Consider the following 133815-nt stretch of genomic DNA (forward strand, 5'->3'; position numbering starts at 1 on the left):
GTAAATCCCTCCCTTCGTGCCTCTCCTCCTGCCTGGGGCCTCAGATCCCCTATTGCCTGGCCCAGGGAGAGCCCAGGAGATGGAATGTCCTCCCCTGGAGCTGCCCTGGCAAAGCTTCAGTCCAGCAGCTCTGGAGACCATCCCAGAGCCCCCCAGCTCTGTTTGTCTGGGAATTTCACACTTTCAAGGGCATAGAGCTCAGAAATGCAGCATTTATTGAAATCCCAGCCCCTGGGACACTCGAGGGCTGCTCTGGATAGCTGAGCCTTCCCAGGCTCTGGAGAAAGCCATGCTTCCACTGCAGGAGCTTTCCCTGCTCCCAGAAGCCTGGATGGATTGTCTGCCTGAGGGAGGGCTTGGTTACCTGCCCAGTTTCCCACAAAGTAGGCCAGGATTTGTGTTTTCTCTGCCTGCTGCAGGTGCAAGGAGAGCAGCCATTGTTTATTTCTGTCCCTGTGACTTCCCTGTGGAGCTTTTCCAGCCTCTTTGCTATGTGCAGATGGAGGAGGCCTCCAGTTAATCCCTGACTGAGCCATTGACACAAGGAATGAGGCCATTAAATAAGAATTAAGGATGTGCTCCCTACCTTTGGGGGAGTTTGGGATAGATTCCCTCATTTCTAATCTCCTTCCCTGCAATGTTCTCTCCAAAATCCTTCTCCTTGCATCTCAATTGAGCTTTGGATGACTCATAAAATTAATCCTTCCTGAGCAGCAAATCCTTTCCCTTCCAAGCTGACATGTGAGAAGCTGTTCCCACATTGCTGCCTCAGTCCTGGGTGTTCCTGGAGCAGGAACCTGTGTCCCAGAGCAGCCTTGGGGACAGATCCCATTACCTGGGCACCCAAGCTGCCTGGCAGGACTTTGATTCCTTTGATTCCTTCTTTCAGTTTGTTTTGTTGGGGGAAGGAGTCAGGCATGGGGTCACTGTCATGAGGGACGTCAATGCAAGTTCTCAAGGTGGCACTAGGCCATGGTCCAGAAGGACCTGGAGCTGCTGGGATGAGTCCACAGGAGCCACGGAGCTGCTCCAGGGCTAGAGCCCCTCTGAGCCAGGCTGGGAGAGCTGGGGATGCTCACCTGGAGAGGAGAAGCTCCAGGGAGAGCTCAGAGCTCCTTCCAGGGCCTGAAGGGGCTCCAGGAGAGCTGGAGAGGGACTGGGGACAAGGCCTGGAGGGACAGGACACAGGGAATGGCTCCCACTGCCAGAGGGCAGGGCTGGATGGGAGATTGGGAATGAGGAATTGTTCCCTGTGAGGGTGGGCAGGCCCTGGCACAGGGTGCCCAGAGCAGCTGTGGCTGCCCCTGGATCCCTGGCAGTGCCCAAGGCCAGGCTGGACATTGGGCTGGGAGCAGCCTGGGACAGTGTCCCTGCCATGGCAGGGGTGGCACTGGGTGGGCTTTGAGTTCCCTTCCAACCCAAACCATTCCATGACTCCATGATCATTTTTTGAGATAGGTTTAGCACAGAGCAGAGGGAAGATGCTCTCTGGCTGTGAATTTCCATTTGTGGTGGAAAAATGAGACCTCAAAATGAACTGAAATGGAGAAAAGCAAAGCAGGAACCTCAATGTGGACATTTCCCTTTCCACATAACAGTTCCCTGGGGGAAAAAATAATTCTTCAGCCAAAAAAAAACCTCTTGAACCCTTTAAACCCATCCTGCATGTGAGATTAAAACATGAGAAAGGGAAATTTCTGCAGCTATAAATCCCCAGTTTTGGAAGCTGGAGAGCTCCTGGGAAGGGTTTGAAGGAGGGGGCTGGGGGTGACACTGCAGGATGAGGAATCAGGATTAGTCCCAAATGCAGATTAAGAAAAGAAAAGTTGATTAAATAATTTCTCTCTGTGCCTTACCTCAGTGACAGCTCCATCTGAAACCTTCAGGAATAGCTCCTGGAACGCCATTCTAAGCCCCAGGAATCTCTCTGAAGCCTTTTCCAAGGAAGCTGTTCTGTCATTTTCCCAGGAAGCCACAGCTTTGCTGGGCTGGAGCAGCCCTCACATGAAAGAGTCTCCCCAACCTTGTGCAAAGGAGCAGGAGCGAGGCAAGAAATGAATCCTCATTAAAAGAAATCTCATTTTTGCAGTGCTAATTAGGCACATCTGGGGAGCATTCCCAGACAGGCTTTGGGATGGGCTGGGAATGATCCTTGTCCTGCTCTGGGCAGGTTCTGTTTGCTGTAATTCCCTTCCCCATTTCCAAAGGAGCCTTTGCAAGTGCTGAGGGAGCAAAGGCTTTTCCAACATTCCTCATTCCAGGGGATGCTGTGACCAGAGGGAGTCTGGGGTTGGAGACAGCCACTGGTTTCAATAGGATTTCAGCAGGGTTTCTTTGGCAAAACTCTGGGGACAAGGAACATCCTGGGTTTATTTTTACATTTGTTTCCTTCCTTTATTTCCTTGTCTTCCACCCTCCTACAAAACAATTCTTTGGTTTATTGGGATGTCTGTTCCAGGGAGCCCCTGGGCTCTGACCACCTTTCATTCACCAGCTTGGTCCCTGAGTTGTTCCATTTCCTTCCATGTAATTCTCTCTGATCCCAGACCAGGGTGAGGCTCCTTCTGCTGTGAGAGGTTCCTGGGAGTCCCAAATGGCTCTGGGAAGGAGGAGCAGCTCCTCTGGAGCAATCCCTGAGTCCAGGTCACCAATGTCCAAGTCCTTCCCTAACAAACCCAGGTATCCCAAACCTTACCATCCTGACATGCCCCACCACTGCTCCTTCCTGGCCCTGCTGAGGAGTTTTCCAAGGCTTTCCCAATCCCTGATGGTGTCCTCTGGGGCTCGTGATGGGGGATTCCACCTTTCCTTTCTGGTATCCTGTGGAACAGAGTCACACCCCAAGGACAGGAAACATTCCTACCATTAATTCCTGAACTGACTGGGAAAAATCTTCTAATTAGCACCTCATTCATCAGTGATTGACTTCCTTCAAATGTAATAGAAATCAAGGATGGGAGAGCTGGGGGTGTTCAGCTGGAAAAGCTCCAGAGAGAGCTCAGAGCCCTTTGCAGGACCCAAAGGGGCTCCAGGAGAGCTGGAGAAGAACTGGGGACAAGGGATGGGGGGACAGGGCACAGGGAATGGCTCCCAGTGCCAGAGGGCAGGGATGGATGGGATATTGGGAATGAGGAATTGTTCCCTGTGAGGGTGGGCAGGCCCTGGCACAGGGTGCCCAGAGCAGCTGGAGCTGCCCCTGGATCCCTGGCAGTGCCCAAGGCCAGGCTGGACATTGGGGCTGGGGCAGCCTGGGATAGTGGGAGGTGTCCCTGCCATAGCAGGGGTGGCACTGGGTGGGTTTAAGGTCCCTTCCAACCCAAACCATTCCAGGATTCTCTGAACTTATCTCTTTTCTCCAGTGGGATTTTATATCTCTGGATTTCGTCTTCCCCCGCAGGTTTTAGGCTTGTTATAAAACAACCCCAGAGGTGTTTATGGCTGAGGGTGTGAAGAAATCTGAGCTGGGGATGCTGGAGGTCCCAGTTCCTTGTTCCTCTAAAATTGCAATGCTGTCCCTTCTCCCACAAAATCGACTCATGTTTCCTGATGCTCCTGGCAGGGGCTGGAGCCCCCAGAGGGGCTGAGGGAGCTGGGAAGGGGCTCAGCCTGGAGCAAAGGAGGCTCAGTGGGGCCCTTGTGGCTCTGCCAGGAGGGGACAGCCAGGGGGTTCGGGCTCTGCTCCAGGGAACAGGGATAGGAGCAGAGGGAACGGCCTCAGGCTGGGCTAGGGGAGGCTCAGGGGGGATTTGGGGAAAATTCCTAGAAAGGGCAGTGATGGAGACCCCATCCCTGGAGGGATTTAAAGCCCTGTGGATGTGGCACTTGGGGGCAGGGGTCAGTGTGGCCTTGGCAGTGCTGGGGGATGTTGAACTCCATGATCCTGGAGCTCTTTTCCATCCTGAACAATTCCAGGCCTCTGGAACTCACACTCACTTCAGGTAACCAGGACGCAGCAGCCAAAGTCTCGAGGCTGCAATTTGTCCTCAACCCAAAATAGTCAAACATATGCAGGGAGAAAGAGCTCCAAATAAACAAACTCACAATCTGCTCCTACAAAAATATCTTGGAATGTGCACAACAGACTGGGATCCCTCAGGGCCTTCCCAGCACTGCTCAGGGTTCCAGTGGTGACAGCTCCGAGCTGGGACAGATTCGCAGCCCTAAAAAGCCTGGAGCTGTAGCAATTACTGACTCTGTGCTTTAAGTGGGAATATCTTTACACGGAACTCTATTTTCCATTATTTCCAGATGACAGCAGACACAGTGACAGCTCCAGCTGTTTATTTTGGGAAGACAAGAGGTGTTGCAGGAGCAGGGATGCAGGGATGGGGGAAGGTGACTCCGCCTCTGTGTAAAACCAAACTAAACCAAACCCCACCAAATTAAATCAAATCCAACCAAACCAACCCAAACCAAATCCAACCAAACCAAATCCAACCCAACCGAACCCAACCAAATCAAATCCAACCAAACCAAACCACTGCCTCCTCTTTAACTTTCGATGCCATCCAGCCAGGGCACCAAAATCCTTGGAATGACGCTCCAGGATATGGCCTGGAAATGCTGTTTGCAGGATCAGGGAGGATCCACCTTCCAGCTCTGGAAACCACAGGGACTGTTTGAGTCACTGAAACAAACCCAGCAGAGAAACTGAGCCTGGGCCTCCAGGGAGGACTCAATTACAGCAGAGATTTCTCAGTGGGTGTGCAAAGTGTGCAGTGAAGGAATAATGCAATAACGTGGAGAAGGAGGGACACCACTGCCCCTGAGCTGTGCTTCCTGAAATTCATCCCTCCAGGAAACTGCAGCAGCTCCATTGCTTGAGGCGCTGAGGAGCCAATTCAAGGCCAGGAACGTGGTCCTGGAGATTGCTGCCCTGGCCAGGGGGACTCAGACAATTCCTTCTCCATCAGGAAACACTGATTTACCAAATGCACTAATTTTGACTTTGAGTAAGTTGGTTTGCTAAATGATATCCTCAAGTCCTGCATGTGGTTTGGAGAGGAAGTCTCCATGCAGGAATGTACTCTGGGGCTGGGGTTTGTGCTGGGTATGCCACGGTTCAGCCCCCAGGCATGGATTTGGAGTTCCACTCTGGATTCAAGGCTTGGGAACAACAGCACCAAGCTCAAAATGTTCCTTTTCCCATAATGGCTGCAGATTCAGGGGGCTGCAGAAGTGTCTTGATCCCCTTTTTTTTCTTTTTGGATGAAGATGTTTCAGCCTGGCTGTTTAAACCCAGCAGGGACCCCTGACCCATCCCCAGACCCTTCCTGCCTCCATCATTGGAGCCTTGGCAGGAATAATGTGCTCTGACTCCATGATTCAGAATGCTAAACAACTGCTTTATTAAAACTATATTACACTAATAGTATATTATAACTATTCTAAAGAGATACTATATTATACTATACTAAAGAAAACCCTGTGGCTGTCTGTGACAGCCAGGACACAGCTTTGACCCAAATGGCCAAGGAATCTGAACAACCTTCACCAGTGTCCAATTAACAAATCCCTTTGGGTAAACAATCTCCATAACACATTCCACATGTGCAAAAACAGGAGCAGAGAATAGAGATAAGAATTGTTTTCTCTTCTTTCTGTGCTTCTCACTGCCTTGCCCAGGAGAAATCCTTGGGAAGTTGCGCCTGCTGCTCTCTGTGAAGAGAGCTGCAGCCACATCCCTCAGGATTCAATCTCCAGGTTTTTAGCAGAAGAGAAGGGCTGCATTCAAATAATGCATTAAGGGTGTTTCCATACCCATTTTTTATTTTGCAAGCTGAAGCTGCTGTCAGGGTAAAGAGTGAGGAAATATGAAGAAATCACTTTTCTCTGGCAGGAATTGGATTCCTTTTCCTCTTCCCTGGCTGCCCAGAGCAGCAGGAAGAGGCTTTGGGAATTATCAGGCTCAGAACACGCCTGGGAGGAGCGAGGTCAGAGAGGGAACATCACTCATCCCTGCTGGAAATCACAACCATTTTAGGCTGTCTTTCATTCCTGGAGATTTTTGCCAGGTATGAGGAGCTCTGAGGAGGTGGAAGGGAATGCAGGGATGTTTCCAACAGTTTTCCCCAGGCTTTGGGGGTCAGGGCAGTCCAAGGGCCATGAGGATCCTGCAGAGCCTTTGGAGGAGCCTTTTCCAGCCTCCAAAAAGGACTTCAGCAGCAACATAAACCATAAAATCAGGGAACCCCAGAATGGTTTGGGTTGGAAGGGGCCTTAAACCCATCCAGTGCCACCCCTGCCATGGCAGGGACACCTCCCACTATCCCAGGCTGCTCCAACCCCAATGTCCAACCTGGCCTTGGGCACTGCCAGGGATCCAGGGGCAGCCACAGCTGCTCTGGAAATTCCATCCCAGCCCCTCCCCACCCTCAAAGGCAGGAATTCCCTCCCAATATCCCATCTAACCCTACTCCCTTTAAATCCTGCACCTTGCAGGGTGCCTGGAACAGCTCTGGAAGCTAGGCATTGATTGAGCCCCAAATCCACCCTCACATGGAAAAACAAACAAACCGATCCAGCTCTTCCTGCATCCCAATCTCCTCCTGATGTTTTACAAAGCAGCGAGGAGGAGATCAGAGGTTCAGGGAAGGGATGTCCCCCATCAACCCCAGCCCCAGGGACACAAATTCCAGCAGAGAAGGAGCAGAGCCAAGGGCAGTGGGAGGGTCCTTTCCCACAGGAGTCCTGGTTGGGATGTTGGGAAGTCAGAGCTGGGAAGGCCCAGGGACAGATGGAGCCAAGACAGGAGGAGGATGAGGGAAAGCTCCAGCTGGGAGTGGGTGAGCAGGGATAAACAGGGACATGGTCTGCAGGCCTTTTTAGCTGGCCAGGAGCTGCAAAATCCCCTGCAAGTCTCAGGATTTCTCTGTTCTTTGGTCCAGGGGGTTTGCTTCTCATTTCCCAGGATGCAGGGACATGCCAGCCTATCCAGTCCTGGAAGCTGTCTGTGACCTACTCCACATTTAGCAGATCCTTTATTTACTGGATGTTTCAATGTTTTCTGTCAGGAATTCCTGTTTTGTGCTGAGTTTTGGAATGGAAATGAAGCTTTTTGGGAAGAAGTCTCCAAACTGCCAAAGCTTCCCATTTCCCACTTCTAGAGGAAAGGATGGCTTTGCCAAGGAGCTAGTTCTCTTTGAGGAAAGAGTTTTCTGGAGGGGAAATGGGAATGCCAGTATTTCATCCTGACAGAGCTGGGCTCCAGGCTGGGCCTGGGCCAGGGTTTAACTGCTCCCAGAACTGGATTTTGGGATAAATGTCCTTTACTGATTCAGGCTGTCCCTGAATCCCAAGCTCTTCCCAGAATCCCAGACTGGTTTGGGTGGAAGGGACCTCAGAGGCCACCCAGTCCCACCCAGGACACCTCCCACTGTCCCAGGGTGACCACAGCCCACCCAGCCTGGCTCAGGTTGTGCTCTTTGATCCACCCAGACATCCTGGTTCAGCTGTGGATTTGCCCCGGGGTTTGTAGCTTGGATTCCCACCCCCTGAGCAAGGCTGCTCCTCCTGCTGGGAACAGCTCAGGAGAAGAAGCCTGGGCTGTCCCTGGGGCTCCATCCTGAGGATCCCACACCAAGCTGAACTCCAGGAATGGCTGCTCCATCCATGGACCAGGGGGATCACCCTGGGCTGGCACCTCTGATCTGAGCACCCCAGAAATCCAAAGGAGAGGAAAGGACCCCAAGGTCCCAGATCCACTTCAGGCAGTTGATCCCTGAGCTGGGAGTCATGGCTTGATTGGGGTTAATGACTGGATTATCTTTCTGCCTTTTCCTTGCCCTTCCTCGTTATCATTTACGGCAGGATCCTGGTCCATGGCTGGGCTCCAACTGCTGGAAAATACTTGGGCTTATTAAAACTGAGCCTAAATGTGCTGGGGCCACCCACGTGAGTTCACAGCTGCTGCTGAAGCTGAGAAAGGATCTTGCCCCTTACTCAGGCACAAAATGGGAATTTTGCCAATTCCAAGCCCACAACAACTTTATAGGAGATTACAGCTGTGGCTGCAGCTCTGAGCAGCCCCAGGTGCTGATCCTGAGCTGCTCTGGGGCCATCAGGAAACTGCAAAGCCAAGACTAAGCAAGGTTTAAATCACAGAGCTCCAGTTCTTCCCAGGTTCAGAGGGACAGAGCCCTGGATACTGGACAGAGCACTGGACACAGCTGAGAGCTGATTGCAAAATTATCTTAGTTGTGATGGTGTCCTGAATTCCTTGTCCTGGGCTCTGTAAGAGCCCAGAGGGGCTGTGAGTGCTGGGATTTGTCCTGAGCACAGAACCCTGGAATCATGGAATGGTTTGGGGGGGACGGGCCTTAAGGATGAGCCAGTGCCACCCCTACCATGGGCAGTGACACCTCCCACTCTCCCAGGAGCCATCCAAGGCTCTGTACTGTAGAAAAGTCAGGATTTTCCCTCATATTTTGTGCTCATTGCTGGATTCCATTCCCAAGGCTGTTGTGTGTGTGAGGGGCAGCACCTCAGACATTCTCTGTCTTCCCTGCAGGATTCCATGCTTTATTCTCTCACCTGGAGCTGCTTCCCTTCAACTGCAGCAAAGGCTGCTCAGGCTTGAAAGGGAAAACCTGGCACTAACCCCAGGAAAACCCAGGGCTTTCCCATGAAAACTGATGCAAAAATGTCATTTCCTGGATTTGGGGTGGAATAGGCCAAACCTTTGGGGTGGAATGCTGCAGATGGCCAGAATTCCTTCCAAAAAGTGCTGAGGGCCGAGGTGTGAGAAGTGTGGGGTCCCACTGGTGTCTCCCCATTGCTGCTTTTCTTTGGAATATCAATCCCTGCCCCCCAGGAATGCAGGACTCAGCTTCCCCTGGGAAAAGCTGGGATGGGGCCAGGCTGTCCCAGGGAGCTGTGAGTGGTGGCTCTGGGCTTTGAGGGCCTAAATGCTCTCTGCAGGATGCATTTGTTGTTCTTCAGAGCTATAAAGTCCTTCCTGAATGGAGATGGATTTGATCTGGAGAGTTCTTCCCACAAAGCAAACAGAACACAGGATTTTAGCTGAAATCCAAAGGTGTTGGAGTTTTGTCTCGAGCTTTACAAAGCCAAAAACGCCTCCCCTGGAATGGCAGTGCCAGCTCTGTCTGGAAAGGATAAAAAGGAGAGGTTTGATCCTTTGTAATCTGTGCTTGGGAAGAGGACGAGGAGGAGGAGGGATTCCCTTTTGGGGCAGAGGGAGAGGAGAAGCCACAAAAGGCCCTTGCAGGGCTGGGTTTGGATTCCTGGTGCCAAAATCCCAGCAAGGGCTGAGCAGTTTGACCCCAGCTGCAGAACAGCCCCTCCCTTCCAGCTCTGTGGAAAGAGGCAGGAGGAGTCCCAGCATTCAAATCCAAAGGGAAACACAACCCCTAAGGGGAAAAAAGGAACTTTTCCCAGTGTTAGGGCAGGAATGAATCCCTGAAGTGTTTGCTCACCTTGGAGTTCCTAAGCAGCTTTTCCCTTTTTCTTGTCACTGGTTCTGCTCAGTCAGAGGAGACTGAGCTTGGTTAGGCTGGACTGGAAAATCCAGTGAAGTGTTCTCTGAGCACCTGGGATGGAGACTGTGCATCCAGTCATGTCTGTTAAGGGATCATGGAATGGTTGGGCTTGGGAGGGACCTTAAAGCCTCTCCAGTGCCATCCCTGGGGCACCTCTCACTGTCCCAGGCTGTTCCAAGCCCCACCTAGTCTGGCCTGGGACACTGCCAGGGGTCCAGGGGCAGCCTCAGCTGCTCTGGGAATGCCATCCCAACCCCTCCCTGCCCTCACAGGGAAGGATTTTTCCATACATGTAACCAGAGTTTCCCCTCTGATGGGGATCCATTCCTCCTTGCCCTGTCACTACAGGTCCCAACTCACAGTCCCTATCCAGCTTTTGGAGCTCAGGACAGGCCCAGGGCCCTCAGGATCCTGCAGTGCCTTTGGATGGGCTTTGCCAGCCTCCAAGAGGGACTTCAAATATTAGCATCAAATCAATGTTAGCATCAAATCAGGGAATCCTGGAATAGTTTGGGTGGGAAGGGACCTTAAATCCACCCAGTGCCACCCCTGCCATGGCAGGGACACCTCCCACTGTCCCAGGGGGCTCCAACCCCAATGTCCAGCCTGGCCTTGGGCACTGCCAGCGTCCGGGGCAACCCCGGGGGTGGGGCAGGGTCTGATCCCCCCCGGGCAGGAGCGGTCCCAGGGGCTGGAGCCCTGCTCAGCCCCAGGAGTCCCGGGCAGCTCTGAGCCCGTTCCCGTCCCAGGGGGATGTGGAGCTTCGGGAGCCGCTGAAGCAGCACCAAAGGCTCTGGTGGGGAAGCGCAAGAGCCACTCGTGAGTGAAGCACCGTTAATTAGCGCATGCAAATGAGCCCCGCCCGGGCTGCTCAGCGCCCGCCTCATTTGGAAGCCGCTCAGGAAGTAAAAATGAACTCTCAGCTTCTCCTCGTGCAATTAGGGCTGTGAGAGACTCATTAATCAGCGTAATTAGCGGGGCTGCTGCCGCCCGGGAATCAAAGGGGTCTGGGGGGCGGGGGTGGCTCCGCTGATGAGAGATCTCCAAAGCTTTGCTGGGCTCTCCCATCTTCTCCCATCCCGGCCTCCTCTGCAATGCCAGAGGAGGAGGATGGAGCTCATTTCCAGCCAGCAGCTGCTCTGTCCCCTCTGGAACACTGCTCCTGCTCTCTGCTGCTCATCCCTGCGGAAGGGTCACAGCGAGAGCCGGGGCCAGGGCAGCTGTGCCAGCGCAGTGTCACATTCACATTCCCTGAAAAATCTCCTTGCCCAGGATTTTTCTCCTGGGAAGCTGAGAAGCCTCAGAGAAAAGGAAAACAATTTTTATCTCATTTGCTTCTCCTGTGCTGTGCTCATGTGGAATGTGTTTGGAGATTGTTTACCCACAGGTGATTGTTCCATTGGATTATCCTGTGAGTTGTTTTCACTCTTTGGCCAATCAGGGCCAAGCTGTGCTGGAACTCTGGAGAGAGTCATGAGTTTTCATTATTATCTTTTTAACATTCTGTAACTATCCTTTCTGTATTATTTAGTTTAGTATAGTATACTATTCTTAATAGAATATAGTATAATAAAGTAATAAATTAGCCTCCTGAGAACATGGAGTCAGATTCATCATTTCTGTCTTCGTATGGGGGAAACCCAAATACAATAAGCGCAGGAGATGGGGGAATGCTCTCCTTGGGAACATGGTCAGGCTCCAAGCTTTGGGGTCAAATCCACCAGCGGTCTTCACAAAGCCTTCAGAAGCAGCAGCCCAGGTTACCTCGGCATCAGAAATGTAGGGGATGTGTTGGGAAGGATGAAAGTTTGACAAGAAAGTCTCGCAGATATGGATGCCTGGCAGAAAGATTTTTGAATGTAGAATCTGAAGAAGGAATAGAGATGGAAGCAAGTTTTGATAGAGAAGAAAAGAATTGCTGAGCCAGTCTTACTGGATAACCAAGGAGGCAAAGGGTGTGTTAGTTAGAAGGGGGTTTTATAACTTAGAGCAAAGGATAAACCCACCCCAAACAAGAAGATGTTTTTACCAAGCACAAAGATAGCACAGGCAAACAAGTCAGCAAATGTGGCAAGTAGAAAAAAGGTCTCAGAATTTTCCACTGCAAGAAAACTGAAAAACAACTTCTAGCTTAAACTGTAATGTACTGACTTTTAGTGATTGGAGAACAGTAACATGAATGTGGTAATGAGAGTAGTTATGATAGGCTATAGATAATAGTTCAGGTATAGATTGGTTCTACTGTATTAAGATGCTGAGCAAAGAAAAGTATATAATGCAATGTAACCAAAACCAAAGGGTCTCCAGGCCTGCCTGCCTGCAGCTGGAGCTGACAGCTATAGGCACAGGCTCTGTCAACCACGACCCTGGACTGCTGTAAGCTCGTGGATGGAATAAAGTACATTTTGTATACAATAAACTGCATTTTGAAGAGCCACCTGGAGTCCCACATGCCTCATTAGGGCTCTTACTGAGATGAGTGGAAAATCAGCCCAAGGGCTACAAAACACACCCCATAAATGTAGGGAACGAGTGGGAAGATCAGGACAATTTCCACAAAAACCCTTCTCCCCCAGAACTGAGTTACAAAGGTTACAGAGATCACAGGGATTTGAGAATTATCCTCACTTTTACAGCACTGTTGGAGGAAATCTCCCAGTCCAGCTCCTTCACGAGTCCTTTGGGGATGCTGAAGCGGCACAAAATCCCACTATTGCTCTCTCAGGCCTTTCCTGCAGCAGGAAAAGGTTTCCCATGACTTTGTCCTACTTTATCCACAAATAACTCCTGGTCTGGCAGCCTGCCCAGGGCAGGGGTCGCCTGCTGTGCTCACAGGTAGGGCAGGCTCTGCATCACAGCCCCAGGGCTGAGGGGTGAAGGGGATTTGGGAACAGCAGAGAAAAGCTCCCTGCAGAGCTTCACCTGAGTGAAATATTTTACCAAATCTCAAAGTCTCAATTCTTTTGGTCTCAAAAAATTGAGAGATTTAACAGCAGCAAATTCTCTCTGCGGGGATTCCAGCCTTGCACACACAAACAAATCAGGGGGAAAATGTAGCTAATAAATCACTCTTTGAGTAGAAAATTCCTCAAGCTGTAGTTACACTGTGATTATAGAAAATACTTGGCATGAAAATGGGATATTTCATATTGGGACAAATAAATTGCTCCCCTTAACCAAAAGTGGGGTTTTTTGCACTTTCTGATTGAGCAAAACAAGAAAAATATATTCAAGGATTTGAATTTCAAGTTGACCTGAAACAATTTCTTGTTTGCTTGCTTGTTTGAAATTGTCAGTGAGGCAAAAAAATCAATTATTTCCAGAGTTCTACCTGGGCTGGCTGTGCCTGCCCAGAGGATGAGATAAACAACCTGCCTGGCTGAACTCTGCCAGGGAACAGGAGTGCTGCTCCAGGTGAGAGTCCAGGGGGAGTTACAAACTGGAGCTGGGCAGGTTGAGCCTGTTCTGGAAGTCCCTGATTCTCTGAACCATCCCCTGGTTGGATGTCCTGAGCTGGAAGGGACCCCAAGGATCATTCATCCCAATCCCCAGCCCTGTCCAGACCCCACAACAATCCCCCCTGGGCACCCCTGGCAGCACTGTCCAAACCCTCCTGGAGCTCTGGCAGCCTCAGAGCCAGGACTATCCCCTGGGGAGCCTGGGCAGTGCTCTGGAGATGTTTTTTAGAGGGGAACATCTGGAACTGTTCTTTGAGAAGCTATGGGTATGAGCTGGTGGTAAGGCAGAATCCACCCCACCAATTTGGGAGCCTGTTCCAATGTTGGAGAGTCCTGTCTGTGTGGTGGAGGTGTGTTGGAATGGGGGCATCCATTCCCAAAATCTGCTATCCAAGACCTTGCAATTGGCAGAAACTCAAGTTTAATACATGGAAACATGGTTGCCCAGGGCCTGGTATTGAGAACTTTGAGAATGACATCAGTAATGGATGGATAACAGGCTACAGGGGCACACCTGGCAGGAGGCTGGTAACCATGCTGCAGTTGAGAGCTGATGTCTGCCCCACAAGAGAGCTCCTGGCCAGGGTGGGCACCATGGCTGAGGGATGATGCCAGGGTGGGCATCATGGCTGTGGGATGATGGTCAGATGATCCTGCAGACCCTGTGGTGCTGATTACGAGACAGCAGCCTGGATAAGGAGGAACTGTCCAATCACTCAAGACACCAGGGTTAAAAGACTCAATTCCATCAGTAAGACTCTCAGCTATGAAGCTTAGAGGGAGGACTGGACTGTGTTCCAGGAATCACATAAAAGGGATGTTGTGAATGAGCCATATTAGCCTGATTTGATCTTTGTGAAGGGGAATAAGGCACTTGTGGCTAATGTGACAGTGAGATATGAGCACAGAAACTCCTCATTGAGGGATGCTGCTGCAGAGAAGGCCAAGAAACATCAGTGATATTTCTGCCACAGATTCCAGACCTTACAAACGCTCCCTTTGGGGGAAGAACCTTCCTTTCCCACATCCATCCTGTATCCATCCCACATCCATCCATCCCATGTCCATCCCACATCCCTCCCCATCCCCTGCAGGCTCAGCCAAGGGCCCAGACGTTTTGTGGCTGCACTGGCCAATCCTTTCCCCTCAGCCCGGGGCCATCCCTTGAGCTTCTCCCATTCCCCGCAGCCACAGGAGCAGTGGGAGCTGCAATTCCCCGTCCCGGCATTTCCGTGGCCCCTGGCAGCTCGGAGAGGATGGAAATCCCTCTGTTCCCTTCCCAGATGTCCCAGCACCGGCTCGCACGGCGCGGGGGCCGTGCCCTCGCTGCTCCCGGCTCTGCAGGGAAAGGAACCGGGGCGGAAAGGTCAGCCCAGGGCTGGGAGCGCTGCGGGCAGCCCACACCAGAGCTGGGGAGGCAGAACTCATTCCTGGAATCCCAAAGCTGCTGGAGTAGGAGCAGCATTTGGGATTCATTCCCGGAATCCCGAAGCTGCCGGAGCCGGCAACAGGGAGTGGGAGGGGATTCCATGACACGGAGGGGGAGGGGCCAGAGGGGGAAGGGCAGGACCCCTCTCCTTGGGATACCGCTGGGACACCTCTGGATAGCATGGGGAAGCCTCTGGGACATCCCTGGGAAACCTCTAGGATACCCCAAGACACCTCTGGGACACCTCTGGGACCCCCCAAGACACCTCTGGGACACCCCTGGGAAGCCCCTGAGACCCCCCTGCGGCCCTTGAGGCTGAGGGGCCCCCCCAGCAAGGTCAGGGCCGGGATTTCAAACTTCCCCCAGCCGGGGTGTCCCAGTGCTGCAGGAGCTGTGCGGGTTAGGGAGCAGGTCCTGCTGCTGCAGCAGGAACTGCAGGAGAGCTGGGCCAGCTTTGGACACCTCCAGGAGCCAGAGCAGGACCGGCCCCAGGAGCTGCAAGGAGCAGAGGAGCAGCAATGGAGGCATCTCCAAAACCTCTGTCATTCCACCTCTGGAATTCTGTCAGCTCTGTCCATCCTTGCCTGCTGCAGCCATGGTGGGACAGGACCTCCTGTGTCTCCCTTTTCTTCTGCCCTGAGCTCCTGACCCTCAGCATTGTGCAGAGGTCACCTCAAAGCTTCTTCAAGGATCAGAAATGGAAAGGAATTGGAGGCTTGCTCATATTTATTCCCAGCTGAGGGTGGTTCTGTAATGTTTGGCCGCTGCCCAGGGCAGAGGAGCTGATTTCTGGTGCTCTCAGTGGGATAATCCCAGAATCCCAGATGAAGCTGATCTTGAAGGGCCCCAGAAGGCTCTTGAAGGCCCATGCTGGAATCAGGAGTTTGGATCTACCACACCTGGATTGTTTGCAGATGTTTGGGGGGTGGGGGTTATCTCTAACTGAGCGATATCCCTAACTTATTCCTCACCTCCTCATGAATCAATCTTCCCATTCCCTGCTCCTCCCAAACTCCCAGCTGTGGGTGAGCTCCAGTTTTCCCTGGAGAAACTTTGCTCTGCTTTGCTCCTGCTCTTCAAAACCAATCTCGTTTCTGCTTTCCAAGGACCCTTTTCCCCTCTATTGTCCCTTCCCTTCCCTTCCCTTCCCTTCCCTTCCCTTCCCTTCCCTTCCCTTCCCTTCCCTTCCCTTCCCTTCCCTTCCCTTCCCTTCCCTTCCCTTCCCTTCCCTTCCCTTCCCTTCCCTTCCCTTCCCTTCCCTTCCCTTCCCAAACCTTCCCAAACCTTCCCAAACCTTCCCAAACCTTCCCAAACCTTCCCAAACCTTCCCTTCCCAAACCTTCCCAAACCTTCCCTTCCCAAACCTTCCCTTCCCTTCCCAAACCTTCCCTTCCCAAACCTTCCCTTCCCTTCCCAAACCTTCCCTTCCCTTCCCAATGTTCCATGTGGGGACACTCAACCTGTCCCTGATCCCTGGGAACTCAGAACCCAGGGGTTCTGTCCTGCTGAGGCCAGCCCGGAATTCCCCAGGGTCACCCCTCGGTAGGATTACAGCAGGGAATTCTGTCCTTGGGGGAGGGAAGTGTCGGGGTACCTGTCGCCGATTCCCCAACTTCTGGGACTCAGGCTGGGCCCTCCCAGAGGGCTCCCCTGTCAGGGGAGACCCTCCTGGAGTGGTTTTTTGTCAGAAAAGAGAGAGGCACTGGATCTTTTCAGTCTTCAGGTTCCTGTTTGTTGTTATCTTAACTAGAGTTTTGTATGCTGTCCACACCAGGCTCAGCGCACTGGAAAAGCACCACAAAAACGGCCAACAATCTCTTGTCACAAGGTCTTTTAAGACTGAACTATCCAATTAAGAGCTGACACCTAGATTATTTTCCCTTTTAACCCAATAACTGATCCCGAAGAGCCCACAGTGTAGACTTTTCTGCCCAATTACAAAATGCCACCCAAACCCATGAAGAAGGAAGAAGCAGCATGAAGAAGAAACCCAGGACAACACCCTGTGCCCTCCATCTTGCTTCCATCCACAACACACTAAAAATCCCAAAACCTCAATTTCCCACCAAGTGACACACCTACACTGCTCTCTATAATCTATTTCACACTTTTGTGGATTCCAGTCTGTCTTGAAGTCTGGGAAACTTTCTCCATGGATGAGGGTCAAAGTCAGTGCTCCCCTGGGGGTAAGGACACTCCAGAGCAGACAGAGAAATATTCCCTGTGCCCTGGGTTTGCACAGAAAAGGGTGTGGGATCATCTCAGAGTGATTCCATGTCTCCCTCCACACGGCAGCAGCAATGGGATCCAGGGTTTGGGATGGAGCCCATGGGATCCAGAGCATTTTCCAGGCATTGTCCTGGCTCTGCACAGGTCCATGGTGCCCCAAGGTCTCCATGGGGTGCTCAGAGCTACGAGCAGCAGCTGCAGCCTCCCCTGCTGCCTTTACAGGGAAAAGCCATTTCTGCAGGACTCTGGCCTCCCGTCCCTCCTCCCTGTGTCCATCCAGGGATGTGTTCCCTCCACATCAGAGGCACCTCAGAATCTCCATTTATTATTCATTTGTTTGTCTTCCTGGCTCTGATCTTTGCAGGTCTTTTAGTCCCAGTGTTGGCAGGAAAGGCCACCCAGAGCAATTCCTTCCTTGAACTCCCAGGTCTTTTCCCACCTAAATGATCCAAAGCTTCTCTGTCTCAGAGCAGTGTTGGTGTTCAAATACACCCTGAAAACTCCCATTCCTGTCCCCTTGGAGGCCATTCCATTTTTTCCAAGAGCTCAGCTCTCCCTGAAGGAGTTGCTGGTTCAAGTCCTGCCTGATGCTGGGACAAACAACTCCTCCTGCAAAAAAACAGCCTCTCCTGATGGGATTCCTCAGCCCCTTTCCCAAAGGGGATGGGCTCAGGAGCACGGGGGGAGTTCAGCTGCCCCTCAGCAGCCTCCAGAAATTCCATTTCCTGCCAAGGCCCTGAGCTAAACCCTTCCTGTAAATGCTCTGCACTTACTGATGGATAAATCATGGATTAGGGATGAGGGAGGGGAGGAAGACCTCAATGTGCAGCTGGGGGAAGCCCTGGAGAATGAAACTCCCTCCTGCTGCTCTCCATTTACTCCCAGGGCCAAGGGAAAGGGTAAAGGGAGCCCAGATGTGGCATTCACACTCTCTGAACAGGATTCCTTCACCCAGGGTTTTTCTCCTGGGAAGCTGAAAGGCAGCGAGAGGCCTCAGAGAAAAGAAAAACAATTCTTATCTCATTTGTTTCTCCTGTGTTGTGCCCATGTAGAATGTGTTTGGAGATTGTTCACCCACAGGTGATTGTTCCATTGGATTCTGCTGGGAGTTGTTTTCACTCTTTGGCCAATCAGGGCCCAGCTGTGCTGGGACTCTGGAAAGAGTCATGAGTTTTCATTATTATCTTTCTAGCATTCAGGAAGTATCCTTTCTGTATTCTTTAGTATAGTATAGTATTCTTTAGTCTAATATAGTATCATAAAATAATAAATTAGCCTTCTGATAAGATGTAGTTCTCCTCATCAATTCTGCCTTCATTGGTGGCCCTGCATTTACAATGCCCGGGGAAGATTTGGGCTCCAGTGATAAAGTGGTGCCTTCTCCTTCCAACCCTCAGGGAGTAGTGAAGAATATGGTGATACATGGTGAATAGACAGAAATTCCAAGGAAATATTCCTTTCCCTTCTTTTTCTCAATTGGAGCTTACAAAATCTGACTTCAGCCATCAGAGTAGCAGGGGAGTGCCAGCAGCTCACTCTGCACTTCCAGCAGGAAACTGAGGCTGATTCTTCCCTGCTGGAGTCAGGGCTTGCTCTGGCTGCACTCCAGTTACCAGGAGCCAAAACCTCCCTGATTTTTTTTCCACCACTGACTTTATTCCCCACCTTTATTCCAGGGCTGTGTCTAGCTCCTGTGCCTGGAGCTTTGTCTGTCCTGAGTGGGAATTTCCCCAAAGATTCCTATATTTTCCCAGGGCTTTAATATGGCAGGAAAAAAATGTGAGGGACAAAGGACAAGGGGGAATGTCCCTTAGCTGAAGGAGGGAAGGCTTGGATGGGATACTGGGAAGGAATTCCTCCCTGGGAGGGTGGGGGAGCCCAGGAGCAGCTGTGGCTGCCCCTGGATCCCTGGCAGTGTCCAAGGCCAGGCTGGACAGGGCTTGGAGCAGCTTGGGACAGTGGGAGGTGTCCCTGCCATATCAGGGTGGGACTGGATCACCCTTAAGGTCCTTCCAACCCAAACCACTCTAGCATTGTGGAGCAATTAAGAATCTCTAGCTCAACAAATTGGCTCCTCCTCTGACCAACTCCACCCCTAATTCTCAGCTGGAAATGCTCCAGGATGAGCCATGGAGACCCTGCCTGCTGGGGAAAGGCAGTGGAAGGTTTTGAGATGTTCAAATTCCCTTGTCAGAGGAGCTGGAGAATGGAATTCCAAAATGGATCCATGTCCAGACAAAGCAAATCCACCTGATGTGAGGAATTCATTTTTTCAGGAATTTCCGTGCCTGCTTCTCCCCATTCTGTGGGAAATGCTCCTGCTCTGCCTCCCAGCACACCCAGAAGCACTCAGGGTTGATTTTTATTGCAGGAGATGTTTTCTTTGGGGTTGTGGGTGCAGGAAGCAGCTGCAGCCTCCCCTGCTGCCTTTACAGGGAAAAGCCATTTCTGCAGGACTCTGGCCCCCCGTCCCTCCTCCCTGTGTCCATCCAGGGATGTGTTCCCTCCACATCAGAGGCACCTCAGAATCTCCATTTATTATTCATTTGTTTGTCTTCCTGGCTCTGATCTTTGCAGGTCTTTTAGTCCCAGTGTTGGCAGGAAAGGCCACCCAGAGCAATTCTGTCCCCCCTCCTCCTCCCCCTCTCCCTCCCTGGGCTGTGTCACCACCTCCCTGCAGGCTCTGCTCCCTGGGCTGCTTTGGGAATTGATTTTCTTTATGGATCAGAGAGAGCTTGGAGGGAAAGCAGGAACTCTTCCTCTGAGCCTGGGGGAGATTCCCTTCTCCTGGGTCATTCCTGGGAGGTCTTGGTGCTCCCTGGGCAGTCAGGAACCCTCCCTGGGATGTGGGATTCCATCCTGGATGTCAGGGAATATTTCAGAGCCAGCCCAGCCTCAAGTCCCTGAAGTCCCTGGGTATGGTAGGGCAGGGATTTAGGACAAAGAACCCCAAAATGTTGGATTTTAGCAGATTGTGCTGCCCCAGGGGAGCTCACAGGGGAAGCTCAGAATGCCCAGACTGAAACAATCCCATGGGAGAACCTCCAAATGCTTCCCTTGCTCTTGGAATACTGCTGGGACCCCAACCAGAGCCCAGGGGCCTGGCAGGAGCACCCACTGCCCTGAAGGTCCAGCAAAGCAAACTCCAGGGGTCAACATTGTCCCAGGAGGGCTGGAGATGGTCCTTGGCACTGCCCAGACCATGGCAGAGGATTTGGCTCCCTGGGCAGCTGCCAGCTGCTCCCAGGGCACATTTTGGAATGTCTGTGTGTTCCCCAGGGTGAGAGCAGCCCTGGCAGGGACCCAGGCAGCTCAGATTGCTCAGAGGCAGGAGGGCAGAGCAGGAAAAGGTGATTCCTGTGCCCTCTGTGCTGCAGCTGGAATTTCAGCCTTGGGTCAGATTGGGTGGAAGTGAATCCTTGTTTAACTCAGACCATGAAGAGTCACAAACAGTGACTGCTGGGACCATCCAGGTGTCACCCTTTGTCCCTTCTCTTGGCCTCAGACCTCATCCCTTCCTCCTGGAGTGCTCCTGCAGGGAATATCTCAGAGACAGCCTGGGCATCAAGGGCCCACCAAGGCATTTTGCTGCTTTCTCCCAGCACAGCCTCCAACCTTTCTCCTGCAAACCAGGTTGGGATCAATCCCCTGGGATGGACTCCCCTTGAGGGACCTGACAGACACAGAACAAATCAAAGCCATCCTGTTCCTTGGATGGCTGAGAGGAGGAACTGTGGTGTTTGTGAGGGTCCCCAGGACAAGGTGAGAGATGAGAATTTGACTCCCTGTTCTCAGAAGCCTGATTTATTATTTTATGATATTATAATAAAAAATGCTATACTAAAACTATACTAAAGAAAGAAGACATCAGAAGCCTTAACAAGAATGAATAATAAAAACCCATGACTGACTCAGAGTCTGACACAGCTGGCTGTGATTGGCCATTAATTAAAAACAATTCACATGGAACCAATCAAATATTCACCTGTCGGTAAACAATGTCCAAGCCACATTCCAAAGCAGCAAACACAGGAGCAGCAATCAGATAATTATTGTTTTCATTATTTTCTGAGGCTCTTCAGTTTCCCAGGAGAAAATCCTGGGCAAAGAGGATTTTTCAGAAAATATCATGGTGACAAGGAACCTTCTCCCAGCTTGTTCTTTCTTGGAGAGGTGAATGCACTGAGGGGGTTAAATCTTGGATTTACAAGGAGCCACATCTGCATCCTGCATTTGTTTCTGAGGGTTATTTTTAGGCTCCCAGGCTGGAAGATTCCCATCACAGTCAGGAGCTGAGGAAGGCCCCATTGCAGGGAACGAGGACAGCCAGGCTCTGCCAGCCCTGCTCCCTAATTGGCTCAGTGTGAAGAGGGATTTATTATTTCTGGCTTGGGAATTGTAGCCAGAGCCTCTGCCTGAGTCAAAGTCACCCCCAGAGGCAGGGCATGAGCCAGGGGTGGGCACAGAACTCCAGGGGCTGCCAAAGCCACCAGGGAACAGCAGGGATGGGGAGAGAGGGCTGGGATTGGAGTGGGGGGACTGGGATGGCAAAACCTGAGCTGGTCCTCAGGAAGGGAAGCTCCAAAATCTTCCCTGAGTTTGGGAAAACCAACCCCAAGCCAGCTGCAGGTGAGGGCTCAGAATCCTGGGATGGGTGAGGTTGGGAGAGAGCTGGACGCTCCAAACCCGTGACCCTGAAATCTCCATGGCCCAACCTTAGCCTGGGTTCCAATGTCACCCAAAGTGTCCCTAGTGTCTCAATGTCACCCAAAGTGTCCCTGGTGTCTCAATGTCACCCAAGTGTCCCTGGGGTTCAATGTCACCCAAAGTGTCCCTGGGGTTCAATGTCATCCAAGCCCACTCTGGGTTTCCTTGCAAAGGTTTTGGGACCTGATGTGATCCCAAGTGAGCAGGGTTGGGGACATTAAACCCTTGGAAAACTGAGAGAGGGAACAGCCCAGGGACAAGGTCAGCCTGTCCCTGTGTCACTGGAAGTGCCTCCCCTGGCTCTGCTCATCCAGAGGCTGCTGCTCCTGGGGAACATCTCCAGCCCTGCCTTGGCCATGGCGGTGCCAGGCAGGACCTGGACTTCCCTTGGCCCAGTACACAGAAACAGTGACATCCCCTGTGACACCCCCAGAGTCAGCCCCAGTGACACAGACACAGTGACAGTCCCAGTGACACAGACACAGTGACACAGACACAGTGACAGCCCCAGTGACACAGACAATGACACAGACACAGTGACATCCTCTGTGACACACCCAGAGTCAGCCCCAGTGACACAGACACAGTGACACAGACACAGTGACAGCCCCAGTGACACAGTGACAGCCCCAGTGACACAGACACAGTGACACAGACACAGTGACAGTCCCAGTGACACAGACACAGTGACACAGACACAGTGACAGCCCCAGTGACACAGACAATGACACAGACACAGTGACATCCTCTGTGACACACCCAGAGTCAGCCCCAGTGACACAGACACAGTGACACAGACACAGTGACAGCCCCAGTGACACAGTGACAGCCCCAGTGACACAGACAATGACACAGACACAGTGACATCCTCTGTGACACACCCAGAGTCAGCCCCAGTGACACAGACACAGTGACACAGACACAGTGACAGCCCCAGTGACACAGTGACAGCCCCAGTGACACAGACACAGTGACACAGACACAGTGACACCCCCAGTGACACAGACACTGTGACACAGACACAGTGACACAGACACAGTGACACAGACACAGTGACACCCCCAGTGACACAGACACTGTGACACAGACACAGTGACACCCCCAGTGACAGCCCCAGTGACACAGACACTGTGACACAGACACAGTGACACAGACACAGTGACAGCCCCAGTGACACAGCCCCAGTGACACAGACACTGTGACACAGACACTGTGACACAGACACTGTGACAGCCCCAGTGACACAGACACAGTGACACAGACACAGTGACACAGACACAGTGACAGCCCCAGTGACACAGACACTGTGACACAGACACAGTGACACAGACACAGTGACAGCCCCAGTGACACAGACACAGTGACACAGACACAGTGACAGCCCCAGTGACAGCCCCAGTGACACCCCCAGTGACACACAGTGACACAGACACAGTGACAGACACTGTGACACAGACACAGTGACACAGACACAGTGACACCCCCAGTGACAGCCCCAGTGACACAGACACAGTGACAGCCCCAGTGACACAGACACAGTGACACAGACACAGTGACACACCCAGTGACACAGACACTGTGACACCCCCAGTGACAGCCCCAGTGACACAGACACTGTGACACAGACACAGTGACACAGACACAGTGACAGCCCCAGTGACACAGCCCCAGTGACACAGACACTGTGACACAGACACTGTGACACAGACACTGTGACAGCCCCAGTGACACAGACACAGTGACACAGACACAGTGACACAGACACAGTGACAGCCCCAGTGACACAGACACTGTGACACAGACACAGTGACACAGACACAGTGACACCCCCAGTGACACAGACACAGTGACACAGACACAGTGACAGCCCCAGTGACAGCCCCAGTGACACCCCCAGTGACACACAGTGACACAGACACAGTGACAGACACTGTGACACAGACACAGTGACACAGACACAGTGACACAGACACAGTGACACCCCCAGTGACAGCCCCAGTGACACAGACACAGTGACAGCCCCAGTGACACAGACACAGTGACACAGACACAGTGACACACCCAGTGACACAGACACTGTGACACCCCCAGTGACAGCCCCAGTGACACAGACACAGTGACACAGACACAGTGACACACCCAGTGACACAGACACAGTGACACAGACACAGTGACACAGACACAGTGACACCCCCAGTGACAGCCCCAGTGACACAGACACAGTGACACAGACACAGTGACAGCCCCAGTGACACAGACACAGGGACACAGACACAGGGACACAGACACAGTGACAGCCCTAGTGACACAGACACTGTGACACAGACACAGTGACACAGACACAGTGACAGCCCCAGTGACACAGACACAGTGACAACCCAGTGACACAGACACAGTGACACAGACAGTGACAGCCCCAGTGACATCCCCAGTGACACACAGTGACACAGACACAGTGACACAGACACAGTGACAGCCCCAGTGACACAGACACAGTGACACAGACACAGTGACACCCCCAGTGACAGCCCCAGTGACACAGACACAGTGACAGCCCCAGTGACACAGACACAGTGACACAGACACAGTGACAGCCCCAGTGACACAGACACTGTGACACCCCCAGTGACAGCCCCAGTGACACAGACACAGTGACACCCCCAGTGACAGACACTGTGACACAGACACAGTGACACAGACACAGTGACAGCCCCAGTGACACAGACACAGTGACACAGACACAGTGACACAGACACAGTGACAGCCCCAGTGACACAGACACAGTGACACAGACACAGTGACACCCCCAGTGACAGCCCCAGTGACACAGACACAGTGACACAGACACAGTGACACCCCCAGTGACACAGACACAGTGACACAGACACAGTGACACAGACACAGTGACACCCCCAGTGACAGCCCCAGTGACACAGACACTGTGACACAGACACAGTGACACAGACACTGTGACACCCCCAGTGACAGCCCCAGTGACACAGACACAGTGACACCCCCAGTGACACAGACACTGTGACACAGACACAGTGACACAGACACAGTGACACCCCCAGTGACACAGACACAGTGACACAGACACAGTGACACAGACACAGTGACACCCCCAGTGACAGCCCCAGTGACACAGACACAGTGACACAGACACAGTGACACCCCCAGTGACAGCCCCAGTGACACAGACACAGTGACAGCCCCAGTGACACAGACACAGTGACACAGACACAGTGACAGCCCCGGTGACACAGACACAGTGACCCTTTGGGGTGTGGAATGGGTGTGGGGAGGTCACTGGGCTTCCTGAATTCCCTGGGGTGTGACCTGGAGCATGGGTACTCTGGGGGGCCAGTCCCTGTCCCGCCCCAAAGGCCACCATCCATCAGTGTCCAGCTGGGACAGGGAGCCTCCTCCTCTGGTGACACCTCCAGCAAAGGGATGTGGCTCAGGGAAGGGGCTGAGGTTTGGATTTTTGGGTAAAAGCCTGGGATTGACACGGGTTTGGTGAAATCCTCTCCTGAGGGAAGGCTCAGCCAAAGGTGAGACACAAAAGGGACACGAAGCCAGCCTGAAAGCTTCAGAGGTCTGGCAAACAGGGTTTCCAGAAATCCCTTACCCAGAAATACTGGCAGGAACAGCTGACAGGAATGGGAAAGTTTCTTATGGAGCCTTGGGGAATATTCCCACCCCAGGCTGCAGATCCATTACAGGGTGGGGTTTTCTCCCTCTGACACCTCAGGGCTGGCTGCTCTTCCAACATCATCCCACAGACCTGGAATGTGCCAGACTGGAAGGGGCCATAGGGATCACCCAGTGCCACCCATGGCAGCGACACCTCCCACTGTCCCAGGCTGCTCTAGTCCCCATCCAGCCTGGCCTTGGACACTGCCGGGGATCCAGGAGCAGCCACAGCTGCTCTGGGAATTCCAGCCCAGCTCCTCCCCACCCTCCAGGCAAGGATTCCCTCCCAAAATCCCATCCATCCCTGCCCTCTGGCACCGGGAGCCATTCCCTGCTCCTGTCCCTCCAGCCCTTACCAAAAGCCCCTCTCCAGAGACTTTTCATGGCTGTTTCTGCCACAGCAGCACCGAGCCACAAAACCTGTGATTAAAAGCAAAACAACCCTGGTGTTAAAGGAGTCTGGACTCCCTGGTAATTACTTTAAGATTAATGGGAACAAGTGAGTTAAAATCCGGTGACGATAATTAGCAGGCAAATTACAACAGAGACGGCAACAACTAAAAGTAATTACAGAGTAGAGACACTGAATCCTGCCCTGCCTGGAAAATTCCCAGGAAATCCCCTCGTGGGCAGTGGGGAGCAGCACTGCCTGCAGCTGGGGGGGCAGCACAGCCTGGAGTGCCGCTGGAATCCCGGGGGCTCCTGGGATCCCGCTCCTGCTGCTCAACACAAACCTGAGCAGGGCTCCTGTGCAGAGCTGAAGAAAACCAGGAGACTTTCCTGGAAGCTTGTCTTGGTTTGAAAAGCCAGGTGTCTGCTGAGGCAGGCAGGAGCCTCTCTTGAAATGGAAAATGCAAACCCCCTCCCTCTGACTTGTTATAACTGTGAAATTAAGGGGCTCTCGGGCAAAGATATGGGAGCAGGAATAACAGTTCTTTATTAGGGAAAATAGAAATTAAAATACAGCAATATGAAACAAACCCCTGACAGAGTCAGAGCCTGCCCTGACCCGCTGTGTGTCAGGGTGGTGGCACAGTCCCATCCCGGGGGGGCTCAGGGTGGTGGCACAGTCCCATCCCGGGGTGGCTCAGGGTGGTGGCACAGTCCCATCCCAAGGGGCTCAGGGTGGTGGCACAGTCCCATCCCAGGGGGGCTCAGGGTGGTGGCACAGTCCCATCCCAGGGTGGCTCAGGGTGGTGGCACAGTCCCATCCCAGGGGGGCTCAGGGTGGGGGCATAGTCAGTCCCATCCCAGGGGGGCTCAGGGTGGTGGCACAGTCCCATCCCAGGGGGGCTCAGGGTGGTGGCACAGTCCCATCCCAGGGGGGCTCAGGCTGGTGGCACAGTCCCATCCCAGGGGGGCTCAGGCTGGTGGCACAGTCCCATCCCAGGGGGGCTCAGCCCTCCTGCAGTGCCAGCTGTGGTTCTGCTGGAGCAGGGATCCTGCACAAGGGGGGAGTTTTCCTCTGGAGCTCCAGGGCTGCTGGAGATGGGCCTGCTCTCCCTCTGGGAATGCAGGGCAGCAGAAAGCTGCTCCTCTGGGAATGCAGTGGGCAAAGGCTGCTGTGCTGTTCCCAGATCAGATTGGATCCAGGTAGGAATGCTTGGCTCCTCCCCTGGGCAGAGCATCTCCCCTCGGGATGATGGAATTTGATCAGCCATGCAGGGACACTCAGTGGCCATGGACAGCAGAGATCTCCTGGAGGGAGGACTGGCTGTGGAGAGATAAAGAAAATGCCCAATGAACAGCAGAGAACTGCCCCAGCTCTGACAGATGGGGATAGAACACACATCCCAGCCACATCTCACAACCCAGGACAAAGCTGCCACGTGAACACTCTGAGTACAGGAACAGGAGAATGGCTTTGGGTCTCCATCCATCCTTTCCACTCAGCTCTCAGGAGTTCTGGTGGAGTTTTGTTTGGATTTCACTCTGATTTCAGGAGTCCTGCCCACCCTGGGCGGGCACAGGCACAGCTCAGGGAAAGAGGATTTGCTGCCTTGGCTCTGCTTTTTCTAAGGGTTGGTTTTCAGGTCTTGGGTGTTTGTTAGAAGGGGAAGACCCAGACAGTTCTTGTTGAGGTCAGGAAGTCCTGTTGGTGTCCTAAGGAGTTTCTGCTTTCCATACTCCATAAGGGGTTTCTCTCTGCCTGATTTCAGTGTCACTTTTCTCCTGAGTTTTTTCTACAGCTCTCACAGGGGTTGTCCAACATTTCACAACCACAAGGAAATTCCCCATTACAAGGTGATATCCTTGTCCTTGTGAGCAGGGATGGGACCCAAGGAACAGCTGGAGCTGGGCCAGGGGGATTTGGGATGGAGATCAGGGCAAGGTTCTTCCCCCAGAGGTGCTGGCACTGCCCAGGGAATGGTCCCAGCCCTGAGGCTGCCAGAGCTCCAGGAGGGTTTGGACAGCACTGCCAGGGATGCCCAGGCTGGGATTGTTGAGGGGTCTGGGCAGGGCCAGAGGCTGCACTGGATGATCCTGTGGGTCCTTCCCAGCTCAGGATATTCCATGATTTTCTGTAGTGGGTAATGGGAGATGAGAAAATGACAGAATCATGGAATGGTTTGGGTTAGAGGGACCTTAAACCCACCCAGTGCCACCCCTGCCATGGCAGGGACACCTCCCACTATCCCAGGCTGCCCCAGCCCAGTGTCCAGCCTGGCCTTGGGCACTGCCAGGGATCCTGGGGCAGCCACAGCTGCTCTGGGAAGCTGTTTCAAGGTTGCCAAAAGATGCCCTTGATCTTGGGAAAAGGATTTGGGATCAACCCCCATGGATCAGGATGGTGCTGAGTGCCTGGGAAGTGCCTGACAGGGGGGTTGCAGTGGGTCCTATGGGATTTGGGCTGTCAGGAGCTGATTCTTCCTCTCTGGGGGTGATCCCTGAGCTCCATCTGAGTGGTGCCTGTTCCTGCTGGGTCCCCTCAGGATCAGTTCTAAGGAGTGGGACCAGGAGTGGTGGATTGAGAACTGGGATGAGCCTCCCACACCCAGTCCCTGTCTGCTGAGCTGTCCCACTGAAATGTCACTGTCACTTCCCAGGCCTGACCTGAGACCATCAGCAAATCCCAGTCCCCAGCCCTGCACTGCCAGAGCAGGATTTGGGATGGCTCCTGGAACTCCCTGCTGGATTTTATCTCAGCAGACCCAGCCCAGGGTCTTTATGTGGCTGGATTTACCCAATAAAGTCAGATTTTGGTCAATCCAGACAGAATTATACTTTCCCTCACCCCACCCCACCCCATCCCATCCCATCCCTGAGCTCTTCTCCTGGGCCAGGCTGGGATAAGATGCTGGCTCCTGGAAGCCCAGGACTATCTGGTCCCACATCCAACTGTGCCTGCCCTCACCTTCACATCTGCACCCCACTTCTCCTCCTCAGCCCAAATCCTGACCCCCCAAGCTCCCCCACCCCAAAGGCCCCAGGCCCTGCAGGCCTGGCCATTGGAAAACCCTCCTGAAACACAGAATTTCCACAGCCAAAGTGAGATTTGGCAATGAAATCCCAGCCCCTGCCAACCGAGGATGTTTGGATTCAGCTTTCCCACTAAAAATGTCATTTATCCAACTGAAGTGGCTTCAGGGAAGGGCTGGAGCTGACAGCTCCCCTTCCCCAGCAGCTGCTGCAGGGAGAGCAGAGGCAGCTCACAGGTGCTTCAGTGCCCCAGTCCCCATTTCCAGAGCAGAAAGTTCTATCTGAAGAATGGAATTTTATCAGTTTTATTTCATTTAAATGAACTCAGGGACTGCTCAGGATGGGGCTGGGATGGAATTCCCTCAGCAGCTGGGGCTGCCCCTGGATCCCTGGCAGTGCCCAAGGCCAGGCTGGACATTGGGGCTGAGAGCACCTGGGACAGTGGGAGGTGTCCCTGCCATGGCAGGTTTTAAACATCTGTTCCAACCCAGACCATTATGGGATTTGGGGAAGAGGAGAAAGGTTAAAAATGCCAATCCCAGGAGCAGGGAAATGCTGCTAGCTCTGGAAGTGACCCAGGAACCCAAACCCAAGCCCTCAGGTGCTCCCTGGCCCTGAGCACTGCTGATGGTGGCTCCTAAACCCCACCCAGCTCCCAACTGGGCTCTTAACTGAGTCCTAATTTCCCCCATTTCCACGGCTCACCCCCTTTCCAGGGAGCCCCGGTGGCTCCAGGCAGGGAGCGAATCCCACAGAGCCTTTCCCAGGGGTGCAGCCCCTCACCCCCTCCCCACCGAGCCCGGTGCCAAGGCAGCTCCAGGTGTGTGCCAGTGCCACCCCGTCCCTCCTGCCCCTCTGCCAGGTGCTGCATTAACTCCCTGCACTCAGAATCACTCTCCAGGGATGAAATATTCAGATATTTGATCTCAGCCCTTTATTTCCCGTGCCAGAGCAGCCCCTGTGCATTTCCCTCTGCGCATTGGGAAGTCCTAATCCAGCCCGGGATTCCCCTGGAAGCTGCTGGAATGCAAGTGGAGCCGGCTCAGCCCGAAGCTGTGCTTGGGGACACTCGGAGCTCTTTGTTTGAGATCTTTAAACTGCAAAGTCCGAGGAGTCAATGATTGTTTCTGAGCGGGTGTCACAGCTGCCGCAGGGCTGAGGGGCTCTGTCCAAACACACATAGCAAGCTGAATTGCTGCTAGCAGAGTCCAGGGTAAGGAAGCAAAAAGGACTTTTGCATAATATCCCCAGATGTTTTATTCAGCTGCTCCAGCTCAGGACATTCCCTGATTCCGTCACTCCCAGCTGGCCCCCACCTGCTCCATGCGCTGAATGTGAACCACAGGGCCTCTGCCCCCTCCAGTCTTCCTCCCCTGGTAAAACCCCTCCCTAGGCAACAAGGCAGGAATAAGGTCAGGGGGAAAAGCTGTTCCCAAAACTCTGTAGCCCTGAGCAGCCTCTGGGCCCTGCCCAAGCCAAAGGTTTCTCTTTGCTTCCCCACCCTCAGCTGATTTATCACTTCTGCTCTCGAGTCTTCTGCTCATCCCTTTCCCACCTCTGGGTGCACCCCAGGCTCTGGCTGTACTGGTTTGTACTGGGCAGAGAGGATGATCCCAGCACTGGCAATTCTGCTGTCCAAAGGCACATTTTGCTAAGCAAGGAGCAGGAACAGGAAATCCCAGGAAAGTTCCCTGGAGAGGCAAAGGCAGGATGAACTGAGCAGGACTGGCTGCACCTCACTGAGGCCTTTCAGGACTCCAAGGGCTTAAAAAAACCATGGAAAAGTGACTTTTCCATGGGCAGAGTGTCACTATAGGGCACGAAACAACACAAAGCAGACTCACTGCTCTTTCCATAGTAAAAAGGGCCTTTTTATTTTCTGACTCCAGCATTTATAGTTTTCCAAAAGTGACAGTGGATTGGAGGGTGAAAGCACCACCACTCCAATGACACGGGACAAACTAACAGTCTATCAAATTTTTCTTTCTTCATAAAAGAATACAAAACAATAAGTTATTTACATAAAGTGTGTGAGAAAGTTCGCTACAAGAATGTAAACATCAGAAGGCTTAGAAAAACTTAAAAAATCAGGGCAACAGGAGAGAGGAAAGAACAGGGGTAGGGAGCGAGTTTAGACTGAAAGAGGGGAGATTTAGGTTGGATGTTGGGAAGGAATTCCTCCCTGTGGGGGTGGCAAAGGGCTGGGATGGAATTCCCAGAGCAGCTGTGGCTGCCATGGATCCCTGGAATGTCCCAGCCCAGGCTGGACAGGGCTTGGAGCAGCCTGGGACAGTGGGAGGAGCCCCTGCCCATGCCAGGGGTGGCACTGGATCCTTAAAGCTCCTTCCCTTCCCACCCCTACCAGGCTGGGATACCATGATTTGTAATCCTAAGGAACTGCAAGGTCCCAAGAAACTGGTGACATCCCAGCACTGATTTCCAGACCCAAAGCTACACAAGCCCTCATGGACAACAATCCCACCTGTCCCAGGAAAAGCTTTCTGTGCCACTTTCCCCTCACCTTGGCTCCAGGATCAATGTGGAATTCTTCCTTCTGTTTCCAAGCTCACCATCAGGTGTTGCTGTTATCCCCAGCAGCACTTCTGCACCCGGAATGGCAGAGGGAAATAAATCAGATTATTTGTCCTGTGCCATTATTCCAGGAACAGCTCCCCAGGGAGTCAGTGCACAATAGGATCTCAGAGAGAAAAGGAGCTCCACTGTCAAGGAAAACACCCCAGAGAGGAGGGGACTGAGGGGATTTCAGTGTCCACAGTCACAAGGTTTAAACTCAGTCTATAATGTAAGTTCTCAGACACATAAGTAAGAGTACACCTCAGCTTGGATGGAGAGTTTGGAAATTCTGGGAAATTCTGAGATTTCAAACCAGGTTTCCATTCAGTATGAGGTTAAACATCACAATAATGTCTTCATTTCTCAGAGATTTTTGATGCATCATGTTATGCAAATGGACTTTAGAAAAAAGAGAAGAATTCTCTATACCATGATTTCTCATTAGTTAGTACCATATACAGGGTCTAGAATGCAATTAGATGTGGTTATTAATTGTTGGGCTGTTGTTGTGGGTCCCGAGACGAGGTGAGAGATGAAAGCTGACTCCCAAGTTCTCAGAAGGTTGATTTATTATATTATGATATTATATTAAAAGAAAATGCTGTACTAAAACTGTACTGAAGAAAGAGAAAGGAGACAGCAGAAGGCTTAACAAGAATGAATAATGAAAACCCTGTGACTGACTAGAGAGTCAGACACAGCTGGACTGGGATTGGGCATTAATTAAAAACAATTCACATAGAACCAATCAAAGATGCACCTGTTGGTGAGCAGCCTCCAAACCACATTCCAAGCAACCAGATAATTAATGTTCACATTTCTTTTCTGAGGCTTCTCAGCTTCTCAGGAGAAAAATCCTGGCTAAGGGATTTTTCAGAAAATATCACAGTGACAATTAGAGACATTCATTTAAATGGCACAAAAGCAGGAGAATCCTAAAAAGAAAGGCCAAGTTGGTTGTATATCACAAAGGAGACTAGAAAATAATGAAAATAAAACTTTGTTGTATGTCCTGTCCCAGTCCCTCCCCACCCATCACAGAGCTGTGGCAGACTCAGGTGTTCCCAGTCCCAAGGGAGGGATGGGAAGGCAGGAGATGCTTCAGGGAAAAGAAAGGGTCCTGCTTTTAGTGGGAGGATTGAGGGGGAGTTCTGGAGGGTGATCCATGGCCTGGCAGATTCCCAGCTCTGATTCCCACTTATTTGGAGCCTCCTGACTCCCATCAGCTCCTGGCAGCAGGGAATTGATGGTGGCAAAGGGGAGATGGGAATGTGTTTGTTCCCAGATTTACAGCTGGTACAGAAATCCTCCCTTCATTCCCAGATTTTACAGCTGGTACAGAAATCCTCCCTTCATTCCCAGATTTTACACTGGTACAGGAACATGGGAGCAAATCCTCCCTTCATTCCCAGATTTACAGCTGGGCATGGGAACAAATCCTTCCTTACAGCATCTTGTTCCCAAAATAAAGGACTAAAAAAAAACAAAAACAAACAAACAAAAAAAAAACCACCCATGGAGAAGTTGCTAAACCCTCAATTCCTGCAGGAGGGAACTGCCCAAAAGCAGGGAGCGGGACGGGTTTGATGGGAGCATTTCCAGTCAAGCCTTCTCAATTCTCCAGGGAGCTTTTACACCTCCAGGGTGTAATTTTATTGTTTTAAAATGTCAACTCCAGAGAGGAAATAGCATTGGGAAGGGAAAACTCTTGGAGAGAATCATGGAGAATCATCCAGGCCATTACCCACGGCTCAGGGAAGCTCCATGTGCTCATCCAGCCACATCCAAGGGCTGGAAAAGAAGGAGAGAGGGAGAGAGAGGAGTTCTAAATATAAGTGTATCCAATATTTGGGGGAAAAATACAGAGAGGAAACAAAAGAGACCAGGAAATGTCATCCTGGTGCCTTCTACACCTGGAGCAAAACCCTTTTCCTTGGAGGGGAAAGGGAATGGATTCAAACATCCCCAGGAACATTCAGGATATTACTTCAGGGAATGTCTCTCCAGGAAAACAAATCCTGACAAGATCTTTGTGCCAAGGCAGAGCCAGTCCAAACATCCCTCCTGTAGGGAGGAACCTTTTCCTGCTGCAGTTTCGTTCCTCCAGGGCTTTTCCCACGCAGGATCTCCCTTCCTTTTCCCTTCTCATGGGATTCCATTAAAGAAAAAAGCAGGGATTTGAAATAACAAAAAAAAAAAAAAAAAAAAAAAAAAGAAAAAAAAAAAGAAAAAAAAATCCTTGTCAGGCATCAGAGGAGCCAAAGGCTGGAGCATACAGGGAAGCATTAAAGGAAAGGGTGAAAAGGGTGGATTTTGGTGGGATATTGGGAGGGAATTCCTCCCTGGGAGATGGGAAGGGTTATTCCATCGGTGCCCTAGATCCCTGGCAGTTCCTGAGGCCAGACTGGATAGGTTGGAGCAGCCTGGGACAGTGGAAGGTGTCCCTGCCATGGCAGGGGTGGCACTGGATGGGCTTTGAGGGCCCTTCCACCCAAACCACTCCATGATTCCATGAAAGTCCTGAAGACTGGAATTGGAGAGGGAGCAGCTCCCAGGGGCTGGGTTGGCAGGAGAGAGGCCAGGACTGACCTGAGCCAGGTCCTGAATGTTGTCCCAACCTGGGCCTGGAATGCTCCTGCTGTACCCAGGGAAACTGAGGCACTCTGAGGGGTCATTTCCCATCTTTTCCCTGTGTCCCAGGGTCAGATCCAACAGAGATTGAGCAGAGTCCTGTGCGCCCAGAGGGCCTGGGAGTGATCCCAAGTGCCCCCCAGGCTGCATGGACTGGGAATGAGAATGGGACTCGGAATGGATTGTCCTGCTGCTCCTCCAGGTGCCACCCCAGGATCACTGAGGCTGGGAAAGGTCATCAAGTCCAACCTTGGACCATATCCCACCCTTCCCCTAAAAACTCATCCCTGGCTTTAACCTTGGTCCCAGCTCTGGATCCGTGGGGTGGGAGCCAGGACACCCCCTCAGGAAGGGCAGGAGGGCCTTTGCCAGAGGCACATGGAGGGTCACAGGGATCACCCAGGCTGGAACAGCCCTTGGAGCCCACACCAGGAGCAATCCTGATCCCTGCTGGTGCTGGCTATCCAGGAACAGCCTGTACAGGGAATTTTGGCCAGATGCAAACCCAGACAATTCCCTGGCTGTGCCAGCTCAGCCCCTGCTCTGCTCCCTGCACAGCTCCAGTGGCATTCCAAGGCTATTGAGAGCCAAATGCTGCTTCTCATCCCTGAACAAACAGCCTGAAACTGCCCTGAAATCCAAGAAAACCCCAGATTTCCTCTGCTGGCAGCAGGAGCAGAATCCAGCCTGAAACATTCCAAGTTTCCTGGTGTTGTTTGTGGGTTTTTATAAAAATCAATGTCATTTACAATTACATAACTGCAAAAAAAGCAGCTGAAAAACTTCAGGATGGAGCTTCTATTTTATCCAACCTTTTCTCCATTAATCTTCCCACACAACTGCTGTCACCATTAGGCTGCCAAAGGAAAATTCGTTGGATCCTTTCAGTTTGGCAGCTCCACAGGTGGCACTTACCTGCTCTGCTTCCAGCCTGTCCTGCTTCCCCAGATCCCTGTGGATGCCCCTGGCCTGAGGTAACAGGGATAGCAGTGGGACAGACCTTCAGCACCCACCCTGCAGCCTCCAGCCCTGGAAATCCACAGGAAGGAGGTAAAAATTCCCAAATTCTCTGGCAGCAGCTCCTGGTGTGTGGAGTTTGCAGCCACCTGGGATCCCACACTGGGAATGGCCTGACTGAGCCCTGCTGGGATCGCTGGCAGCATTCCCATGGAATCTGCAAGGAATTGGAGCAGCTTTGGGGCTGTCAGATTGGATCCTTTGAAAGGATTTTTGACAGGAATTGAAGCTTTTTTTGATGGAGAGGGGGAGGTTTTGCCATGAGCAGAAAGGGGCTGCTTCCCTCGGGAGGAGCACTGAATTTTCCCCATTTCAGCAGAGTCTGGGAGCTCACAGGGAGCAGTGTCAGGTCAGGACTGTTTGTGATTCCAGCCTCCTCCCCCAGGTGCTGCAGGGATTTTTACAGTAATTGCATTAATTGATTGATTTCCTCCAAGGTGAGCCCTGTGCTCGGCTGGAGCCTCTGGAACAGAGCAGGGATGAGCCAGGATGGGAACACCCCAAACCTCAGGGATGTGTGGTCTTTGTGAGGGTCCCCAGGACAAGGTGAGAGATGAGAATTTGACCCCATGTTCTCAGAAGCCTGATTTATTATTTTATGATATTATATTATATTAAAATATGCTATACTAAAACTATACCAAAGAAAGAGAAAGGAGACATCAGAAGGCTTAACAAGAATGAGTAATAAAAACCCTGTGACTGACCAGAGTCTGACACAGCTGGACTGGGATTGGGTATTAATTAAAAACAATTCACATGGAACCAATCAAACATTCACCTGTCGGTAAACAATGTCCAAGCCACATTCCAAAGCAGCAAACACAGGAGCAGCAATCAGATAATTATTGTTTTCATTCCTCTCTGAGGCTCTTCAGCTTCCCAGGAGAAAATCCTGGGCAAAGAGGACTTTTCAGAAAATATCATGGTGACAGGGTCCCTCCTGTCCCCAAAGCCCCCAGCTCCGGGTGCCACCTCTGGAATCATCTCCATCCCTGTTCCTCCCTCCCAGGCCAGGCTGGATGGGCTGGAGCACCCTGGGATGGTGGCAGGTGTTCCCAGGCTGGGAACAGGAGGGGCTTTAGGGTCCCTCCCAACCCAAACCATTCCAGGATCCCATGATTCCCCACACAGGGTGTCTTGGTTTGGAAAGCCAGGTGTCTACAAAGGAAGGCAGGAGCCTCCCCTGAAATGGAAAATGCAAACCCCCTCCCTCTGAATTGTTAAAAGTTTTAAATTAAGGGTCTCTCAGGCAAAGATATGGGAGCAGGAATAACAGTTCTTTACTAGGGAAGAAAATAGAAGGATAAAATAAACAATGCAGTGAACCAAACCAACCCTGACAGAGCCAGAACACAGCCTGACACCCTGTGGGTCAGGGTGCTGGCAGCAGTCCCATTGCAATTGTGGCTCAGCCCTCCTGCAGTGCCAGGGGTGGTTCTGCTGGAGCAGGGATCCTGGAGAAGGGTGCAGTCTGCCTCTGAGGATCCAGAGGAAGAGGCAGCTGCTGTTCCTCTGGGAATGCAGTGGAGAAGCTGTGCTGGTGTTCCAGAATCTCCAGATTCTATCCGGGTAGGAATGCTTGGCTCCTCCCCCTGGCTCACATCTCCCAATGGGATGCTGCAGTTCTTATCAGCCATGCAGTGACATTCAATGGCCTCTTATCAGCAGGTGTCTCCTGGGGGGAGGAGTGGGTGGGGAAGAGATAAGGAAAACTGCCCCCTGAACAGAAGCCAGCTGCCATCCAGATGGAAGATAGATACATCTTGCCTTGCAATCTGGGACACGGGGCAAATTACTCCAACCCCTAAATGGGAATTTTTGCAGCAGCAAATTTTCTTGCAATTCCTGTGCCACAAATCCCAGGATTTGGGAATGGGGAGGTTTCAGTGGCAGCTCTGGGGGCTGACCCAGGGACCACTCCAGGGCCGTTCAATACCAAAAATTCCAGCCTAAACCTCCAAGGGGAGACTCCAGACTGGTCCAGGAGTTCCACATTTGCTTTCCAGCAGACTCAGGGAACAAAAGAACTTCCAAACACAGTCCTGGGGCTGTGGGATCAGTGGCTGGTGTGGAGGTCTGAACAGCAAAATGAGCTCAGGAAGCTTTTCCTTCCCAAGATTCCTCTTTAATTAAAGCAGAACATATCCAGTGGTCCCAGCCATGGAGCAGGAAGAGCCTTGGAGTGTGGCTGAACTGCCAAAGGAAGCAGGAGAGCATCACCCCTCCCTGCAGCCCCTCAGCAGCCAAAACAGGAGCTCCCCCAGACAGGGGCTCCCAGCCAATTCCGGCCCTTCAGGAACTGGGGAAAAGGAAAAGGAAAATAAACAGGAACAGAAAACCCCCAGGCTCTGAAGTTCAGAGGTTAAGGGGAAAAATTGGAATAATCTGTGTGTCTGAGAGGCAGAAAACAGATAATATTCAATAGTCAATATTCATTATTCAATAGTCAATATTCAATAGTCAATTCTTCTTTGTCCTCCTGAAGATGGATTCATTTCCCAGCCTCTGGATGTGTCCCATGGATCTGCCCTTCCCTGCACATTTCAGGGCTCCTTTCAAAGCTGTTCTTTTCCCTTTCCCCTCAGGCTACCTGGATCCAGGATAATTCCAGCAGGGCCAGGGAATGGGGGAAGTGCCCCAAAAGCTCAGGGATGGGGTACCAAGCACCTCACCTGGCTGTGTTCCTGAACTGTCCCACATGATGGAGGGACAGGACACAGGGAATGGCAGGGACAGATGGTATATTGGGAAGGAATTCCTCACTGGGACGGTGGGTAGGGGCTGGGATGGAATTCCTAGAGCAGTTGTGGCTGCCCCTGGATCCCTCACAGTGCCCAAGGCCAGGCTGGACATTGGGGTTGGAGCCCCCTGGGACAGTGGGAGGTGTCCCTGCCATGGCAGGGGTGGCACTGGGTGGGTTTAAGGTCCCTTCCCACCCAAACTATTCCAGGATTCCCTGATTTGATGCTAACATTGATTTGATGCTAATATTTGAAGTCCCTCTTGGAGGCTGGCAAAGCCCATCCAAAGGCACTGCAAGATCCTGAGGGCCCTGGGCCTGTCCTGAGCTCCAAAAGCTGGATAGGGACTGTGAGTTGGGACCTGTAGTGACAGGGCAAGGAGGAATGGATCCCACTGTCAGAGGGGAAACTCTGGTTACATGTATGGAAAAATCCTTCCCTGTGAGGGCAGGGAGGGGCTGGGATGGCATTCCCAGAGCAGCTGTGGCTGCCCCTGGACCCCTGGCAGTGTCCCAGACCAGGGGTGGCATTGGAGGGGGATTTAAGATCCCAAACCAACCCAAACCATTCCATGACTCTTTTTACCCTCTGAGTTTTGGGGCCCCCAGGGACGGGGGGAGGCTCCTGGCCAGCCCTGGGGTCACCAAAATCCACAGAGAGCACTGGAGCAGAGCTGGGCTAGGCCCAGTTCCAGGGAACTGGCAGGTCCAGGGTGCCCTATTCCTGATGGCAAAGAAGGAACTTGATAGGAAGAGGCCACAAGAACTTGGCTGTTTCATTTGCTCCAGATTTCCTGATCAAATCCATCCTTCCCAAATCCAGAGGTGTTTCCATTTGTTTCATCTCCTCCCCTCACTTCTTCGGCAGTGAAATGGAAAATGGGGGGGGGGGGGGAAGGAGATAATTGGGAGGATGCCAGCTGTGAGCTTAAAATAGATCCAAATCCTTCCTCTTCCCTACCTGCAGAAGGAAAAGAAGGAGGTATTTAAATCTCTATCTCTATAAACACATTTATTTATGGATTAGCCTTTTTTTGCTTTAAGGAAGGCCAGGAATAATGGCTCTGCCAGGAAATGCCAATTAAAGCCCTGTCACTTGTGGCACAGACAGGACCTTCAATCCACAGCTGAGTCCTAAATTAAACCCCTGGATCAGCCACATGTCCCCTCCAAAAACTGGGACGAAGGAGATTTAAGTCCTTAGGGATGTGCAGGGATCCTTTGGGATCAGGGAGCCCCCACTGGCAGGGTCCATCGCCCAGCCAAGATCTGGCTCCTGAAATCTTCCCAATGGATCCTTCTGTGCAAGCCTGGAAAATCCCACTTTATTTGCCTCCCCCATGCAGGGATTCCCAGTGTAATTCCCAAAGGAGCAGCCACACCTCAGCTCACTTGGGCATTTGTTTCACCTCTCCCAGGTTTTTTGCCTTTAAACACACACAAGGAAATGAGGTAGCCAAAGTTTCCCTATTTTTTAATTTTTTGTTTTTGTTTTTGTTTTGGAGCAGGGTTGTGAAATACAAACATTTTTAGTCCTCTGGTGCTGCTGGGGTGAAGCAGCAGATGCAGAAATCCTGGCACTATTTATGTGCTCCCAATATTTTGGTATGGATGGAATATTTCACCTCCCAGCATCCAAAACAAACAGCCCCAAACCCTGCAGCCCCCAAAATTCCCTCCATTCCTTGGGAGAATTTCCCAGCTGGAAGCCCAAGCATTTATTTAATTTATTTGCATGAAAAATGAAACAAACCCAAGGAAAACAACAGCCCCCCTTGGATGTTTGTGGGGCTCCCCAAAGCTCTGCTGCCCGGGGTGGGGCTGTCACATTCTCTGGGCTCTGAGGCAGCAGGGCTGGCTTTAGGGCCGAGCCGTGGCTTCCATGGAAACCCCAATTTCCAAGTATTCTGTGCCTTTCTGCCTCCAGCAGGAATTGTTTCTGCAGGGCTTGGGCAGAGCAGGGAATTCTTCCCGAAGGTTTGGGGGTTGCAGAACACGTTTAAGGCTCATTTTGCCCCAACACCCTGGGTTGTGGGGTCACGTCTGTCCCCAGAAGGCTGTGGGGTCACACCCATCCCCAGGGGCTTTGGGGTCACACCTGTCCCCAGAGCCTGTGCGGTCACACCTGTCCCCAGAGGGGCTGTGGGGGTCACACCCATCCCCAGGGGCTCCTTGGGTCTCACAGCCTGGCCCAGCCCAGGCAGGGCTCTGCAGGATGGGCACATCCAGCTCACATCCAGCTGTGCCCAGCAGTGCTAGGCTCTGCTCCTGCCCCTGGAGATGGTTCTGTCCTGGCAAAGGGATCCCATTCCCAGCCCAAGGGGGCATGAGCCACTGCCTGGGGACAAGTGGCCTTTCAGTGTCTGGCCCTTGTTCCCCTGAAAGCCAAAAATTCCCACCTTTGTATTCCAGGGGCTCTGGGAGCACCAAATCCAGCCTAGGAAGGTTGATCAGGGAATCCTGGAATGGTTGGGTTGGGAGGGACCTTAAAGCCCATCCAGGTCCAATCCCTGGGACCCCTCCCACTGTTCCAGGCTGCTCCAAGCCTCAGTGTCCAGCCTGGCCTAGGACACTGCCAGGGATCCAGGGGCAGCCACAGCCTCTGCAGGAATTCTATTCCAGGGCCTCCTCACCCTCCCAGGGAGGAATTGTTTCCCAAACTCCAAGCCCCATCCTGCCCCATTGGATTCCAGCCCTGTAATTTCTCCCCCTGGGGTTGGTCCCTAAAAGCTCAGCAGAGCAGAGGATGTCCCGGAACTCGTCCGTGCCTGGGGCCAACCCCAGGGGATAAAACCAGGGATAAATCTGCTGCCCACTCAGCATGAGTTCAGTTCCAGCAGGAACCGCTCAGGAGAGCAAGGGAATAAATCCCAGAAATCCCCTGGGATGCTCCAAGGGACACAGGGCCAGGGAAGGGGGCTCCCGTCACCCTGTGAGGCTGGGAGAAGAGTTTGGAGGGGGATCCTCCCTCCCTTTGCTCCCCTCCAAGATAAATACTAATACTAATAAATACTAATATTAATACTAATACTGATACTATCCAGCAGAACAAAGTTTTAGGATTTCCTTTCCAGAGGATTTCAAGCTTTTCTTTAATCCTTTCTCCCTTCACCCGAGTTGATGTTTGAGGTGAAAATGAAGTTTCAAAAGAAGCCAAAGGTTTTGTTTGGAACAACTTCCAAAAGTTCTCTTCCTGTCCCCTTTCAGGGGCACCCAGGGGATGTTTTGAGGAGGGAATGGTGGGATTCCCCCACAATAATTCACTGAACTTGTCAAATATCCCAAACTACAGAATCTCAAATCCATTCTCCTCAAGAAGGAGGAAACTCACCCAGCTCAAGGGATAATTTTCAAATGACTTGTTGGTTAATTAGCAATATTTCTGGATCAGCTCAATTATTTCTTATTGGACTTAATTAGGTCCAATCAGCTTTTAAGCTGCTGCGGCTGCCTGAGGAATTACCCAGGGCTCGGATGCAGGGAATGAGCTGCTTTCCCAAACAACTGCAAACATGGAGAGAATTTCCAAAGTCTGGGGCAATGTTCCTCTAGGTGATACCTTGGAATTTCATCCTCAGGTTTGGTTTGGCTTTGGTATGTTTTCGTGGGAAACCTTTTGGATTCCAGCTCCAGTTGGCCTTGGCCATCCCACTGCTCTTTGCCAGCTAATTAAGAAAAATTGCTTCTCTCTAATAAATCAAGGAGATATGAGTGGATCGTTTGGAGTATATTTCAGGAAAAGCTGCTTCCCATGCAAACCTGCTGCTCTTTCCTTCACAAGCCCCTTTTGCCAGGCTGCACCTGCCCGAAAAAAAACAGTGAAAAACCTTTTGGAGAAGAGAAAGAGCTGAAAGTGAGGCCAGGGTAGGGCTCGGCTGGGCTTTCCCCGCCAGGGAAAGCTGTTCCACAGGGCTAGGATGAGCATGGAAAGGGAGGGAACTCGGGAGGATGTTCATGGTCGGGCACCTTTTATTTCCTTGGGTTTGTGGCAATAAATCATGGATAAAACAGCCCCGACCCACCCGGTGGGGAAGCACTTGGGATGCTGATTATCCTGACAGGGAGCCAAAGGGAAAAACTCCCACTGCTTTCAACAGGCGGCAGGGAAAAACCAGCCGGGATCCGCCGGGAAAACGGCAGAAGAGGCTCCCTGGAGCTGCCGGAGATGCCGCTGGCATGGATACGGGGACTGCCGGCCTCTTCCCACTCGGTTCCGAAAGGTCACGGCCGGTGCTGGGCTCTTGGGAAGGATTTGGTGCTTTCGAGCGCTGCTAAAAAATTGGAAAATGCTCCCGAGCATGGACACGGGCTCGGGAAAAAGCACCCGAGTTATCTGAGGGCACCTGGCTGAGCTCAGGCAATGTTTGTGCGGCTGCCACCGCCCCCGCCCTGCAGGGCTCAAGCCCAGCCTCTCAGTCCCGTTTCCCCCGTGTTTCCTTCCGAACAAGGAGCGGGATTTGGGGCCGGCTGCCCCCCAAGCCGGGGCTGCTGCACGTTCGCAGCTTTGCCACAATAAAAAAAGCAACTCGCCGGGAGAGGCTGGAGAGAACCAGGCTGTAACGACTCCATCTATTGGGTAAAAATATACGGCTCCAAATGCACAGGGGAAATTAATTCCGAGGGGAAAAAAAAATATCAGAGGGGATTCGGAGCAGTTACCGGCACTTACGGCTTAATTGGACACAATTAGAGGAACGTTTCTCTGTACTGTTTGAAAGCAAAATGAAGGTAACGGCAGCCGCTTGCAGAGATTCGAGCTCAGCAATCCCGAGGAGATGCCAATCCACATCCCGAGTAATTCCCGTCGCACAGGGTGTTAAGGGAAAGGGGCTTTTTCGGTGTCCGATCAGGGCGGGAGGAGCCCCTGACCCCGAAGGGCTCCGCAGGCTCGGGGTGAGGGGCAGCGAGGGGCGGGGGCGATGCTTCCCGGAACGCGTTTCTCCCTTTCCCATTCGTTACATGGAGCCGAGGCGCGGGGAGCAGCTTCAGCCACGGAGAGCAGCGAGCCCGGAGCCCCCTCCACAGCCATCCCCCCCTCCCCAGAACGCAGCGGCCGCACGGAGCCCGCTACAAGCCTCGCCTTCGTTACCCCCGGCTTTTCTTGATATTATGTTCTCCCCCGGGGCTGCTGAAAAGCAGAAAAACAAACTCCTGCCGGAGGAGGGAGGAGGCAGCGGGGGGGCCGGGGCCGGCGGCAGCCGGGGGATAACGGGGGGCGGAGGAGGAGGAGGAGGAGAAGGAGGAGGAGGAGCGGGGGGCTACTCCGGGAAAGCAGCAGCGCGATCGGCAACGAGCATCGCTCCCTCCGCCTCCCGAGCGCCGAGCGGCCGGGACTGGCACCTCGGCAAGCTTCGTCCCGCTCTTCCTCCTCTTCATCCTCCTCCTCCTCCTGCTGCTGCCGCCGCTCGCAGCCCGCGGCCGGGGCGCGCCCGGCGGAGCGCTCGGCGATGGCAGCGCGGGGCGGGCGCGGCGCGGGGCGGACGGGCGCGGGCCGGGGGTAGCGCGGGGGTCCCGCAGCGCTCTCCCCGCCGGGGTACCGGGGTCCGCGGGCTCGGAGCCCGGGAGGGTCGCGGCGGGGCTCGGTCGGCGTCGGGCGGGGCGCGGTACCGCGGGATGTGAGCGGCGCGGCCGGGCAGGGACAGGGGAAGCGACAGGCACAGGGGCGGGCGGCGCCGGTGGCCCCGGTGGCCCCGGGCCCGGCATGCCGCGCTGCCGGAACTGCCGCCCGCCGCGCAGCTCGGGGCCGCGGGCCGCCCGCGGGCGCTGCCCCCGCCGCTCGGGGCCGCAGCCGGCGGGGGGCCCGGGGATGGCTCGGCGCTGCTCACCCTGAGCCCGGCCCGGAGGAGGACGAGCGGCGGCTGGAGGAGGAGGAGGAGGGGAGCGCCCATGGCGCGGGGGCGCCGGGCGCCGGCGCTGCGCACTCGGCTGCACGGGCTGCGCCTCATGTGCTCGGCGCGGGCGGCGCCGGCGCGCCGGGCGCTCTGGGTGCTCGCCTTCTGCACGGCGCTGGGGCTGCTGCTGGCCTGGTCCTCCGACCGCCTGCTGCACTGGCTCGCTTTCCCCTCGCACACCCGCGTGCGCACCGAGTGGAGCCGCCAGCTGCCCTTCCCCGCCGTCACGCTGTGCAACAACAACCCGCTGCGCTTCCCTCGCCTGTCCAAGGGCGACCTGTACTACGCGGGGCACTGGCTGGGGCTGCTGCTGCCCAACCGCACCGCGCGGCCGCTGCTCACCGAGCTGCTGCGCGCCGACGAGGCGCGACTGCGTTGGTTCGCCAAATTGGCCGATTTCCGCCTCTTTCTGCCGCCCCGCCACTACGAGGGCATCAGCGCCGACTTCATGGACCGCCTGGGCCACCAGCTGGAGGACATGCTGCTGTCCTGCAAGTACCGCGGCGAGCTCTGCGGCCCGCACAACTTCTCCGCGGTGAGTGCGCGCCGGGAGCCCCCCCTGCTCTCGGCTCCTGTCCGGGGTCCCCTGGGTCGTGTCGGTTCTGGTCCCGGTTCATGTCGGTCCAAGAGCCATGCGTCGTGTCGATTCTGGTCCGTGTCCCCGGTTCGAGTCGGTCCTAGAGACCCCCGGCTCGTGTCGGTTCTGGTCCATGTCCCCGGTTCGAGTCGGTCCAAGAGCCCTCGGTCGTGTCGGTTCTGTTCCCGGTTCGTGTCGGTCCAAGAGACCCCCGGCTCGTGTCGGTTCTGTTCGTGTCTGCTGCTCGTCTCGGTCCGAGGGATCCCCGGGTCGTGTTGGTCCCGGTCCCTGTCCCCCATTCGTGTCGGTCCAAGGGCACCCATGGCTGATGTCGGTTTAAGGGACTCTTGGTTGGTGTCGGTTCCGCTCCGTGTCCCGCTCCCGGCCCCGCCGCTCGCTGCGCGTTTCCCGCGGTGCCCGGAGCGCTCCGGGGTCGCAGCGGTCCCGGAGTGTCCCGGTGTGTCCGGCAGGTTCCGGAGGGTCCGGCAGGTCCCTCATGGCAGGACAGGGTGCCCCCGGCCCGAGAGCCCCTCGGGAGCTCCCTGCGGGTCGCTGCCCACCGAGTGCTTTCCCTTTCGCTGTTTTCTCCACCGGCTCGAAGTGATGCTCTCTGGTCTAGGGGTGACTGTCTGGCGTGTGAGGAGCTGGCTGCTGCCTTGGGTTTTAATGGGAAATAATTAAATTAATGTCGCACCATCCCCGCCACTGCCTTCCCACGTTCCGCGTTGCTCCCAGCGTAGTCGCACCCAGATTTTTCCCTAGTCCGAGCCAAGGTTTCCCAGGTGGCTGCAGCGCGGTCCGGCCCAGCCCTGCACACCCCGCCGGGCTTTGCTGTGTCCGGGCCCCGCGCTCTGTCCGGGCCCCTTCGGCTCCCTGTGCATCCCGTGGATCCGCTCCTTTGGGGCCGCGGGACTTGTACACCCTGGAGCGCTTTGGAATGCGGAGCTTTGCTGAGCCGAGCTGATCCCAAAGGTGTTTGAGCCCCGATTAACCAGCGGGGTCTGGGATCAACCCAAAACTCGGGGCAGGGCTTTACAAAGCACTAGGAGCGGGATCCCTGCTTGGGAGGATCCCGGTGGGACTGTTGGGAGCTCTGGTGTGCTGGGAGGGTGAGAGTTGGAGCCGGACCCACGTGAAGGATCCCCGGGAGCAGCGGGATGCTGATGGTGCTGGAATATTCCGCTCCTCCGATCTCTGCGGGAGCGCGGGGGGCGGCTGGGGCTGAGCATCCTGGAAAGGGGGCTGGGGTCTGTGAGGACAGAGCAAACTCTGCCTGGGAGCTGGATCCCGGCTCTGCCTGGGATGCAGCCGGGAAATCAGACGGAATTGTCCCTTTGGGCTTGTCACGGCAGCCGCTAAACCGTGCAGGGGAGGAGGGAGCGACTCCCCGCGGGATGGAGGAGCTGCCCCGGCGGTGCAGGCAGCAGCTGCTGCTGCGAACGGGAGCGGCACAGCTGGGGGAAATCAGAAATAAAACGGGATTTTGGGGCAGGCCCTTCCAGCAGGACAGTCTGGTGCCGTGGCACGAGGAAATTCGGGAATTACAGCAGGAACATACAGTGGGTGCTGGGGAAAAGCTGCCTACCCCTCCCGGGTGCCAGGGGAGGATCTGCCGGTGCTTGGCCGGTGCAGGAGGGGCTGACTGAGGCTTTCACCGAGTCCCTCACTCCTCCCAGGTGCGGCAACCCGGCGAGGGTCCCGCTGTCCCGGCCGGGATAAATCCTGGAGCACTGCTGTGGCCGAGGGCTCCTGGGGGTGCTGCAGGAGTTCCTCTGGGATGGAATTGGGCACTCCCGGCTCTGCAGCTACTGCCAGGGTGCCCGAGGGGCGGGGTCTCCTCCAGCCATCCTGGAAAGGTCCCAGAAGCTGCTCCCCTAGGCTGGGGGGGAAGAACTGGGGGTATGATCCCTGGAGCTCACAGCACTGAGGGATTGCTCAGCTGAGGAGAAAGGGAAAATATCCCAAAGGGGCTGTGTGGCTCCAGGATGGAGGGAGAGGGGAATCCTTTTGCCAGGAACTGCCTGGATCTGCTTTCCCTGCCCCAGCTCTGCAGGTGAGGGGGTCGGTGCCACCTCCCCTGTCCCGGCACGTCCCTCCTCCTCCTCTTGTCTGAGGGTGTGACCTCTGCCTTGTCCTTGACGGGAGGCTGGGGAGCTTCTCCACCTGGGAACCGCTGGTGAAGAGAGCTGTTCCCTGTGGAGGTGCTGGGAGCAGCTGCCCGGGGGGCGGGAGTGTCCTAGAGCCCAGGACAGGGCACTGCCCCAAAATCCTGTTTTATTTATGATTTTCGCCCAGCTGAGTTTGGCCACTTCCTTCAGGAGCTGCTCCCAGTCTGGCCTGGGCTGGAGCCCAGACCAAACCCCTTTTCTTGAGCAGGGATCTTTTAGGAGAGGAGAGATGGGAGTGTTTGGGAATTGAGGGATGGGAGTGTTTGGGAGAGGAGGGACGGGATTTTTTTGGAGAGGCACATTCAACTCAGGAAGAGTTGGCAGGAAGGAGGAGGTGTGTCTGTAGGATGGAGGTGCCACACCTGGGGCTAGGCTTTCCTGTGGGGCTGAGCCTGGGGTAGCCCCTGGGGTCTGGGCTACTTGGAGCTTCTGCTTCTTTCCCTGGATTCGGAGGGAGAGCCCCAAGGAGAGGCAGGAAAATCGTGTGGTGTGAGCTGGGCACAGGAATGAGGCAGGATGTGTGAAAAGATAAATGCAAATGCAATAAATGGGGATGTAAAGAGAATTTTGCAGGTTTTAGACCTGCTCAGGTGCTCCAAAAGCATCTACTGTGCCAAAGGACCAGGGTGGGGGGGGGGGGGGGTGAGGCTTTCCTGGGGATTTGCACAATCCAAATTGGTAAAAGCCCAAAGCAGAGGGGATTTGGAGCAAACGAGTCCTGGCTGTGATGTGGAGCAGACCAAAGGGGCTGGGGGAGAGAGCTGCTCTCCTGTGAGTGCTTCCAGCTCTGCCCTGCAGCTCCTCCAAGACATTCCTGCTCCTCCCAGCCCATCTCCCACAGGAGATTCCCTCTCCTGCTCCCAGCCCCTCCAAACCGTGGGGGCAGAGGGTGTTGGGTTTTGTGGGTGACATGGCAAAGGAAGAGGACACTGGGGAATGAGCCCGGCAATCCCAACAGTGTGGGAAGTGTTGTTTTTATTCCTTAAGAAATGGAAATATGGGATTGCCCTGGTCTTTGGAGCTCAGGGCTGCAGGGCTGGGGTGATAAATCCCGTTGGATTTGTCCTATTTAGGAGGGCTCAGGTCTGGATTATTTCCTGGCCTGCTCCAGGAGGGGTTGTTGTCCCTGTCAATGTTTTCCAGAAGGATGAGGATTTGTTTATGGATCAGGTGGAGTCTCCTGTCCTCAGTCAATGTGTGGCTTTATTTATTTTAGGCTGGACCTGAAGCTGGGCTGTTAGGGTGATTATCCAAGAATCCTGGCATGGGTTGGGTTGGGAGGGGCTTTAAAGCCCAGTTACATGGGCAGGGACAATCTTCCACCATCCCAGGCTGCTCCAAGCCCTGTCCAGCCTGGCCTTGGACCCTTCCAGGGATGGGCAAAACCATCCAGGAATGCTTGGAGCTGGATAAATCCAGCCTTCCCCACTGCCCACATGCTGATTCCAAGGGAAAAAAGCATCCAGCAGCTCCTGTCCTTCAAAACTTCTCCCAAAATCCAAATCCAAGTGCCAGACTGGGCAGCTCAGTGAATGAGGACCTGCTTTCCCTGGAGTGTCTGGAGCTGAGGCTCAGGATGAAGTGGATGTTGCTCTACATTCCCTGGATTTGGGGTTGATTTATTCCTCTGAGCTCTTTGTCTCTGGAATATTTATCTTGGTTGCCTTGTCCTGTGCTCATTGATTTCCTCCTTCCTAGGACTTTTCATCCTGAGAAATTAATGAGTGGATCCAACATCCTGGGGTGTGTTCATGGCCTGGGGTTTAGGGTTAATGCTCTCCTGATTTAATAATTCCCCAAAGCAAATTGTCACCTGGGCCTCTGCCTGGGGAGCTGTGGGGACTCAGGGGTTGTGCTGGGAGGGGTGGCAGGGTTTGGTCCCATCCTTCATGAAATCCTTGGATTTCTGGGGTGTTCCAAAGGCTCTGCAGTCAATTCTTGCTCATGGATTGATTTGCTCAGTTATTTCTTGTTAAACCATTTAATTTCTCTCCAGAGCAGGGGCTACATGGGGTGGCAGCTGCACAGAGACCTCAGTGCTGCCTTTTAAAAGTATTCCTGTGTATTTGCCTGAAAATCTGTTGAATATTGCTGACATCCCCCTCAGGTGGGGCTGTAATTGTGGCTTCCTCAGCAGAGAGTCCCCTGAGGGTGTCCAGGGTGAAGCTCAGCCTCCTCCCAGCAAATGAATGGGACTTTTCAGCCCTGGGTTTGGTTTGGTGGGAGGGCAGACAGGAATTCTGTGCCAGCAGCTTGGAACAGCTGCAAGCACCTTAATTACCACCACCACCATTAATTGCAGAGGAATTTCAGGATGTGGGGTTGTTTATTTGGGGATTTTCCTCACCCACCCACAAACTGTTTTATGCAATTCCCTTCTCCACCTTTATTCTCTCATATTATTATTTTAATTCTTTATTTTTGGCTTCACTTCCAAACAAAGCTCTGGCTTGGGGGTGGTGTTGCCTTTGGAAAGGACGTGGGTGGTGTTTAGTGTGGGGCTGGAGCCTGGAATGTGCTCCCAAATTGTCCCAGTGCCACTTTAGGGAACTGCCTGGGGCTGGCTGGAGTGAAACCAAGGCCTGTTCTCCCATGCTGAGGGAATCCTGCTGAGTTTGGGCTCCTGGTGGCAGAATCCAAGGAGGAACCCAGGGTGGGCTCTGCCAGGTGCTGCCCCAAGTAATGATCTCTGGGAGGAATGGGCTGAAGGGTTTGGGGTGGTTCCCTGGGGGTTTGGGGTGCAGATTGCTGATCTCCTACAGGGTTGGATGCTGAGGGGATATGGGCTTCTCTTGGGCTGGGGAATGAAAACAAGGATGGGTGTGGCACTGAACTGCTGGGTCCTGACAGGGGCCAGGAGCTGTGGGAGAAGAACGACAAAGCCCAGGGGTTCCAGAGCTGCAGGGATCCCAAAGGAATCTGTGGAGCAAGGAAAGCTGGGCAGCAGCAGGGTCTGGGCTGCTGGGGGCTTCTCCCCTCCAGTGCCACCCCTGCCATGGCAGGGACACCTCCCACTGTCCCAGGCTGCTCCCAGCCCCAGTGTCCAGCCTGGCCTTGGGCACTGCCAGGGATCCAGGGGCAGCCCCAGCTGCTCTGGGCACCCTGTGCCAGGGCCTGCTCACCCTGCCAGGGAACAATTCCTCATTCCCAATCTCCCATCCAGCCCTGCCCTCTGGCACTGGGAGCCATTTCCTGTGCCCTGTCCCTCCATCCCTTGTCCCCAGTCCCTCTCCAGCTCTCCTGGAGCCCCTTCAGGCCCTGGCAGGGCTCTGAACTCTCCCTGGAGCTTCTCCTCTCCAGGTGAGCATCCCCAGCTCTCCCAGCCTGGATCCAGCCCTGGAGCAGCTCCATGGCTCCTCTGGACCTGCTCCAGCAGCTCCATCTCCTTGGAATCCTGAGTGACTTCCTGGGAGGTTCTGTCCAGGTGTGGCAGGAGGAGACACTGGCCTTGCTGGCCTGGAGCAGGACAGAGCTGCTGGGGATGTCTGGCTGTGCAGGGAGTCAGGAGTGCAAATCCCATGGAATTTGGGGAGAGCAGGGTTGGGCTAGGCTCCTTTGCACCCCACACTGTGTCCCAGTGCCTCTGGATCCAGGTGCAGCTCCAGGTGCAGGCAGCTGTTGGAATTCTGCACCCCTGGTGGTTTTACCAAGGTCTGGGCAGGATTCTGGGATGGGAATCTCCTGGATTCACAGACTGTCTTGGGCTGGAAGGGATCCACAAGGATCCATGAATCCAGCTCCTCACATCACCCTCAATGTGTGAACTTTGATTTCTGGCAGGACAGGAAAAATATCACTTCCCTGGGGAAAGGATTCAGCTGAGTTTGGCCACTTCCTCCAGGAGCTGCTCCCAGTCTGGCCTGGGCTGGAGCCCAGACCAAAACCCCTTTTCTTGAGCAGGGATCTTTTAGGAGAGGAGGGATGGGAGTGTTTGGGAGAGGAGGGGCAGGGTTTTTTGGGAGAGGAGCATCCAACTGCAGGAAGAGGAAGGATTTTAAGCAGGACTTTCCGGTGGTTTTTTCCTGCCTGCTTCTTTTTCCCTTTTCCACTTATTCTATCCATCCATCCATCCATCCATCCATCCATGGGATTCCAGGTGCTGAAGGTGCAATCTTCACCATGGGTTTGTTTGAGTCCTGGAATAGATTAGCAATAATTACTGCCCACCCTGAGCAGAGTTAATGTTATTAAAGACACAGTTACAGTCCCCGCCCACTCTGGGATGCTGCCAGGGCTTAATTAATGTTTGCAAATTGCTCCAGGATCTGCATGGGACCGCCTCCCAGCAGTGCACAAAGAGTGGGAATTCCTGGAATGGAGGTGCCCTGGGACACTGCTGTGGGCAGGGGAAGGAAATCTAGGGATGCAGGGTGGGCATTGGTGGGATTTGGGCTCCCAGTGCCCCTGGGTTTGTTCTCTTGGGAGCCCGAGGCTGCGGGGTTTGCCCTTCCCTCTGCTGCAGTTCAGGGGAATTCCATTTATCCTGAAATCCCTGGAGTTTGTTCCCACTGGAGCTTTCTTCCTTTTGGCCATGTTTTTCCCATCCTGTCATTTATCCTGAATTCCCTGGGCCACTGGAGGCTGTTCCCACTGGGAGCACTGATGCTGACAGCAGGGCCTTGCAGCATCCCAGGCTGGCTCTGGAATCTATCCCTTTTCCCAGCAGGAGGGATAAAATTGGAACTGGGATGAGCTTTTTCTCCTGTGTTTGCTTTTCCCATCCTGGCTGCAGATTTTCCATGAGCTGGGATGGAGGGAAACTGCTGGATTCTTGTCTGGAGCAGCAGCTTCCATCCTGGGGCATGGACAGGGATTCCTCTGGGTTCTTTATTCTGGAAAGGGCTCAGCCTGCCTGGGAGCTGCTGCTTGTCCAGATGTTTTGCAGCTGGATGGCATCCAAGGGCTGATTTCCCATTCCTTGTCCTTGCAGGAGACCAGGCTAGAACTGGCCTGGGATGCAGGGATGCCCTTTAGGATGCAGAGATGCTCTCTGGGATGAGGATCCCCCTCTGTCCGGTTGTAGGGATTCCTGTGGGGCCAGGAACTGGTTGGGAAAATCTTCCCTAATCCCAGGCTTTAAAAATGGGAATTGTCCCCCCCCACTTGCCCAGCCCAGTGTGCTCAGGGCTCCCAGCAGGGCTGCTTGATGTTGGAGTTCCCATTTTCCCTGCATTCCTGCTCCATGTCCCTTCCTGGCCCTTTCCTGCACTCCCACCCTTCCCTGATTGCCTTTTCCCAGCCCCTCTCTGGGAGATCCCCCTTCCATCCTGGTGTGCTCGGGAGTGAGGGCTCTGCATTTCTCTCCTGCTGAAACCCTCAATGCCCTCCCTCCATACCCCTGGGATGACACAGCTCCTTCACTTCCCTCTCAGCACTTCTGGGATTTCGCATTCTCTCTTTTCTTCCTTTTGGCCTCTGTCATTTCAAGCAGTGGGAGCAGGAATTTTAAATTTTTTTCATGGATTGTTCCACTATTCTTTTCCCAATTCTATCATTTCTACCTGGAATAAAGCAAATTCTAGGCAAACTTCCTCCCCAAACCCCTGGACTTTACATTTTTTCAATAATAAAGTTGGAGTGTGAATTAGGAACTGGAGCTATTTCCTATCCTAGGAGCTCACTGCTGCCATCCCAATTTTCCTCTGCTTTATTAAATCAGGAGGAATGGCCCATTATAATCCAATTAACTGTGATTCCCAGGCAGGAATTCCTGGCTCCAGAGTGGGGGAAAAGTTGGATAAAATGATTGTAAAAGGCTTGGGATTGTGTGGTTTGGGATTTTTTTCTTTTTTCCCTTTAAAAACCCTTCAGCAGCTGAAACCAGGGGAAGGCCATGGTGGGGAGTTGGCACCTGGTTTTGTAAGAAATTAATGGAGAGCTCCAAAGTGGCTCCTTATGGGCATGGAGATCCTGCTGGGCTCCCAGCACATGTTCCTGCCAGGATTCATCCCATCTTTCTCCTGGAATTCACAGCTCAGTGCTCCCAGCACTCGGTTGGAAGGGAGGGACAGAAGGATCAGCAACTTGTCTATGGGATTCTGTTCCTGCAGCTCCAAACAAACCTGGCACAGCTTTGAGGGATCGGGGCAGGTTGAAGGCAGGTGGAGAAATGAGGTCAGAGGAGATATTTGGTTTGGAAAGGACCTGAAAGGACCTTAAACCCACCCAGTGCCACCCCTGCCATGGCAGGGACACCTCCCACTGTCCCAGGCTGCTCCCAGCCCCAATGTCCAGCCTGGCCTTGGGCACTGCCAGGGATCCAGGGGCAGCCCCAGCTGCTCTGGGCACCCTGTGCCAGGGCCTGCCCACCCTCACAGGGAAGGATTCCATCTCCCTCAGACTTTCTTGCTTTGCTGCATTTTGTAGCGATTCCCAGATGACTCCAATGGAAATGGGCTGTGCAGCGGGGAAACAGCCTGGCAGGCCCCTGGAATACACCACACAGCATTCCCACAGCTGATTAGAGCTTTATAACAAATATTTGGGAGTAGCAATTGTCTCAGTTTGGAAAGCCAGGTGTCTGCTAAGGAAGGCAGGAGCCTCCCCTGAAATGGAAAATGCAAACCCCCACCCCCCCAAATTGCTATAAATTTTAAATTAAGGGGCTCTCAGGCAAAAAATATGGAAGCAGGAATAACAGTTCTTTACTAGGGAAGAAAATAAAAGGATAAAATAAACAATGCAGTGAACTAAACCAACCCTGCCAGAGCCAGAACACAGCCTGACACCCTGTGGGTCAGGGTGCTGGCAGCAGTCCCATTGCAATTGTGGCTCAGCCCTCCTGCAGTGCCAGGGGTGGTTCTGCTGGAGCAGGGATCCTGGAGAAGGGTGCAGTCTGCCTCTGAGGATCCAGAGGAAGAGGCAGCTGCTGTTCCTCTGGGAATGCAGTGGAGAAGCTGTGCTGGTGTTCCAGAATCTCCAGATTCTATCCGGGCAGGAATGCTTAGCTCCTCCCCCTGGCTCACATCTCCCAATGGGATGCTGCAGTTCTTATCAGCCATGCAGTGACATTCAATGGCCTCTTATCAGCAGGTGTCTCCTGGGGGGAGGAGTGGGTGGGGAAGAGATAAGGAAAACTGCCCCCTGAACAGAAGCCAGCTGCCATCCAGATGACAAATAGATACAATTTGCTTGGCAATCCAGGACAGCAATGGATTCTCTGAGGGGGGAATGATCTTCCCCCCTCCCATGCCAGGGGTAAAGGATGGGAAGGTTGGGAGCAGCTCCCTGTGCTGGAGCAGCTGCTCCTCCTAGCACTCCAGTTCAGCTTTCCAGCTCCTTCCCTGCTCCATCAGCATCTCCTGCCCTCCAAACCCAGCTGAATGCCTGAATTTCTTCTTTCAGGGAGTGCTGGAGCAAAAAAAGTAATTCCTGGCAAACAGTCCTGAGAATCCTGACTGGAGGTGGCAGATCCTGGCACTGTTCCCACAGTCCCAGCTTCCCACACTATCCAAACACTGGGATGTCAAAGCCATCAGTCCCTGTGTTCTGGTGGTGCCTGCAGCCAGATCTCCCCCCTCTGGAAGCCTCCTGCAGTCCTGGGTGGTTTGTGGCATCTGGGGCTCCATCTGGGTCCTGCTCCCGGTGTTTGATCCACCCTCACCAGCACATTGCAGTGAGGATCAGCCAGGGATCCTCACCAAAGGACCCTCCTGCTGTCCTCTGCAAAGCCCACTTGCCTTTCACCCTCACAAACTTCATCCCCTTGTCTTTATCCCTGGGTTCAGCCCAGCCGTTCCCTCTCCTCTGGCTTCTCCCGGGGTTGGAGTCACCCGCGGTCCCTCCCTGTTCCCCCTGCCCTCTGGGCGGGGTTGGGTGTCCTTGCAGCAGGCCCCCAGCTGGGTAATAACTGGCATTGGCTCCCTGGTTCACAGAAGGCTGATCAATAATCTGTATCTCTACTAAGAAACCCATTGCTTTTATAGACAGTTATCATACAGGTGGACTTAATTGGTCCTCCAGTCCAAATCAATCACCACTGGCTAATTAAGAAACCACCTTTTGGTAAACAAATCTCCATAACACATTCCACATGTTCACAATAATAGATGCAGCAAGTTAACATAAGATTTTTTTTTTTTTTTTCTCTGATCTTCTCACTTGGGAAGTTGTGTCTCTCTCTGTGCCCAGAGAGCTGCTGCCACATACGGGGCGGCAGCTGTCCCCTCCTCTGCCCAGGGGAGCTGTGTCTGGGCTCTGCTCTGCTCCCTGCTCTCTCCTGAAACACTGAAATCCAGTTCCAGGCAGTGAAAGTGGGACCTCCCTGCCCCCAGTCCTGTTTTCCTGACCCTGCAGGACAGAGGTTTCCCTTGGCTTTGTGCCACAGGAGTGAGGAGGGGAATGGGACCCATGGGATGGATTTTCCTTGAGTTGGGATTCCCAGCTCTGGGAGTGCCCTTAGGGGTTTGATGGTTCTTGTAGGTCCCTTCCATCTGAAATTCCTTCTCCTTTTCCTTCTCCCCAGAATTGATTTGATGGTTGTTGTAGGTCCTTTCCATCTGAAATTCCTTTTCACTTTCCTTTTTCCTTTCCCTTTCCTTTTCTCTTTCCTTCTCCCCAGGATCTCCTCTGCCTTGGATTTTTCCAAGCACTGGACACTTCCCATCCCTTTCTTGCTCATGCACATTTACCTGGCTTTGCCTTTTTTGTGCCAAATTCATTGTGTTAAAATAATTCATTGGCTCCAAGGCCCTTGGATGGGGGGGCACTGGGGGAGGTGGGAATAAAGCCATTGGTTAGGGTCATGTGGGATTAAAGCTCCTGGCTGGGCAGGGCGGTTCCTGAATTCTCAGTGTCCTGTGGCAGTTCCTTGGACAGGACCCACCTCAGCTCCTGGGGTTCCCATGTTTTGGGGGGTTTCTGGCTGTGGGATGAGCAGGGGATCTGGAGCCCTGGTGTTTCTGTACTCACATCAATATTCCTGGTTTTCCAAAGGCATTTCCCTGATGGAGTCAGTGTTCATCCTTCACTTGGTACAGGAGGGAATTTCTGCTCACCAGAATTTTATTCCCCCACCCCAATGAAACCATCATTAGCAGTTAATTGGTGATGAGGGAAATTCCAGGTTCCTTTTCCCTGCCCCACCTCCCCTCCCCCGGGGCTGGGGCGGTTTTATTTGGAATGACTCCTGGGTTTGGGATCTGCCACATCCTGCAATGGACAATCCAGTGTGGGAAGGAGATGCCTCGACATCAGAGGCAGCTTTTGGGGCTTTCCAGAGCTGGGGCTTGCTGTGGGATCAGCTCTCTGTGGAATTACCTGCACACCTCAGAGAGGGGGATGTGGCACTGAGGGGTCCAGCAGCCCCAGATCATGAGGGTTGGCTGAAGTCTGAGAAAAAATATAATTTTAAGATGGTTGAAGGTTTTTTGAGCTGTTTGTGTTTTGCCTCTGGCCTGGGCACTGCTTCTGATGAAGTTTCCAAGCTCTCCTTGATGGTGTAAGGATTATGGATTTAGATTAAAAGGACAGCAGAGATTTTCACATGTCCTTAGGGCTGGCTTTAAACATCCAGCACTGGGGGATGCCAGAGCCTGTGGCAGCAGCTCTCTGGCCACAGAGAACAGGCACTGACTTGCCCAGAAAAATCCTGGGGAGCTGTGTAAAAGCATTGAGAAACTTAGAAGAAAAGAATTCAAACAATTATTATCTCTCCCTCTGTAACCATTGTTTATAGATGTGGTTCTCTAGAGTGTGCAGTTGATATTCACCAATAGTGTGTGAGAGGTTTTCACTGTGAGACCAGTCAGGTCTTAGGTCCACCATTGTTTCTGTAAGAACTGTAGATTTCTAATAATAAAGTGTATTTCATGCCTTCTGGATCATGGAGTCAATGCTAATTATTACCCAGCTGGGGGCTGCTACCACAAAAGCCCAGGGGGAAATGGAGTGCAAGGATAATCTTGTAATGGCCCCACCCCAAATCCTGGTTCAGTTTTGGGCTCTTCTAAATGACAAGGACCTGGAGGGGCTGGAGAATGGCCAGGGAAGGGAATGGAGCTGTGGGAAGGGGCTGGAGCTCCAGGAGGGGCTGAGGGAGCTGAGAAGGGGCTCAGCCTGGAGCAAAGGAGGCTCAGGGGGCCCTTGTGGCTCTGCACAACTCCTGCCAGGAGGGGACAGCTGGGGGGGTTGGGGTCTGCTCCAGGGAACAGGGACAGGAGCAGAGGGAACAGCCTCAGGCTGGGCCAGGGGAGGCTCAGGGTGGACACCAGGAGGAATTTCCCCATGGAAAGGGGGTCAGGCCTTGGAACTGCCCAGGGAGGTTTGGAGTGCCCACCCCTGGAGGTGTCCCAGGAACTCCTGGATGTGGCACTCAGGGCTCTGGGCTGGGGACAAGGTGGGGACTGGGCACAGTTGGGACTTGGTGATCCTGGAGGAATTTTCCAATCTCAGGGATCCTGGGATTCTGTGTTGGGAAATGGAGAGGGAAGGGAAGGTTTGGGAAGGGAAGGGAAGGTTTGGGAAGGGAAGGTTTGGGAAGGTTTGGGAAGGTTTGGGAAGGTTTGGGAAGGTTTGGGAAGGTTTGGGAAGGGAAGGGAAGGGAAGGGAAGGGAAGGGAAGGGAAGGGAAGGGAAGGGAAGGGAAGGGAAGGGAAGGGAAGGGAAGGGAAGGGAAGGGAAGGGAAGGGAAGGGAAGGGAAGGGAAGGGAAGGGAAGGGAAGGGAAGGGAAGGGAAGGGAAGGGAAGGGAAGGTTTGGGAAGGGAAGGGAAGATTTGGGAAGTTTTGGGAAGTTTTGGGAAGGGAAGGGAAGGGAAGGGAAGGGAAGGGAAGGGAAGGGAAGGGAAGGGAAGGGAAGGGAAGGGAAGGGAAGGGAAGGGAAGGGAAGGGAAGGGAAGGGAAGGGAAGGGAAGGGAAGGGAAGGGAAGGGAAGGGAAGGGAAGGGAAGGGAAGGGAAGGGAAGGGAAGGGAAGGGAAGGGAAGGGAAGGGAAGGGAAGGGAAGGGAAGGGAAGGGAAGCTGTGTGGGTGTGAAGAGTTTGAGCACTGCCAGGGATCCAGGGGCAGCCCCAGCTGCTCTGGGCACTCTGTGCCAGGGCCTGCCCACCCTGTGCCAGGGAACAATTCATCATTCCCAATATCCCATCCATCCCTGCCCTCTGGCAGTGGGAGCCATTCCCTGGCTCCTGTCCCTCCATCCCTTGTCCCCAGTCCCTCTCCAGCTCTCCTGGAGCCCCTTCAGGCCCTGCAAGGGGCTCTTAGCTCTCCCTGGAGCTTCTCCTCTTCAGGTGAGCCCCCCCCCAGCTCTCCCAGCCTGGCTCCAGCCCCTCTGATCCCTTGTTATCCCAGCACAGGAGCCTGTTCCCATGGAAAATGGGAACACTTTCTTTTGCTTCCTCTCCACTTTTGGAAGTGATTTTGCTCCTTCGACCTCCATTCCCCCCCTGCCTTGGCAAAGGGCAGCTCCAGTCAGTCTGAAGGGGACAGCAGGGACAGCAGTGCTGACCTGGGAGCCCTCCCTGTGCCCACTCAGGTGATGACTGGGACAGGACGTTTTGGGATCTTAAAGCTGATTGGGGTGGCAGAGCCTCGTTGAGTCCTCACCTCTCGTTTTGTGACGAGGTCTCTGGTGTCGAGATGACCCCGAGGTGTTGGAAAGTCTCTTTTTCTCAGCCCTGAGACCGAAGAAGCCAGGATTCCTCAGCTCTGGTTCTCAAGGTTGTTTATTTTCTCTTTTCTATTACATTGTCTTTCTGACCTGCTGAGATCTGTCCGGCAGGTCAGGTTGTGGCACAGTCCCTGCCCTTGGGGTGGTGTTAGCTTTTTATACTAAAACCTATCTGTACTTTATTTACAATAATTTTCCAATACCGATCACCTGTGTTAGACAGTCTGTCTCTACTCTAAACCAATCCAGAAGTGCCACCATCCCAGCAGAATATGGAGGACAAGAAGGAGAAGGTGAAAGACTGGACACGCCCAAATCCCTCCATCTTGCCTCCTGTTCTAAAACCCCAAAATTCTACTTTTTCACTGTATGACAAATTAACTATCATTCTACTCAAACTCTTGTGGCTTTTACTTCTTCATACAAAGTTGGTCGTTTTTTCCATGGGCTAAAATCAAAGGCACAGGTGTCTTTGACTCCATGCCAAGGTCTCTGAGTCCACTGCCAAGGTCTCAAGCCATCCAGGGCAGCCAGAGGAACGTCCTGGGTGACAGTTTTGCCATCTGAAGGGTCGGAGTCTGTCACCTTCCTGCTGCTGTCATCTCACTGCTGGATGGACTCACCCCAAGGCTTTGGCTCCTCAGGGAACCAGGGCTGAGCCTCAGGGGCTGAGTGCCTCCAGCTGTGGTCTCCCAGCAGCTGAAGAGGAGTGTAGGAATGTGCCTTCTGGTGACTGAGTGACAAAACTATTTTTTGTCTCCTTAAAAAAGGAAAAAAGCCTAAAACTTTCTCTTCTCAATTAGCAAAAAAGACACCTTCTAGGACTTGGGGGACTTCACCTCAAACTTAAGGATGGCCAATTGGACAGGCGCCAAAAAGTCACACCTAAGCAATTTACTAGAAAAAGAAGAGAACAAAGAAACTAATTGCATTTGTGAGGTGTTTTACCAGGAGCAAAAACCTCTTGCCCTGGCTCTGTTTTTCTCTGAAAAGAGTTTTGTTATTTTGCCTTTAATAAAACTTTTCTCTTCCCAACACTGCCACAGAAGCCATCCTGCTGATTTTATGCTTTCTAAGGTGGCTGAGCTATCTTGGGTGTGATATAGATCTCCAAAAGCTTATGAGACCTGGCTTATAAGAAAGGAGGCAACTGTTTCAGAGGAGCAGGGAAAATCCTCGATGGAATCCTCGAAGTCTGGCCAGGTGTGCTTCAGGAGCCATCAGTGCTCATTAGTGATGGGCACACTTGGTTCTCACCCTGCTTTCTCTGAGCTGGGAAAGGCAATTCCCTTCTGCTGGGAGAATCCCCAGTCCAGGTCCTGAGCCCCGAGGGAGCAGGGTTGGGATCCCCAGGGCTGGGATCACCAGGGTGAGATCACCAGGGTGAGATCCAGCCAAGCTGGGGCATAGCCAGGGCTCCTTTCCTGACTCCTATTTAACTCAAAAAGCAGCAGAGGAACGATGGCAGGAGCAAAACTGCTGCTGCTGCTCCTGGTGAGGCTGTGCTGCTGCTTTGGGAGAATTTTGGAATGAGCTTTGTATTGGTATTACCAATATTGGGGATGGGATGTGCATTGGCTTGTCTGGCCCCTGCGGCTGAACCAAACAGCAGCACTGTGGTGTTTGACCCCAGAGACACTTTTGGCCATGCATGTGTGGTGTTTCAGCCCAGAGACACTGTTGGCCATGGATGTGTGGTGTTTCAGCCCAGAGACACTGTTGGCTGGCTGGGTGGGTGGTGTTTCAGCCCAGAGACACTTTTGGCCATGGATGTGTGGTGTTTCAGCCCAGAGACACTTTTGGCCATGGATGTGTGGTGTTTCAGCCCAGAGACACTGTTGGCTGGCTGGGTGTGTGGTGTTTCAGCCCAGAGACACTGTTGGCCATGGATGTGTGGTGTTTCAGCCCAGAGACACTTTTGGCTGGCTGGGTGTGTGGTGTTTCAGCCCAGAGACACTGTTGGCCATGGATGTGTGGTGTTTCAGCCCAGAGACACTGTTCGCTGGCTGGGTGGGTGGTGTTTCAGCCCAGAGACACTTTTGTCTAGCTGGATGCTGCAGCTGGGCACATGGAGACAAGTCCAGGCATGCAGGAGCTCTGGTGGCTGCAGGGTGGAGCTCCTCAGGTTTCCCTCTGCTGGAGAAGCTTTAGGGCGATGGGGAAGGAGAGGAGCCGGTTCTGATGGAGGGTTTGGATCCAGAGCTTTGTTCTGGCCCGCAGGCCTCTGAACCCAGCCCCAGCTCCAACAGAACTCCTGACCCCGTGGGTGCTGCTCCTTTTAACCCCGGGGAGAGGGGCAGGGAAGGGGTAGAGAGCCACCAACCAGGTAAGGGAGAGGAGGTCCCAAGGGACAAAGGACACCTGGATGGCCCAATGCCCCCCAGGGGTAGAGGCCATCCTTTGAATCTGCCAATCACTGGACGCCCTTCTGGAATTCCAGGACTGACAGTGCTCAGCAGGGGTCAGGGAGGGGAAAGGAGAGGTGGTTGACACACCTGGGAGGGAATCTTGAGGGGAGGAACCTGGGGTTCTGAGGTAAACCATGAAATCACACCACAACAGCTGTGGGTGGTTTGTGCTCTGCCTCTGGGGTGAATTGTTTGGGATTTCCTCTGGGTGTCCTTGCTGTGGGAATTGGTGCAGATTTAGTACTTTCAGGTGGTTTTTGCAGCATTGCAGCAGCGTGGAAGGCTGTGAGGGAGGGTGTTGGGCTGTCCTTGTCCTGCAGGGTTTGAGGGGCTGGAGGCTGCAGGACCTGGCTCAAAGTGGGGCAAACCCAGCTCAAAGCTCACCGGAACAGATCCTGTCAAAGCCAGCCCTGCAGGGAGGATCCTGGAACACCAAATTGCTCAGGGTGTGATGGAGCAGAAGGGTTTTTGTAGATTCCAGTTCTGCCTCAGCAGAACTTGGAAATCTCTTGGGGTGGGGTAGGGGAAGGGATCCCACAAAGGCCTCAGCCCTGGCCTGGGGTGACCAGGTGGGGATTTGCTGATGGGATTTTTGTTATCACTGCCTGGACTTGGGCTCCTCCTGTGTGTGAGCCTGGCTCAAGGTCCCACTGCCCAGGAACTGGGTGGCAGCAGGGGCACAGGGGGTGGGAAACTGTTCCAAGGGCTTTCCCAAGGGTGGATGGAGCAGGCTGAGCTTGGGTGGGGTTTGGGTGAGGTTTGGATGGGGTTGGGTGAGCTTTGGGTGTAGTTTGATGGGTTTGGATGGGATTTGATGGGCTTGGATGGGGTTTGATAGGTTTGGATGAGTTTGGGTGAGGTTTGGATGGGGTTTAGGTGGGTTTAGATGGGGTTTGATGGGTTTAGATGCAGTTGGGTGACATTTGGGTAGCATTTGGATGGAGTTTGATGGGCTTGGGTGGGGTTTGGGTAGGTTTGGGTGAGGTTTGATGGATTTGGATGGAGTTGGGTAGGTTTGGATGAGGTTTGAATGGGGTTGGATGAGCTTTGGATAGGGTTTGGGTTTCGATGGGGTCCTTGGATGGTTTCTGTCTCCTGTCCCTCCCTGGCCTTGGCAGGGGGACTTTGGGACAGGCTGGACCCGCCCTGCCTGTGACAGAGGAAACCAAGAGCAGGGACTGAGAGAGAGAATTCACAAAAATCAAACCACAGAACCAGTGAGGCTGGAAAAGATTCCCAAGGTGAAGTCCAGCCTTCCTCCAGCTCCCAGATTTCTGGAATGGCTTTGCTGGGATAAGAGGGCTCCAAAACAGCAGCTGGCACCAGTGATCCCAGTCCCACACCGGGGTGACCTTCCCCAAATCAAATTTTCCTCCTCCTGCTCTTCCTTCTCCCTCCCTACTGGGCTCAGCTCCTCAATCTCCATCTCCCTGTGAGCACAGCAGGGAAACAGATGAAAATGTGCTGATGGATGTGGAGGAGGGAATATCCAATCTGTGAGTGCAAAGGGCTTTGTTTTTATTGCTGGAGGTATTTTTTGCTCCAGTTTAATGGGATTAGTGCTGGAGGTTTGGGGCCAGCTGTTCCCTCTGCAGACAGGCAGGAAAACATTCCAGCATTCCACTCCTGCTGCTTTCATCTTGTAATGAGCTTGTCAGCAATTAGCAGCTCTTGGAACGGCCACGGGAGTGACAACACCACAGTTCAGCGCCCAAAAAGCTGCATTTTTAATGGGATTGGGTGGGAAAAAGGCTGGAATGTGGGTGGTTCCAGGATTGATGGGCAGGAAGCACCGGTGCTCTGCATGGTGGCAATTCCTTGGTGTTCTGTGGCTGAGTTTGGGTTTACAGTACACCCGTATCCTGTGGGGATTTATCAGGATATCCTTTGGGGATTTGTAGGGATGTCCTTTGAGGATTTTAAAAAATTTTCCACATTTCTGACCTGGAATTTTCCCTTCTCATAGGCAGGAGGGGAGTTCACTGAAGATTTTAGGTCTGTAAAGTCTTTCTGACCCACACTTAAGGAAACGTGGATGGCACAGCCAGGCCTGGGAGAATGGGATGTGCAGGGAATTTCTGCAGGGCTGGCAGAGCTGGGGATATTTTTTGGGCAGAAAAGAGAGGTTTTGCTTGTCCTAGTTATTGGAGCTTGGATTTCTCCCAGTTCTATCCAGGTGGAAATAAATGTGGAATAGGTTTGAAACCCCTGAACAGGGGAAAGGCTGACCTGGAATCTTGGAGTTTGTGCTGACCGTCAACTCTGGAGAAGACTTGCAGTGCAGTTCTGTTGTTATTATTTTTGAAGGCATCAGGCAGAGAAGATTCTTGAGCTTTTCCCTGCAGTTTACCCCTGGAGCTGTTCCAGAGCTGTGGCTCTGCCCTGGTTTTTGTGGCTGGATGGTTGAAGCTGAGCTGGAGGTCAGGACTTGGGTAGGGAGGAGGCTTTGAGGGATTCGTCTCTCCCAGGTTTGGTTGAGGAAGTGTTCCAGCAGATCTGGGAGCTGCTCAAGGCTCCCAACCCTTCCCATGGGATTTGCTCTCCTGCCAGAGCCTGGGCAGGATAGAACAGCACTCTGGAATCGTGGAATTGTTCAGGTTGGAAAAGCTCTCTGAGCCCACGGAATCCAACCACCCCCAGCACTGCCAGAGCCACCCCAGTGTCCCCAAGTGCCACATCCACGTGGATCTGATATCCCTGCAGGGATGGGGACTCCACCCTCCACAGCACTTCCAGGGAAGAAATTTTCCCAGATATCCAACCTAACCCTGGGTGTGGATGCCTGCCCTGGCCCAGCCTGAGGCCGTTCCCTCTCCTCCTGTCCCTGTTCCTTGGAGCAGAGCCCAACCCCCCTGGCTGTCCCCATTGTAAAATCAGGACCCCCATGAAGGAAATTATTGGCATCTGACTCCAAGGCTTTGGAATGTTGAACACTCACTTATGTTATATGTTATGTTATATGTTATGTTATATGTTATGTTATATGTTATGTTATATGTTATGTTATATGTTATGTTATATGTTATGTTATATGTTATGTTATATGTTATGTTACTACATCATACTTTCTTCTAACTACTACTCAAAAACTAGTGGCTGTCTGCCAACAGTCCCAACACACACAAGTGGTCAATGGTCAGTGAATCAAAACACCATCCCCAGAATCCAATCAAGCAATCCCTTCGGGTAAATCCAGAACACATTCCACATGGGCACAAACACAGGAGCAGCAAATGAGATAAAAATTGTTTTGATCATTCTTTTCTCTGTTTCTCTCACAGCTTCTCTCTGTTCAGAGGGCATGTGAACACCACAGTCCCCTCCTGTCAGGAGTTGTGCAGAGCCACAAGGGCCCCCCTGAGCCTCCTTTGCTCCAGGCTGAGCCCTCCCAGCTCCCTCAGCCCCTCCTGGGGCTCCAGCCCCTTCCCAAGCCCTGCTCCCTGCCCTGGAAGTCCACAGATTCCTGGGGACACTTCTGTGGTCACCAGTTGTTGGGGTGTTGTTGTGAGGGTCCCCAGGATGAGGTGAGAGATGAAAGCTGACTCCCAAGTTCTCAGAAGGTTGATTTATTATATTATGATATTATATTAAAAGAAAATGCTGTACTAAAACTGTACTGAAGAAAGAGAAAGGAGACAGCAGAAGGCTTAACAAGAATGAATAATGAAAACCCTGTGACTGACTAGAGAGTCAGACACAGCTGGACTGGGATTGGGCATTAATTAAAAACAATTCACATGGAACCAATCAAAGATGCACCTGTTGGTGAGCAACCTCCAAACTACATTCCAAGCAATCAGATAATTATTGTTAACATTTCTTCTCTGAAGCTTCTCAGGAGAAAAATCCTGGCTAAGGGATTTTTCAGAAAATATCACAGTGACACACTTCTATGCCATGTGGGATGCCCTGCCAGGCCTCTGGGGACAGGGACAGAGGGGACATCACTGCCTGGCTCACACCTGGGGTTTGGCTGAGCTCGTCCAGCTTCCTTCACTTCCCTCAGCACCCTGAGCACAAATCCTGCTGCAGATTCCTCAAGGTTTGAACCCCAGCTCAGCCAAATCCTGGGGAAATTTCGGATGTGCTTGAGCTGTTCCTCCACCAAAGCCTTTCCAAAAAGAGCCCCTTCCTTAAAAATTCAAGGGAGGATGGGGGTAAGGATGGGATCGTGGCTCTTGCCCAGAGTTTCTGTCACTCCCTGCTCTCGTGGAGCTTCAACCATCTTCCTTTCCCAAACTCATCCAGCTGCAATGCCTGAAACACTCCAACCCAATTAATCCTTGGGAAGGCAAAAAAAAAAAAAAAAAAACAAAAAAAACCCCCAAAAAAAACCAAAACAGTTGAAAAATTTGTCCCCTGGGAATTTCCTGAGGGAAGAAAAAATCCAGGAACAAATGAGGCTGAGTTCTGCCATCTGCTGGATTTCTCCTCAGTGACCTGCCAGGGCCCTTGGATGTGGCCACTGAGGGGACCCTGGGGCTACCAAGGCTCTGCAGATGCCACTGTGGGGTCCAAGTTCTGGAGTTCCGGGCCATTAGCCCTGGATTTGGCAAGGCATTGCTGCTCCTTCCCTGCTCCCTGGCTGTTAATGAGCATTAAATGAGGCTGGGCCCGTGCTGAGAGCGAGCTGCAGTCCTGGAACCACTGAGGTTTGCTGGTCCCACGTCCCCAAAACCAGGGACTGGGACAGGGAAGTGTTTTCCAAGGGAAAGTGTTTTCCAGGTGTGAAAAACACCAACCACTTGTTTTTAGAATTTTAAAAGTTTAACAGTAATAAAATGGCTATAAAAATAGTAATATAATTAGAGTAATAATAATTTGGACAATTGGGATTAGGACAATTTGAGACAATAGAAACAAAGAGTTGCGGACAGTGCAGGTTCCTCATTCTGGGCAACATAAACCCAAAAAAGGCCCCACGTTAACAGAGGGTTAACCCTTAAAAACAATAACCTGTTGCATATTCACACATCTCATCCACATTTATGGTGGATAAATTCCATTCAAACACAGGATTCTGTCTGGGCAGGGTCAGCTCCTTCCTCTGAATCCTGACGGCGCAGGACTGAGTGAGTCGGGAAGAAGTTCGTTCTTGTGATAATGGAGCAATAAATTCCCTTTCTCTGAAAGATTTAGGTGTCCTGTGGCTGCTATCTCTCTGCAAGTCCTTTCTTTAAAAAAAGTATCTTACATAGCATAGTTTCTATTTTAACATTATGTTATAAACTAAACTATATTTAACACACTACTTAAGAGAATTAATACAGCATTACTTTCTAACACAACACATATAATATTCACTTTAATATTTGCGAAAAGCCAATCATAAAATACACATTTTTCACATTTCCCTCCTCCCCCACCCATGTTGGGTGCTTTTCCATCATTCCCCCTGCCCAGACTGAGCCTGGGGCTTCACCAGCTCGGGGGACCTCCCCCTCCATCCCCAAATCCCCTTTGTTCTCCAGTTCTGGCTGTGCCCTTTGGGGTATTTTTGAGGGCACTTTGTGGATTTAATCCCATCTTTGTCCTCCTGTGTGGCAGCAGCTCTCTGGCCACAGAGAGCAGGCACTGACTTTCCCAGAAAAATCCTGGGGAACTGTGAGAAGCTGTGGGGATCTTAGAGGGAAGAATTCAAACAATTATTATCTCTCCCTCTGTAACCATTGTTTATAGATGTGGTTCTCTAGAGTGTGCAGTTGATATTCACCAATAGTGTGTGAGAGGTTTTCACTGTGAGACCAGTCAGGTCTTAGGTCCACCATTGTTTCTGTAAGAACTGTAGATTTCTAATAATAAAGTGTATTTCATGCCTTCTGGATCATGGAGTCAATGCTAATTATTACCCAGCTGGGGGCTGCTACCATACTCCTGGTGGCTCGGGCAGATTTGGCTGCCACATCCCGGGACTGAGCCAGGAATGCCTCCAGGATCCAGCCCTGTGCCTGGAATTAACCCTTTCGGAGCTGGGTTTCCCTGGGATCAGCTTTGGCTGGAATTACCTGCATCTGTGCTGTGATCCTGCACGGAGCACAAAGGAAAACCCATGGAAACTTCTCTCTAAAAACTCTGCAGTGCCTGGGCTGGATTAAACATGATTAAAGATTATCCCTGGATTTTCAGCCAGCTGCTGTTCCTGCTGGAAAAGCCAGTAAAGCAGCCAGGAGTGCTTTCCCTGCCCTTCTCCTTGGAGAGGCTGGGAATGCTGACATGGAATGTTCTTCTCCTGCCAGCTCCTGCCTCAGGAACTGCATTTCCCAATGGTTTCCCTGGTTTTAAACTGGGATTAGACACAGGGATGGCTCCACACTGACCTGGATAAAGGAGGCGCCCAGGGACACCCTCCTCACCCTCCCAGCCAGGAATCAGTTCCCTGAAACACACAGTCCTTGTGGGAATTTTGCAGGGCCTGGTGACAGTAACATTGTTATTGTTGTTGTTGTTGTTATTGTTGCTATTGTTATATTGTTAGTAGTAGTAGTAGTAGTAGTAGTAGTAGTAGTAGTAGTAGTAGTAGTAGTAGTAGTAATAATAATAATAATAATAATAATAATAATTTATTATTATTTATTCACCATCATATTTTCTGGAAAATCCTCTTTGCCCAGGATTCTTCTCCTGGGAAGCTTAGAAGGCTCAGAGAAAAATGAAAACAATATTATCTCATTTGCTTCTCCTGTGTTTTGCTGCTTTGGAATGTGGTTTGGAGATTGTTTTATCCAACAGGTGGTTGTTAGATTGTTTTCATGTGAATTGTTTTAACTCAATGACCAATCATGGTCAGGCTGTGTCAGACTCTGGAGAGAGAGTCATGAAATTCATTTTCATTCTTTGTAGCCTTCTGTCTGTATGCTTTCTCTGTTCTTTAGTATAGTTTTAGTATAGTATTCCTTAATATAATATCACATAATAAAAAAATAAATCAGCCTTCTGAGAACATGGAGTCAGATATATTCCTTCCTGCCACAGGGGACCCCAGAAATAATAATAATAATAATAATTATATTATTATTATTATTATTATTATTATTATTATTATTATTATTATTATTATTATTATTATTATTATTATTATTATTATTTTACCTCAGATTCTCTCCCCATCCACAGCCAACTCCCTGCTTTATTGTGATCCCAATGTTCTTGTTCCTGCTGGGAGTGGGAAGCACTGTGGGGTTCACAGGAGCTCCTTAGAGCCCATTAAAGGCTCTGTGGAGCCCAGGCTGTCTCCTCATTCTGTGAGAATTGCGAGCTCAGTGTGCCAGGCAGCCCTGCAAGGGAAGGTTCACTCTGAGGTTAATGCACTTTATCCATCACTTGAAATTCCTGGTGTTTTTTCCAGCTGAGGCACCAAGTTCATCCAGGCAGGAGCTTGGGGAAAAACAAGGGAGCAGCTCCTGAAAGCCTCCCTGGACTGAGGGGGAATGCACATTTTGGGAATTTTTTTTGCAAAAACAAAGGGCAGAGGAAGTGTTGTTTTTCCTGAAAATCCTGGTGGTTCATCCTGGAATAGGATGAAGTTCCCTGGGGGAGTTCTGTGCCTGTGCTGAGCCCATCCTGCAGTGTCCTCAACTCCCCCATCCCAGGGGATGTCATGAGCTCTGTCACTTTGCATTTTCCTGTTATTCCCAGCTCAGGCTTTTGGGATGCCAGAGCTTTTCCTTGTTGTTCCTCTAGCATCATCCAGCCCGGTCCTGAGCCCTGATCCCATTCCCTTCCCCAGCCCTGATCCCATTCCCTTTCCCATCCCTCTCCCATCCTGACCCTGTTCCCTCTCCCCCCTGCAGCAGGACCTTGGAACAGACTCAAGTCCTGAGTCCTTCCATCCCATCCAGCCTTTTCCTCCAGGGAGGGCAGGGATGGATGTATTCCCCACAACCCTTCCCTGGGAGTGGGGCTGGGCACTCCCTGGGCTCCGGTCCCGGCTGGGATGCAGGGGATGAGCAGCATCCCACACACCAGGGGTCTCTGGGCAGGGCTGGGGGCTGGGATGTTTTTAGCACCCATGGAGAAGGGATTTGGGATTGGAGTTTTTGTCTGCTGGCAGATAGGAATGGGAAAGAGCTGGGGGATCTGGGGATTTGCTGCTCTGGTGGGGACAGAGGGACATCCCCAAGGTCCTGGAGGAGTCAGTGGATGGAGCTGAACAGGAATTCTGGGGCTTCTCAGCTCCTGGGTGTTTCAGGGGGACACAGAAAGGGATTTTTTGTCAGTGGGATCCAATTCCTCAGGGAAGATTCAGGGACTCATCCAGCTCCAGCCTCTGCTCCCTGGGACAGGGACAGGAGCCAGGGAACTGCAGCTGTGCCAGGGGATTTGGGAAGGACATCAGGGAAAGGTTCCTCCCCAGAGGGTGGAATAAGCACTGGAACAATTTCTCAGGGAACGGTCACATTCCTGAGGCTGCCAGAGCTCCAGGAGCATTTGGACTCTGCTCCCAGGGGTTTTTGGGTTGTCTCTGCAGGGCCAGGGGTGGGACTGGGTGATCCTGTGGGTCCTTCCCTGTCACTGTCATATTTTCTAAAAAATCCTCTTTGCCCAGGATTTCTTCACCTGGGAAGATGAGAAGCCTTAGCTTCTCCATGTTTTGCTGCTCTGAAATGTGGTCTGGAGATTAATGGCCAATGACAGCTAGCTGTGTCAGACTCTGAGGAGTCAGTCATGGGTTTTTATTATTCATTCTTGTTAAGCCTTCTGTCTGTATCCTTATCTTTCTTTAGTATAGTTTTAGTATAGCATTAAAATATAATATAATATAATGTAATATAATATAATATAATATAATTAATATAATAATAAATTAGCCTTCTGAGAACATGGAGTCAGATTCCTCATCTGTCACCTCGTCCTGAGGACCCTTACAAACTCAACACTTCCCAGCTCAGGATATTCCAGGATTCTATTCTTTCAGGGACTGAAATTCTCTTCTTGGCCACTGCCCCGGGTGAGGGGAGCTGCCTCCAGGGACAAAGTAAAAGAAACCAAACTGGGGGGATGATTTTGCTGGGCAGGAAAGATGAGATTGGGGTCTGGCTGTGAACTACTGGAATGACTGCCTGGAATGTGGCCAGGGAAACATCCCTGATGTGAGAGGTTGGACTGGAGATCCCTGGAGAAGCCCCTGTGTGTGTGGGGACAGTGGAGACAGAGGAGGCCACTGCCCCCGGGCTCAGGACTATTTGGAAAATGTTTTATGGCAGCAGGGGGAAAACAGGGAAAAGTGCTGATGGCAGGCACTGCCCCCCAGCAGCAGCAGAAGGATCCACTGACCCCTTGGCTGAGCAGGGTGAGGGGTCTGTGTGCTCAGTACTGGGGCAGCAGCTGGGAATGGGGATTTGGGAGTTTGAACTTGGAATTACTCACAAGGCCTGGAGGAAATCAGCTCCAGAGCCCTTTGGGAATCAGAACTGTGGAATTATTTGGGTTGGTTTGGGATCTTAAATCCACCCAGTGCCACCCCTGCCATGGCAGGGACACCTTCCACTGTCCCTGGGTGCTCCACCCTGGCCTTGGGCACTTCCAGGGATCCAGGGGCAGCCCCAGCTGCCCTGGGAATTCCATCCCATCCTCACAGGGATTTTCTCCCAACAGCCAGGATTTGTGGTGATGTGGGACAGGCCCTGGAGCAGCCCCAGGAGCTGTTCCAGCTCTTGCCTCAGCTCTCTGTCCTGAGCTTCAAGAGCAGTTTAGCAGAGCTCTTGTCACAGACATGTTTTATGAAAAATCCTTTTGGCAGGATCTTTTCTTCTGAGAAGATGGGAAGCTTCAGCTTCTCCATGCCTTGCTCCTCTGGAATCTGATTTGGAGAATTGTTTACGCAGCATGTGAATTGTTTTTAATTAACGGCCAATCCCAACCATCTGTGTCCGACTCTCTGAGTCTGTCACGAGATTTTATTATCATTCCTTTTCTTTGAAAGCCTTCTGATGTCTCCTCTCTCTTTCTTTAGTATAATTTTAGTATAGCATTTTTAATATCATTATTTTATTATCATTAAATAATAAATCAGCTTTCCGAAACATGGAGTCAGATTTTCATCTCTCACCTCGTCCTGGGGACTCTCAAACACCACCACAAGCTCTGAGCTGGGTTTTGCTGGCTCCAGCAGGATTTTCCTGCCTCCCAGAAATGTCAATTCCTTGCACAGAATTAATTCCCTGGGCTCTAAAGCCAGAACAGCCTGGGCAGGTTTCTGCGCTCAGTGTTGGTGCTGAGGTCATTCCTTGGGCAGGATTTGCAGAAATCCCTTCCAGAGGAGATAGCCTTGGGTGCCCCAGGGATGGGTTGGGAATTCCCTGAGTGGTTCCCAGTTCCTGGCAGGGCATGGTTCCATCCCCAGGGCTCCCCAAGAAGAAGGCAGCAGGAAAAGCTGAGGGAGCTGTGGCTGCATGGTTCCCATCCCTGGGAAGGGATTCAGGGACAGGACTGGAGCATCCTGAGCACCAAAGGAAGCCCCAGATCCCAGCTGCTTCCTCAGGGAAGGGCTGAACATCCCCCAGGGAATCCTGGGGGGTTTTGTTGGTTTTTTAAAATAAAATGTGAAAAATCTACTCAAAGGCAAGCACTGCTCCTGGGGCATTCCAGGGTGGGAAGCTCAGCCCTAGGTTTTCCTTGGAATCAGGGAAGAGCCTCAGACCCCTGGAGTTAATGTGGGAGTTTGAACTTGGAGTCCATGCAGCTCTTGAGTTGGGGTTAATCCATCTTACCCCGAGGTGCAGGAGGAAGGGGATTTTGTGTCCTTGCAGCATCTGTGGGACCTGGCAGCATTAATTGAGATTAGTTTTTCTGGCTGATTAACCCTCATTGCTCTGAGAGATTTATAAAACACCTGGAAACCTTCTCTGGGGGATTTTCCATGTTTGCTTTCCTTCTAGTCCATGTTTTGGATAAAAGAGTTGGTTTTTGTGGCCACCAAAGCCAGGAAGAGCCACAGAGAGCTCCCAGGACTGGGAGAAGGGCTGGTTCTTGATCAGAGCTGGTTCTTGATCATAAAAAATAAACTTTTTGATCCCATGGGTGCAGATTCCCTGGATTTATCTGAGGATTAGGATAAAGCTTCTTAAACCTGCAGGTCCTCAACCCCAAATCAGCTTTCCCTGGGATGAGCAGGATCAAGGAGAGCAGGATCAGGGAGCTCCTGGGATCTTCAGGGCTGCGAAATGTCCTGGGGTGATGGGAATGTGAGAGGAACAGAGAGAGGAGCAGAGGGAGGGGGCAGTGACAGGGGGGTGACAGGGAGGTGACAGTGGCATCACCACAGGCTCTGCCTGGCCCTGGGAACTCCAGAAATTAAACTAGAACCTCAAATACAACTTTGGGGACAGAAGGTCTTCAAAGGAAGGAGCTTTACCTAAAATCTCTGAGTCAGCAGGCTCCCAGCCAGGAATTCCTGCCGAATCTCACATCCATCCCTGCCCTCTGGCACTGGGAGCCATTCCCTGGGTCCTGTCCCTCCATCCCTTGTCCCCAGTCCCTCTCCAGCTCCTCTGGAGCCCCTTCAGGCCCTGGCAGGGCTCTGAGCTCTCCCTGGAGCTTCTCCTCTCCAGGTGAGCACCCCCAGCTCTCCCAGACCCCAGCTGTCCTCCCAGTGAACATTCCCTGGCTCCAGAGGGGCTCCAGCCCTTGGATCACCTCCACGTGGGCTCTCCATCCCTTTGCTTTCAGGGGTGTCATGGTAACCATCCTGAAATTCCATTTCTTTGGATCTCCTGGGAAGGTTTTAGGTTGGATAAAGAGTCCAGGGATAAAAAACTCCCTTTGGACTTCCTGGCAGCCCAGGAATCCCTTCCCAACATCCCATCCATCCCTGCGCCTGGCAGTGGGAGCCATTCCCTGGCCCTGGTCCCTCACCCCAGGGCAGACCCTCCAGCCTCAGTGTCCTTCCCCTCCAGCCCTGGCTGCTCAGAGCCATCCCAGGACTGGCCCAGTGCTCTCCAGGGCTGCGAATTCCAGCAGCCAGAGCTGTTCCCGTGGAATTCCCAGAGCTGGAGCATCCCCTCTGCAGCTCCCTATGGGTGTGGAGCACGGGCAGGAGCTGGGAGAGCTGCCCTGGGATCCCAGCAGGGATCTAGATGAGACAGAGACAACACAAAGCCACACACTCCATTTTCAGGAGGCTCCAAACTGTTTTTATTATGGCATGCATGCTTTTTATGCATTCTTACAAAACTCATGAGTTTACACTTTACTCATTGTACACCATAGACAAACAAAGTGCTCATTGGAACAGGTTTCTCTTATTTATCCTTCTTTCTTTCTTGGTTTTTATGTCAAAGAGCCTGGTAGGAAATTCTTTCAGGAGTGAACATGGATCCTCTGATCAAACTTCTCTCTGGCTCACAGAAGTCACTGTGAAGTCTCTTCCACTGTTGGTGTGCTGGGAAACTCTGGCTGCAGCACCCAGGGTGTCCCAAATTAAATCTGACATGAGGTCGTGGTAGAGACGGAGGCAACACAAAGCCACACACTCCATTTTCAGAAGGCTTCATTCAAATTGTTTTTATTATGGCATGCATGTTTTTTATACATTACAAAACTCATAAGTTTACACTTAACTCACTTTACTCAAAGAAAGTGCTCATTGGAACAGGCAGTTCAGGTTTCTCTTATTTCTCCTTTCTTTCTTGGCTTCTCTGTCAAGGACCTTGGTAGGAAATTCTTTCAGGGGTAAACATGGATCCTCTGATCAAACTCCTCTCTGGCTCACAGAATTCACTGCAAAATCTCTTCCACAGGATCCCATGGAATGCTGTGAGCACTCCTGCACTCCCAGGGGAGCCCTGGAAGTCCTGGAATGTCAGAGGACCAGGGACATCCCTGCCATGGTCACACCTCCCACACTCTGGGAGTTCTCAGAGATGGGAGGGAGCTGAATCCTGCTGGAATGAGGAGGAGGAATTCCAGAATTCCATACTGGGGAATGAGGAGGAGGAATTCCAGAATTCCACACTCCATCCGTGTCACTGATGCCTCCCAGGCCAGGATGGCCTCCAAGGATCACAGTTCCAACCCTGGGATCTCCAAGGATCACAATTCCAGCCCTGGGAATGTCCAGGCTGGACAGGGCTTGGAGCAGCCTGGAACAGTGGAGGGGACCCTGCCCATGGCAGGGGTGGAATGGGATGAATTGTAAGGTTCCCTGTGGGAAATGGATTTGTCAGGAATTCTCCAAGCCTGGCACAAGGCTCACACAGTGAGCACCTGTGTGCAGATGTGGAGATGAGAAATGCTGACTTAGAAATGCCATGGAACAGGACAGACATTGTTGGGAGAGAAATGGAGCTAGAAACAAGTTTCAAAGGATGGCCTTGCGAATAACTCCGGATAAATGTCTCTGTTTTGGAGAAACAGAACTGTGAGGGATGCATTCTAGTGGGACCCACAAGGGCTAATTTTAGGTGATTGGCTTTAAGGCATTTACAGCATGGGGTGGTGGGTGTTTGTGAGGGTCCCCAGGATGAGGGAAGAGATGAGGAATCTGACTCCATGTTCTCAGAAGGCTGATATAATATTAATTATATCATATCATATCATATCATATCATGCTATACTAAAGAAAGTGAAGGATACAGACAGAAGGCTTAACAAGAATGAGTAATAAAAACTCGTGACTGACTCCTCAGAGTCTGACACAGCTGAAGGTGATTGGTCATTAAGTAAAAAAAATTCACATGAAACCAACCAAACATTCACCTGTTGGTAAACAATGTCCAAGCCACATTCCAAAGCAGCAAACACAGGAGAAGCAATCAGATAATTATTATTTACATTTTTCTCTGAGGCTTCTCAACTTCCCAGGAGAAGAAATCCTGGTGAAGGGATTTTTCAGAAAATATCATGGTGACAGGGTGGCAAAAGCTGATAGGCCAAGAAACACTTTAGTGTATTGTAATTAGGAAAGAGTTGGCTTCTGATTGTGATGGTGTGAATTATAACATCTGTATTGTCTCACCCTTCTCATGAGACTGAAAATGGAATAAAAGTTTTCTAAACACCTCTCAGTGGCCCCATCTCTGGTCAGAAAAGGGATTAATCTGATACCTCCAACCCAAAACCTTCCACAATTCCCTGGTTCTTTGCTGCCTCTACAAAGTTCCCTTCCCAAATGCTGGAGCCATCACAGGAATATCAAAAACAATTCCCTGTGCTTGAGCATCTCCCACTGAAGTGTCTGGAGGGGCACTTTTCTGATGGGAATATATTTTCTATGATGGGAATATCTTTTATGTGATGGGAATATCTTTTTCAATGGACTGCAGAGGGAATTGAAGAGCCTGGAAGGTGGACCCCAGAGTTCTGGCCTGGTTATTTCAACAAATCCCTTGGGAAGGGCATGGAACCATCCCTGACTATGTGGCGGTGGTCACTCAGAGTGACCCTGGTGGCCAGGCTGGCCCTGGGCTGGCTGGGGACAGGCTGAGCTTTCCCTCATTCCCAAATATTTCCCTGCAGGCAGGAGCTGTGGCACTCAAGGGTGTGAGCAGGGAAAACTTCCCAGGATTTGGGCCTTAATGAGGGGAGGGGAGGGGAGGGGAGGGGAGGGGAGGGGAGGGGAGGGGAGGGGAGGGGAGGGGAGGGGAGGGGAGGGAAGGGAAGGGAAGGGAAGGGAAGGGAAGGGAAGGGAAGGGAAGGGAAGGGAAGGGAAGGGAAGGGAAGGGAAGGGAAGGGAAGGGAAGGGAAGGGAAGGGAAGGGAAGGGAAGGGAAGGGAAGGGAAGGGAAGGGAAGGGAAGGGAAGGGAAGGGAAGGGAAGGGAAGGGAAGGGAAAAGTTTCCAGTGGATGATTTCAGGGGATATGGCTGTTTCTGGTGGATCTTTCCAGTGGATAGGGCTGTTTCTGGTGGGTGTTTTGATGTGGCTGTTTCTGGTGGATGTTTGCAGTGGATGTGGCCAGTTTTAGTCCATGTTTCCAGTTGCTCTTTCCAGTGGATTTTTAGTGCTTCACTCCCTGAGGACAGGGAGCTGCTTTTCCTCCAGGGAAGGCAGCAGTTGGAGTTGCCCCACTGGAAATATTTGGAGCTGTTTGTCCTTCCCATGGAGCTGACACCTCCTCCTGCACCTGTGGAATGTCTGGGAATTCCAGGGAATTGCCTCAAAACTCCAGCCATGAAATGATTTTACAGCAGGGAGCAAACTGCAGGAGCCTCCCTCAGGGAGGCTGTGGAGGGGCTGGAATCTGTGCCTGAGGAGCCTGGGGGGCCAGGACAGCCCAGCTCCAGAGCCTTTCCCAATCCCTTTGGATTTGGGATGCTGCTGGATGGGTTTAAGACAGGTGGGAGATGCTCAATCCCTATTTTCTGGAGAATTCCTGTGGTGCAGGACATCCATTCACAGCTGAAGGCTTTGGGATTGGCACAGACACCCCAGCTCCAGGTGTTTTGTCCCCCCTTTTCCCTCAGGTTCCGTGGCACTGCAGGGGATGGGCACTGAGGGGATCTGGGGGCTGCTCTGGGACACTGGAATGTTGGAGGGATGTGGGGACCCTGGAATGTTGGAATGTTGTCAGTGCCAGAGCTGGGGACAGAGTTCAGCTGAGGTAATGGACAGCAGCTAATTAAGGGAATCAGTGGGCATGGAGGAGGAGCACAGATTGTAATTAGGATCCAAATTAATCCCAGCCCAGGAGCTGTGCCTGGCACCGGCCCCAGGGCTCCAGGGCTGGGATGGAGCAGGGCTGGAACCACCCTGCCCCTCCCTGACTCCTCTTCCCACTCCATCTGCTGCTTCCCAAAGGCTTTTTCCAGGTGCCTGTGGCCTTGTGTGACCCAGCCAGCCCCAGGTGGGGACATCAGCCTGAAGTGTCCCAGGCCAGCCACCTCAGGCCACCCCTTTGCACATTCCAGGTGACCTCAGCTTTTGCTGGGGCCTGAATTTTTATGGGTTTTTATGGATTCTTAAATTTATTTTAATGAATTTATAATGAATTTTTATGGATTTTAAAATTTATTTTAATGGATTTCTAATTGATTTTAAATTTATTTTTATGGATTTTTATAAGATGAGAAACTTTTTTTGTTAAAAAGACTCCACTCTTCCCCAGAATCTTCCCAAATCCCAGAAAACCAGAGGACCCATCCTCTTCAGTGGTCCCTGATGGTGTCACCTGGTCACAGGTTGGACCCTGTGACCTTGGAGGGCTTTTCCAACCTCAGTAATTCCATGTTCTACCAAAAAGAGCCTTAGAAACTGGCGTTCCTGGGTTCATTTGTGGTCCCGTGGGAGATGGGAATATCCAGGTGTTGTTCCCAACAGCCCATAAATTCCAGGGAGCCCCAGCTCCTGTCCTGCATCCCTTTGCTGTGTGTGCAGGGAACCAGGGACTGATGGAATCAAGGAGAGGGCAGCGCTTCCCTTGGGTTATGGACCAACAGAATTCCCAAGTATCTGGAGTTCTCCATTGGAGTTGATCCATTTGGTGCTAGAATTTTGGGGCTGTATTTCCTGTTAAACACCCACTCAAGGGAGATGAATTGGAGCTGGAGGGGGATTTTTATGGATTTAGGGGAGCTCTGAGGAGTCCTCCCCATTCCCACAAATCCTGGCACCAATGGGACATTCCAGGGAGAGGCTGATTGATGGCACAAATCAGGAGAGAATGGGAATATCCCTTAGGGAATTAAACATGGAGCCAAGGGCTCCTCTGCCAGTGTTTAACTGGAGTTGAAGGCTGGGAATTGTGAGCCACTGGGGATGTTTGATGCCATCCCATAAAACACAGGTTGGAGAGAGTTGGGCACGTCCAGTGGCAAAAGCTGGATTGGGAGGGAGGGATGGATGTGCTGGGAATGTTGTGTGTTCAGAGCAGCTGTGGCAGTGCCAGGTGGACAGTGCCCAGGCACAAAGGGACCTGGGGCACTGATGGACAGCAGCCTGGACATGAACCAGCAGTGTTGGGAAGTATGAAAGTTTGACAAGAAAGTCTCACAGATATGTATGCTTAGCAGAAAGATTTTTGAATGTGGAGTCTGATGAAGGAATAGAGATGGAAGCAAGTTTTGATAGAGAAGAAAAGAATTGCTGAGCCAGTCTTACTGGATAACCAAGGAGGCAAAGGGTGTGTTAGTTAGAAGGGGGTTTTATAACTTAGAGCAAAGGATAAACCCACCCCAAACAAGAAGATGTTTTTACCAAGCACAAAGATAGCACAGGCAAACAAGTCAGCAAATGTGGCAAGTAGAAAAAAGGTCTCAGAATTTTCCACTGCAAGAAAACTGAAAAACAACTTCTAGCTTAAACTGTGATGTACTGACTTTTAGTGATTGGAGAACAGTAACATGAATGTGGTAATGAGAGTAGTTATGATAGGCTATAGATAATAGTTCAGGTATAGATTGGTTCTACTGTATTAAGATGCTGAGCAAAGAAAAGTATATAATGCAATGTAACCAAAACCAAAGGGTCTCCAGGCCTGCCTGCCTGCAGCTGGAGCTGACAGCTATAGGCACAGGCTCTGTCAACCACGACCCTGGACTGCTGTAACCTCTTGGATGGAATAAACTGCATTTTGTATACAACAAACTGCATTTTGTATGGAATAAACTCCATTTTGAAGAGCCACCTGGAGTCCTGCATCCCTCATTCAGGCTCTTACACAGCAGTGTGCCCTGGTGGCCAAGAAGGCCAGTGGCTCCTGGCCTGTGTCAGGAATGGTGTGGCCAGCAGGAGCAGGGAGGTCATTCTGCCCCTGCCCTGGGCACTGGTGAGGGCACACCTGGAGTGCTGTGCCCTGCTCTGGCCCCTCAGTTTGGGAAGGACCTTGGGACACTGAGCACGGCCAGAGGGGGCAACGAGGCTGGAGAGGGGCTGGGAACTCAAACCCTGTGAGGACCCACTGAGGGAGCTGGGGGTGCTCAGCCTGGAGAAAAGGAGACTCAGGGGTGACCTTATCACCCTCTACACCCCCCTGAAAGGTGCCTGTGCTCAGCTGGGGCTGGGCTCTTTCTCCAGCAGCACTGACACAACCAGAGGACACAGCCTCAAGCTGCACCAAGGGAAATACAGGTTGAATATTGGGAAAAAGGTTTTTCTAGAAAGGGTGATAAAGTTCTGGAATGGCTGCCTGGGGAGGTGGTGGAGTCACCATCCCTGGGTGTGTTTAGCAAAGCCTGGGTGTGGCACTGGGTGCCAGGGGTGAGTTGAGGTGTTGGGGGTGGGGTGGACTTGATGATCTTGGAGGTCTCTTCCAACCTTGTGATTCTGTTAATTCTGTGAATTATTGGATCTGGGCACCTCGTTTGGGAAGAACATTCCCATTAATGCTAGGAACAGGGTTGATCTGCCTTCACTGCGTGCCTGGGACCGGGATCAGTGGGGCTGGGGGCAGCAGCCTGGCAGGGAAGAGGGAAGGCTTGGGCAGAGCTGGAGCTGCTGCAGGGGAGCCTGGGCTGCCTTTCCTGGCAGCGCTGCCTGACAAATCCCAGTGGGAATCTCAGCCTTGGAAAAGCCTCTGCTTGTAAACACGGCCCTGACAAGTTCCCTGGCTGCGCTTCCCTGGGCTCTGCGGGGAGATCAGAGCTGCAGGGAGGGAGGGATGAGCATTTCCATGTCTGACATCGCCTTCCTGACAGCACCAACACACAGGAATTTAACAGACTGCCCGTGCACAGGGAGCAGATGCCTAAGCTCCTCCTCTCCAGGGGTTCCCCCTCCTGGATTTTGTTCATTTTTGGAAGAGCTTTGCCTTATGGTCAGGTGAGGGTGACCCAAATCCCCTTTGGAATCCAGGGCTCTGGGATTTTTGCATTCTCCTGGTGTTTTTGTAGGATTGGGATGTGGATAACACATGAAGAGGATGCGCTAAAGGCTGGGCTTGCACCCCCTCTGCTGGGATTGGTCTTGGATTCCTTCCCTCTGCCCTTTCTTGGGAACGGACATTAAATCCTTTCTCCCATTCTAGGAGTTCCTTCCTTTCCTAGGGTCAGCCCTGCTGGAAGGAGATTCCTTTGGGATCCCTGAGACCCCTGTGGGCACTTGCTGGGGTTTTCTTCCCATCATTCCATTTTAAAGAATGTCCCACTGCCTCCTGCCTGGGAGGACAAAGGGACCCTTGGGATGGAAACTGGGATGGACTGGCATGGAGCCTGGGATGGACTGGGATGGAGCCTGGCATGGAGCCTTCCCTCTATCCAGGTGCCATCAGGACAGGGATCGGTGCCACCCTCGGTGCAGTGGGAGCCCTGGGAATGGATCCCTCTGGCAAAACCCGGGAAATAAAGTATTTTCTCCTCCTAAACAGGATCTTTTTCCCATCCTCCCATGGATATTCTTGTGCCAACACATCCCAGTTTTTCAGCTCCACATTTCCCTTCTCCTGGACCCATTTTGAAAATGGCTTTGTTTTCTTTTTTCCCCACTCTGCATGAATACCTTGGATGTGGTGTGCTGGGAAATGTCTCTCTGAGCCTTTGTGTCCCACAATTGTGAGAAATGACTGCACAGGATTCCAATTCCCTCTTTTTCCTTGGTTTTACCTCCACCTGGCACCTCCTTCCTGCCTTACCAGCATGCCCTCACCTGCATCTCCATCTGTATTTGAAAAGTCATTCCCAGGCTTCCAATGAGTTCCTTTTCCCATCATTTTTCTCTGGATTGAAGGGCAGATTTCTCAGCAGGAATATTTTTTTCTGTGCATCCTGCTAGAAGCTGGAATGCCTCATTTCCCATGACTCCAGGCAGGCCTCTGGAATACCAGTCCTGGGCCTGATGAATTCACAGGCAGCAGGATTAGTTTATCCAGGGCTTTCTTGGAGCCCTTGGTGGTGGTGGTGGTGTCTGGTTTGTGCTGGAATCTGTTTGGAATAGCCCTGCTCTGAGTTTTAACTTCCCAAAATGAACATTTTCCTTGGGCTTCCCTTGGCTAAGGAGGGGCTCAGGAAGTCACTCCAAGGCAGTTCATGGATTGGACTCCATCCTCTCAAAGGCTTTTCCTAACCTAAACGATTCCATCAAATCCCATTCCACAGATTTAGAATTATTTCCCTTTATGCCCAAACAGGGATTTTCCAAGGAGCTGTCACAGGCCCCGTGCTCCTTCACAGGGAACAAATTGGAATTTTTATGGACTACTCTCAGGGAACGTGTCTGGAATTTTGTTTCTGCTCCTTTTTATTGGAAGTTAAAGCATTTCCAAGAGCCAGGAGGGTTTTTTCCCCCCTCAGCCACACAAATTTAGCTTCAGTCATCCTGCTCTGCTCCTGCTTGCTGCCTTCAGTGAATCCCAGCCCTTCCCAATAGCTCCAGGGTTTATCCTGATGATCTGATAATGAGTCCTTTCCTGTTGTCAGGGAGCCTGAAAACAAGAGGAGGCTCTGGAAAAACAATGTTGGATTTTCCCAGATAATGGCTCCCAGCAAAAGGGAGAGGGGGAGGAACATCCTCGGGAGGGGCTGAGGGAACAGGAGAGGGGCAGGACAAAGGATGGCTTCCAAGAGGGCAGGGATGGATGGGATACTGGGGAGGAATCCTGGAGGAATTCCTCCCTGGAGGCTGGGGAGTGTCACCATCCTATTTTCTGAAGAATCCCTTTGCCTGGGATTTTGCTCCTGTGAAGCTGAGAAGCCTCAGAGAAAAATGAAAACAATAATTATCTGATTGCTTCTCCTGTGCTTGCTGCTTTGGAATGTGGTTTGGAGATTGTTTACCAGCTGGTCATTGTTTGATTGGTTTCATGTGAATTGTTTTGAGTTAATGACCAATCATGGTCAGGCTGTGACGGGACTCTGGAAGGAGTCACAAGTTTTCAGGAGTATCCTTTAGCCTTCTGTCTGTATCCTTTCTCTATTCTTTAGTGTAGTTTAGTTTAGTATTCTTTAATATAATATAGATCATAAAATAATAAATTAGCCTTCTGAGAACATGGAGTCAGATCCCACGAATACAAGAGAGGAGAGGGAATGGAATGGAATGGAATGGAATGGAATGGAATGGAATGGAATGGAATGGAATGGAATGGAATTCCCAGAGCAGCTGGGGCTGCCCCTGGATCCCGGGAAGTGTCCAAGGCCAGGCTGGAGCACCCTGGAACAGTGGGAGGTGTCCCTGCCTATGGAACTGGGTGATCCTTAAGGTCCAAATCCAAACCATTCCATGACTCCATCGATCCTGGAACACCACAGTCCCGTTTATTGGGAGTTGGAATGAATGCACGTGGATTTTTGAACTTGGAAATACCTTTAAATGCCATTAGGAATAATGTTTTATGTCTTTGGAACAACAGGAATCCCTGTGGCTGAGAGGTCCCATGGTTGTCCTTTCCCAGTCCCCATGAGGTCCCTCTCCCTGGGATTGTGATTCCAGCCCTGCTGCCCATGTCAGGTTCCATCTTTTCCTTGGATAAACACATCCTAACAGGAGCTTTTACAGGGAATTTTTACAGTCATATAAAACTACCCCATCAAGTTGCCTGGATTTATTTGCCTGCAGACTCCAGAATCAATCCCTGGGCTGTTGTTCCCATCCCAGCCTTGTTGTTTCCCCCTGATTTTCTCCACTGCAATTTAAAATCCTTGCTGGATTTTAAATTCCCCTCATTAGGAATTTTTGACTTCTGCCTTCAGAGCCTATCTGGGAAAACCCATCCATGGGGCTACTTCCATAGGCTGAGCCTCTTTTTTCAGCCTGAGCTGTTTAATCAGTCAGGCAAGTATTAAAATGGGATTTTTTTTTATTTGGACATCAAATCCTTTTTAAAGGATGTATTGTTTTTCCCCTCACAAACACTTCCTTTTTGAATTCAAATATTATTTCCTTTCTCTCCCATCTCACCTGCTTCCCTGGAACTTGGATTAGTCAGGATATGTCAATATTTGAGGGAGTAAATCTCTGCTGGCTCCAGCTTCTGTTTGGGTTTCTGACTCATCTTGGGGTCAAATGAGCTCAGCAAATGTGGGAGAGATTCCGGAGGGACTGGAGCAGCTCTGCTCTGGCTCCCGTGCTCCAAGTGCTCACTGCTGGGCTTTACTGGTTCTTACTGGTTTCCAAACTGGTTGTTACTGGTTTAACTGGTTGTTACTGGGCTTAACTGGTTGTTACTGGGCTTTCTGGAGCCTTTATCCCAGGAAGCAGTTCTGCATGTCCTCAGGCTGTCAGTGCAGGGTGGGGGGGATTGGTTGGGGTTAAATCTGGGATTTCTGGGAGTTTTCCCATTCCAGGGGGAGGCTGAGCCTGAGCTGAGCCCGGGCCCTGAGTGTCACCAGCAGCAAAGGTGAATCTTTGCTGCCCCCAGGAGCCTTGGGTTCCCACTGGGAATTCTGTGTAATCCCACCTGGAAATCTGTGTTCACCCCATTGGGTAATCTGTTATTCCACTGGGAAATCTGGTTTTTACCCCACTGGGAAATCTGTGTTTTATCCCACTGGGAAATCTGTTTTATTCCATTGGGAAACCCATGTTTGCTCTGCTTGGAAACACGTCTACCCCGTTTGGAAACCTGGTTCTTCACACATCCATCCCACTTGGAAACCAGTGTCCCTCCCTCTTGGAAATCCATGTGCACTCCACTTGGAAATGTGTTTATCCCACCTGGAATCCATCCTGTGTCCATCCCACGTGGAAACCCATGTTTGCTCCCCTTGGAAATGCTGTGTGTCCCCCTGGAAAAGCTGTGTTCCCTCCCTTGGAAACCCACGTGTCATGCACCTGGAACCCTGTGTCCATCCCACTGCAAAACCCCTGTTCTCCCACTGAAAAAACTGTGCTCTCCAGTGGGTTTCCAGAACACTGGAAAACCCCTGTTCTCCCACTGGGAAACCTGTGTTCCACACATCCCTCTTGGAGCCCCATGTCCACCCTGTTGGGCACTGATGTCCCCCCTGCTTTGCAGTGGGGACATGGAAGTTCCACCTGGGCTTTGCCAGGAGTTTCTATCAGGAATCCTCCCCAAATAAGACTGAAGAAGAGCAAAATGATGAAGGAAATCTTTCTTCATTTCCCCAAGTGTTTTTAACTCTTCCTATTTTCCAAGCAGTGGCAGAGGGAGGAATTAAGGGGATATTGGATTTTTAATGCCAGGAGAGCATTCCCATAGTCTAAATGGGCTGAGACTCCACCCAAACCCAGGGAATTGTGTGAATTTTTAGCAGGAGCTTGAGGTCAGAGTGTGTCTGTCAGAGCTTGGACTGACTGGAACGACTCCAGGAGCTTTTGAGCTTTCCCTCCAAACAGCTTTTCCTTCCTCCCTTCCCTCTTTTACTTTCCATAAGGAAAGCACAATGATTAAACAAATTATTAAACCTGGATGGATTTCTGGGGATATTTGTGACACTGTTTCTGAGGATATTTCTGTGCATATTTATGGGGATGTTTATGTGGATATTTCCCCCTGACATGCACCTTGTGGTTGTTTCCTTCTGCCAGTTGGGAATGGGGGTTAATTCAGTGGGAAATCTTCCCTAATTCTTCTCTTTTTTCCCCACAGGTGTTTACAAAATATGGGAAATGCTACATGTTTAACTCAGGAGAGGAGGGGCGGCCTCTCCTCACCACAGTGAAGGGGGGCACAGGGAATGGCCTGGAAATCATGCTGGACATCCAGCAGGACGAGTATCTGCCCATCTGGGGAGAAACAGGTAAGAGCTTCCTCTTCCTCTGGTGATTTCCTTGGAAAAACCATCCCATCATCCCATTATCCCATCCTATGGATCCCATCCCACCCCATGAATCCCATCCCATCCCATTGGTCCCATCCCAATCCCATCCCAATCTTATCCCATCCCATCCTATCCCAATCCCATCCCATCTGCCTCATTTTGTCCCTGCCCCACCCCCTCCTGTCCAACCCTATTTGTCCCATCTTGTCCCATCTTGTCTCATCTGCATTGTCACATTGTGTCATTCATGTCCCACTCCATCAGCCTCTCCTGTCCATCTCACCCTGTCCTGTTTCATCCCTCCATCCTGTCCTGTGCCATTCCATCCTTCCCAGACCATGCCTAAACCAGCTCTGGGAGCAGGATCCTGCTCAGTCCAGGATGTGTCACTTTTCTCCCCAGGGTTTCTGGAGGCCCCTTGGGAGCAGCATTTTGGGGAGTGCTGGGCTTGAGTGTCCCAGCCCTAAGGTTTGGGATGCCAGGCAGGAATGGCACTGCCTGTCCTGTGCAATGGTGGCATTTGTGGGTGACAGGAGTGTGGGGACACCTCCAGCACATCTCTCTCCCCTGTAAAGGCATCTGTTCAAGGTCGACTCTCTGAGTTTTCCTTCTCCTTGGAATTTGGGAATATTTGCTGCCCTGAGTTGTGTTTTCTGGGTTGGTGCTGTGTGGGTGGAGCAAGGACTGGGTTCCTTGGCTTTGGAGCATTTGGGATGGATGGAATCTGTGTAGGAATGAACCTGGCTGGGCTGAGATCTCCAGAGGAGCTGGAACCCTGTGGTCCTGGAGCAGGAGGTGCTGACCAGGAGTGCTGGGCTGTGGGATGTCCCCAGGTCCCGTGGATGGGGATGCACCTCCTGGAGTGGATGTAGAGTTGTGGGGAACACTGGTTCCTTTAATGGATCATGAATCCTTTAATGGATCATGGATCCTTCAGTGCTGCTGCAGAAACAATGGGCAGGAGCATGGGGGACGGGATGGGGACAGTGCCACCAGGGCCACCCAGACACAGTAGTGCCCAGCAGTGGTGGCATTTGAAACAAAGCATCCCAAAAAGCTGCTGGAGAAGTTGCCAGGAGCTGTGTTTGTGTGGGGACGCTCATCCAGGAGGAGCTGTGGTGATTTCTGGGATCAGGGAAGGGAAAGGAGGAAATCTCTGCACTGCAGGTCGGTGTCACCGTGGCTCTGTCACCCCCTGCAGCACCTCTCACAGCCCTGCTCAGAGCAGAGAGGGGATTTGGCTCTGTTGGCTCCCAATTCCCTTTTCCGTCTGGCAGGTTTGACTCTCCCACACATGAAGCTGTGGGCCCACCAGCCATGCCAGGCTGTGCAGGCTTTCAGAGGAGCTTTGCTCCCAGATTTCAGCTCCTGGCCCAGATCAGCTGGGCTGGCTCAGGTGAGGGGGACAACACAGATTTGGGATAATCATTCCTCCCTGGGGGGATTTGAACTCTTGTTCTTTTAAAGGTAAAACAGGCTTACCATAGGGGTGGGAACACGAGGAGCAATCTCCAGGGCTTCATCTCCCACAAGGAGAGATCCGCCAAGGGAGACAGAGCTGCCCTGAGGGACCTGTGGGGACAGGAAACCACCCCAGGGATGGCTTGGGGACATCCCAGAGCTGGTGAACACCTGGAGCTTTGTGTTCAACCCTGTTGGGGTCACATATCATGGAATCCCAGGATGGCTTGGACTGGAAGGGACCTTAAAAATTATCCAGTGCTACCCCTGTCACAATAGAGACAACTCCCACTGTCCCAGGGCGCTCCAAGCCCCAATGTCCAGCCTGGCCTTGGGCACTGCCAGGGATCCAGGGGTTCAGAGCTGACTTTGTGGGAGGATCCTGTGAAGTTAAACATCCCCTGGTGCCGTCCTGCCCCCCACTGCTCATCCCACCAGACTGAGCTGAAACTTAGCTCAAGATCAGCGGCTCAAGGAAGAAATCTCATGTGCCTGGACCTGGTTTAAAGTTGGATTGTCATGTCCCAGGATCTGAGTTGTTGTTGGAGTCTCCTGTCCCTGGATCTGAGTTGTGTTGGATTCTCCTGGACCTGGGTTGATTTTGGATTCTCCTGGACCTTAATTTCAAATTTATAACAATTTGGAGGATTTTCCCTTCCCACTGACCTCCTGTCTCTGTTGTCACTGGGAGGGTGCACAGGGTTGATTTTGGATTCTCATATCCCTGGACCTGGCTTGTGTTGGATTCTCCTGTCCCTGGGCTGATTTTGGATTCTCCTGGACCTGGGTTGATCCTGGATTCTCTTGTCTCTGGACCTGGGCTGACATTCTGGGCTTGGATTGCACTACAAGTTATCAAGGTCTCTTTAAACCTGGAATTCTACAGGATTCAAGGAAAAACTCCATGAACAGGGCTTTGATTTGCTGAAGGGATGAAGGAGAAGCTCCTGGGCTCATTCCCAGGAGCCTTGGCCATGTTGTCTTGGGCTCAGGTAGAGCTGCTTGCCCTCAGAGCTGGTGGAACCTGGATCTTGGCCTTTCCCAGGAGCCTTCTCCTTTCCCCCAGCAGCTGGGACAGCCTGTCCTGGGTGCTCTAGGGCTCCCTGGACACCCTCAGAATCCCAATGGGAGCGCTGGTGGTTGAGAGTGGCTGTTGCCATGGCAATGCCTCACTCATCTGCTGAGGGGAGGGAGGGAGTTGATTATTTCCAAATATTTGCATTATAATTTCAGTGTGCCTGGAATTCAACCCCCTCGGTGCTGCCTCCGGGCTGGGCTATCCAAGGGAAGGAGCTCCAAGGGAATTCCAGCCCTGGAGGGGGACACGGGGTGGGAAATGGATTTCTAGAGAGTTCTCGGGGCCTGACAGAAGGCCCACACAGTATGCATCAGTATGCAAGCTTTGAAATAAGAAATACTAACTTAAAACTACCATAAAACGAAACAAATGTTACTAAGAGAAAAATAAAACTCAAAAAAAGTTTCAAAAAATAGCCTTACAAATAAGACTAAATACTTCAAAGAAATAGAACTATTATAGATACATTATAATACCCACAAAAAGTAATTTTAGATGATAAAAACATTTACAATATAATATAACAAAAACCAAATAAACAAAAAAATACATATAGGATATTATATTTTACTATAGTATAGTACATTTAGTATATTATATATGCTATATCTATAGTATATCATATACTATAATATTATTATATTATATCATATTATATTATGTTCTATTTAGTATATTATAATAAAGAAATAATCAACTTCTAATTATAATAGCATAAATTATAACATCTATATTGTATCACCCCTCTCATGAGACTAAAAATAGAATAAAAATTTTTAAAACACCTCTCAGTTACCCCATCTCTAAATCAAAATAAAAGTATTATCCAACAACCATGGTGTTCGGGGACAAAGGGATGTGGGCAGAGGGAGATCTATGGGATGGAAAGAGTTGGGTTTTCCCTTCCCACTGAACTCCTGTCTCTGTTGTCACTGGGAGGGTGGCACAGGGACTTGCAGAACCCTGGCAGTGCCCAAGGCCAGGCTGTATTATTGTCACACTTTTTAATGAAGGGATGGGACTGCTTTTGGGCTAGGAAGGATTCATTGCTCAGACAAACACCAGTCTCAGAGGCTGTGAGTGTCCGGTTTGGAAAGCCAGGTATCTGCTAAGGAAGGCAGGAGCCTCCCCTGACATGGAAAATGTAAATCCTCCTTCCAAATTATTATAAATTTGAAATTAAGGGGCTCTCAGGCAAAAATATGGGAGCAGAAATAGCAGTTCTTTATTAAGGAAGGAAATAAAAATTAAATAAACAATGCAGTGACACAGGGGTCTTCTCCAGCCAGCTCCAATGAGCTTTTGGAGATCTATATCACACCTGAGATAGCTCAGCCACCTCAGAAGGCATAAAATCAGCAGGATGGCTTCTGTGGCAGTGTTGGAAAGAGAAAAGTTTTAATAAAAGGCAAAACAACAAAGCTCTTTACAGAGAAAAAACAAGCCAGGGCAAGAGGTTCTTGCTCCTGGTAGAACAGCTCACAAAAGCCATTATTGTCTTTGCTCTGTTCTTTTTCTAGTGAATTGCCCAGGTGGGACCTTTTTGGCTCCTGTTCAATTGAGTATCCCACGGTCCTATGAGGTGTCTTTTCACCTAATTGAGGAGAGAGACCTCTGGGCTTTTTTCCTTTTTAGGAGACAAAAGATAATTTGGTCACTCTGTCAACAGGGGACACCTTCCTACAATACAGTGACCTAAACCAACCCTGCCAGAGCCAGAACACAGCCTGACACCCTGTGGGTCAGGGTGCTGGCAGCAGTCCCATTGCAATTGTGGCTCAGCTCTCCTGCAGTGCCAGGGGTGGTTCTGCTGGAGCAGGGATCCTGGAGAAGGGTGCAGTCTGCCTCTGAGGATCCAGAGGAAGAGGCAGCTGCTGTTCCTCTGGGAATGCAGTGGAGAAGCTGTGCTGGTGTTCCAGAATCTCCAGATTCTATCCGGGTAGGAATGCTTGGCTCCTCCCTCAGGCTCACATCTCCCAGTGGGATGATGGAATTTGATCAGCCCTGCAGGGACACTCAGTGGCCATGGACAGCAGAGATCTCCTGGAGGGAGGATCAGGTATCCTGGCTAACTCAGGGAATTCTGGCTAACTCAGGAATCCTGGCTAATTCAGGAATCTTGGCTAATTAATTCAGGAATCTTGGCTAATTCAGGGAATTCTGGCTCATTCCGAGAATTCTGGCTCATTCAGGAATCCTGGCTCATTCAGGAATTCTGGCTAATTCAGCAATCCTGGCTAACTCAGGTAATCCTGGGTCTCCTCAGGAAAAGGGCCAGGATATTTTAGGTGACCCCAAGCAGCCCCTAAAGGTCCCCCTGCCTTGGGTGGGCTGATCCAAGAGCAGATTTTCCTATTCCATAAAAACCAACTACTTCTCCTGGCCTGGGGCCTTCTGGGTTACTCCTGCCCCAGGCCCATTTTCAGAAGGATGAGCAACACTGAGCCCCTGGGTTTGGGGGATTTTCCCAGTTTTTGCTGCCTAGGAATGCCCAGACTCTGCAGGAAGCAGGATTGTCCCTGTGCAGCCCCAGCTGGGATGGCTTTTCCCAGCTGATTTTTAACCAAAACGATTTCTCTGGGAATTCCAGGCCCTCCCAGCCAGGAATTCCTGCCCAATATCCCATCCATCCCTGCCTAGGAGCCATTCCCTGGGTCCTGTCCCTCCATCCCTTGTCCCCAGTCCCTCTCCAGCTCTCCTGGACCCCCTTTGGGCCCTGGAAGTTTCTCTGGATTTTCTCCTCTCTGGAATTGTCCCAGAGTTTTGTTCAACCAAAGGCTATGAGCACAAATCAAACACAGGAAAATCCTTCCAGGGCTGTGGATGCTTCAAAAGCCTCCTTCAAAAAAGGAAGGAAAAAAGAGAAAAAAGCCCCAAATTCAAGGGAATGTTCATTGAGGGCAAACCTGAAGGAATGCAAACCCTCTGGCTTTGGGAATCTGGGAAATCTGAGATAAGGCCCTGAAAATCAAGGGATGAAGCATTAAAATGCAATCTGCATTTCCAGCTTTCCTTGGAGCTTTGTTGCTGTCAAATGCCCACAGCTGGAATAGGAGCCCTCAAAATAGCAGGAAAACATGGGAAAACATGGGGAAACATGAGAAAATGTGGGAAAATACGGGAAATCATGGGGAAAAGATGGGAAAAACCTTGGAATTTGGGGTGGTGCCAGCAAGGTGACAAAGTCTGGGGTTGTTCTCTGCCCCAGGAGCCCTAAAGGTGTTTGCAGACTTTGGATTTTTATTCCTGCTTTTTCCAAGTACTGGGAGCGGGGTCTGAGAGCCTCAGGTGGGGTTTGGGAGTGCTCTGGTTTCCCTTGGGAGCCATCCAGGTCATTCCCTGATCCCAACCCTTCCCTGGGGGGCTCAGTTTCCTTCCCGGAGGGGCTTGGAGCATTTTAATCAATCCCAGGGAGTCTCCAGGAGATCTCAGGGCTGGAAAAAGCTTTGGAGATAAAAGTCTCTTCCAAAAGCTCATTAAATTTAATTGGATTAATCCCTTTAGCTCAGGGATAATCCTTTGCTCCCATTTTGTCTAGTTGGTGCTTGGGACCTCCCAGGTGCCTCCCGAGGGCAGTTCCTGAATTCCTGGTGCTGAGGAGGGTAAGGAATGGGTTTTCTCTCCTGGGAATGGATTTGCCACTCCTGGGAGTGGGTTTTCTCTCCTGGGAGTGGGTTTTCTCTCCTGGGAGTGGGTTTTCTCTCCTGGGAGTGGGTTTTCCCTGCTGGGAATTGGTTTTCCACTCCTGGCAATGGGTTTTCTCTCCTGGGAAAGGGTTTTCCCTGCTGGAGAGGCTCTGGAAGAGTTTTCCTTGTGCTGAGCAGCAGCAGGACCTGGCAGTGCTCTCTTACACCAGCATTGCTTGGGGCAGCTCTGGAGGAGCAGAATAATCTGATCTGAAAAATGAAATAATCTGTTCCGGAGGAACAGAGAATGTGCTCTGAAAGGGAGAAAAAACCTGCTCTGGAAGGACAAAGACTCTGCTCTGGAATATTAAATGATCACCTCAGGAGGAGCCAAGAATCTGCTCTGGAGGAACAAATAATTTGCCCTTGAGGAACAAAGAATCTGTTCTGGAATATTAAACAATCTGCTCTGGAGGAATAAATAAACAGCTTGGAAAGAGCAAAGAATCTGCTCTGAAGGACAAACACCCTGCTCTGGAAGGATAAAGCATCTGCTCTGAAGGAGTAAATCATTTTCTCTGAAGCAATAAATAATCTGCTCTGGGATACTAAATAAGCTATGCTGGGGGAGCAAAGAATTTGCTCTGAAGGGCCAAAAAAATCTGGTCTGGAAGAAAAAATAATCTGGTCTGGAATATTAAATAATCTGATCTGGAGGAGTAAATAATTTGCTTTGAAGGAGTAAAAAATCAGGTTTGGAGGAGCAAATAAACAGCTCCAAAGGAATAAAGGATCTGCTCTGAAGGAATAAACAATCTGCTCTGGAATATTTAAATAATCTGCTCTGGAGGAGGAAAGAATCTGCTCTGGAGGGACAAATCACCAGCTCTGGAATATTAAATTATCTGCTCTGGGGGAAGATCTGAGCTGCTCCAGGGCTCCTGCTGGGCTTCCTGGAGGAGGCAGAGCTGGGAAGGGCTCGATTGGCTTGGGGGGCAATGGAGGGGAGCATATGGGTCTGTGGGGGTGTTGGGACCCAGCTGGGGTGGGTCCAGCTCTGTGGGGACAGAGAGGGACGAGACAGGGGGCAGGGATGGATCTGGTGTGGGAAAGGCACCAAATCCAGGGATTCAGCCTCTTCCTGCTGCTCCCACCATGGAGAGAGGGAAGCTCATCCTCCCTGTGCTTTAGGGACAGCCCCTCAGAGGGGCCGGGGGTGGCCTTGGTGGCCTCCCCAGGGCTGTGGGCACAGCTGCCTTGGCACCCTGGGGACAGTGACAGGAGACACAGATGGCCTGTGCTGACCTGGGCCCCCTCCCTGTGCCCCCCACAAGGCCACATTGCCCATCCTCCCTCCTGTCCTGGCCCGGCAGGATGGGCCATGTGCTGGCTGGGACAGGCTGGGGACAGTCCTGGGACAGGCTGGGGACAGTCCTGAGATGGGGCTGGGCTGGGGACAGTCTTGTGATGGGACTGGGGACAGTCCTGAGATGGGGCTGGGGACAGTCCTGAGATGGGGCTGGGGACAGTCCTGAGCTGGGGCTGGGCTGGGGACAGTCCTGAGTTGGGACTGGGGACAGTCCTGAGATGGGGCTGGGCTGGGGACAGTTCTGGAGTGGAAGCAGGGGGAAGGAAAGAGCTTTGTGGGTGGAAAAGTCTCTTTTCTGTCCGTGCAAGCTCTGGGTGATGGAAGGAAAACAGAGGTGTCTGGAGGGGAGATGGGAGAGAGGGATTTGATGTTAACCATCCCAAAATGTGCCAGGCAGGGGGGGCAGAATTCCTGGTTTTTGTGAGTAAGGATGGCTCGGAATGCAGGGCTGTGGAATTGGTCAGGTTGGGAAAGTCCTCTGAGATGAGTCCAGCATCCCCCAGCACTACCAAGGCTCCTGTCCCCAAGTGCCACATCCACCTGGATTTAAATCCCTGCAAGGTCAGGGACTCCCCCACTGGAGTTCCCCAATATCCAGTCTGAGCCCCCCTGGCACAGCCTGAGGCTGTTTCCTCTTGCATGGAATTCATGCCTGGAGAAAAAGGGCTCTGAGTCAGCTCTGCCTTCCCTGGGGATCTCCTCACCTCTGATCCTCCAGGGCACCTTCAGCCCTCTTGGAACTGTCACTTCCAGGGAAGGGAAGTGACAATTCCCCTGTTCTGCCCACATCCAACATCTCCCCAAACCCAGTCTGGAGCCAGCCCCAGTCTGGTCCTAGTGGGGATTCCCCAGTTTGCTCCTCCAGCCCCCAGAGTGTTCCCCTGAGGGCTTCTCTCCATCATTCTTCCAACATTTTCTGCCCAAGTCCTGCAGGTCCTGCAGACTTTCTGGAATTCCAGCTGGAGCAGCTCACAATGCACATCGCAAGGGAATCAGAGCTGATTCTGAGGGGGAAATCTCAAAGCTGCTCTTTATTTGCACCCTCAGCTGGGGCTGGCTGCCTGGAGTGTCCCCAGATGGAGGGGTTGGGGTTGGTATCCTGGGATAACCTGTTCCAGTCTGCATCCTTTGTTTTCCCCACTGTTTTTCCTGCCAGTGGAACTGTTCTGCTCCCGTCTGGTGTTTGCCTGGGAATATTTATAGAGAGGATCCGGAGCTTTCCCCTCGCCAGACACAACCCAAGCTGTGCTGGACTCCTCCCAAATCCCGCCTTTCCTGCTCCTCTTCCCATCCAAGCCACTCTGGGGTGCTCCTTTCCCTGTCCCCATCCATCCCCCACCCCCATTGACCAGAGCTGAGGTGGCATTTCCACTGCCAGGGCTCCTGGAGCCCCTCCCGTGGGGTGTGGGCACCTGGGAAGGTGGATTTGGGAGAGGAATGGGATGAAATCCAGACTGGAGCCACCCCACCCTCCAAAACTCCTTAAAAAGGGATTTTCCATCTCAATAGGGATGGGGTAGATGGATCATCACCATGGTGATGGCAGGGATTGATGGTCAGCTCTGAGGTGGCCACAAGATGAGGAATTCCCTTGTTTGTCTCTCTTGGAAAATCCATCTGGATTCAGCTCTGCCTCGTTCTTATCCATTGCTGGATTTCACCTCCTGCTGTCTTCTCCCCATTCCTTGAAAACCTTCCAGTGCCAGCCCCACCATTTCCTGCCCGAGTTCCCATCAGCCTGGCTCTGATGGATATTTTGGTTTATTTTCCCTCTCTCCAGCCCAGTTCCAGCAGCCTGAGCTGCCTGGAGTTTTCCCAAGCTGGTTGGGAAATCCTGCCCCTCCTGCTGCCCCAGAGCTGGGAATGCCCTGTGGGTGCCACTGAAAATCACTGCAAATTTTTTGTATTTCCATTTATTTATCCATAAAATCCTCCATGGGGGGGTGGCAGGAGGGGACAGGGCTGGGGGGACACCTGGGGACACTGAGGGACAAAGGGCGGGAGGTGCTGCAATGCTTGGGGATACAGAGAGGGAAAATCCTTTACTGGAGAGGAGAAGCTCCAGAGAGAGCTCAGAGCCCTTGCAGGGCCTGAAGGGGCTCCAGGAGAGCTGGAGAGGGACTGGGGACAAGGGATGGAGGGACAGGACCCAGGGAATGGCTCCCAGTGCCAGAGGGCAGGGCTGGATGGGATATTGGGAATGAGGAATTGTTCCCTGGCAGGGTGGGCAGGCCCTGGCATAGGGTGCCCAGAGCAGCTGGGGCTGCCCCTGGATCCCTGGCAGTGCCCAAGGCCAGGCTGGACACTGGGGCTGGGAGCACCTGGGGCAGGGGAGGGTGTCCCTGCCATGGCAGGGGTGGCACTGGGTGGGCTCTAAGGTCCCTTCCCTCCCAAGCTGTTCCATGATCCTGTGATTTCCCTTTCATCCATAAGAAAAACTGGCTGGACCCTTGGACATCCCAGTCCCATCCATCCATCCATCCATCCATCCATCCATCCATCCATCCATCCATCCATCCATCCATCCATCCATCCATCCATCCCAGAGGGGCAGCAGCTATGCAAGGACCCCTCCTCATCCCTGGGAATTCTGCTTCCCTCTGCCTCCTCCAGCAGCCAGAACCAGCAGCAGGTTTTTCCCTGTTTAATTTTTTTGGGCTTTTCCAGAGGAAGCTCCTGGAGGGGGAGGGATGAGCAGGATCTGCTTCTGTGCCTTTCTGAGCTGTTTTCCCTTATTTTGATTTATTTGGGATCATCCCAGTCCCTGGGGGCAGCAGCTGAGCAAGACTGGCAGATGGGTGACACCCCCGGCTCTGGATGCCGGGAACATCCCTCCCTCCCTCCCTCCCTGCAGGGAATCTCTCTCCTTCCCCACCCCCTACCCCTGCCCGCAGCTCCCGAGGCTGCCCGAGGCGCCGGGATGGCTCCGAGATTCTGGCTCTGCTCCTTCCTGCCCCTTCACTGCCACACCTGATTCCCAAGGGATGCTGAGGTGGGAAGGGATTTTTATTCCCTCCCCAGCATGGAGAAATCGTGGAAGCAGCATTCCAGGAGAATCCCTGCCTGCCCTGGGATGACCCCACCCCGGAGAGCAGGTTATGGGACACTTGTTCCCTTATTTTCATGATTAAAAATTTAGTTTAATGGGGAGGAGCAAGGAGCTGACTCTTGAATTCCTGGCTCCTGCTCATCCAACAAAACCTTTCCCAGCCCGGGGCTGCAGTCCTGGTGCTTTCTGCTGCTCCTGGATTATGTAAGGAGCTTTTTAATAAAATCCATGGAGCTCTGGATCTTCTGGCTCTTGTCCCTCCCGTGGTCACCCTTCACTGTCACACCTGATTCCCAAGGGATGCTGAGGTGGTAAGGGCATTTTTATTCCTTCTCCAGCACAGAGAAATTGTGGAAGCAGCATCCCAGGAGCATCCCTGCGTGCCCTGGGATGACCCCCAGGGGAGCATCTTCCAGACATTTGTTCCCTCCTTTTAATGATTAAAAATTAAACTTAATAACTTAATTAATTAATAGAACATGAGCAAGGAGCTAGAATATTGAATTCCTGGATCCTGCTCATCCAGCAAAACCTTTCCCAGCCCAGGGCTGGAGTCCTGGTGCTTTTAGCTGCTCCTGGATTATGTAAGGAGCTTTTTAAACATATCCATGGAGCTCTGGATCTTCTGGCTCTCCTGCCTCCTCCTTTCTCTGCCACACGTGATTCCCAAGGGATGCTGAGGTGGGAAGGGGATTTGTATTCCTTGCTCATGGAAGCAGCATCACCTGGCAGGAGCATCCCTGCCTGCCCTGGGATGACCCCAGGAGAGCAGCTTCCCAGAGTTTATTCCCTCTTTTTAATGATTAAATAGGAGTGAGGAGCTGGAATATTGAATTCCTTGATCCTGCTCATCCAACAAAACCTTTCCCAGCCCTGGGCTGGAATCCTGACGCTTTCTCCTGCTCCTGGATTACGTAAGGAGCTTTTTAATAATATCCATGGAGCCATCTGGCCCCAGATTTGGGATGCAAATGCAATATGTTCCCTAAAAATAGCACGGCGGCTCCATGGGGTTGTACAACACCTCCTGTTCCTCGGGAAGGGAGGGAGCTGGGAGAGGAGGGAGCAGGGAAAAACCTCCTCTCCAGGCTGAGGAGGAGCTGGAGGAGCTCTGGAGTCCCAGCTCCTGTCCCTTCCCACTCCCTGACCCAGGGATGGGGTGGAAAGCATCCAAATAAACCCAAAGTGGGAGATAAATCAGGAATTTCTGCAGGGAGGCTTTGAGTCCCAGCCCAGGGCAGGTGGGAGCTGGGGTTTGTCCTGGGTATTTATCCCAGTTGATGCTGTAGGAATTCCAGAACCATGGAATGCTTTGAGTTGGGAGGGGCTTTAAAGTCCATCCACTGGGCAGGGACACCTCCCCCTGTCTCAGGTTCTCCAAGCCCTGTCCAACCTGGCTTGGGACACGTCCAGGCTGGAATTCCAGAGGAGCCAGGGGGAAGCATTGGCTCCCTGCCCTCATCCCACGGGATCAGACTGCAGAGACCCCTTTGCTTCTTTCCCAGCCTTTGCTCCATCCCAAATTCCCTCTGTCTCCCTCTTCTGCTGGCAAATCCGTTTTTCCTCCTCTCCCATTCCTGCTGTGCCTTCTCCCTGAAGCAAAGGGAGATGACAGCAGAGGTGTCATTCTGTGGTGACAGCTGGGATGACTCCAAACCACGCTGGGCAGCCCCTTCCAGGGCCTGACCACCCTTTCCATGAGGGAATTTTCCCTGAACCCAACTTGAGCCTCCCCTGACACAGCCTGGGGCCATTCCTTCTCATCCTGTCCCTTTTCCCAGGAGAAATCCCGATCCCTCAGCTGCCTCACCCTGTCTGGGAGTTGTGGAGTCAGAAGTTCCTCCGAGCCTCCTTTTCTCCAAGATGGATTTATTCCCTTGGATCCAGCTGGGCTGGGCTCCCCCAGACCCCATACAGCCCCAGGACGTCAGTCCTGCTGTATCCCAGGGGAGCAGCCCCTTTTCCCAGGTGGATGTGGCAGACAGCTCTCCTTTATTCACCAGGAAATTTCTTGTCCCTGACTGCTCCCAGCTCAGCCCACAGCAAAAACACCCCCAGGACAAATCTGGAGTGAGTGATTTTCCCTGGAAAAGCTGCATGGCCTCAGCGGGGATCAACACTCAGATTCCAGCTTCTCCTCCCCATTCCCAAGGAACTGAAACCCCAATTCCATGGAAATCAGAGCCCTCTCGAGGCAGCCAAACTGGTGAAACTGGTGCCTTCACAACTCCGCGTTTTCCCAGGGTGGGATTGCAGCTCCTGCTTTCTTGGAGCCATGTTTCCATGGCAATTGGATTTTTTGTTTTAATGTATATGCCTTGGTTTGAAAAGCCAGGTGTCTGCCGAGGCAGGCAGGAGCCTCTCTTGAAATGGAAAATGCAAACCCCCTCCCTCTGACTTGTTATAATTGTGAAATTAAGGAGCTCTTGGGCAAAGATATGGGAGCAGGAATAACAGTTCTTTATTAGGGAAGAAAATTTTTAAAAAATATAACTGCAGTATTACAAAACAACCCTGCCAGAGTGAGAACAGTCCCTGACCCATGTGTGTCAGGGTGGTGGCACAGTCCCATCCCAGGGGGCTCAGGGTGGGGGCACAGCCCCATCCCAGGGGGGCTCAGGCTGGTGGCACAGTCCCATCCCAGGGGGGCTCAGGGTGGTGGCACAGTCCCATCCCAGGGGGGCTCAGGGTGGGGGCACAGTCCCATCCCAGGGGGCTCAGGGTGGGGGCACAGCCCCATCCCAGGGGGGCTCAGGGTGGTGGCACAGTCCCATCCCAGGGGGGCTCAGGGTGGTGGCACAGTCCCATCCCGGGGGGGCTCAGGGTGGTGGCACAGCCCCATCCCAGGGGGGCTCAGCCCTCCTGCAGTGCCAGCTGTGGTTCTGCTGGAGCAGGGATCCTGCACAAGGGGGGAGTTTTCCTCTGGAGCTCCAGGGCTGCTGGAGATGGGCCTGCTCTCCCTCTGGGAATGCAGGGCAGGAGAAAGCTGCTCCTCTGGGAATGCAGTGGGCAAAGGCTGCTGGGCTGTTCCCAGATCAGATTGGATCCAGGTAGGAATGCTTGGCTCCTCCCCTGGGCAGAGCATCTCCCCATGGGATGATGGAATTTGATCAGCCCTGCAAGGACACTCAGTGGCCATGGACAGAAGATAATTAATAATGAATGGCCCATGGACAGCAGAGATCTCCTGGAGGGAGGATTGGCTGTGGCAGAGATAAAGAAAATGCCCAATGAACAGCAGAGAACTGCCCCAGCTCTGACAGGTGATAACAGAACACACATCCCAGCCACATCTTGCATTTCCAACCCAAGACAGTGTAAATCGTTGTCTGGGAAAAATGTGAGTGCTGTGAGCTTGGTCAAGATTCCTGCCTGGATAAGGAGTTGGAGGGGCAGGAGCCTCCCTGGGAGCACAGGGAGCATCCAGGGATACCCTGCCTAGCAGGACCTGGGGGTGGCCTAAGGACACAAATCCAAGTCCTGCACATTTCCCCGAATAATGAGGAATGTGGGAGGATGATGTGTTACTCTTCAGGTCTTATAAGCTCTCAGAGGAACCCATCACACCTGAGATAGCTCAGCAACCCTGGATGGCATAAAAGCAGCAGGATGGCTTCTGAGGTAGTGTTGGAAACAGAAAAAGTTTTAATAAAAGGCAAAATAACAAAGCTCTTTACAGAGAAAATCCTGAGCTAGGGCGAGAGGTCCTTGCTTCTGCTAAAACACCTCACAAAAGCCATTAGTTCCCTTGTTCTCTTCTTTTTCTAGTGAATTGCTTAGGCGGGACCTTTTGGCCTCTGTCCAGATGGCAGCCCCAGGTCTGAGGTGAAGTCCTCAAGGTCCTTTGAGGTGTCTTTGTACCAAATTGGGGAGAGAAACTTCTGGACTGTTTTCCTTTTTAAGCAGACAAAGAGTAATTTGATCACTCCATCAAGAGGGGGCACATTCCTACAGGAGGATTTGGGGAATCTTGGGGTTGGTGGGAACAGGGAGCACACCCAGAGCAGATTTTCAGTGCTGGGAATTCCTGCCCTTCCCAGGGGTCACACAGGAGGTGGGGAGGTCCCTGGGAAGCAGGGGATCCCTGGAAGATGGGGGAATCCTGGAAGACTGGGGATTGGGGATCCCTGGAAGTTGTGGGAGCCCTGGGAAGAGGGAATCCCTGGAAGGCTGGGAATCCCTGGAGGGTTTGAGATCCCTGGGAAGGTGGGGGAGCCCTGATTCATTGTTTTCATGGTGATACCAAGCTGGTAAACCTCAGCATCCCACAGCATTCCCAGGCCATGTCTGGCCCCTGCTCCAGGTCCTTTCTTCTTAGGAATCATGGTCCCAGAGTGCCCCCCAAGGACGCACGTCTGGGCTCCCTGCCAGATGTGGCTCCCGGGGCTGCCCCTGGGCCCCTCCTGGGGTTTGGGGCCACCTGGGGGTGGGAAGAGCCCTTGGAAACACTTCCAGCCCAAGGAATTCCTTGGGATGTCATTCCCGTTTTACAGAGGGGAGACTGAGGCCCAGGACAGTGCAAACCTTTCCCAGCTCCGTTCCCTCTGTCCAGAGCAGATTTATGGGAATTAACTGAGGAATTCCCAGATGGAGCTGTGTGGGACCTGCTTTGGCTTTCTCCAAGCAGGAACATCCCCCCTGGAGCTGCTGGCTGGGGATGACAATTCCAGAGCTGGGGATGACAATTCCAGAGCTACAGGATAGCAACTCCAGGACTCAGGATAACAATTCCAGAGCTACAAGATGATAATTCTAGAGCTACAGGATCACAATTCCAGGGCTACAGGATAGCAATTCCAGAGCTATGGGATAACAGCTCCAGAGGATAACAATTCCGGAGCTGGGGATAACAGTTCCAGAGCTGGGGATAACAATTCCAGAGGATAACTATTCCAGGACTCAGGATAACAATTGCAGAGCTGGGGAATAACAATTCCAGAGCTACAAGATGATAATTCCAGGGCTACAGGATCAGAATTCCAGAACTCAGGATAACAATTCCAGAGCTACAGGATCACAATTCCAGAGCTGGGGATAACACTTCCCCCAGAACCACCTCCCAGCTCTGGCTGTGTCCTCATTTCCCAATAAATCAGGGCCAGGATCAGCTCCAGCTGTTCATTCCCAGGGGGAATTGGATGTGTTTGCACAGGCCCAGGCAGGGTGGGAGGGAAGCTCCCGGCTTTTGGCAGCACTTGGGATTTTAGTTCCTGAGTTTTCAGGGATGAGCTTGGTCCCAGCCCTTCTGGAGCTACCTGTAGAGTTTTCCAGGGATGCTCTTCCCAAAAAAGTTGTGGAAAGGCAACAGCAGGAGTAAAAACTGAGCTTCCCTCTGCAGCCAGCTGGGAGCAGGTGCTGAATTAATCCCAGCTTTAATTCAAGCTCCTTTAATCCTGCGGGGGAAAGAGCAGCTCAGGATTTGTTAGGAGACCCTGTCCTGGGAGCAGGAATGGACTTAATGCAGTTCTCAAGGAATTCTGGATTATTCCCAACCTGGAATGCTCTAAAACCTGAATTTCCAGCCTCTGAGAGTGGGGCTGGAGATGAAGGAAGGGGTTGGGCTTTCCCACATCCCAAAATAAGGCTTAAAACTGGGACGTGCCAAATCCCAAGGGACTGGGACTGATTTTGAATTTATCTGAACCAGTCCAAAGATTTCAGCATTATTTTTCCCCACAGTGATGAGTGATTCCAAAAAATAGGCTCAGGATTCATTGGGAGACTGCTGGGTGCAGGAATGGATTTACTGTGTGGATAAATGCAATTTCCAAGGAATTTTTTATTATTCCCAACCTGGAATGGGCTATAAACTGAATGTCCAAGCCCTGAGAATGGGGCTGGGGATAAATGAAGCTTTTCCAACATCCCAAACAAGGTTAAAAACTGGGAAGTGCAACCCAAATCCCAAGGGATTGGGATTGATTTCAGTTTCTCTGAGCAAATCGAAGGATTCCAGGATTATTTTTCCCCACAGTGATGGGTGTTTATAAAAAATGGGAAGAGCAGTGGCTCAGCCCCAGAGGTCCAGGAGAAATTCCCAGAAAAAGCCATTCCAAATGATGCTAAAATTGGAAAAAAATGGGGGAAAAATTGTCAAATTGAAAAAAAAAAATGTCAAATTGTCAAAAACTCCTAAAATTGGAAATATGAATAAAATCATGGCTGGGATTTTTCCCTGGGGCATTCAGAGCCCTCTCCAGTGCCAGGGGTTGCCATGGAGCCCTTTGGGATTTGTTGTGTCCAGGGAAAATTCCTTCAGAAATGAATGGCCCCAAACCCAGATTTTTGGTGCTGCCATGCCCTCCCTTTTCCCACAGTTCCAAGAAATATTTAATCCCCACTAAAGCTCCTGGATCCCAGCATGGGTGTGGAATATTTAGGATGCAGTTCATGAGTTCTGATCCAGGCATTTCCATCCAAGCTGAGCTTTTAATTTGCCTCTCCTAGCAGCAAACAGGAATTTTGGAAGGAATAGATTTTTTATGAGAAGGGACAAGTTTTCCAAGACAATTCCATGTTTTTTGTTTCATCCTTGTGCAGGAGAAACAAGGAAGGCTGCCTGGGGTTGGCAGCTCCTCTAAAAAATCCTGGTTTTTTTGTTTTCCTGGGTATCATGACTGATGGAATTCTGCAATTTTGGGGTTTAATACAGTTTTTTCCATGCTGTGGCCCTTCCCTCCCTTTCCATGGGCAGCACTGGCTTCATGCCAGGATTTCCCATTTAAAATTCCAAATCCTGCTGGTTTAAAGATTAATTTGGATACCTGCAGGCTGGACCTTGGTATGGATGGACAGGGATTTCCCCATGGACAGACCTCTGGGCATGGGAAATCCATGGAATTAGTGCTGGGGCAGGTGCAGAAATGGGCAGAGGAGTTTTGGATGGAATAATATTTTGGGAAAATTCCTGTTGCCCAACAAATTAAACTAAATAGGAGTTTTTTCATCTGAGGTGTCAGAGAATTACTGAGGCAAGCAGATGGAATCTCCTCCGGAGTGCTGGAAGGGGATCAACACCCAGCAGAGCCGTGGGGGTGGGAGGGACCGGCAGGAGCGGGAAAACGGGATGGGAATTGGGGCTGGAGGGCCTGAGGGGGGCTTGGGAAGGGCTTGAGCCTGGCCTGGGCTGGGATTTGGGCAGCTGGGGCAGACCCTGGGGTGCTGTGGGGTTGTGGAGTTGGGATTGGGATGGGGTTGGGATGGGGTTGGGATGTTCTCTATCATCAAAGGCATTTGGGAAGAGCTGGAAGGGGTTTGTTCCCAAAAATTGTAGGAATGTGTGGTTTGGGGCTGGAGTTTTCCTAGGAGGTGACAGCAGTGGGGTCTCCAGAATTCCAGACTCCTGGATCAGCCCTTGGACATGGCTTTGCTGAGCTGGGAGGTGACACCTTGGAGGGGCTGGAAGGGAGGGGAGCTGAGCACTGGGATGCTCCTTTTTGTCCTAGCAAATCCCGACCTAAACCCATCCCAGCTGTGGGGTTTCACTTTGTTTGCCTTGGTAGCTGTGAGGGTGGGCAGGCCCTGGCACAGGGTGCCCAGAGCAGCTGGGGCTGCCCCTGGATCCCTGGCAGTGCCCAAGGCCAGGCTGGAAGGGGCTTGGAGCAGCCTGGGATAGTGGAGGGTGTCCCTGTCAGGGCAGGGGTGGCACTGGATGGGGGGTGGGGGGCAGGGGGTGTAAGGTCTCTTCCCAACCCAAACCATTCCAGGATTCCATGATCCTGTGAGGAAAATCCTCTTGGCAGATCCCTTTGCCAGCAGAGTTAAATCCTGAATTCCTGAGATCCACAAAACCTCATCCAGAGTCCCCTCACTGTCCCCTTGTCCCCTGCCTGTGTCCTCCAACCCCTCTTTGTGCAGACCCTGGAGAAGCAGCTCCAGAGCTGGGAATGGCTGAGATTCCCTGCTCCCGACGTTCCCCCAGGGCTGTCAGAAGTTGAAATGCACAATGAAATTGTAGGAAAATGCTACGGAATAGTGGGAGGCTGAGGAATGATTCATGCTCCAAAGAAATTCCTCAGATGTGGAGGTGGCACTGCTGGCCACCAGTGTGGATCCAGATCCAGGAATATTCCAGGTTTAGGTCAAATTGGGCCTCATTAACAGCTTCCTCTGTCAGTCCTTAGTCCCAGATGGAATCTGGGGTTTGCTGGGATGTGAGAGCAGCAGGAATCCCCAGGAGGGGAGGTGAAACCCCCAGGTGTGTGGGGACAGGAGCCCACAGGGCTGATCTGAGCTCTTCAATTCTGCTTCCAAAGCCACTCTGTGACTTTTGTCCACTCGTTTTAGTGGAACAGAGGGACTGACCTCGAGTTATTCCACATGGATTTGGGATGTGGGAACCTCCCATCACCCCGAGCTCTGATGTGTCCAAGCCCAAAAGGCTTTTCCATTTGGAGCAGCCAAAATTCCTTGAAATTTAGGACATATTTAATGTCCTTTCATGACCAACATTCCCAAGTGGCCTCGAGCTGTGCCAGGGATGAGACAGCAGAGGGGCATCCATGAATTCATGAATCCTTAGTACTGGAGCCCTCCTGGAGAGTGGGAATGGCTCAGGTTGGGGAAAGAGGAGCTGGTTTGGTTTGGTGATGTGGGAATGTCACCAGATTGTCCTGGAACCAAATTCCAGCTGGAAAGAGGAAGTTTTCTCCTGGTTCCTCTTCCTTGGAAGTTCAGAGTAGGCTAGAGCCACTTTTCCAGGGAGCTGGGGATGCTCCTGGTGCCGATGGGAGGTGATTTGGGATGAGGCCCAGGAGTGTTCTGCTCCTGGCAAATCCTGCTGCTGGATCTCCTCCCTCAGTTACCAGGGATCTGATCATCCAGGTGGGAACATTCCAGCTGTTCCTGAGCTCCTTAACCTCCCCCTTCCCTTCCAGAGGAGACGACGTTCGAGGCCGGAGTCAAGGTGCAGATCCACAGCCAGTCCGAGCCTCCCTTCGTGCAGGAGCTGGGATTTGGGGTGGCCCCCGGATTCCAGACCTTTGTGGCCACCCAGGAGCAAAGGGTAAGTCCCAAATTCCTGTTCCCCCACCAGGATCCCTCCAGGGCTTCCTGGGAGAGGTTCCTTCTCCGTAATTGATGCCCCTTGAGGTGCAGCTCCATCATTAACAGGTTTTGGATGCCTCACTTCAGATTTCTTGGGATGAGGGCAGCTTTTACAGGTTATCTCCCATGGTTATTCCCACAGTCCTGCATTCCCACAGTTCCCTAAAGTCCCTCAGTAATTCCATCTCCAGGACAGATTTCATCCCTGGTGACTTCCCTGCTTTGCTCTTCCATGGTTGGAGCTGAGCTGTGGCAGCTTCATGTGTTGGGTCCTGTCCAACCCACTAGGGTTTTCCCAGAAAAAACACATTGCAAGGATATAAAAAGAGGCAGGACAGAGTTTCCTAAAGGAGAACAGCAGGAATCTTTCAGATGAGACCAAAATATCCACGATTGATGACAAACTCTCTTGGGATACCTGGGAATCATCATCTTCTGTGAATCCCAGCAGTGACACATCCATATGGATGGATGGATGGATGGATGGATGGATGGATGGATGGATAGATGATGGATGGGCAGGGATGGAAAGGGCTGGACAGGGCATCATGTGGTGCCTGATGCTCAAAGATTTTGGGAACAGCTCCTCACATCAGACCCACCTGGCAGCTCCAGCAGAGATTGAAAAGATTTGCCTTCCTTAAAAATTCCATCCTGGACGAGATTTGGGAGCAGGGCTGGGAGCTGGAGCCTGCAGAAAGGATCTCAAGGACTCTGGGTTAAATTGGTGCAAATTCAAGGCTTTGCTGCAGCTGCTGGAAGCAATGGAATTCCCCATCCCATTGCCAGCACTGCCTATTCCAATATGTTCATTGAAAAATGAGAATTCCAACCAGAACATCATCCAGATGAGAGAGAGGGGAAAACATTCCCCCCCAGATCCCCCCTTCCACATGGGAGGTGTAGAGGACAGAAGAACAGATTTAGGGACTCAGCTCCAGGGTCTCCCTTTTTCCAGGGGTTGTGCCAGAGCTTTGGGAGAGGGAAGGGCTCATTCCTGGGATTTTCTGACTGGTTTAAAATCATCTGAGGACTCCAACGCCTTTTCTCAGGAGAGCTGGAGGGATCTCCAGCATTCAGCTCCCACCCCAATCCCTCTTCCCAGAAAGTAATTTTTGACCTAATTACAGCCATTAATAACTTCCTCTAATTAATTATTAGTCCTCAGGGACCTTGGGCTTCCCCCACTTTCCCAATGTGCAGCTTTTATCCCAAATCCCTTATTTAGTCTGGGTTTTTCCAACTAAATCTCTCTGTCTGTGCTGCTCCTTTAATGAACCAGAACCAAAGGTGGAACAGCTCCAGTAAAATCCCCCAGGGACTGAGCCCAGGCAGTTATTGGGGTCCTGAACCCGGAGTTTTACATCCTGGGCCGTAAAATAAATGATCCTGCAGCTGGAAAAAAAAAAACAGGAGTAAAGAAAAAGTGGAGCTGATTTCCCATCTTCCAGCTCAGAGTAGCCTTGGGGAGTTAAAAGCTCTTTTTCTGGGGATAAAAAGTGTAGAGTGTGGAAGATTTGGGATGGTGGGAGCTGTGGCTCCTCTGTGGGAAAGAATCTGGGGTCTGGGGGGTTCATTCCTGGCCTGGAAACATTTCCTGTGGCCCTGCTCAAATCCCTCCCTTCTTTCCCCACCCCACTCTGGAATCAGACATTCCCTGGGTTTTGCTCCCTGATTTTCTGCCTTCCCAGGGCTGCAGCTGCTCAGCACCAGTGAGAATTCACATTCTGGGACTAGGGCATAAATCCTGGCTTTCCACCCAGAGCTTCCCAAAATCCCCCTGTCCAGAGCCAGCTCTGGTCCGTGGTTGGCATCTCATTAAAAATCTCCCTTCACAATGAGCTCTCAGGCTGGAAAGATGGGAATTAAATTAGCTTTGCTCCTCCTCCTGCAGTGGCTGAGCCCCGTGGTTCCTGCAAGGAGACACTTCTGGGATGCATTTCCCACCTTGGGAGTTAATGCAGGAGTGACCTTGGGAAGGACCTGGCAGTGGCAGGGTGGAAATGCTGAGTCAGCACCAAAAACTCCTGAGAAAGCAATTCCAGCAGGAGGTTTGTCCATAAAATGTGGTGGATGGGTTAAAGAGGCCAAGCTTCTTCTGGACACGTGGCCAAGGGAGACGTTTCCTGGTTTAAAAAAGTGGGATTGTTCATTCTGGAGGAGGCCCCAGGGGTGATCAAACTGGGACCTTCCAGGACCTGAAGGGGCTGCAGGAAAAATGGAGAGGGAATGTTTCTGGAGAGGGAATATTTTCTGGAGAGGGAAAAGGGCTGGAGGGACAGGGCACAGAGAATGGCTCCCAGTGCCAGAGGGCAGGGCTGGATGGGATATTGGGAATGAGGAATTGTTCTCTGGCAGGGTGGGCAGGCCCTGGCACAGGGTGCCCAGAGCAGCTGGGGCTGCCCCTGGATCCCTGGCAGTGTCCAAGGCCAGGTTGGACATTGGGGCTGGGAGCAGCCTGGGATAGTGGAGGGTGTCCCTGCCATGGCAGGAGTGGCACTGGGTGGATTTAAGGTCCCTTCTCAGCCAAACCATTCCATGATTCCATGAAATTCCAGTCTGGAGCAATCCCTGAAGCTCAGGGCAGCCAGGGCTGAGCTCTCTGAGGGGAGAGCCAGTACATGATGGATGATGGAAGGAGAACAGGAGGGTCTGGATGGAAAATCCTCCCTGGATCCCCTCCCTGACCGAGTACAGAGGGAAAGGAGCTGGAGGGGTTCTGGAGCCCAGAGCTGCTGCCGTGGGGCTTTCACCCCATTTCCCATGGGATGAGCCCCCACAGTCCCATCCCAGCTGGGTTCCCTGTGCCTCCCCAGGGTGCTCTGGGATCTCTGGGAGCGTTTCCATGGCAGTTCCTGAGTGCATGGATGAGGTTTGTGTGCTCATGAATGGGAGCTGGCAGAAGCTGGCACAGGGAGGGCTCCATCACCTCCAGAGGGATCCCAAGGTAGGCCAGGACCCCTGGAATTGAGAATTGCCCTTCAGCTCCCACCACTGCTGGCTTTGGATGGATCCCTTTCCATGTTCCCCTTTCCTGGCACTTTTGGGTGAGCCTGGTATTGGAATCTCCCCCTCCAGACCCTGGGAAGCTGCACTATCCCTGCAATATTCCCCTTTTCCCTGACCATGGCACCAAGGGTGGGCTGACACACTAAAATCCTTATTTTTAAGGGCTGATCCCATGGAGAAAGAGAAATTCCTCCTTCCTTTCCCTTGTCCAGGCTGATTTTTGCAGCATCTCAGCATCACCCAAACCTCTTCTATCAGGAATGGGATCAGACTTCCCAACAGAGCTGCACAGAGCATTCAGGGAAGATGGGAAGCACCTGGAGAAGGGCAATTCCTGCCAGGTTGGCCATGAAAATTGCAGAGGGTTCAGTGAATCCTGGGTTCTGAGCTGGAACAATGTTGTTTGATGGGGCTGTGGAGACTGATCCCCTCCAAAGGTTTTATGGGATAGAGAGCAGAAGTACAGACCTGCAGATCCAGAGTGGCATTAGAGAGGCAGGAAAATGGGATTCCAGGCTGGCAGTGATGGCTTGGAAACCCAATCAGGGTGGAAACACTGGGGTTTGGGTATTAGGAGGAATTAAAGAACATTTCCCATGTTGAGGTGTCATTCTATAAGGGTTGGGGTGCCAGGACACAGGGAATGAGTGTCCAGGGAATTCCTTCCCAATGTGCCATCCATCCCTGCCCTGTCCCTGTCCCTGTCCCTCCCATTGCAGGGATGGATGGGATACTGGAGAGGAATTCCTGGCTGGGAGGGTGGGGAGCCCCTGGAATGGATTTCCCAGAGCAGCTGTGGCTGCCCCTGAATCCCTGGAATTGTCCCAGGACAGGCTGGACAGGGCTTGGAGCACCCTGGGACAGTGGGAGGTGTCCCTGGGGTTGAAATTGGATGAGTTTTAATGTCCCTCCCAGCCCAAACCATTCCATAATTCCATGGATTCACATTTCCTAAGCCTTGCTCCAAGCATTTTCTCCCACCCATGGTCTGACCCCTCCTGGAATCACCCCATGATTTCTTTGTTCCCCTCAATCCCACCAACTCTCCCAGTGGATTCCCTCCAACTTATCCTTAAATTCTGAATTAATTCAACAAGGAGATCCCACAAAACCAATCCTACAGAACCTTCATAGCACAGGAGCAGTTGGAAGCAGGAGATGGAAGAAAACTTTGAATTTGTAGGGCAGGAGAGGGGTTTGGGTTGGAAAACAGGGTTGGGAGGGAATCAGGAATGGATGCAAAGGAAAATGGGAAAATGAGGGATGGTATGGAGATGAGGCAGGGCCTGGAAGAGGCAGAGAGTGGGAAGGGAAGTCAGGAAGGGCCATCAGATCTGAGGATGAGAGAATGGTTCAGGTTTCCTGTTCCCCCTGCACCCTATGGAAAAAAGGATTTTATAAAAAGGTGGAAAATGAAGACACAAAAACTTTGGCATCCAATTCCCCCCACCCCCCAAACTGGGCACCTCTGCCAGAGTTTGGGAATTGAGTCCAACAAATCGAGCCAAAATGTTCTGGGAGAATGAGTGGGAATGGTCTGGCTGCCTCTGGATGTGCCAGGGAATGAGCAGGAGGAGAGGCAGAGTTTCCTGGAGCATGGCAGGGGGAATCCCCACCCCTGAGGGGTCTCATCCATGTGGATGTGACATCTGGGGACATGGGGCAGTGGTGGCTTAGAGGGAACAGCTGGACTCAGTCTCAGAGGGCTTTTCCAACCTTTAGAATTCCATAATTCCACATTATTGGGAATTTAAGGCTGATTTTGTACCTGAGCCACAGGCCCGGCTCATCCAGGGATAGAAGGAGTAAGAGCAAACCTGGGATGAGGCTCTGGAGGGGCTGCCCTGGATTTTTTTATGGATCTCCAGGAGGTCTCAGTGCTGCTGTTCCTGTTAGATTTGCAAAGAAGGATCCTGGAGCTCCAAAATCCCAGTTTTCTCTGGGCACTCGTGGGCCCTGTAACACCCCCGACCTCTCCAAGGAAGCTCCCAGGGGCTGGAAGGGTCAAATTCATCCCTGAAAACCAATTCCTCAGGAAGGGAGCAAATGGGAAGGAACAGGCAGGATGAGAAAGGAGCCAGAGATCCAAGCAGACAGTTCCAGCACCATTAACTGGGAGCAGTTCCAACATCACTAACTGGGAGCTGGGATCAGCCAGCCGTGGCTGCTCTGGGTTTCTCAGCATTCCACAAGGGCTGGAGCTGCCTGGGATGGAAATTCCAAGAAGCTGCTGCTGCTGCTGGAGGTCTCCTTAAGGAACAGAGGGTTCTGGTTCTGGTTTCACTGGGAACCCAGCCCAGGTGGGATGTTCAGGGGGGGCTTGGATCCTTCCTTGGGATCACTGGAATTTGATGCCATCAGCCAGTGAGGGGGTCTGGGCAGGAACTGGTGCTGGATCCATCCCAGAGCCAGAGGGAAATGGGGCAGGGAAAGGTTCTTCCTCCAATGGGTGCTGGCACTGCCCAGGGAATGGTCCCAGCCCCAAGTCTGCCAGCGCTCAAGGAGGGTTTGGACAGCACTCCAGGGATGCCCAGGGTGGGATTGTTGGGATCCTGGAGGATTGTTGGGATCCTGGTCAGGAACAGGGGTGGGACTCAGTCCTTGTGGGACCCCTCCCAACCTGGGATATTTCAGCATTTTATCAAACTGCTCTGACCTCTGCTGGGATCATCTCCACCACGTTTCCCTGTTTGAGAAAGTGAAACAGGCAGGGAAATCAGGGATAGCACTTCCAGTTAACTGAAGGAGTGACCTCTGGCTGTGGGCAGATGCTGCAACTCCCAGGAGGCTCCACGCCAGCAGCAGTGTGGAAAGGCAGGAATGTGGCCAGGGAAGGGCTGTGGCAGGAGCTGATCCCCCCCTGCCCCAGGATCTCTTCCCTCCAGGTTTTCCATCCCCTCTTTTCCTGGAATTTGGGACAAGCTGAATCCATCCAGCTTCCAAGGAATCAAATCCATTTTTTCCTTCCCCTTTTAGCACCTGCCAGCTGGGAACTGATCCTGGTAATCCTGGAGAAAGCCAGGATCAGGAGGGCAGAAAAAGCATTTAATTCATTAATTAATTGTTAATGACTGCAAAAGGGCCAGGCTGGGAGTTTGTCACCCTCAATTAGAGGCTGGAGCTGGATTTATCTATGCAGGAGCAGGAGGAGGAGCCTTGAGGAAGCTGCCAGGGAGCACAAATCCTGCAGGATCTGAGGGCAGGGATGTTCCTGCTGCCTTTTCCCTGCTTTTCCTGCTGCTTTGCTGTGGTTTGTTCCCACTTTAGGGGAAGCAGGGGAGAGCGGATGTGGCATTCACGTTCTCTGAACAGAGAGAGACATCATTCTCTCTCACAGGATTTTTCCTGGGCAAGGCAGTGAGAAGCACAAAAAGAAGAAGAGAAAACAATTCTTATCTCTATTCTCTGCTCCTGTTTTTGCACATGTGGAATGTGTTGTGGAGATTGTTTACCCAAAGGGATTTGTTAATTGGACACTGGTGAAGGTTGTTTGGATTCCTTGGCCAGTTGGGTCAAAGCTGTGTCCTGGCTGTCTCAGACAGCCACAGGGTTTTCTTTAGTTTCTCTTTAGAATAGCATCATTTTAGTATAGTTATAATATAGTATTAATGTAATATTGTGTTAATAAAGCAATTGTTCAGCATTCTGAATCATGGATCAGATGCCAAGTGTGGATCAGATGCCAGTCATTCCCAGGTGTTGGGGTCATCCTGCATTCCATAGGTGGGGGGAGCAGCTCCACGTGCCAGGGCTGATCCAGCCCAAATCCCTCCCACCAACCCCCAACTGGGATAATCTGGCAGAAAGGAAAGGGATTCCCTCAGGAACCCCTCAGGAGGAGGAGGATCAGGAGGGGCTGCAGGGAGAGGGATCAAACCCAGTGAAGTCTGTCCCATTAATTCTTCCCAAGCTGAGGGCTGGGATTGCTTCCTCCATCCTGTTCCTGCTCCTTGGGGTGCCTTTCCCAGAAGTTCCAGGGCCACAAGAGCAGGAATCCAGCTCTGAAAGGAGTTCAACAGCTCCATGGGATTGAGGCTTTGCATGGAAATGCTTTTCCTGAGGTTTTAGCCCTGATTTGGCCAGGAAGGGGTTCAGGGGAACCTTAGGGATGGATTCCCCCTGGATTTAAGCCCAGGGATTCCCATGCCAGGCTGGGAGCAGCAGCTGGGGGAAAACTCCAGACATTTCCAGGGAATGTGCAGATCTTCCTGCTTGGGACAGTTTGGTGGAGCTCTTCCAGTTTGTAAAGCAGAGTCTGCCCGGCAGAAATTCCAGCTGATCCCTCCACAGCTGCTCCCACTCCTGAGATGCTCATTGTCACCTGGGAGTGTCACTCAGTGGCACTGGGACAGCTTGTCCCAGTGAGTTATCCCAGGAATCAGGGAGCTCCTGGGATGGGGGATGTGCTCCTGCAGCCCTGAGGGACTGCAGGAGCTGCTCTGTGACAGGGGACATGTCCTGCCCTGTCCCTGTCCCTCTTGCTGGCCCTGGCTCAGCTGATGTCCCTGTCCCCATTCTTATCTCCAGTTAACGTACCTGCCCCTGTCCCCAGCTGATGTCCCTGTGTCATCCGTGTCCCCCAGCTGATGTCCCTGTCCCCAGCTGATGTCCCTGTCCCCAGCTGACAGCCCTGTCCCTGTCCCCAGCTGACAGCCCTGTCCCTGTCCCCAGCTGACGTACCTGCCCCCGCCGTGGGGCGAGTGCCGCTCCCCGGAGCTGGGCCTGGCGTTTTTCCCAGTGTACAGCGTGACAGCCTGCAGGATCGACTGCGAGACACGCTACATCGTGGAGAACTGCAACTGCAGGATGGTGCACATGCCAGGTCAGGGACGGGGGGGACAGCAGGGACACTGGGGACAGCAGGGGACAGGGGGGATGTGGGGACACTGGGGATGGGATGGAGGGATGATTCACATCCCAGGTCAGGGACAGGGACACCTGGGGACAGTGGGAACACCTGGGGACAGCAGGGGATGGGATGGAGAGACAGCCAAGGACAGGGACACCTGGGGATGGGATGGAGGGACAATTCACATCCCAGGTCAGGGACAGGGACACCTGGGGACAGTGGGAACACCTGGGGACAGCAAGGAATGGGATGGAGGGATGATTCACCTGCCAGGTCAGGGACAGGGACACTGGGGACAGTGGGGACAACAGGGACACCTGGGGATGGAGGGATGGTCAAGGACAGGGACACTGGGGGGCAGTTGGAGCATAGACTGGAGGGACAGGCCATGTGCAAGATCAGTGACAAGGACACATGGGGACACCTGGGGATGGGCTGGAGGGATGGTCAGGGGCAGGGACACTTGGGGGGACACCTGGGGCTGGGCTGGAGGGACTGGGGGTACCTGAGGGAAGAAGGTGCCCGTAGCCCTTGGGAAAGGCTGGATCTGAGCCAGCAGGGCCATCCATGTCCTGGGGGATCAGGGACAGCAGAGGAGCAGGGAGGGATTGTCCAGCCTCACCGAGAGTTCTGGGGCAGCTTTGGGGACCACAAAATAAAAAAGACATCAAGGAACTCGAGAGGGTCCAAAGGAGGGACACGAGGATGGAGAAGGGTCTGGAGGGGCCACACGAGGAGCAGCTGAGGGCACTTGGAATGTTCAGCTGGAGCAGACGGGGCTGAGGGCAGAGCTCAGTGAGCTCAATGTCCTCAGGAGGGGCACAGAAGGGGCAACCCCCATCTCTGCTCCCTGTGACAGGGACAGGACCCAGGGAATGGCTGGAGCTGGGCCAGGGGTTTGGGATGGAGATCAGGAAAAGGTTCTTCCCCCAGTGGGTGCTGGCGCTGCCAGGGATGCCCAGGGTGGGATTGTTGGGGTGTCTGTGCAGGGCCAGGGGTGGGACTGGATGATCCTGGGCGTCCCTTCCAACCCAGGATATTCCAGGATTTCCTGTGAAATGGCCAAAACACAGAAGAGAGATCTGGGTCTGGTTAAGGTTGGAAAAGGCTTCTGGGATGATCAGATCCCCCCTGGGTGCTGTTCCCAGCAGCTCCTGCAGGACAAGCCCCTGTGGTGGGCACAGCTGGGGACAGCCGGGGTCACCTGACTGCAGGGGGTCCCTGGATGTCCCCCTGTGATGGCTTTGTCCTGTCCCTGCAGGGGATGCTCCCTTCTGCACCCCGGAGCAGTACAAGGAATGCGCAGAGCCCGCACTCAGTGAGTACCGGGGAGCCCTGACCCAGGGATGGAATGTTCATGGAATTCCAGCGGCCTGGGTCCTCCTGGCTGGCAGGAACAGGGAATCTGCAGCCTGGAGAGGGGCTGGGATTAGCCTCAGGTTTCTGGGAAGTGCTGGATGCATGCTGGGATGAAGTTTCCCCTGGTTCTTCATGGGGCAAAGGGCTCCTTGAGCACAGAAACCGTTGGGATCAGGGGAGCCCCAGGAGCCCCCTGGGGCTAGGTTTGGGGTGGAGGGACCCATTCCAGGCCTGGATTTAGGGACTCAGCCCCGAGTTCTCCGAGCTGTTGTTGATGACAGTGTCACCTCCAGCAAGAGGCCTCTCCAAGGGGGTGAGAACTGGGAGAGAAATGTCAGAGTGAGAAATGTCCCCTTGGCCCCTTTGTGGGAGGGATGATTCTGCTTCTGCCCTGCTCCGTGTCCCTGCTCCATGGGGTCCCTCCCTGCTCCATGTCCCTGCTCCTTGGGACCCCGTGTGCTCCATGCCTGCCCCCCTGCAGGTCTCCTGGCAGAGAAGGACAGCAATTACTGCATCTGCAGGACCCCCTGTAACCTCACCAGGTACAACAAGGAGCTCTCCATGGTCAAGATCCCCAGCAAGACCTCAGCCAAGTACCTGGAGAAGAAGTTCAACAAGTCAGAAAAATACATCTCGTGAGTGGGGGAGGATCTGAATTCCTTTGGATTTTGGGTGGGAAATGTCTGGAAGATGCCCAATCCTGGCCAATCCATCCCCAGCACAGGGATGGCCTCCAGGGAAGAGCAGAGTGAAAACCTGCGAGAGATGAGGTTGATTTCTTCTCAGTAGATTTCTTCTCTGAGTTCCTTCCCAAGGATTGTCCTCATGGGAATCCTCCAGTCCCACCAAAAAAGGACAAGATTTCCCAGTTTGGCTGGTCCTGTTGGAGATTTGTATCTCTGGGCTGAGCTCCTCAGGCCATGGAGCTCTCCCAGCCCTGGGCAGGTGATTGCTGTGTGTGGGAAGTCAATCCCTTGGATTCTCTTCTCGGAATCATGGAATGGTTTGGGTGGAAGGGACCTCAAAGCCCACCCAGTGCCACTCCTGCCATGGCAGGGACACCTCCCACTATCCCAGGCTGCTCCCAGCCCCAATATCCAGCCTGGCCTTGGACACTGCCAGGGACCCAGGGGCAGCCCCAGCTGCTCTGGGCACCCTGTGCCAGGGCCTGCCCACCCTCACAATCAGGAATTGCCATCCAAGAGAAGAGTTCCCAGCAAAGTGAGATCCAGGATCCTGAGGAGTTCTGGGGAAACCTTTCCCAGGTGCTCCAAAGGCTCCCAGAGCCCTCAGGGTGCTGCTGGTCTGCACCAGCTCCAAGTTCTGTGTGTTCTGAGGACCCCAGAGAGAGGAACAATCCATACAAAGGGGAATAAAGCCCCAAAATCCCATTTTTCCCTTATCCCAGAGGACTGAGCCACCAGTGGCTCCTGGGCTGATGTTTTTCCTGTTCCCTCAGAGAGAATATTCTCGTGCTGGACATTTTTTTTGAAGCACTCAACTATGAGACCATTGAGCAGAAGAAAGCCTACGAAGTGGCAGCCTTACTTGGTAAGGGGGAACTGGGACCAGTTTGGGGTCTCTACTGGTCTGGGAGGGACAGAGAGAGGCTGGGAGGGATCCACAGCCTTGAAACCCCCAGCCCCATGTCTGCTTTCCTCACCCCCCCACAGCATCCCAGGGGTGTCCCCATGGATACTCTGTGTGTTCATGGAAGGTTCTGGAGCTGCTCCATCCATGCCTCCTCCCTTTTTTGGAGATTTGGGGCTGGGTGGGTGCTGGGTGCCCTCTGTGGTGCAGGGTGTGGAGGGCATCCCAAAACCATCTCCCCATCACCTCTTCCCTGTTCCAAATCCACATTTTCAAGCCAGGCTTGAGCTCTTGGCCTTCAGCTGCTTCATGGAGGAGGAGGAGGAGGAGGAGACCCATGGAAGGTTCTGCTCCATCCCTGCCTGCTCCCAGCACCCCAGTTTTTGGGGATTCTGCTCCCCTGGGTAGTGTGTAGGGGAGAACATCCCCAAACCATCTCCCATCACCTCTTCCCTGCTCCAATCCATCCTTTCCAGCTGGACCTGAGCTCTTGGCCTTTGGACGCCTCATGAAGGAGCTGAAGGGGACCCATGGAAGGTTCTGCTCCATCCTTGCCTGCTCCCATTTTTGGGAGGTTTTGGGGCTGGTTGCTCTCCGTGCTACCCCCTGGGCAGTATGTGGAGGACATCCCAAAAATCACATCTCCATCACCTCTTCCCTGCTCCAAATCCATCCTTTCCAGCAGGAGGTGGAGGAGACCCGTGGAAGGTTCTGGAGCTGCTCCATCCCTGCTTGCTTCCAACTCCCATTTTTGGAGATCTGGGGTTGGGTGGGTGCTGGGTGCTCTCTGGAGTGCAGGATGTGGGGGACATCCCAAAACCTTCTCCCCATCACTTCTTCCCTGCTCCAAATCCACATTTTCCAGCCAGGCCTAGGCCCTTGGCCTTTGGATGCCTCATGGAAGAGCTGCAGGAGACCCTGAGCTGCTCAGCCCCAAATCAGCTCCAGCTCTGGGATCCCAGCGGCAGAATTGGGGTTGGCCCACAGGGTTTGGGGCGGGGCTGAGCCCTCCCCCAGCCCTGCAGCCTCCCTGGATCCCTCTGGAATGCTGGGTGTGCTCAGCCCCTTGGGAAGCTGGAGCTGGGTCACCCCTGGGGCACAGAGGTGTCCCCATGTCACCCCACATGGGTGGCCCTGCCAAATGCCCCCTCAGGAGCCCTTCTGCACCTCCTGGGGCTTTTCCAGGAATTCCAGGGAGGAAGAGGAGGCTGCTGGAGCCTCTCTGACCCAAACCCTGTTTGCACCTCATAGGACACTCATTCCCAGGGCTCTGGAATTTCAGGAGCAGCCTCATCCTAGAATCTTTTTCCCAGGCTCAAAGCCTCCGGGTGAATCCCTCTGGTGTAAACCCAGAACACCTCCTGGGATCATTCAGGGTTCTCACCTTGATCCCAAACTTCTCCCCTCTTTCCTTTCTCCGTGTCTTATGGACACCCCTGGAAAAGGCCCCTTCCCCCCTCCCATGGGTGCCTTTGCCCTGGGGGTCAATCCAGGGCTGTTTTCCAGCAAAATCCATGGGATTTGTTTCCCTGAGCACCACATCCCAGTCATCTTCTCAGCAGATTCCTGGGAATTTCCTCTCCTCAGGTTCCTCCTCCACCCCAGGACATTCAAGCAGAAGTCAGGAGATGTTTCCCAAAAAACCTAGGGCACCTGGGTGGGAGCAGGGAGTTTGATTCCCATGGGATGGGAGAGCTGTCCATGGCTGCTGATTCCATGTGTCCCAAACAGGTTGGGGACATGCCCCATTCCAGGGAAGGGAATCCCTTCCCATTTTGTGCCAGGTTGGGTTTCTCCTTGGCTCCAAGGACATTCATTCTTCCCAGCACCCTGCCCAGAGTGGGAATTGGGATTCCTGGGATGCAGCCCAGGGGATTCCAGGCTCCATTATCAGGAAAACCATTTTGGGGATGTCCATTCTGGGGGTCAGGCCCATTCCTGGGACACCACCGATGCCAATGCAGACCCCGCTGCTCCGGGGGGAATTGTTCCCAATTTTGGAGGATGGCAGCTCTCAGGCAGGGCCCAGCAGTGCCTGGGAGCCCTCACAGTGCTGTCCCCTCCAGGTGACATTGGTGGCCAGATGGGACTGTTCATCGGGGCCAGCATCCTCACCATCCTCGAGCTCTTCGATTACCTGTACGAGGTAAGGCCTTCCCAGCCCCAGCCCAGGACATCCCACCCTGGAGCCCCCCAGCTCAGGATTTGCCACTCCTGATGCCCCCTCATCCCTGGATTTGCCCTTCATCCCCAGATTTGCTACTCCTGGAGCCCCTCAGCCCTGGATATCCCAGGATTTCCCACCTTGGGGCCCCTCATCCCCACATTTGCCACTCCTGGTGCTCCTCATTCCTGCATTTGTCACTCCTGGTGCTCCTCATTCCCGCATTTGTCACTCCTGGTGCTCCTCATTCCCTCATTTGTCACTCCTGGTGCCCCTCATCCCTGGATTTGCCACTCCTGGTGCCCCTCATCCCTGGATTTGCCACTCCTGGTGCCCCTCATCCCTGGATTTGCCATTCCTGGTGCCCCTCATCCCTGGATTTGCCATTCCTGGTGCCCCTCATCCCTGGATTTGCCACTCCTGGTGCCCCTCATCCTTGGATTTTCTGTTCCCTGGGGATTGCAGAGCCCCCCAAAATCCTGTATTTCCAACCTGCCTCATCCAGCTCTCACACAGACCCAGCTCAGGGTGGGAACAGGAAGTTTTATTGCCATGGCATGTGGGAGTTTTCCATTTTATTTATTGTTGTCCATTTGATTTAATGAGTCCCAATCCAGGCTGGGGACATGTCCATTTTAGGGAAGGGAACCCCACAATCCCAGCTCTGAACTCACTTCAAATCCTCTCATTTTCTTTTTTTTAGAATATATTTTTATGTTTTCAGACACTTGCCACCATCCTAATCCCTTCTGGGCAGCTCCAGCATCAGTGCCATTTACCAGGAATAAAAAATATGGAAAAATTCCAGGCCTAAAGCTCAGATATCAACAAAAGCTGAGCCTGAGTTTAGAGCTCAGCCTGGATACCCAAGTATTTCATTAAATTTGCCTTCTCCTGGATTTCTTGGGGATTTTTATTAAGTAGGCCATGAGAAACCTCACAAATTTGGGGTTTTCCTCTCCGTTTTCCTTCTTTCTTTGACATCTGCTGATAAAATTTGTCAAATGTGGGGGGGTTTACTCCACTTTTTTCTTTTCTTTTTATTTGGATTTAAAATTTAATTTGTCCTCTCAGAGAAGCTCCCTGGAGATGCCCCAGCAAGGGAATCTTCACAATCCCAGATATTTAACCCCCACCAGCCAGGAGAAAATGAATAAAATACCTTAAAATTAAAAAAAAAAAAAAAAAAAAAAAAAAATCCACAGTTTTTCCCCTCTGCTCAGAGTTTTACAAAGGAGGAGTCAACACCTCAAAAAATTGAATTTTCAGCTAAAATATTTAGACATTCTGGGAATGACAGCAAGCAGATACAATTTTTTTTTTCATGGATTGGCCAAATTTGGGGGAAATATTGACCCTAAAAAGGCTTTTTTGTGATCTTCTGATGAGCTGTGCCCTACTGGTCCCAAATTCCTACCACACTTCCCTGCACCAGCCAGGATCCACATTCCTTAGGAACTGACCCAATTTTTTGGGATTTCAGCTTTCTTCATGTTGGTTTTATTTCTCTTTTCTCCCAGTGGGAGCTTTCCAGTAAAACACTTCCCAAGTTTTATGGGATTTCCCTGGAAGGCAAATCCTGCAGCAGCAGGAAGATGAGGGAGTTGGGAAGGGAAATGGAGCTCACAGAGCTGGGAGCTTTCCCTGAACCTCAAAAGTGTCCCAAAAATGGAATTGTTATGGGTTTTATTCCTTGTAAGAGAATCCTGGAATGGTTTGGATGGAAGGGACCTTAAGGATCATTGAATTCCCACCCCTGCCATGCCAGGGACACCCTCCACTGTCCCAGGCAGCTCCAAGCCACATCCAGCCTGGCCTTGGGCACTGCCAGGGGTCCAGGGGCAGCCCCAGCTGCTCTGGGCACCCTGTGCCAGGGCCTGCCCACCTGTCAGAACCCAGGACATCCCTCTGGCTGCCCTGGAGGACTCGAGACCTTGGCAGGGGCTCAGAGACCTTGGCACCGAGCCAAAGGCACCTGTGCCTTTGATTTTAGCCCATGGAAGCAATTACCAGCTTTGTGTGAGGAGTTACAACAGTTTGAGTAGAATGTTAGTGAATTTATTACTGGGTGAAAATGTAGAATTTTGGGGACTTAGAATGGGGGTTCAGGAGGCAAGATGGAGCAATCTGGGTGTGTCCTGTCCTTCTTCTCCTTCTTGTGCTCCATCTTCTGCTGGGATGGTGACACTTCTGGATTGGTTTAGGATAGAGACAGACTGTCTAACATAGGTGATAGGTATTGGAAAATTATTGTAAATAAAGTACATGTAGTTGTTAGTATAAAAAGCTAACACCACCCCAAGGCGGTCAGTGTGCCATGGACCGACCTGCTGGACAGACCTCAGCGGGTAAGAGAAAGAATGTAATAGATAAGAGAAAATAAACAACCTTCAGAAGCAGAGCTGAGGAATCTCAACTTCTTCTTTGAGCGCAGGACTGGGAATAAAGACTCTTTAATACCTCGGGAGCCATTCCAGCAACATAAAACATGAGACCCAGCTTCCCAGGGAACAATTTCTCATTCCCACTATCCCATCCATCCCTGCCCTTGGCAGTAGGAGCCATTCCCTGGGTCCTGTCCCTCTAGCCCTTGTCCCCAGTCCCTCTCCAGCTCTCCTGGAGCCCCTTCAGGCCCTGGCAGGGCTCTGAGCTCTCCCTTGAGCTTCTCCTCTCCAGGTGAGCACCCCCACTCTCCCAGCCTTTCCATGGCTCAGCCCTTGGAGCTTCCTCCTTCTCCCAGCCCTTTGGAATGCAGCCCCAAACGCAGCCCACCCCAGTTCTCCCCATCCCCCTGCAGCCTCTTCCCACCCTAACCCTGTCTCCCTTTTCTTGCAGCTGATCAAGGAGAAGTTATTGGACCTTCTTGGAAAAGACGAAGAGGACGGGAGCCATGAGGAGAACGTGGTAAGGAGAGAAGGGCTGACACGGTGGTCTCCTCCAGCCAGGTCCTTTGAGCTTTTGGAGATCTATATCACACCTGAGATAGCTCAGCCACCTCAGAAGGCATAAAATCAGCAGGATGGTTTCTGTGGCAGTGTTGGAAAGAGAAAAGTTTTAATAAAAGGCAAAACAACAAAGCTCTTTACAGAGAAAAACCAAGCCAGGGCAAGAGGTTCTTGCTTCTGGTAAAACACCTCACAAAAGTCATTGGTTTCTTTGTTCTCTTCTTTTTCTAGTGAATTGCCCAGGTGGGACCTTTTGGCCTCTGTCCAACTGGCCATCCTTAAGTTTGAGGTGAAGTCCCTGAGGTCCTATGAGGTGTCTTTTCACCTAATTGAGGAGAGAGACCTCTAGGCTTTTCTCCTTTTTTAGGAGACAAATGATAATTTGGTCACCCTGTCAACAGGGGACACATTCCTACAAAGGGGAAATGCCCTGGGGATGCTGGAGCTCTTCCCACATTTGTCAGGTTATTGAAATTATAATTGGAGATGCCTCTGCCCCAATCAAGCTGCAAATAGGACCAGATACCAGTGACAATAGTCTGGGGTTTAAAAGAACTTTAGAAGAACAGGGTGACACAATTACCAACAATCATGGCATTTAACAATCACATAATTTATCATGGTCATTAAATGATTATACAGGTGCAGTTTTGCATGATCCAGTAAAGCCTAACATTTTCCCAGAGACTACCTCTGTACTTGCAGGGTTCCCAGACGAAGGCAGGAATGATGAATCTGACTCCATGTCCTTGAAGGCTAATTTATTATTTTATGATCCATATTATATTAAAGAATACTATACTAAAGAATACAGAAAGGATACTTACAGAAGGCTAAAAGATAATAATGAAAACTCGTGACTCTCTCCAGAGTCCTGACACAGCTTGGCCCTGATTGGCCAAAGAGTGAAAACAACTCACAGCAGAATGCAATGGAACAATCACCTGTGGGTAAACAATCTCCAAACACATTCCACATGAGCACAGCACAGGAGAAGCAAATGAGATAAGAATTGTTTTCCTTTTCTCTGAGGCATCTCAGCTACCCAGGAGAAGAATCCTGGGCAAGGGGATTTTTCCAGAAAATGTGCATGTGGCACCTACCAGGCCCAACCTTTTCCAACTCCTCTGAATATCTCTTGATTTTAGAAACATTTTATCCCTGTACTATCAGTGGGGTAACGCATTCCCTGCTTTTCCATGGCAGAGCACCTGTGATCCAGTACCAAACCACTCGGAGAGCCTGAGCCACACTGTGACCGTGCCCCTGCAGGCCCCGCTGGGGACACTGGAGGAAATTGCCTGCTGACCCCTCCCCACCACAGTGCCCATCCCGAGGAAGGAAAACTGCACAGGGAAAACAGGGACCCAGCTCAGGTTTGCACTGGGGGGAAAAAAAAAGATGGAAAAAAAAATACTGGGGAAAAAATACTGGGGAAAAAAACCCTGAAAAAAATTATTAAAAAAATCTATTAAAAAATAAAAAAAAAAAAAGAAGAAAAACTCGCTATGCATTAAAAGAATATAAAAATAATATAAAAATATAAGTTCTAAATATACTCTGCCCAAAGTGAGAGGCGCCTTGGACCTGACTCCTGTTGTCCTTTCTCCTGGGGGTTTGGCTCCAACCTGGGAAGCAGCTCACAGGCTGGGAGAGCTGGGACTGTTCACCTGGAAAAGGGAAGCTCAGAGAAGAGAAACCTCAGAGCCCCTCCCAATGCCTAAAGAGGCTCCAGGAGAGCTGGAGAGGGACTTGGCACACGGGATGGAGGGCCAGGATATTTTTTGGGATTGTCCAAGCCTGGGCAGCAGCAGCAGCAGCAGCAGCAAATCCCAAAGGAAGCATCCCAAATATCCCGAGCACTGCATGCCAGGGCTTTTCCTGGCCCCGAGATTCCTCAGCTGCCTCTCTCAGCTCTGTTCCTCTTTGCAGTCCCTGGGTTTCAGTGCCAGAAGGAGCATCCCAGAATTCTCAATTTCCAGCGCCGTAGGCTGACAGTTTTAGAATAAAGAGATCCCAAAGTCAGCGCTCTCAGATTCCTCCCCCGGCCACGTCCTCTGGGTGAGGTTGGGCTGAACCCTGAGCTCAGCCCAAGGTGAGCATCCCTGGAGAGGAGCCACAGGGATCCCTATGGATTATCCCAGCCCTGCTGTGCTGCAGAGTCCACAGCGGGTGCAGCGGGTGGGGTTGGGTTCATTAATTTCTTTAATTTTGGGGGAGAATTTGTGGAATTTCCTTCTTCTCCCATTCATGGATTCTGTGCTTTCTCCTCTTCTCCTGACTGATATTAAAGCTGGTCTTGTGGAAATGGCCAGGCTGTGTCATTCCTGCCTTGCCATCATTGCCAGTGGAAGGGCAGATCTCAGGAAAACCCTTCCAGGGCTCTTCCTCATCCCTTACCCCTCCTTTTCCTCTCCCACCAGTTCCTCACACAGCTCCAGATGGGGTGGGAGTGGTGCCATGCCCCTGCTCAGCTGTATCCATGTCTCCCCTGGGATGGGGATCTCCAGGATGTGCTGGGATCTCGGGGATGTTGTGGGATCTCTTTGCTGACAGAGGTGTTGGAAACCTCTCCATGATGTTTTGGGATTGTTCAACCTGGAGAGGAGAAGCTTTGGGGTGACCTCACTGAGGCCTTCCAGTGCCTGAAGGGAGCCTGGAAAAAACATGGACAGGCACTGGGGAAAAGGGGCAGAGAGACAGGACCCAGGGAACGGCTCCCACTGCCAGGGGCGGGGATGAATGGGATATTGGGAATGAGGAATTGTTCCCTGTGAGGGTGGGCAGGCCCTGGCACAGGGTGCCCAGAGCAGCTGTAGCTGCCCCTGGATCCCTGGCAGTGCCCAAGGTCAGGCTGGACACTGGGGCTGGGAGCAGCCTGGGATAGTGGGAGGTGTCCCTGCCATGGCACGGGTGGGAATCCAATGATCTTTAGGCTACTTCCAAACCATTCCAGGATTCTGGGATTCCAGCTCTTCCTTTACTGATCCACTTTAACTGTCTTTGAAGCGTAACAATAAAATCCATTTCCATCCATTTCATCCCAAAATGTGTCAGCAGTGGCTTCACCCCTGGATCCAGGCACTGAGGGGCTGCTCTGCTGCTTCTCCATCACTGCGAGAGACCTGGGGATTTTAAGAAATACCCTCAGGGAGAGATGAGGGTTTGAGGGGCTTGGAAAAGGGCCCTGAGCCCTGATGGAGAGGGATGGGAGGAGATTTCATTTCTGATTCCAAACCTCTTCAGGATAAAAGGTTCCTTTTCCAGAAAAAAAAAAAAGATTATAAAGATCAGGAAAATCTGTGAGGATTATTTGGGATTCAGGATAAGAAACAACCAAAGTTCAAACTCCCAGCACAGCCCCAGCTCTGCTGAGTGCCCCAGGATTTTCCAGGGAAAAGGGAAGCTCCATAATTTGCAGTAATTAACCCCATGCTAGCTTGGAGTACATTCCAAGGAAAAGAGAAAGGAGTGGAAAAGGGACTAGTAGGTCCATCCCACCCTTTTTGGTGTTGAATGGAGCAGTGAGCAGGAATGGGAGCCAACCATCAGGTCCCAAAACCCCCAAAATCCTGATGGAAAAAAGGAAAAAAGAATCCCCATGGGAGATGAAAATCCCATGGACAAGGTGGGAAAATCCAAAGTGGGATTGACCGGGGGGAGGGTTGGCTGAACTGCAGCTCAGGAAATTCAACTTCAACCACAAATCCATCAAACAAAGCTGGAATTGCCATACCAAGGGATAATCTCCCTTGGAGCTCCACAGGGATGGAGCACTGGGTCTTCTCTGCTGGGCAGCAGGGCCCCAGGGCTGGACAATGAGGAAAATCCCATGGGAAATGCTTCAGGAGGAAAAGCAGAAGCAGAACCAGCTCTGAGAAGGGATTTCCAAAGTGCAGCTGCGTTTTTGGGGAAGGGCAGAGCTCAACTTGGGATGGAGAGGGCTGGAGCCCAGGCCAGAGCACATTCCTGGGATTTGGGGCCCAGCCACCACATCCCTTACCAGCTCCCACAGCTGTGTTCCCACAAGGAGCAGGAAAACACCCAGGAAATGCTCTTGGAGTCACCTCTACCTACTCAAGATCACCCAAGCACCTCTCCCTATTCCTTCTTCATTCCCAGCATTCAGAGGCTCCTCTATCCCATAGGATGCTCCAAGGACCAGCACTTCATCATTCCCGGGAATCACCAACTGCGAAGGACATTCCATGGTCCATTCTCCCTGCTCCTCCCCCGAGCCTGCAGCAAGGACAGCAATTAGAGACAATTAACAGGAATTTTTAGCAGGAAAATTGTCCTTGTTTTGTGTCAATTTGGGTGGGAAGAGCCCAATCCCAATCGCAGTCCCAATCCCAACACCAACCCCAATCCCAATCCTAACCCCCAACCCAAATCTCAACCCCAACCCAGTCTCAATCTCAATCCCAACCCCTTCTCAATCCTAACCCAACCCAACCCAACCCTAACCCTAGCCCAGCCCTAATCCAAACCCCAATCCCAACGCCAATCCCAACCCCAACCCCAATCCCAACCCCAATCCTAAACCCAATCCCAACCCCAACCCCAACCCCATCCTGATGGGAATTTTTGTGATGGTTCCTCTCTCACCCCATGGTGGTTTCTGGAGGTTTTGTTGCCTTCTCCCCTGCAAGAGCTTAGTGATGATCCATTAGCTCATGGAACTTCTGGGAGCCACAGTTCCTGTTCCCGTGGCTGGGTCTGAACACATCCATGTTAGCGTGCTTCATGCCTGACTCCAGTTTTAGCCCTCAGAAGTGTTTCCCTCCCCTTCTCCCAGGGTTTCTCAGCATCTCCATTGTTATTCCAGGCAGGAACATCCCCCAGTCTCCTTAAGGAATCATCTCCACGCTCTGCAGGGTTCCTGCTCTTCCTGAGCTCAGGAGCAGCCCCAAAGCACACCCAGGGAAGTTTGCAGGCACAAATCCCTTTTTTCCATCAATCTCCTGCAGGAAAATGTGACAGGAGAGAAGCAAAGTGGAGCAAGACCAGGTGAGGAGATCCCACCTTCAGCTCTTCCTGGAAACATCCCAGTGATTACTCCCAAGTCCAGGGGTGCAGGTTTGTCCTGGTTTCCCACATTCCATGGAGGACACTGGTCATCCAGCGGCTCCCTGAGAGGATTTTGCTCCTTAGGGTAATTAATGGCTGGAATTCTTGTATTTCCAGCTGGGAATTTTGCCTCCAACCACAAATCATTGCTGAGGGCACAGGAGCACCGTGGCTGTTTCCATGAGCAGGATTTACTGGAATAGCCCTGGTAGGGCTTGGGGCTGGCACAGAAATGTCCAGAAGAAGGAAAACAGCCACTGGGAAAATCCCAGCAACCTGATCCCAAAATAAATGTGGGATGAAGGATCTGGAGAGGATCCCTCCAGGGAACACCTCATGGCATTGCTCTGCTCCTCACTCCCCTCTGGACTGACCCTGACTGGTTCCCACCTCTTCCAAATCCCTGGACCCCCAGGAACAGCTCCAAGCCCCTCCAGGGCACTGGGATTTCAGGCACAGCTGGATTTTCCCAGTTAAACCCATGGCTGAAATTCTGGGAAGCTGCTTTAATTTGGATATTCCAGAAGTGCCATTCCAACTAAACAAATTCAACTTGAATTCCATTTTCTGTCCCCCTTCTTGGCAAGGGGATTCCCAAACCCCCTGGAGCCTTTTTCCATCAGGATTCTCTAAATAAGGAATGGGAGCACTGGAATTTGTCACCTTCCAGCTCATTCATGAATTCCCACCCAAACCCCGACCTTGGGGATACGAGGAGTGCCCAATTCCCATTCCCATGGCACAGCAGTTGCAGGAATGTGGCAGCACCCTGGGCTGCCTTGGCTGGACAGAGCTGAGCCAGGGCTGCTCCTGGAGCAGGAAAAATCCACAAAATCCAAAGTCCAAAAGCAGCCCCGGGCCATGATTGGAGGCAGAAAGCAGGAACAGTGGGAACAGGATCTGGGAGAAGGGCAGAGCCTTGGGAACACCTTCAGCCACTTCCAACAGGGATTTCTCCAGCTGCAGCCATGGAAAACCATCCCCAAGGGGACCCTGTCACCACCCAGCAGCAGCCTGAGGAGGAAGGAGCTGCTCCAGGGGCTGGGAGGAAGCATCCCTGTAAATTCCCTGTTTGTTGGCTGAGAACAGAATTTGGCTGTTTAATTATGGATGAGAAAAATAAGGGATAATGGATGGATTTACAAGCAGCACTTGGTCATGTGGGGCACCCATGAAAAATTCAGGAGCTCAGGAAGTGCTTTTTTCCTTGCACAGAATTCCCAGCCCTCCCCTCACAGCCAGGCTGGAAAACGCTCTGCCAGGACCTGGAAACAACATTTCTAAGAGGCTCCCAGTTTGTAGCTAAACTGTCCATTAAATATTCCAAATTTGTGCCTGGTTCCTCGTGGGAGAGAACTCCCACGAGGGGATGTGAATGGGGCCTGGGAGGAGGGAATTGTGCACAGGGATCCAGAGGGGAAGGAGACAGGGATCAGACACTGGGAACAGGACAGGGATCAGACACTGGGAAGGGGACAGGGATCAGACACTGGGAAAGGGACAGGGATCAGACACTGGGAAGGGGACAGGGATCAGACACTGGGAACAGGACAGGGATCAGACACTGGGAAAGGGACAGGGATCAGACACTGGGAAGGGGACAGGGATCAGACACTGGGAAAGGGACAGGGATCAGACACTGGGAAAGGGACAGGGATCAGACACTGGGAACAGGACAGGGATCAGACACTAGGAAGGGGACAGGGATCAGACACTGGGAAAGGGACAGGGATCAGACACTGGGAAGGGGACAGGGATCAGACACTGGGAACAGGACAGGGATCAGACACAGGGAACAGGACAGGGATCAGACACTGGGAAGGGGACAGGGATCAGACACAGGGAACAGGACAGGGATCAGACACTGGGAAGGGGACAGGGATCAGACATAGGGAACAGGACACGGATCAGACACTGGGAAGGGGACAGGGATCAGACACTGGGAACAGGACAGGGATCAGACACTGGGAAGGGGACAGGGATCAGACACAGGGAACAGGACAGGGATCAGACACTGGGAAGGGGACAGGGATCAGACACTGGGAACAGGACAGGGATCAGACACTGGGAAGGGGACAGGGATCAGACACAGGGAACAGGACAGGGATCAGACACTGGGAAGGGGACAGGGATCAGACATAGGGAACAGGACACGGATCAGACACTGGGAAGGGGACAGGGATCAGACACTGGGAACAGGACAGGGATCAGACACTGGGAAGGGGACAGGGATCAGACACAGGGAACAGGACAGGGATCAGACACTGGGAAGGGGACAGGGATCAGACACTGGGAACAGGACAGGGATCAGACACAGGGAAAGGGACAGGGATCAGACACTGGGAAGGGGACAGGGATCAGACACAGGGAAAGGGACAGGGATCAGACACTGGGAAGGGGACAGGGATCAGACATAGGGAACAGGACACGGATCAGACACTGGGAAAAGGACAGGGATCAGACTCCAGGAAGGGGACAGGGATCAGACAGATCCCAAAGGCTGGGGAAACAGAGAGGCACAAAAGCAGGGACTGAGAAGAGGACAAGGATCCTTTCCCAGTGTCCCAATGCCCCCCAGCACCTCACACTCCAAACACAGAGTGTGGCTGTGGGAAGAGCATCCTGGGCTTCTCATTCCTCCCAGCTGGAAGGAGTTTTAAGATCCCTAAACAGGGATCAGCAGCACTTTGGAGCAGAGGAATCTGGCCTGGATCCCAAAATGTGAGATCAGACCTATGAAAGGAGGGAATTAACCCCAAGGGAAGAGCCTGGATCCCTAAAATGTGAGAAGAGCATCCCCATCAACAGGAGGGGATGAATCCCAGCGGAAAATCCTGGATCCCCAAAATGTGAGGAGATCATCTGCATGGAAAGGGGGAATGAATCCTAAGGGAAGAGCCTGGATCCCCAGAGCATGAGGAAAACAGCCCTGTGGAAAAGGGGGATATGAATCTCAAGGGAAGAGCCTGGATCCCCAAAATGTGGGGAGGTCAGAACAAGGATGGGTCCAACCCCCCTGGGTGACACATCCTGGCCAGAAGTGATGCCTTGGAGCAGCAAGGCTGGGATTCAGGGACACAAGCCCAGGGAAAAGCCCCAAAGGCAGCAGGAGCAGCTGCTGGACACCACCTGGATGTGCCACCCTCAGCCCTGTCCCCACCCTGAGGCGGCAGGCACAGAGCTGAGTGCAGGAATTTGCCAGATCCATGGACAATGAGGCCCCTGATTTGTTTTTAATGGCATTGTTTACTGGCAGGGAAATCTCCCGGAGCCAGAACTTGTCTCTCCAAATAAAAAACAAGGAAATAACAACAGGAGCGAGGAGGGAGAACATTTGGAAGCCATCAGGGTTTGATTTGATTGATCCTGGTAATAAACCAGGAATTGTTGGGCTGGAACAGAGGTTGTAGATCCCCATCCATAATTTCAGAGGGAATGAGAGCTGTGAACATGCAAAATCCCTTCAAACTCCAGGGTGAAAAATTCAGGAAGGGTTGTGGAAAAAACTGGGAAGAGGATTGGGGTGCAACATCCCCAGTGCTGGATGTTGCCAGATCCCAGTCCCAATCACAGTCCCAGTCCCAGATCCCAGTCCCAATCCCAGTCTCAGTCCCAATCCCAATCCCAATCCCAGTCCCAGACCCAGCAGGAGCTTGTGGAAACAGGACATGGGAAGGAGAGAAGGACAAGGGGAGAGGGAAGAGAGACATGGGAAAGGGGAAGGGGCATGGGGTGGGGGGTGAAGGACCCAAGGAATGGGAAAACAGATGAGAGGAGAGGGGAAGAGGGAGCTGAGCAGGGAGGAGAGGACTCTGAGCACTGTCCCTGAGCAGCAGCAGCAGGAACAACGTGGGATGAGCTGACCGTGGGATGAGCTGACCATGAGCCCCATTCCCATCTCCCTGTGCTGCCAGAGGGGGAAGGAGGGAGGGCTGGTGGGGAGGTGCTGTTGAGATTCCTTCTGCTTCTCTTTTTCCTAATCTGATTTTGCTGGGAACAAATTCAGATAATATCCCCATATTCTGTCTGTGGCGTCCGTGATGAGATCGGGGAGGGATCTCTCCCTCTCCTCCTCTCAGCTCCTGAATCCTTCTTTTGATTTCCTCTCCCTGAGGGGACTGAGAGGCTTTGGTGGCATCCTGCCAAGGTCACCCTTGTGCCAAACCATCCGTGCCTCCAGGCCAGCCTGGGCACAGCCCATCCCTGGGGGTGCTCAGGGCAGGACGGGAAGGTCAGGAACATGGAGAACCCCATCCCCAAAGATCCCAGAACCACAGAATCCCAGGGTGCTTTGGCTTGGAGGGAACATTTAAAGGGCACCTGGTCCAGTCCCACCTCAATGAGCAAAAACACAAATGAGGGACAACACAAAGAACATCCTTAAAATCCATGTTCAGGGTCCCACATTGGCTCCCCACATCCAGGGACACATCCCAAGGACTCATTTCTGAGCCTTGCTGGGGTAGTGTGCCCTAGCAGAGCCACCAAAGTCTTGAGGGACCACAACCACCCAGTGCTCTGAGGAGGGGGCGTTCCCAGTGTGTAAATTCCCCCAAAACCTTGGGGAAGTCCAGGTTGCCTGAGCAGATTGTGGTGGGAAGGCATTTCCAAGGCTCTGCCATGCTTCCTTTTATCCCCTTCCCTCTGTTTTCCTTTGGATTCCAAGGGTTTGGCTGTAATTTGTGCCCCCGCTGATCACTCCCCTCACAAACCTGAGGGTTTGATTGCCTCAAATGTCTCCCAAAATAGATGCTTTTCCCTGGATCCCTCACTCTGAGCAAAATTCCCATTCTTCTGTGCTCTGGCTTCGAAATATTCTTCCCTTCCATTTTGCAAAAGGATTTGGTCTAAAGTGGGAGCTTTGCCCTCATCTCTGTCCCTTTCAGGCCTGGTTTAACCCCAATTCCCTCTCCAGGCCCAGTTTAACCCCAGCTCCCTTTCCAGGCCTGGTTTAGCCCCTGTTCCCTCCCCAGCCTCTGTTTAGCCCCAGTTCCCTGCTCCCTCCTGCTGGAGGATGAAGGATTTTTCTGACACAAACATTCCTCACGTCTCTCTGGACCCATAAAATGTTTTCTCTTCATTCAGAACCAAAGGATGGGTTTGGATGGAATAAAAGGAGCTGTTTCTTCTCCTTCCTGGTCTTTCCAAAGCCATTCCTCAGGGAGTGGCATCACAGCCGATTTGGGGACATTTGGTGACAGCTCCCACCTCCCTTCCCAGCCCTTCCCCATCCCAGTTTTTGAACTGCTTCCCTTTTTTATTTCTTGCATCCAACTTTTTTGATGAATCAAAGGATCCTCCCTGCCTTCAATTTTGGGGTTCTGCCTTTGAGCACAAAGTCGATTTCTACAAAGTAAAAGCAGCATATTTTCACACACAACCTCCAGTTTTCCAAGTTTTCCACCCCAAAAACCCATGCCAGAGGGAATTTGCTGCCAGCCCCACAGCTTCTGTGGCCTCCAAACCCAGCATTTTTTATGTAAAATATTAATTTTCATCAGATTTCTGAATGCAAATAGGAGCAGGAAGCTCCCATTTCTTCCTCAGGTTGGGACAGCCCTGGAGAGGCTGACCTGGGGCTCACCTGGAATTGTCCCTTGTCCCCTCATAGGTCAATGGGAACAAGCCCTACACGCACCACTGGGGATCATAATCAGGATTGACCCTCCCAGGCTTGATGGAGTTTTAATTAAAGGCTTTTAAAGGCTTATTGGAGCCTTGGAGGATGCACATTCATTCCAGGAAGGATCTGCTGGAGTGGAAAATCCATGGTGGGTTTGGTTTGTGTGCTCTGGGTCAGAGTTTGGGAATGTGGGAGATGTTCCCCCACCCTCACCTGGAGGTCAAAATGTTCCTTCACCATAAATCCTCCCTTCATCCACACAATAAAGACATCCAAGACACAGAATTGCAGCTTCCACTTTTCCATGACCTCCAGGAGCACAAGCAAAGCTGGAGATCTGCTGAAAAACCAATTCCAGCCTGGCAGAGCTCCCAGCTGTTTGTTTTATTGGGAATTTAACAAATAAATAACAAAAAGCCTCATTAAAGAAAAATCCATTTTTCCCATTACTGTTCACTGAACAAACCAAAATCAGGAGTGAATTGGCAGCTGCAAGAATACCTGTGGAAATAGGGATGGAACCAGGGAATGTTCCTATGCTGCCTCCAGCCGGAATTACCAAACAGCAGCTAGAACTCACCTGGGGCTGCAGAGGCTGGGGGGCACAGGGACCCCTCACTCCTCTGGCTGCTCCAGGGGGGCAAATCCTGGAGATTTCCTGGGATGCTGAAGTAGGATTGAGCTCCAGGAGTTCCTGCAGTGCCTCCCTGGGGAGGAGAATCACCAGGACGGGGAGAGCCAAGGACCAGAGTGGGGCTTCCGTTTTGTTATTGCAGAGGTTCCAATCCTGGAATGGTTTGAGTTAAAAATCCTGGAATGGTTTGGGGTGGGAAGGACCTTTAAGCCCACGCAGTCCCACCCCTGCCATGGCAGGGACACCCTCCACTGTCCCAGGTTGCTCCAAGCCCCTCCAACCTGGCCTTGGGCACTTCCAGGGATCCAGGGGCAGCCACAGCTGCTCTGGGAATTCCATCCCAGCCCCTGTCCACCCCCACAGGGAACAATTCCTTCCCAAAATCCCACCTGAATCCATCCATCTGTTTTTCATATGGCTGAATCCCAACTTTATCTGCCTTTTTTTCCATGAGCAGAACCATCCCAGAGCTCTCCCCATATGGAATGTGAATTATTGAAGCCTCTAAAGAGACAAGAAATTTGCAAATTGGGGCAAACCAACTGGGGCACAAAGGAGAAAATTCCAAAGAGCTCAAACACCTGAGCAAGGGCTGCCTTGTTCGTCCCTGGCTCCCAAAACTCATCTCCCACATGGAAAACCCAAGGAAAGTCTCACCAGGGAACCCAAACCCTACTTCAGGCCTTAGGGATCATCATTCCCAGGGAATGGTCATGGCCCCAAAACTTGGACAACACTCCCAGGACAGGGGGGATTGTTGGAGTGTCTGGGTGGGGTTAGGTTGGGAGTGGTTGATCCCTGTGGGTCCCTCCCAGCCCAGGATATTCCAAGATCTTCTTCCAGCCCCACTCAGTGGAGCTCACCCCTGAGCTTTGGTGGAAAGCCAGATCCATGTCCGAGTTTTCTGTGGTCAGTTTGGCACCAGCCAGACATGCTGAGGGTCCACAAAGGGTCCCACGTGTTTTGGGAGGGATTTGCCCCTGGAGAAGGGCTCTCCATGGATGGTCCAGGGCACAGGAGGAGGGAAGGATTTTATCTGTTATCCATGAGGACAGGAAAGGGCTGCAAATGCAGGTGAGGGCTGGGAGTGCTATGAAGGGGAAAAAGGCTCCCTGAGGACAACCAGATTCCATCCCTCGGTGGAGGTGACTTCTGGAACTATCTGGTGACAGGAAACCCCCTGAGCTTTCCCAAGGTTCCCAGAGCAGAGCCACAGCTGGGGCACAGAGTGAAATCCTGGGCCAGGTTTGGGATCCCAGCCCTGCTCCCATGGCCAGGGAGGCTCCAAACATTCCACAGCCCAGGCCACCTCAGGCCAGCTGACCCAGATGTCACCAGTGCCACCAGTGCCACTGGTGACAGCTTTGCCAAGGCCAGCACCAGCAGCCTCAGCTCCTCCTCCTCTTCCTCACCCAGAGCAGCTCCTTGGCTTGGGAAGACCCTGCAAAACCCAGCAGGGCATAAATCCCCTGTTCCCCTCCCAGGACATCCCAAATCCCCTCTGCTCCACCTGGAACTGGTGGTCCCAGCCCAATCCCAGCAGGAGCCTCTTCCAGATCAGAATTCCCTCCAAGCAAGGACAGCCAGGCCTGAAGAATTCCTGCCGGGACGTCACTGAGGGAGCTCCATGGGCTGGGAATTTTAAACCTGGGGCAGTTTTTATCATGGGCTATGCAGGAATTCCAGGGACCTACAGGGCTGCCAGAGCTTTGTTAATGAATACAATTAGGTCAGGGTGTTAATGAGGCACTGATGGGGGAGTCTCTGCTGGGGGACCCACTTCCAAGAGCTGATGGGAGTCAGGAGAATTCCCAAAGAAAGGAGGAGATGCTCTTCCTGAAGTTAAAACCCACTCAAAGCCTTCTCCTGGAAATACAAACCCCTGCAGTTCTCATTTCTTCCCCACCCCCAGCGTTATTTCCAGGGAAGCAGTAACTGGTGATTCACAGCTTATCCTCTGCTGTTTTTCCCATAAAATGCAGCTTCAGTTCCATTTCTCCTGAGCTCCTGCTGAAATGAGGCCTCATCCTCAGCTCACAGTTCCCTAAAAACCCTTTCCCACCTATTTTTTACTGCCTTTAACATTTCCCTCTCTTTCCCTTTTGCCACTAAAAGCGCTGGAGAAGCACCCTCAGGGATAATTTCCTGTGCTGAGAAAGGCTGGGATGAATCCAGAAGGAGCTGCAGGAGCTCTCCTGCCCTCAACTATATTGGAATCCCACCGGGGAATGGTTTAATCCCAAATTCCTTCCAAATTTTATGGACGAGGTCTACAGCCCTCCAGCCATGGATTGTCTGAGCTGCAGCAAGCAGAGGATGGGACACAAACTGTCCCAGAAGCCACAATTCCAGCATTTCCTTCATGGAAACTTCCAGGTTAGAAGGGGTTTTCACAGTCTTGGGTTGGAAGGGCCTTAAGATCACTCCAAAATTTGGGATAATTCCCTTGTGGTTCTTACAGCTCTCAGGAAAACCTGAAGGATGCAATAAAGGAACAACATCTTTCCTTCTGGGGTTGTCCAAAAAGTTTGGGAGGGGCCCTGTTGTGTTGTGTTAAGTTGTTCCCCCTCAGTTATAAGTTGGACTGTTCTGTTTTCCCCCATATCTGGTATGGTTCAGCCTTGGCTCACTCCACCCTCCTCCTCACTGCCCATCAACACCGCTCCTCCCATCCCTCAATGTATCCTTCCCGGACTCCTCCCTGGTGCCTTGCCTGTCACTTGGCGCCCCCTCCCTTCCCTCTAGAAAGTTCCAGCTGGGGCGTCGGGTGATTGGCTCAGGGGCCAGGTTTCCGCCCCCCATGTTCCCTTATTGGTTGTCCCTCATTGTCACTCTCTCAGAGGCCAAACCCCTCTCCGCTTCCCATTGGCCCAAGGACTGTCTCCACCCTCATTTCTGGTGCCCCCTAAAAGCTGGTGTAAACTGGGTTTGTGCTTTGTCTCCAGCTCTGGGTTTGTCTTCTGCGGTGGTGTTTCCCAGTAATAAAGGCTGCTTCAACCCTCAGCTGGAGTCCCTCTCTTTCCTGGCTGGATTGCTGCCGCGAGTCTCCCGTCCTACGTAGGGAGCTGTCTCCACCACGGAGTGGAGCAGTCGTCCCTAGGCGCTCTCTGGGTAACCCGGGCCTAAGGAAGTGCCCCCTACTGCAAGCAGCGTGCTGGGTGCTTGCTGGGCGGCTGCGAGAGTCGAGCCCTCTTTTGAGACCACTCGCTGCTTCAGGGCCCAGCAGAGATCCTGGGGTCCATGGGAATGGGTGGTCCTGAGTCATTCCTTGGCCAGGGATCTGGGGACAGCCACGGCTGCTCTGGGAGCT

At 52.3% G+C, this 133815-nt stretch overlaps 1 protein-coding gene across 1 annotated transcript; it reads left to right on the forward strand.

Annotated features, from left to right (window-relative positions):
• The first annotated feature begins 43210 nt into the window (after positions 1–43210).
• On the forward strand, positions 43211–121490 carry LOC132339238 (acid-sensing ion channel 2-like). Its single transcript, XM_059869415.1, has 10 exons — positions 43211–43827; positions 83463–83613; positions 103094–103221; positions 110943–111093; positions 112382–112438; positions 112961–113114; positions 113939–114030; positions 116136–116215; positions 119069–119137; positions 120385–121490. The coding sequence occupies exons 1-10, from the start codon at positions 43288–43290 to the stop codon at positions 120484–120486; spliced, it is 1524 nt and encodes a 507-aa protein (XP_059725398.1). The 5' UTR covers positions 43211–43287; the 3' UTR covers positions 120487–121490.
• The last annotated feature ends 12325 nt before the right edge of the window (positions 121491–133815 follow it).

The sequence above is a fragment of the Haemorhous mexicanus genome, chromosome 28 (assembly GCF_027477595.1).
Source record: "Haemorhous mexicanus isolate bHaeMex1 chromosome 28, bHaeMex1.pri, whole genome shotgun sequence".
In the NCBI taxonomy this organism is placed as follows: domain Eukaryota; kingdom Metazoa; phylum Chordata; class Aves; order Passeriformes; family Fringillidae; genus Haemorhous; species Haemorhous mexicanus.

What these genes read in the sequence shown, in the direction of transcription:
- LOC132339238 (XM_059869415.1), top strand. Translation starts at nt 43,288, where the DNA reads ATGGCGCGGGGGCGCCGGGCGCCGGCGCTGCGCACTCGGCTGCACGGG. An exon ending in GCCCATCTGGGGAGAAACAG is followed by an intron (nt 83,614 to 103,093) that starts GTAAGAGCTTCC and finishes CTTCCCTTCCAG; the next exon opens with AGGAGACGACGTTCGAGGCC. An exon ending in TCTTCGATTACCTGTACGAG is followed by an intron (nt 116,216 to 119,068) that starts GTAAGGCCTTCC and finishes CTTTTCTTGCAG; the next exon opens with CTGATCAAGGAGAAGTTATT.